We start from the raw sequence: 144,179 nt of genomic DNA on the forward strand, positions 1-144,179 counted from the left end.
TTCCCTGAGGGGGGACACTTCCTGCTATATGGACTCCAGGGCATTTTTTATCTCCCCCAGCATGTTATCTATCATGCTGCTGCCACTTTGGGAGGGCAGTTGTTGCAGCCTCTGCCTCATGACAGCAGCTGTGTTGGCCAGAGACTGCTGGAGTCCACGTAGCAGGGAGTGGGTGCCTCTGACGCCAGCTGAGTTGTCCTTATTTAGAATGAGGCACCTCTGCACTCCCTCTAGGCTGCCTGCAATTGTCTCCATCACCACCCTCACCAGCTTAGCCAGCTCCCACTGGTGATGTCTGGGTCCTCAGAGTCCAGGGCTGGCAGGACTGGTTGATGCTGTGTGTTGGTAGTTTAGTGGTTCATGTGTAGACCCCGCAGCTCTGTGTGTCTTCCCTGCGACAGGAGGTGGTATCTGGAATGAACCTAGGACATCCTGGAGAGTGTCTTCATTGAAGTTCGGCAGTTGGTCATCCATGTCATCTGTAAAATCCAGGCCAGGCAGGTCGGCAGGAGGTAAGGCATCATCCTCTGCAATGCAATAGTGAAATGTCCATCTTTTACTGGAGTGGCTGTTGAAATGGCTCATCATTTACATTCTACTGGTGGCTCAGTGACATGTTACCCCAGGTTGTAGGTGTTTATTATGTGCTGCATTGTGCATCACACATAGGGCAACCTTTCAAGGTATTTGGTGCATTGATCCCACACCACTATATTCCTTGTAGGCTCCTTGCCCCAGTCACTGACACCATGGTAGCACGTTGTTTACATTCATATTCTCCCTGGTGGACATTCCCACAGTAGTCTAATGAGTGTTGTCACTATTTGGGTGCTTTACTGCCTTGGCACCATGAATGCTGGCACTAGTGCAGCAAAACACAGGGAGGTCCATTGCTTACAATGCTTGTGTCACTTTGTCATCTGCCTTCAGCAGGCCCCACACATGTGCTAATTAGATGGCACAGTGCAACCTTTATGGAGTGTCAGCCCCATTAGTTTGTTCCTCCCTCCATGAGGGACATTTCCTTGCATACAGCATATCTGTCAAAGGACCAGGTTGGTGTAAGGATGTACAATGTGGATTAAAGCATGCATTTTGAGACTTTGTTAATGTGGCAGGAGGGGAATAGGCAGCTTGGATCCACATTGGCAACTATTTATATGGTGGTACTGTTGAATTATGGGTTAGTGACGTTGGGCCCGTAGTGCAACATTGAGGCCACTTGTGGCTGTTCTTACACATGAAGGTGTCCCTTTATATATAACACCAACCATTCCCACAACACAGGCAACCTTGTTACATGGTGAAATTTAAGGTACTTGTACAGAAGCACAAATGATGATCACAGACATGCCCCGTGGGTTGTATATGTTCCCTTTTGTGCCCTTTCCCAAATGGTGCATGGAGGTGTGTGAAATTGTTGTTGTTGGGCCACCCTGTGTGAGTAGCATAGGACATGTTGCACACTGATGCCCTGATTTTTTTTAAAGTGGCACAGCTCGGTGATGCACCAAAAATAGCTGCACCGTGACGCGTCACTTTTGAAACGCAGGGATGCACCATTTTTACAGGAACACGACGCACCACTGGGATTCCCCCTGCGCCTGAGCAGATTTAAGCTCCCTGCACCATCACAGGCATCCTTGCACCATAATACGCCTGCATTGAGGTGATAGATTGTTTATGTGCAGGAAGGTACCCCTTCCTGCACATAAACAATCTATTATGATGATTTGGCATTTCTATATGTGCAGCAGGATGCTGCAGCAAGCATAAGAAGGGCAATTACACAAGGAGGAAAGAAAGCATTTCGCCTTGTTGCACCATCCTAATACCAGCCCTGGGGTGGTGTTGGATTTAGTCGCAGTCTCAGGTTAACATGTAGTCTTGAATCTAGGGCAGCAACAATATGCAATGGGTGTTGTTGTGGCACAGCTACAGTCACACTGATTGCAAGCCCCTTCCAGGCAAAGTGCTGCGTGTGCAGGGGCTATATTTACAAGGTGGCCCCACGTTGTTTATATGTCGGAGTGCATGGCGCCACTAGAGTGTCACTAAAAAGGGATCCTACAGTGGAGATGGGGCTTTTTGATTCTGGCTCTATGGGGGTCATTCCAAGCTTGGCGGGCGGCGGGAGCCGCCACAAGACCGTACCGCGGTCAAAAGACCGCGGCGGTCATTCTGGGTTTCCCACTGGGCTGGCGGGCGACCGCCAAAAGGCCGCCCGCCAGCCCAGTGGGAAACACCCTTCTACGAGGAAGCCGGCTCCGAATGGAAGTGGAAGGTGTGCGACGGGTGCAGTAGCACCCGTTGCGAATTTCAGTGTCTGCTAAGCAGACACTGAAATTCAAAGTGGGGCCCTCTTACGGGGGCCCCTGCAGTGCCCATGCCATTGGCATGGGCACTGCAGGGGCCCCCAGGGGCCCCACGACACCCCTCACCGCCATCCTGTTCCTGGTGGTCGAAACCGCCAGGAACAGGATGGCGGTGAGGGGGTCGGAATCCCCCATGGCGGCGCAGCAAGCTGCGCCGCCATGGGGGATTCCTCAGGGCAGCGGAAAACCGGCGGGACACCGCCGGTTTTCCGTTTCTGACCGCGGCCATACCGCCGCGGTCAGAATGCCCTTAGGAGCACCGCCAGCCTGTTGGCGGTGCTCCCGCCGACCCCGGCCCTGGCGGTCAAGGACCGCCGGGGTCGGAATCACCCCCTATGTGTCCTGATGTGACCCTTTTACATGAATTCAGTGTGTCCTATGTACCTTCCCCTTCTGCCATTTGTAAAATTCCAGATAGTCCCCCCCTGCAACTTACCATGCATTTGTGGTAGGTCTTGGTAGTCTGCGCTGTCCCGTCCTGCGATTCCAGTGACCAGCTCCTCCGGGATGACAGTGGCCACTATCTCCTCCATCTCATCCAGGTCCTCCTGAGGTGCAGGACTACCTCCAGTCTGCAGTGCTGCCTTTCTGTTCCTGGCCAGTTTCTCCTTAGTTCTGCTCTTGCAATCATGCCAGTGCGTCTTACAATCAGTGACAGCCCACTTCAACTCTGTCACGCTGCTGACTTTATCTACTATTGCCTGCCATATAGCCTCTCCCCTACCTATTGGCAATTTGGAGGTGGTGAAGAGCTGTTTTTGGTGCTCCGCCACCTCTCTGATCAAGATGTCATTCTCTTCCTCAATAAAGCGATACTTTCGCTTCCTCTTCTCCTTCTCCTGGGACTTTGCTGTCCCTCCTGGCTCGTACTGGGCTCATTGGGATCTCTCTGGGGTCTCTTCTGCCCTGCATTCTCCTTCTTGTCTCCGTATTTTATGTTTTCTTGCCCACACATTTTGTTTTTAATGCTAATGCTGTTAATTATGGCGCTAACACGTTTAGTGTCAAAAAACGTGCTGCAAAACATTCCAACACCACTTTTACAGCATTAGCTCCATTTTTCTTTCCTGCATGTTACAATAGTTAGAGTAATTTTTTTACGCTAACCTTTCCTTAGCGCCATGGTGTGTAATTTTTAAATATAGCGCAAAGATGGTGCTAAGGAATGGCATTAGCCTGCTGTAAATGTTTTGATTCACAACAGCACTAGTGCAGTTGTGCATCATTTTTCTTAAATCAGGGCCTAAGACTATGGAAAACTGCCACTTCAGCAAACCCTGCCTAACATTGTAAATGGGCCCCCAAATTTGGCAATATAACTCTTAAGAACACTGGTGTTCTTTCCTTGATCATTTTGTTGGCAAGTCAAACAACAACTACACAATCTTCAGCAATATTTCTAAATTTTATATTCACACACTAGTTAGTAAATGTTCTCACAGTGGAATCTCCCCCTGCATCTGCCTGATTGTGCAAATATATGTCCATGGGTTGCCTCATCGTGTCAGGCAATACATAGTTATATTCCGAAGTTCTTTTAATTTATCTTCTAACCCAACATTTCCCATTTTCCTTTCTCATCTGCTGGAGCTTCCCCCTGAAGAACTCTCAATTCACTCAAAGAGGTCCGAACTGGATTTAACAAGTAACAATTCATATCTCTTCTGTGTTTACCATAGAGTTTCCCCTCGGCTTCACCTTGTTTCATTCATTGAATTACTGTCTCATTCTCAAGTGCACAATATCTGGCTACCTGATCAACATATTTATTTCCAAGAGTGACCGTATCCTTTCCAGCCTTATGGGCAGCACACCTGACTACAGCAATCTCTTTTGGTTGTTGTATTGCTTTTAGTGAATCAGAAGATGTCATGAACCTTGTTTGGACCACAGTTGTCCAGAATCATGGGCCACTATAAAACCAAAAGTGGCTGTATGTTTAAATTGCTTCATTCAAATTTTCTGACAAGCAATAAGCTCTACAACTAGTGACGTTACATCTAAGATAGACTTCAATCAGTCAAATTTGGTAAGGAATAGATTTTGAGTTTTAATTTTTGCAGTGTGTGAACTAGTTGGATCGAGGGTCACAAAGGGAGATAATAGGCTTGCATCATGCAGTAGCTCAATACACTTTCCAGGAATGCTTGCAAACAAGACAAGCTTTTGCTTCAGGTTGCACATTCTGCAGCTGTCTCAAGCTTCAAAAGAGGGAGAGTGGACACTAGAGTAGAGGATGTACTTAGATTTACTTATAGCTTAAATTCCTCTCCCCCTTGTTAAATGTCCTTTTCATGTGAAAGGTGAAAGAAAGCCATTGTGCTGACGTTTTCTGCAAGTTGTTAGTCTTGCTCTTTCTGATGCATTTCAAGGTACTGTCATGAGTGATAATGAAGAAAGGGGAGGCATTGTTTTGCAGCATTTATAACACTTACTAACCAAATGTGTGGTACTGAGTCACTTATCTACATGGTCAGCAAACTATGCCATGTTGGGTGTGTAGTTGGAAGTGTTTTTTTTGGTTTGTGATCTTATGTGGGAAGTGTTTCCATGTCTTGCCTGATGAACACCAAGGTGCGGTTATCATGTTATGGGACCCAGCGCTTAGCAGTTTGGTGGATGATGAAGACATACAGTTATTGATTTTCAGTCTGTTTACTGCTTTATAGATCCCGTTGGTATTTCTGGTGATTGCAGTAGTCTACTAGCAGCCCAAGCTGGTTACTACTGCAGTCGGGATCACACAGCTTGCTGGAGAGGGGGAGCCGCAATTGATTCTCAGTTTTCCACTTTTATGTTGTACAGTTGTACAGTTCACCCACTGGGTACCTCCTTCATCTTTAGTGCTTCATAGGGTAAGTTGATTCCTGTGGCGTAGATGAAGAAGACATGAGCAGAACACAGGGGCAGTTCAGAGCAGCGGTGCTCAAAGACCTGACTCTTCGTAATAGGGCCAGTCAAAGAATAACTGGTCATCCTGATCCTGAGACCTTTTCAGTCCTACGTATAATGAGATAATCAGATCACATTATTCCCTGCCTCATTCATCTGTGTGCAATATGGAGTCAGGGGTGTGAATTCCCTATAGTCTGATGCCCAGGACATATTGTTTGGGGTGAAGGACAATACGTTTTCATATGTATTTTGTCTGTGGGACAAGTAGGCCCAAGCCCCTGCAGAGCAAATTCTTTGGCTGACAGTTCATTGTACCACATTATGGATCAGGGAAGGACATTGTCTACAGTAAAGGTAACATCTGTGTCCATATGTTAATGCTGTTTGAACTTGTATTCTTGGTTCATTAGTGCAAAGTCTTTATTATTTGGGTGAGCGCGTGTTAAGGAAATGTTGTAAGCTCGGACGTCAGCACTATTGATAGTAGTTCCAGTATAAAAATGTGTACACACATTTGCAAAGTGGAATGATATGAGGATATGAATAATGCTCCCAGAATGCTATCTGATTAGGTGCAAATATTTGAAGAAGCCTGAAAGCAGTATTGAGGCTTCTTTGACTTCAAAATCAAAACGTTCATTAAAAAATGCAATGAGGGAAAAAAAAGTTTTGCTAAGCTGCTGTGAAATTATAGGTACCATGAAGCATCATTTAGTAAAAAGTGTTGATGCATGCTAGCTTTTCTAAAAAATATATTCATAATTGAAAAATCAGTGTAACCAGTTTCAAGAAGATTATGTGAAACATGAAAATAAACAAGCATTGTCAAAGTCAGTAGGTTCGACATGGTGTCAGCCTTTTGATTTTTTCAGCATGTGTCTTGTTTTAACATGGTTTTTGTAAAACTTAAATGCTGTGGGAGCTGCTGGGTCCTCACTATTATCACAAACATTGGCAAAAACAAAATTATTTTTTGGTTTCAAAAAGCATACATTGCCACAGTAGTTTCTGTCATGGAACAAATCTTCTTTGTGCGTCGATATGCTCCTTGTGAAAGAGCGCCATGCTTTCACTCATAGTTAATCCAGCCAATAGACAGAGAGAGAGACAAAACTGTAATAAAAACAAAAGGTCTTGGTTAACACTAGACCTAATTAGAGGCCCAATTCTTAAAGGAAGTCACAAAAGTGCACCCATGGTATATGTCCTTGCATTAGTGCAGATTTATGACTCATGAATTACCAAGAATTTAAAGAAGTAGGCCAGGAAATGGTACTCCTAGAAAATATTTGTGAACTATATTTTAGCTCATGTAAATATGTATGTCTAGATTTGCTCAGGCGAAAATCTGTTGAGCAGTTACATTTTCACCTTCCCTCCGATTACTTTTTCCCCAGCTGTCAGGAATACGTTTCCAAGCTTTCTCAGTATGGAAAACAATTAGAGAAAATCTGGTAAAAAAACACCAAAACATGCAAGTTTGTAGGTTTGCAGAGATTTAAAAGGGCATTCCAAACCTGAAACTATTGGTTACTGCTACGTACAGCCTCTGTATGTACATCTGCGGAAAGGTAGCAAAATAAGGGATTTGCCAGTATTCAAACCCTACTATAATATGAGCTCTGGCATAATCATAAAAGCTATTATCAGAGCCCCTATATAATGAGATTGCTGCCATAATTTGTCACCGCACTACATGGCACCAAAAGGACAAGTAGAGTTTGTTATAGGACAAGTAGATTTATGAAGCAACCTGTCCCATGGACAAGTAGATATTTTATTAAATTCCACTCCCCTGTGGAGTATGAATATGTCACACCTCACCCAATGAAGCAATGTCTGGTTTAAAACTCAGTTATATTTTAGGTCCAGGACATCTTCTTGTAATTGTTGTTTCATGTTATATAGCAAAAAAAGAGCATGTACTTATTTTAATGATGTTTCCGAATTTGTACTTGTCTTGCGCATGGGTGAACCTCTTGACTACTCAAAAATGCAGGTGAAGGCAGGCATTTAAGAGGGTGAACCCATTGGAATGGAGAAATAATATTCTTTAGGAGGGTGATATTAGTTTGAAATGTTGGTGATCCCAGTTGCCATAAGTCAGAGGTCACAGAGTTATATCACCAAATCTGCAGCTCTCATGGAATATCATTATTTGGAGTAGTTTTGAAAGCTTGCCCTAATTTTTAAAAGGCCAGTGTTTGTGACAATTGTAGGAGTACCTGACATAAATGAATTGCAAACCTTTCACCTTTGTGAACTGAGTGCTTTGTGTGGTGCAAATTCTACTCCCATTCTTCTTTGCAGAAGTCGGCTAAACTCCATAAAACCCATAGGCCCGTATTTATACTTTTTTTGCGCCGTATTTGCGTCGTTTTTTGACGCAAAAACGGCGCAAACTTGCAAAATACCATTGTATTTTGAAGGTTTGCGCCGTTTTGCGTCAAAAAGCGGCGCAAATGCGGCGCTAAAAAAAGTATAAATACGGGCCATAGTTTTTGGCTCTTCTTAGGTCACACTGAATTAAATGTAGGGTCATTTGTGAAAAGCAGTCATCCAGTGTTCATAATTAAACATAGCTAAAGTGAGTTAGTTATCTCACTTTGCAACAGTGATGTTTTTACCAGCATGGCTGCTAATCATAAATGGCCTGAAATACAACATCATTAAAGATGTCCACATGCTACTCTTACCTGTTACAGATTGGATGTTGACTTCATTAACATTTCTACTCTTGTTTTCAGCCTTAACAACTATAATCATGGATGAAGAGTCGGGTCCCTTCAAAAGGCTAAAGAGTAAGACATACTACTTCCATCAAGAGTGGGAGAATGAATTTTTAGTTACACAAATTAAAGACAACTGTGTAAGTTTAATCTGTGGAGCAAAAGTTGCAGTGGGAAAAAGGACAATGTTGAGAAGCATTTTTCAACAATGCATGTGCATTTTAAAAGGAAGTTCCCTAAAGGAAGCAGCCTGAGGTCATAAAAAGTAAACAAACTGAAATCTGCATTGCGGACACAGTAATTGTTTTAAATCAAAACCAACAAAGAAAGACACTGCAAGAACTGAAGCATCTTTTAAAGTTGCTCATCACTTGACCAAGCACAAAGCAACATTTTTGGATGGAGCTGTTGTAAAGGGAGCAATGCTTCTAATTCAAAGATTTCAAAAATAGCCCAGAAATTATGGTGGTCATTACAACATTGGCGGACGGTGTTAAAGCGGCGGTAAGACTGCCAACAGGCCGGCGGTAAAAATGTTGGAATTACGACCGTGGCGGAAACCGCTAACAAAGACAGCCACTTTAACACTCCGACCGCCACGGCGGTACAGACAAACAGCGCGACGGTCACCGCCAACAGACAGGCGGGAGACAATGTACCGCCCACACTATTATGACAGGCCAATCCGCCACCTTTTCCGGGGCGGATTCACCGCGGATAAAAACACGGCGGAAACAGGCATTTCGAAGGGAAAACGCTCACCTCTACACACTCCACGAGGAAGGAGGACAACATGGAGCCAGAACTTCATATTCTCCCTGCGCTAGTCTTCCTGCTCCTCTACGAGGAGCACCAACGCCGGCGGCGAAGACCACAGTGAGTACTGCACCTACGACATAGGGGAGGGGGAGGCAAAAAACAGACACACACACACTCAACACCCCAAAACCCATCCCCACCCTCACCCACTACAACACACACACACCAATGCATATCTATACATTACAGTAACACCCCACAAAACCCCCGGAAGAATGCAAAGACAAAAGGAAATGAGTGTAACTATTGTAATATATCAAAAATCAGTAAGCAAAAATGTATACATATATATACACTATAAACAAAATATAAACCACGATTAGTAGTCCAGGTAATGCACCATTCATAGTCCGTGGACCACTGGGCCCAAAATGCATGGGCGAGGCCCACACAAGATACCCGAACATGACGGAGAGAACACTGCAGGGGCATCAGATAGAAATACAACAGGCACCTCAGGGGGAAGGGTAGGGGGGGCACCTCAGCCGGTGAGTGCACGAAGACAGATCGACGAGGGGGCACCATGCCCATTGATGTATCCTGGGGAGTGCAAAGCCACAGTCTCTCAAGTCTCTACAGTGGGTGGTTTGCCCACTGTTCAATCCTGGGGAGTGCAAAGCCACAGTCTCTCAAGTCTCTACAGTGGGTGGGTTGCCCACTGTTCAATCCTGGGGAGTGCAAAGCCACAGTCTCTCAAGTCTCTACAGTGGGTGGTTTGTCCACTGTTCAATCCTGGGGAGTGTAAAGCCACAGTCTCTCAAGTCTCTACAGTGGGTGGGTTGCCCACTTCCATATCCTGGGGAGTGCAAAGCCACAGTCTCTCAAGTCTCTACAGTGGGTGGGTTGCCCACTGTTCAATCCTGGGGAGTGCAAAGCCACAGTCTCTCAAGTGGATGCATGTCTCCACTGGTTCTGGAGGGGGACTGGTTCCCAGAGTGCTTCATCCTGGCAAGGACAGAGGTAGTGGATGCTGTTCTCCACTGGTTCTGGAGGGGGACTGGTGCCCATAGTGCTTCATCCTGGCAAGGACAGAGGTAGTGGATGCTGTTCTCCACTGGTTCTGGAGGGGGACTGGTGCCCAGAGTGCATCACTCACCCCGTGAAGGTCCCAGTAGCGTCACTGCCCCTGCCGCTCATGGGCTAGCGGTGCTCGCCTTGGTGATCTTTGCCCTGTTCAGCGGTGCTTGCCATGGCGGTCTCTGCCCTGTTCAGCGGTGCTTGCCCTGGTCAGCGGTGCTTGAGGTGGCGGTCTCTGCCCTGTTCAGTGGTGCTTGCCATGGCGGTCTCTGCCCTGTTCAGCGGTGCTTGTCCTGTTCAGCGGTGCTTGAGTTGGCGGTCTCTGCCCTGTTCAGCGGTGCTTGCCCTGTTCAGCGGTGCTTGCCATGGTGATCTCTGCCCTGTTCAGCGGTGCTTGCCCTGTTCAGCGGTGCTTGAGTTGGCGGTCTCTGCCCTGTTCAGCGGTGCTTGCCCTGTTCAGCGGTGTTTGCCATGGCGGTCTCTGCCCTGTTCAGTGGTGTTTGCCCTGTTCAGCGGTGCTTGAGTTGGCAGTCTCTGCCCTGTTCAGCGGTGCTTGCCCTGTTCAGCGGTGCTTGAGTTGGCGGTCTCTGCCCTGTTCAGCGGTGCTTGCCCTGTTCAGCGGTGCCTGCCATGGCGGTCTCTGCCCTGTTCAGCGGTGCTTGCCTTGTTCAGCGGTGCTTGAGTTGGCGGTCTCTGCCCTGTTCAGCGGTGCTTGCCCTGTTCAGCGGTGCTTGCCATGGCGGTCTCTGCCCTGTTCAGCGGTGCTTGAGTTGGCGGTTCGTCATTGCCCAGCTGGGCTGTGGCTGGCGGGGCCTTCATGGGTTAGATGGGCTGTGGCTTGCGGGCCCTCCTGGACAGCTGGGCTGTGGCTTGCGGGGCCTCCTGGGCAGTTGGGCTGTGGCTTGCGAGGCCCTCCTGGGCAGCTGGGCTGTGGCTTGCAGGGCCCTCCTGGGCAGCTGGGCTGAGGCTTGTGGGGCCCTCCTGGGCAGCTGGGCTGTGGCTTGTGGGCCCTCCTGGGCAGCTGGGCTGTGGCTTGCGGGCCCTTCTGGGCAGCGACGATGGGGCTGGCGGTGGCCTCCTGGGCAGCGATGATGGGGCTGGCGGTGGCCTCCTGGGCAGCGACGATGGGGCTTGTGGGGGCCTCCTGGCCAGCGACAATGGGGCTGGCGGTGGCCTCCTGGGCAGCGACGATGGGGCTGGCGAGGGCCTCCTGGCCAGCGGGGATGATGGCGGTCTTCTCCGCCGTGCTGCTCCTCCCAGACTTTGCAGGTTTCTTCTGCCCCTTCCCCACCTTGGGAGGAGTCACAGCTGAGTCCACACTCCCCCCGGGACCCCTGTGAGCGGCTTGGCTGGCTGGAGTCTTCCCCCTCTCCCGCCGGGCACTGGCCAACTTCTGGTGCTTCACAGGGGGGGGACTGGCTGTGCTCTGGCTTTGTGACAGACTGGCTGGCCTGGTGGCCGGTGCACTCCACATACCTGTGACAACAGGCACCACTGGTCCCGGAGATTTTGTGGCTGAGGTGCTAGTATGGGACCTATGTGTTGGACGTGGGGGGGGAATAGGTCAAGGTTAGACAGGAAAAGTTGTTTGGAGACACTGGGACGGGTAGCTGGAGGCGGTTTGGGAGTGGAGGAAGAGGTGGTGGTTGTAGGAGGTGTAATTTTTGTGGTTTTGGGTGCAGGTGCAGGTGCATGCGCTGGAGGCTGTCGTGAGGTGGGTGGCTGTTGGGTGGGTGTGTGCCTGCGTTTGTGTATCTTCGGAGGGGGCACCACAGACACACAGGGAGAGGACACAGAGGACGTGTGAATGGTAGTGGGGTGGTAACTGCACATGAGCGGGGTGTGCTGGTGGGTGTGCTGGTGCGGGACGTAGTAGCTGTAGAGGTAGTGCATGCAGGTGAGAGTGTACTCACCCCCTTGTGTCTGCTGTGATGCCCTCAAGCGCCCATCCAACTCAGGGTAGGCCACCGCCAGGATCCGGAACATCAGGGGGGTCATGGTTCGATGGGCACCCCTCCCACGTTGGGAGGCCATCCCCAGCTGAGCCTCCGCTGTCTTCTTGCTCCAGCGGCGAATGTCCTCCCATCTCTTCCGGCAGTGGGTGCTCCGTCTCTGGTGGACCCCCAGGGTCCGGACGTCCTTGGCGATGGCAAGCCAAATATATTTCTTCTGGTGGGCGCTGACCTACATGAAATGTACAGGGGTAGAAGAGAAGTCATTACCAACTGCACCGTCAAAGTGAGTGGCCCCCATCCCTACCCTTGCCTGTGGCACATGCCCCCACCGTCTTTCATGCACGCAGAACTCTGCACCCTTCCTTCTTACATCCAGCCCTCTCCACACAGGCATAGCCCACACAACATGCTCCCTGTGTACTTACCTGTTGGTCTGGAGGACCGTAGAGTAGCGTGTACTGGGGGAGGACCCCGTCGACGAGCTTCTCCAATTCCTCCGATGTGAAGGCAGGGGCCCTTTCCCCAGATGCACGAGCCATTGTCTCTTCCAGACCGAGGTCACAGCAGCACTTGCAGTGTAGGTCCTCTCCTGTCGAAGATCAGGTATCGAGTGATTATACAGCTAGAAAATGGCGGTCACGTCCGCGGCGGTGCGTACCATCACCGCCGGCGTACATCGTCATTGGCTCCTGGGACCCATAGGGTCCAATGCTAACCAATGCAGCATTGCGCCGCGGTCTTCGACCACCTACCGCGACGGTGTACAACGCCAGCACTGTTACCTCACATCCTATTGTCCCGCTTTAGAGGTCAGGCAACCGCCATTTCAGGGGCCCACATGGCCTAATTTCCAACTGCGTCACACATACCTGGGCCTACTTTCAAAACACATACAGGCCACCTTTAGTGTATGATTGGTGTTCTGTGTAGACTGTGGGTACATACCTCTGAGTTGTTTGACTCTGTGCTCGCTGTTGTCCTTCATAGGCACCGTCCGCTGGGACATGTGAGGAGATGGCGGAATCCTCCGGTGTGCCGACCGCTGGTGGACCTGTCGACAATGGAGGAAAGAAATTTGATCATCACCTACAGGTTTGACCGTGCCACAATCCAGGAACTATGTACCCAGTTGGAGCCAGACCTGATGTCAGCAATCCGCCATCCCACTGGAATCCCCCCTCAAGTGCAGGTGCTACCAGTGCTCCATTTCCTTGCAAGTGGGTCTTTTCAAACAACTGTGGCCATGGCATCAGGGATGTCCCAGCCTATGTTTTCCAAAGTATTGACTAGAGTGTTGTTTGCCCTGCTTAAACACATGCGGAGCTACATCGTTTTCCCTCAGGTGGAGGACTTGCCTACAGTGAAAGGTGACTTCTATGCCATTGGACATATCCCCAACATCATAGGTGCCATTGACGGGACCCATGTGGCTTTGGTCCCCCCCAGAGGAGTGAACAGGTGTACAGGAACCGGAAGAGTTATCATTCGATGAATGTACAGATGGTATGTTTGGCGAGATTTAAAGACATGCAACTATTTTTCTATTCAGTGTGATGAATCCATTGATGCAAGCGATATTTCCCGGTTGGCAATATTCGTTAGATTGGCTTTTGAAGGTTTCACTGCTAAAGAGGAATTTTTTACTTTATTGCCCCTCAAAACCACAGCCACAGGAGCTGATAACTGCAATAAGGTGAAGAATTATTTTATGAAACAAAATGTCCCATTGAAAAAGCTAGTGGCAATAACAACTTATGGTGCCCCCTCAATGATAAGGCGTCAATCTGGTTTCATTGGCAATTGTAAATCAGATCCAGATTTCCCTCCATTTTTTAATTACAATTACGTTATACATCAACAGGCAATATGTGCCAAGATAATTGATCATGTGATGACTCCTGTTGTTAAAATTATTATTTACATTTGGTCTAAGGCCAAGCAGCACTGAAACTTCTAATTATTCCTGGAAGAAATATCAACAGAGAATGGTGACCTTTTACTGCATGCTTAGATCTGATGGATTAGCAAAGGAAAAATACTGCGTAGATTCCTCTTGCTAATGACAGAAGTCAAAGCTTTAATGGAGTCCAGAAATGAAGATACCTTACAGTTATCAAACACTGAGTGGTTGCTCGATTTAGCATTTTTGACAGATGTGACAGAAAAATTAAATGTTCTGAATTGCGAATTACAAGGAAAAAACAAGATTACTACCAACATGATTAGTTCAGTGAAAGCATACAAATCAAAACTTAGGGCCTGATTATGACCTTGGCGGACAGGATACTCCATCACAAACGTGACGGATATCCCATCCGCCGTATTACAAATTCCATTATGTCCTATGGAACTTGTAAAACAGTGGGTGGGATAACCGTAACGTTTGGGATGGAGTATCCCGTCTGCCAAGGTTGTAATCAGGCCCTTAATCTTTTCACACAGCATGAACTGAAAAGAAAGATGCAGCTCTTTCCCTCTGTGCTCCAAGTACTTTCAGAAAATAAAGCTGAGGCTGAGCGTCTGAACACAGAAAAATACAGCAGCCTCCTGAAGAGGTTTACTCAAGAGTTCAGTGACTAATTTAGTGATTGTGAGCAACAGGAGCACTGTGTGATGTTTACCTAAAACCCCTTCCTGGAAGTGAATGTTAGTGACATTTCTGAGACAATTAGTATGCTTCTTAACGTTGACTCAAAAATGTTGACGCTAGTGCAGCAAAGTGCAAGGAGGCCCCTTGACTTCAATGGGTGCATCCTTTCAACACCTGCTTTGAGCAGGAGTTAAAAATGACACAGAAAATGGCGCAATTAAATCTTGTGGATTTTATTGTGTCATTTTTGCGGGGCTCCTAGTGCGTGAATACCCCCTTGCATACATTATGCCTGGCACAGGCATAATGTGGCGCAGGAGGTCACAAAAAGATGCAATGCATGCATTGTGACACTTTGAAAATATGCCACATTGATGTTTGCCTCATTGACCCACATTAGTGTAAAACAATATAACACTAATGTGGTGCAAGGAGGCACTAGGGCCTTGTAAACCTGGCCCTAAGTTTCTTACTCCTCTGACTGACAAACATTTGCAGGACTCCATTAAGGCTGCCCTCTCAGGCTTTACCCCAGATTACAATGGATTGGTGGACACCAGGCAGTGTCAGGTCTCTCACTGAAATGGTTTATATGTGGTTGCAATGAATACATATTCAGTGACAGTTACTGGTGAAATCCCAAATCCAGGTATCTGTTTCATTACTGACACCAAGAAAAAAGTTGCCTGCAGAGAAGAATCTTCAGCATCTTACTTGGGGCCTCATTATGAGTGTGGCGGTCCGAGGAACGCCACACTAGCAGTGACAGTCGGACTGCCACATTGCAACCCTGGCAGTTGGACCACCATCCCCACCAGGAACATGGTTCCCGATGGGCTGAACACAGCGCCGCCTGGTTGATTACAACTCAGCTTTCCGCCAGTCTTGCCATGGCGGGGACACCGCCATTGAAGGCTGGTGGAAAGATAGTACTGAGGGCCACAGGGGGTGCCCCCTGCCCAGCACCATCGGCCAATGCAGAGTGTGCATTCCGATGGTGCTGGTGTGCTATGATTCTGGCCTTGGCTCCCTTAAAGGGGGCGGGGTAAATATTGAAGCTCTGTTCCCCGTCATACAATGTTCCTGCCGGTCAGCTCGGCTGAAACATTGTAATATACTTGGGGGGGGCCCCACTGGTATGACGGTACCGTCCTCCCCACGAGTTTGGCGGCATCTCGTCCGACCACCAAACTCATAATCAGGCCCAAAATGTTAAATTAGTTGAACAAAAATAAAGGAATGTGTGCTGCAGGCCTGCTTTACTAGCACCAAGAAAAAATTGCTAGAGATAAGATTCTTCAGCATCTTTCCAAATTTTTATCAGCTGCACATGATAGGAACTAATCAATGTTTATTGCAGCCCTGGTTCATTGAGATCAAGAAAAAAAGACAGCTATAGAGAAGAATCTTCAGCATCTTTCAAAGTTTTTTATTAGTTGAACAAGGACAAAGCAATGTGTACTTCAGGCCTGGTTTACTGACACCCAAAAAAGTAAAGGGATCAATGAGGATACAATTGCCAACATGACTGGTGCCATAAAAACCTTAAATTCAAAACTTAACCTTTCAAAGAACGCAGAGTAGAGGATAAATTCAGTACTTTCCTTCATGCTCCAGTCCAAATAGGTGCATAAAACAAAGCCGAAATTTAGCTGATCTGGATATTGAGAAATAGGGCGATCTTGTCATAGTTGCAACTGAAGAGAAATATCTTTTTGAATGCATCTGCATTTGTGATTCAGCAAAGCTTTACACTGGCTGACTGCCACGCACAGTGACTACTATAATGACTTGTTCAGAGTTGCCCTCCCAGGTGTCCAGATTACACAGTATTAGAAAACATCATGCAGTTCCACATTGAAGGTAAGATTACTTTTCTTGTATATTTGTTAATTGTGATGCATTACAATGATTATTTCAGTGACAGTTATTAATTGAAAGGTCTTGAATTGTGGTGACAACACAAATTCAAAGTCATTCCTATGAGTGTTTTAGGGAACTCTAAGGGGCAGATTTAAGAAAAGTGGCACTGCAACCAATGCAGCAGCACTTTTCTTGCATCCTTTAGCGCCCCCCCTAGTGCCACCATGTGTGCGCTGTATTTAATATACAGAGCACCATGGCGGTAGTTAGGGAACTAGTGTCAACATTTTTGATGCTAGTTAGGCATTTTGCAGGATTAGCATAAAAAATTATTACGGTAATCCTGCAAAGCACATTGAGGCCCATTATAAATAATGGCGTGCCTCCTTTTAATGCCTGCTCTGTGCAGGCATTAAAAATGCTGCAAGAATGGTGCAAATAAATCTTTCTGATTTCTTTGCACCATTTTGTCGTCCCCCCTAGTGGGGGAACACCCCCCTTGCATACATTATGCCTGGGGCAGGCATAATGTGACGCAAGGGGTTACACAGTTGTGCAATGCATGCTTTGCGCCACTTTATAAATAATGTGCAGCATTTTTGCCATAATATTGCCACATTAGCGTCAAACAATTACGCTAATGTGGCGATATATGGCACAAAGGGGTTTTAAATCTGCCCCTAAGTATTTTGTTCAAACTACAGTATGGACCTGAAGAAATTAGGCTTAAAGTCAATGAAGCTGAGTGTGGGAGGTTTGTCAGAAAAATGTGTGAGTTGCTTTGACTTTAGGAGCTCACAATGATTTTCACTTATCATGAGTAGCTCTCAATACACAAAAGGTTGAGGCCCCTGCTCTAGATCTTTCATCAAGGTTTCACTAAAAATTGAAGGGCTTTCAGGATATTCTTCAGTAATTCTACACCAAATGAGGACTTTAATTTGAAATGGAAATGCAAATAAGTATTGATTGTCTTCGTGGAGAGGATTGGCAAAGAACACTTGGCATAAATCTATGACTGTATACCATTCTGCATCTGATGCAATCTGGGGAATAGAATTACTGTTCAATTCAGCTGCACTGGGAAACCTAGGATCCCTATTTTATTTATTTATTTCAAATCCCGCACTATTCTGCATTTAGCACCCAGTTTCTTAATTCCCATCACAGAAGATAAGCAAGGGTTACCAAGCACTCCCTGAAGTATTCTCTGCTTAATCACTTTTTCAATGACAGGCTTCATTCCTTCCTCTGCTTCTGTTGAATGTTTGCGTTGTTTGATTGTGGGGATAATGCATTGGGTTTCCTTTTTATTAATCTTATCTCTTTATCAGAGCAATCTAACACCTCTTCTTTGACAGCATGTATCACCTCCAGAGAAAACCCACTTTGCTAAAACTTGGAAACAGCTGGCCTCTTGAGTAATGTGATTTAATCCTCTACACAGAATTCTCCTCTTTGGTTTTAATTGCAACACCATCCACTGTACCATATATCACATACTTCATTTTGCAAAAAAAGTCTCTGCCCAACAAGTTTACAGGACTTGAATCACACAGAATGAACTGATGATTATTTTCCATTGACCCTCTTTTAACATGAACATCTGCTGTAACTTGATTAACAATCTTTTAATTACTGATTTCTATAAGTTTGACTTGTCTTCCTGAGATGTGTAGGGTTGGAACGTCCACAGAGCAAACTACAAAACTGGTAGCCCCAGTATCAATCAAGAAAGAAACAGGATGGCCATTGACTTCACTGTTAATGTATGGGCCCCTCTGGTGTACTTCCAGCAAAGTTCCAAGTAAGCAATGTCTCTTTTGTAATCTCTTGTAAAGATCTCAAAATCTTTGACCAACTGCGGTCTTTCTCGGGCACCTTCTTTTTCAAATGCTCTAACACCTCCTTGTATTTTTGGCATCCACATTAGAAGGAGCATTATTAGGCACAACCCTGGCTGGTTCTTCATTCGGCCAAGCAAAAGCAATCTTACACTCATGCAACAAATCACTAGGTTTTGCAATCTCAAATAACTAATTCAAATCAGTCCAAACCATTTTGGTTGACAGTCTATGAACTTCCTTGTGCCACTTTTCAGGTTCTTCCCACAATTTTGGAAACTTTGTCATGGGAGCTTAAAGATCAGCTCTTGCCTAAGGCACATGCACATCTTTCACTCCATGTACCTCTTTTAATGGTAATTCTGCAAGAATCCCCATTTCAAATCACTAGTTGATTCTTTCTCTTTCTTTCCTGACTTTCTTTCTAGCAACAATTCCTTTTTCCTAGCTTACTCTGTACTTATTTAAATCACTCCATTCCCTTATCTTATCAGCCAAATCTTTAACATAAGCCTTTTAGGTTATCAAACCCAATTATAATTTTTTTCGTCATTTAGATTCATCTTGTAATTGCTCCTCGCATTCTTTACTTTACTAATGTCTACCTCGCACTCACCAACCACCTCTCCGAGTTTGTCAAGCAAATGTTGCTGCTTCCTCGATCAAATATTGCTGCTTCCTTGATCAAGTATCTCATTTCCTCTACATTGTATGACAGTAATCTGTTCAGGTCAATTGTCCCTTGTAAAAATGTCCCCAAATTACATTTTTAAATGACGAACATTAATAACGCTCTCATCACGATGTTCTTTAATAACAGCATTTGTAGCAGGCCTATCAACTGGATCTAGAGAAACAGCTGTAGATTCTCTACTAGTACTCAGCTGTGCCTGTCATTACAATCTCAGTTGGGGAACTCACTATTGTACTCGCATCCACAGATGCAGCTGGTCCCCATGCTGGCACACCCACACTATCTCCCGCTGTACCCTCAACCGCTACTACTGCAGAACTAAGTCCCTAGCTCTGTACTTCAACTGTATACAGAAGAGATCTGTAATTCAAAAATATCATTTAAAAGGTTATCTTCCTCACTGAGTCTTGACTTTGCGTCTGTTTTTTTCCTTCATCAGTTTTCTTTTTATCTGCTTTCTCTTTGACTATTGAGTGAAACACTCTCACTCCCTCCATCATATTCTCTAGCCAGCATTTCTTCTGATGCTCTTACTTGCTTTCAAGCCATTGTCTAAAAGAGTCTTTCACCTGCTTCAACATTTTTTTTCTCTCCTTCTCTGTAGCCATTCAGTCACATTTGTTCAATGCCTCAAACTGTGTAGATCTAGGCAGCCGATCTCTATCATACATAATTTGTCAAAAGAAATGTAGCTTTCTATTGTACAGGTACCCTCTAATGGAAATGGCAAGTCTTTATCATAAGTAGTATATTCATGCCATTGAGAAGCCCAAGTAAAGGTATAGAAACCATAATCATTTCATATGCAGGTGTTCCCTCGGCAGGTAATTTCTGGCTCTCAGTAAAAGGTACTCTATTGTCTTTAGGCTTTTTCAAAACTGCACTCATAATTTTTCTCAAAATAATCCAAAAATCACATCGTATAAGCTAGCGAAAAACATCCAATCCCAGCGCGGCTGTGCCAAATGACAACCAATCACACTGCAGCTCTGTCAGCAACCAGCCAATGCCAGCATGACTTTGTCTCACCAATCCCTGCATGACTCACAGGCTAACTAATCAATCACAGTGCAAATTCTTTGTCAATGAGGTAAACAATCTGTGCAGCCTTTCTCAACACACATACAGTAAACATACCAAAATAAATCTTGTCTGCTCAACCTAAAGAGGAATAAAATCATCATGTTAAAAAAAGACAAATCTAACAAGAGAAGCACTTTTGTAGTACTGGTTAAACTCAACTTGCACTAAGAAGACCCCACCCACTGGTAGACTACCCCCGATGAATACTCCCATACCCATGCACTTAGAAGAAAGGGACACCAATCTAGATTAGGCGCACAACGCCCTAATAAAGAAATCTTGTTAATTGAGAAAACCCTATTTGCGTGAATGTGGTGCCTTGAAATATACATTACTTTATGCACACAAGTAAAATCTCAATATCTGGAGGTCTTAGATTGTGAAGAATCTGATAACCAAACCAATTAATAATATTTAACAAAATCCTTTTCAACACACATCACAAAAAGGAACAGTACATCAAGACAACAGAGATTAAACCACCAATTGAACCCAAAATCAACATTGCATATTCCAATACTTCACATACAGTATAACAGTCCATCTCTCAGAACAAGACTCAACTCTTACCCAACTACTCACAGAGACCAGAATCATTCTGCTCTATTCATAATTCCAATCCCAATTTTTCATTAACAGCACTGCAAATCAGGTTTTTTTAAGAATCCCCCAGGACAACCGACACTGGAAAATCCATTATAACTATGAACTGGGCATAGGGATTTTTTTCTAACGTAGACAGGATTTGCCCTTTAATGTGGAACCATCCTCTGCTACCAGCAACTGTGAGTGAGGGGAGCCCAGAAATTTTAGACACACAAAAATGTTACCTCAGCCAGAATGCCCACATTCAGTGGATCGGAGACAATGTTGAATCTCAATTTCATGAGGCAATGTTTCCCTGCATTAAGGCACCTCCCAATACATAAAAATCAGGAAAATACATTCAAATTAATAAATGGGCCCACTCAATAACTGAGTTCTAGGTCAATGGATAAAGATAACACGTTTTATAACATAATTCAGAACTGGGTAGTAGAGAATTAATTCCAAGAAGACTGTCAATGAAATTATGCACAGAATGCAAAAATCTGAAGTTATTTTACATCCCAGATGGACAGCAAAATTGAGTTAGAAATTGACTTTTTCCCAAGTAGAACAGGAAAGTATTCTGGCTCACCCCTAAAACAGGGTTTTTATACATCATTTTCATATATGAAATTATAGAATATACAGACTCACTGTGGAGTGAGCAATAATAGAATTTCATCATCAAATCAGGGAAAATGAAAAATAAACACTACATTGCCCTAACATTCAAGCTCTATCCCACTACATGAATAATTATTCAGCACCGTCTATGCAAATGTCATCCAGAGATGCTAGGGCAAAAAGCTAGATACATGAACAATAATGTGTTATATGAATGAAAAGGCACAGTGAACCAATAGAAGGACCCTAGTAATGTGTCAGGTTGTGACTGAAAGTTCATCAAAAACAGAACAACAACATAGGAAATTAACCAGCACATCACAGCCTGACTGTGTGCTACAGAGTGTAATAGGAGAGAAGTGGGCTGGGGGGATAGAAACATGAGTGACAGGGATGGCTTCCATCTAGGACAAGATAGCGTTTATGTCTAATCTGAGCCCTAGTTAACACGTTAGAAAACACACACATTTACACATCATACAGAAGAGATTTCAAAAGCAACAATACTATTTTAGTGTATAAATGCATACTCGAGTGTGGAAATATGTTCTATTCAGTGTTAATGATCCACAAAAATATAAACAGATAAAAATCTACCACACACTCAGTTCCCCCAACCATACCCTCTAGCGTTGTTAAAGCTCATCCGGCAGTGATTATGTTGACAAGCAATGGGACGCACCTGAGTGTTTTGTAGTGGTTATTGCCCTGATGAAGTACAAGCAAAATTCCAAACACCCCAAGTCTGAACTGCTAAATCCTGTTGAACGCAAGTAATCACCAGAAATAGGTGTCCAGAAACACCAGCAGTGGCTGCACCAACTGATTGTGAACACTTCCTTGCTGGGTTACTGCAAATATTAGGAAATACAATTAAATACATGGAATGGGGAACTGTTGAGATGGAAGGACCTCACCGAAGCAGTTTGTACAAGTAGGTGAAGTTTTTAATGAATCTGAGCTAAGAACAGTCACCACCAGCAACTCACCAAGACATAACTGTCAACAGTAGCATGCTGGCACTCAAAACACAGTTTTCCAGCTGCAATTGCTCATAGACACATATGGAAACAGAAGCAAGACACCCTCCCCACCCCTTCAATAAAAAAATAGAATAGTGAAACACCTGGAAAAAGAAGGTTCTGTGGAAGGGCAAATGAGAACTACGTACATGAACCTACAATAGGTAAACAAGCACGCCCATTGCTGAACATTCTGGGAGGTAAAGGTCATAAACCATGGAAAAAAACTTGAAAAAGTACCATTATCACAACACAAAGGCCTTGAAATGGCCTTGGAAGGAGTTACCTCATAAAACGCTCTGATTACACCACAATCTCAAACACATCGTTTTCGCCATCAACAGCACCATAATCAACTTAGCACCATGGCTAGTATGTCTATATTCTACATCCCATTCTCGTCGCAGGGATGAGAAGGAAGGGCCACAAAGGAGCAGTTTTCACAAGCAGATGAAGTGCTTAATGAGCACAATCCAAGGAAAGCCAAGTACAGCCACTACCGGCACTCCACTAAGGCGTAACGGGAAAGGGTACAATGCGTGACACTCAAACCACAACATTCCAGCTGCCCACGCTGGTAAACACATCGGTGGCCAGAAAAAAGTCTGCACAGTATGTTAACAGTGGACTGCCTCCCCTCCAAGTAAAGAATGTTAAAACTCACTGGGCAGGCTGATCTATGTACGGCAACCCATTATTTATGTTTTAGCGCTGTATTTTCACTTTATTGAACTTAAGGCACATATGATAAATATTAGGCAACAATGGGCAACCTTGCATCCCAGTGCCACCGCCCCGGTAAAAACACACAATAAACATTGTTGAGACTGGAATGTCCATTGCATGGTGTACCAGCATGTCCCTTGCTCTGAACAGTGACTATTTGTTCTGTTATTTGGATTTTAACACTAGCCTCCCACTGATCTAGTGTAAGCCCGGAGGCATAGGCCTGCCCTTGACCTATGCCTAGTTCTGGACTTGTCCTGAATCTGGAGGGCTTCACCAAGCAAACCCTTCCTAGTGACATGTATAAAGCAGTGGTGGCAGTATACCTTGTTTGTAGCGACTATAGCCTACTGGTGCACTCATCCATATTCTGCTGGTCATGGTGAACTCAGAATCCTAACACAGCAATACTGCATGTGTGTGTATGGTTGTGGAGTGGCATGCAGTAGGTCGATGTATGAGTGAACCAGAGTGAAAGATACCCGTGGGTTCCATTTTTGAAGCACTTGGCCTGTTCATGTGCACAAGATGAAAGTGAGGTTGCTTTTCAAGATAGTGAAAATGTATTGCTGATATTTCTTAAACTGGAGGGAGTGAATCTAAGACAAGGGTCCCCTTAAAATTTAAATTAGAGCCATTCTGATACAGAGGGCTGCTGATTAGTTTTCCTGGAACTGACATTTTGTGGCTAGACGGCATTAAGGGTTGGATTATACTATTAGTTTTCAGGGTGTGAATGTTTCTTACAAGGGGAGCAGTCCTTTGCCTATTTTCGTGATCACTATCAGATGTGACTATTGAGAGTCAAGAAGATGAATTACATCTCTTTGTGCCTCAGTTGTTGGTGCACCAAAATGCCGACAACATTAATGTGAGGTACATCACTCAAGACAAAGGCTGAGTCTGGAAGACAGTCTGTTAATGACACAGGAAAGGGGAACCGACTCAAACCAGTTCTGAAAAGGGAGACTAGGAATCCACATGTCCTGTCTGCCAATTCTGTAAAAATGTTGGAGCAGCCGACCCACTTGTCGGTCCCACTTCCAAGTTCTCTTCAATTAAGGAGGGAGTACTCAACAGAGTACTGCGAGAACCAATGCACAGCCAAGGAATGATCACTGAAGACAGCCAGTTCCCCAGTGGTGAGGAAACATCACCTGGAATCCAATATGAAGGAAGACTTGCTGGCTTATTCTGCAACCAAGGGGCCTTGGCTGGGGTAGAGGAAATTAAAACACCAGCCTTCCAGGAGGAGCAGATTGTTGGAAAGGGCTGTAGCTATTGAGCATAGTCGAGAGGACTTTTGATCAGAAACTTGCAACCTGAGTAATTGATGCAGTCAAGACTGTCAATTAATCTGAGCAACTTCACTGGATGGTCCACAGCACTGCCAGGCAGTCTACATTACCTATCCCCATCTTCACCAGCTGGGCACTGGAGCTTACGTGCCTAACTGGCTGGAATAAAGTAGGGAAGTAAGGACGGAAATACAGAGGCGCCCGCAGAGGTACCCCTTCCCAAGTGGAGTCTCTGGCACTGACACAGATGTTTTTTTTAACAAAGTCCTGCTCTGAATATCCAAGGCCATTGCTTTGTAGCACTATGTGCTGAAGTTAGCACCTGTCAGAAATGACAGCAAAGATCTAAGGGGGTGATTCCGACCCTGGCGGTAGACTACAGCCAGGGCCGGGGACCGCGGATGCACCGCCAACAGGCTGGCGGTGCATCCATGGGCATTCTGACCGCGGCGGTACAGCCGCGGTCAGAAACGGGAAACCGGCGGTGTCCCGCCGGTTTCCCGCTGCTCTTGGGAATCCTCCATGGCGGCGCTGCAGGCAGCGCCGCCATGGGGATTCCGACCCCCTTACCGCCAGCCTGGCTCTGGCGGTTTTGACCGCCAGAACCTGGCTGGCGGTAACGGGTGTCGCGGGGCCCCCTAACAGGGCCCCACCAAGATTTTCAGTGTCTGCCAAGCAGACACTGAAAATCGCGACGGTGCAACTGCACCCGTCGCACCCCTTCCACTCCGCCGGCTCCATTCGGAGCCGGCATCCTCATGGAAGGGGGTTTCCCGCTGGGCTGGCGGGCGGCCTTCTCGCGGTCGCCCGCCAGCCCAGCGGGAAACTCAGAATAACCGCGGCGGTCTTTTGACCGCGCAGCGGTATTCTGGCGGTTCCCAAGCTCAGAATGACCCCCTAAGTGTCCTACCGGGATGCCGGCACCATGACCCAAGATATCATCTATAAGAGTGTCACAGGAGCCCCGCACCTGAAGAAGAGGACTGCCAACCACCTCCACCCTGGGAAGCCTCAGCGCGACTGACCAACAACCCATCAGAGTGACATGACTAGACCTGCTAAATCCTTGAGGCCTGCCTGCACTGAGTGATCATGGAAGCCCAGTAGAAGACCTATGCCAAAAACACCAGCTCCAGTTGTGGTCTCTCTGAGACTTGCTTTGAAATGAAAGCTGCTGGATTCCAGTGGGTCTATTGCATGCTGTGTGGGAAGGCCTGGCCCACTGTCGGTGAGATTAACACGGGCCTTGAAGCTGTGAAACTGTACACTGGGACAAGTGATGGGAGGGTGCTGAACCCATTATAGAGACTATACTGCATTAACCTTGAGAAGCATGAGTCTGAGACAAAGGGAGGAAGGTGTGGGTAGAGTGCCTAGAGGGGATAGCACCACTTTTAAGCATTTGAGAACTCACATCTGCAAGTCAGGTATTGTAGCATTATTGGGGAATGCGGGATTTTGCGTTCTGCATAATAAAGTACTTTTCTTTTATAGAGAAGCACAAGGCTGGATAATTATTGCATTGCCTTTCTGGGGATAGTATTAAGCGCTGAGTCTGAGTAACCTACACAAACGTCCTTGAGAAGCCGTTTACTGCTTTCTATTGCTACCACTGAGAGTCAAGTGTTGAAATGGTTGTATTTGGCCCAGCTTACAGAGCCATACAAGATCTAGTCCTAGGACAGTAGAAACAAATGACCCCAGCCCCACAACTGTGGCCCAGTGGTCCCTGCCTCGCCTTATCTCTTAAATGGGGTCTGGCAAAACTGTTAATAAAAGTAGTATTCATATTGGGATTGTAGTCCTCCTACACACTCCACACTACTGACCATACCTGGATTGGAAGTAGTTCAAACCTGTGGCCACTATTATTCTTCATTTAAGGGAGGCAGAGGTGTACGACTTGCTGGAACCCCTAAAGAGCCCTAGACTTCCAGTGAGGAATATGTAAAACAAAAGCGCGGAATGGGGATCGTTAATGGGTAGAACGAAGTAAAGAAGAATTACTAAAGAGGGTGGAAAAGGTGGCAAGTCATAGAGAAAAAAGTTCTCAGGGTTACCGTCTTGCCTAACACCATGGGAAATATGAAGTTAAGTGACATGGAGGTGGGTGGAAAGATATTAAAAAAAGGTCGATCAAGCGCAGGTGGCTAAGAGGAAGTCCCTCATTAGTACCCTCCAGCCCATTCCTTCTGGGACAAAAACATCTCAGTTTTATCTACCCTAAATCATTTCTCCAATATTGGGTAGCCCAGGTAGGTTCAGGTACTGGTGTCATGTGGGGAGTCAGATAAATCTCACAAGCACTTCCTCTATTAGTCACCTTAATGTTAGGATCAGATGTTCAGCCTTTAATTAGGGAAGCTCTGGGGATTCCAACACTCTGGGCTTCTCGCACGAAGGTCCTCCTCTTTGGAGCACCAGCGGCAGCTGTTTCAATGTTGAATCATCACCTGAAGTTCACCCACGTCTAGTGTAAGATTCCATTTATCGACTTCAGCTGTGACGTTCCCAGACTGTACTGTCTCCGGTTGATGTGCCTGCATACAATGCTTCTTGATAGTCCTCTTTGGGCTCTTTCGACAAAATTTGATGTCTTATTCCTCATGATACCCGTGCCTCTGTGGTGCCACAACTAGTCAGTGTCTGGGTGTCTCACTGCATCACAATTGTCTTTTGGGGTTGCCTCGTTGAGTTAAAGTGATCAAATTCAGTGACAAACCAAGATACTCCATCCATACTTTTTGTAGCAGATTCCAAAGTACAACTCATATGGTGTTTGCAACAGATTCTAGAGCACAACTCATAGGGTGTCCTCTCTGCTCAGTGCTTCAGGCTCCATTCGGCTGCCATCTACATATTTCACCCTGCTTGGCTGCTAATGTCTCTAGCAATGTTTTCCTCAGCACAGTAGATACCACAAAAATATCTCTTTTGGATGCACAGTTGTGCCGCCAGGCCTCCGCCCCGGTCTCCTAAGCAGAGTTCCACGTTTGGAGCATTTTTTTACCGTGGACCGCCATTGAAACATCATAATTGCCCCAGGTTCTCGATTCAGGGGTCCATAGTAATGTCACCACTTCTACAGGATGATATCCAGCACACTGCAGTCGAAGTTGGTTTCTTTGAGACATGGAGCCAGTGCCTTGATTGTGCGGGCCCTGCTCTAATGTACACCACGAGTGTGGTGGTGGAACATTAATTGAGTAATGCTACTGATTGCACATTTGCCAATTTCTCAAAAGACAGCCTAATTTAAATATACCAGTGCTCACTGAGTCATTAAGTTACACTGATGTACCACTATTTAAAGAAGGTTTTGCATTTTCATAAAGAGTCTGCTCTAATGACATTCAATTTTGCATTTAGAGACAACTGGGCGCATTCTAGGGCCAGCGAGGCCCGTCCTCCCACTCCCACAGCTTTTCCAATAAGAAAGGCGAGTGCAGCCAAACCACTCCATGTAGGAAAGTACCATCTTGCCTGGCATGTTACCCCCATTTTTCACTGTTTGTATGTTGTTTTAGCCCTTGTGTCACTGGGATCCTGCTAGGCAGGACCCCAGTGCTCATGGAATGTGCCCTGTATGTGTTCCCTGTGTGGTGCCTAACTGTATCACTGAGGCTCTGCTAACCAGAACCTCAGTGGTTATGCTCTCACTGCTTTCTAAATTTGCACTGCAGGCTAGTGACTAAATTTACCAATTCTCATTGGCACACTGGTACACCCATATAATCCCCTTGTATATGGTACTTAGGTACCCAGGGTATTGGGGTTCCAGGAGATCTCTATGGGCTGCAGCATTTCTTTTGCCACCCATAGGAAGCTCAGACAATTCTTACACAGGCCTGCCCCTGCAGCCTGAGTGAAAGAATGTCCACGTTATTTCACAGCCATTTTTCACTGCACATAAGTAACTTACAAGTCACCTATATGTCTAACCCTCACTTGGTGAAGGTTGGGTGCCAAGTTACTTAGTGTGTGGGCACCCTGGCACTAGCCAAGGTGCCCCCACATTGTTCAGGGCAAATTCCCCGGACTTTGTGAGTGCGGGGACACCATTACACGCATGCACTATACATAGGTCACTACCTATGTATAGCGTCACAATGGTACCTCCGAACATGGCCATGTAACATGTCTAAGATCATGGAATTGTCACCCCAATACCATTATGGTATTGGGGGGACAATTCCATGATCCCCCGGGTCTCTAGCACAGAACTCGGGTACTGTCAAACTGCCTTTCCGGGGTTTCCACTGCAGCTGCTGCTGCTGCCAACCCCTCAGACAGGATTCTGCCCTCCTGGGGTCTGGGCAGCCCCAGCCCAGGAAGGCAGACCAAAGGATTTCCTCAGAGAGAGGGTGTTACACCCTCTCCCTTTGGAAATAGGTATGAAGGGCTGGGGAGGAGTCGCCTCCCCAGCCTCTGGAAATGCTTTGATGGGCACAGATGGTGCCCATCTCTGCATAAGCCAGTCTACACTGGTTCAGGGATCCCCCAGCCCTGCTCTGGCGCGAAAGTGGACAAAGGAAAGGGGAGTGACCACTCCCCTGACCAGTACCTCCCAGAGGAGGTGCCCAGAGCTCCTCCAGTGTGTCCCAGACCTCTGCCATCTTGGAAACAGAGGTGTTGGGGGCACACTGGACTGCTCTGAATGGCCAGTGCCAGCAGGTGACATCAGAGACTCCCTCTGATAGGCTCTTACCTTTCTTGGTAGCCAATCCTCCTTTCTTGGTAGCCAAACATCCTTTTCTGGCTATTTAGAGTCTCTCCTCTGGGGTATTCTTCAGATAACGAATGCAAGAGCTCACCAGAGTTCCTCTGCACTTCCCTCTTCTACTTCTGCCAAGGATCAACTGCTGACTGCTCCAGGACGCCTGCGAAACCGCAACAAAGTAGCAAGACGACTACCAGCAACATTGTAGCACCTCATCCTGCCGGCTTTCTTGACTGTTTCCTGGTGGTGCATGCTCTGGGGGCTGTCTGCCTTCACCTGCACTGGAAGCCAAGAAGAAATCTCCTGTGGGTCGACTGAATCTTCCCCTTGCTAACGCAGGCACCAAAAGACTGCATCACCGGTCCTCTGGGTCCCCTCTCATCCTGACGAGCGTGGTCCCTGGAACACAGGAACTCTATCCAAGTGACTCCCACAGTCCAGTGATCCTTCAGTCCAAGTTTGGTGGAGGTAAGTCCTTGCCTCCCCACGCTAGACTGCAAACCTGTGTACTGCATGATTTGCAGCTGCTTCGGCTTCTCTGCACTTCCCCAAGGATTCCTTTGTGCACAGCCTAGCCTGGGTCCCCAGCACTCCGTCCTGCAGTGCTCAACCCTCTGAGTTGGACTCTGACATCGTGGGGCCCTCCTTTGTGACTCTGAGCCAGTTCTGGTTCACAAATCTTCTAAGTGCCTGCTCCGGTACTTCTGCGGGTGCTGCCTACCTCTGTGGGGGCTCTCTGAGTTGCTGAGCGCGTCCTCTGTCTCCTCCTCCAAGGGGCGACATCCTGGTCCTTCCTGGTACCCAGCAGCACCCAAAAACCTCTACCGCAACCCTTGCGGCTAGCAAGGCTTGTTTGTGGTATTTCTGCGTGAAAACACTTCTACAACCTTCAGCACGCCGTGGGACATCTTCCTTCCAAAGGAGAAGTTCCTAGCTTTCTTTGTTGTTGCAGAATCCTAAGCCTCTTCCATCTGAAAGCAGCTTTCTTGCACCTTCATCTGGGGTTTCCTGGGCTCCTGCCCCCCCTGGACACTATTGCGACTCTTGGACTTGGTCCCTTGCCTTGCAGGTCCTCAGGTCCAGGAATCCATCTTCAGTGCTTTGCTGGTGTTTGTGGTTCTTGCAGAATCCCCCTATCACGACTATTGTGTCCTATTGGGGTAGTAGGGGTACTTTACTCCTACTTTTTAGGGTCTTGGGGTGGGGTATCTTGGACACCCTGACTGTTTTCTTACAGTCCCAGCGACCCTCTACAAGCTCCCATAGGTCTGGGGTCCATTCGTGATTCGCATTCCACTTTTGGAGTATATGGTTTGTGTTGCCCCTAGACCTATGTTCACCTATTGCATCCTATTGTAATTCTACACTGTTTGCATTACTTTTCTTACTATTACTTGGTTTTGGGTACATATAACTTGTGTATATTACTTACCTTCTTACTGAGGGTACTCACTGAGATACTTGTGGCATATTGTCATACAAATAAAGTACCTTTATTTTTAGTAACTCTGAGTATTGTGTTTTCTTATGATATTGTGCTATATGATATAAGTGGTATAGTAGGAGCTTTGCATGTCTCCTAGTTCAGCCTAAGCTGCTTTGCCATAGCTACCTTCTATCAGCCTAAGCTGCTAGAAACACCTCTATTTTACTAATAAGGGATAACTGGACCTGGCACAGGGTGTAAGTACCACAAGGTACCCACTATAAGTCAGGCCAACCTCCTACACCCCACGCCTCAGAAATTACCCAAAGTTCACCCAAGAAAAGTTTGAATGGGTAACCAGACGGAAGGATTGAGGTGTGCATTTTTAAAGCACGTTGGACTAGTTCCCAAGGGGTGAGGGCATTTTGGGCATTTTCCACTTAGAAATACTTCAGAAAGTTGGTGGTCGGTGGTGTAATACTGTCCAAACACATTTCCAATAGATTTTTTGAGGCATAGTCCAAATATGCATTAACAAAATTTCGTGTTGGCCAGAATACAAGGGTGATACTCGCCATGTCACACTGATGTCTAGAATGAAAACTACATTGTGCTGACGCCAATGAACTCAATATTCCTTCTTCAATGTCCAATAAACATTTAAATGTGCAAGTTAGGGGTGTACTTTTAGGGCTGGATAGGACGCCATTACACAGAGCCAAACGCACCCATGGCTGAAAGAGAGATGAGTGGAGATAGGGTACGGGCAGGGGGAGCAAGGGGAGGAAACAGAGCAGTGCAGGGAAGAGGAAAGAAGAGTGGAAAGGGAGAGGTGGGGAGATGAGTGTCTTGTGACAGACCTTGAATGATTTAATATTTCTGTAGTTCTGCTGTGTTTGCAGTCAAGAGCAATGAATCACCCCAGGCGAGGTACTGCGCTATACTTTATCAATGTCCCACACAAATACACTGTTTCCTCTACCAGTGGGGAAACTTGTCGCCAGCCATATTGATCCTGGGCTACCTTAGTCTGGAGAACCTTTCTCCTCCTAACACTTTCTTTCAAGCCACCGTGGCATAAAATGGTGTCCAGTGTTTTTCTGTGGACCTGGGAGGACTCCACAATGCAGAATCCGAGTGTCTTCATGACATAAGATCTCACCTTTTCTTACTGGAAAACAAAACATCCCCATCATGATGTCTCACCCCTTTTTTAATAAAAACAAAAAAAAGGGGACAAACTACCTCCCAAACTCAAAACAAAAAAAAACACCCAATAGCCACTTCAGTAGCACTTTCATCAGGACATTTTGAAAGGTTGTTGGAGACCTGACTGTATGGGACATCATGCAGAAGTAGTGGATGTTCTGACAGGGTTGCTTTTTGTTCTGCTGAAGACTGATGAAGTGGTCATAGGAGGGTCAAAACGTCAACACACTAAATTGTTGACTGCAATCAACAGTGTATTTATGTACAGTACACTCAGCACGGTAGTTCTGTATGTTCGTATTACCAAATAGCTGGCAGTTTTTAGTTGCCTGTTGATATCACATGCTCACTATTAATTACTCTTTTCACAATTCACCTTTACTGCCCTGTTGTTTTTTGGAGCACCTCTATGTCTCTTTCCCTATGTCTCAGTGAAAGGATACAATGATGCAAATATAACTGTATGTGTGTTTGTTCCCTCAAAGTTGTTTTGTTCTTCCAGGGGAGCTTAGGTCTAAGCTCGGAGGGAACCATTGTTTCATGCTGTGTATATCGCCCAGGTTCCGGTAAATTCATGCTTGCCCCTTTTTAGGGTCGAGCCTGCGTTGCATGCGCTTGCGCATGCGTATCGCAGTGTGGCGCTTTAGTTATTAGAAAAGGGCTCGGAGCCCTGTCGACATCACTTCAGTGTTTTTCATTGGTTCGTGGGCTTGCCTATTAAAATCCGCTTGCTTTCATTAGTCAAAGGCATGCACACGTCATGCCTTTTCCGGTGGCTAGCCCTCCTCGAGCGCATCAACCAAGTACAGAAAACAAGCAAGGCTCTCTGTTTTCTGTCCGGCTCGTGGACTACTTTTTCTCAATTTTACTAGTGCGATTTCGCTTGGCAGAAGTCGAGCGCTTTACACAGTTAATTGCACTTTTTCGGATTAGGTACATAAATACACTGTTGCCGATAGGTGAAAAGTCGGGTTAGGAGTTTACAACGCTATCAGCCCGAACATGAGAAAACGCGAGACCCGTTGCATGGCAAATGCTTGTTTTGTTGTGTGACCTCTCCTTGGATGGCACCATTACAGAGACTGGCTTTACAGCATACAGGCACACAGGCGTGCTTTACAGCATACATGCACACAGACGGGCTTTACAGCATACATGCGCACACCCGGGCTTTACAGCATACATGCACACAGGCGTGCTTTACAGCATACATGTACACAGACGGGCTTTACAGAATATAAATGTGTCTCTAGTTCTTTGCCGTCTATTGTGCATGCAGTCAAGGGCTATGAATCACACCAAACAGGTACTGAACTACACTTCCTTATTTGTCAATTTCACTCGCTAGTACACCGTTTCCTCTACCCCTGGGTAAGCCTGTCTCCACCCACGCTGTCCCTGTGCTGTGCTGTGCTGTCCTAGTTTCTTTCTGCACGTTGTGTCCACTCCCTGGGGCCGGAAGTGCTGTCCGGTGTCCTGGCTGTGGCCCTGGGAGAAACATGAACTGCAGCTTCCTCGTGTGCCCACAGCGTCACAAGTCCCCCTTCCGAGCTGCCTATTAGGGGCCTCATTTCTGAAAAGTTAGCGCCGCCTTTAAGTTATTTTGTGACGCAAAAGTGGCGCAAACTTACAAAATATAATTAAAATATAGTTATATTTTGTAAGTTTGTGCCGCTTTTGCGTCAAAAAATGATGTAAAGGCGGCGATAACTTAATAAATCAGGCCCAAAGTCTTTTGTCATTGCATTTGGCAGATTGTACTACATTATGCAGCATATTAACTTATGTTTTTGAAAAAAATTCTTTGTGAGGAGAACCTGCCCATGCCCTCTCGAGAGTACAGTCTTGCTCACGCTATTTACTCGTGTAATGAAAAGTGAGTCTAATTGGAAAACGGTTGTAAGGGTTGTTTTTGTTACTCAGCCCCTTCCTGGGCATGGAAGATGAGTGATGCACAGAGAGGCGTATGGCATGGAACTAATAGCTGGAGGCTAACATATCATTAAACAACTTAGATGATCTATGCACACTCACAACCATTGGTTACTTGGAACTACCAAGTATGCAACACAGGCCACATAAAAGCCTGTCATAACCCTGAGTGAGCATCTACAAAGTGCATACCACGTGAGATGTACTGTGATAATGTTGTGCTTCAGGCAGGCCTGTGTAGTGCATGGAAGATATCAATCAATTAATCAGTATTTGTAAAACATGGCTACTCACCTGTGAGGGTTTCAAGGCGCTTGGGGGAGTGGAGGAGCCTCATCCAAAGAGCCACGTCTTGAAGTTCTTCCTGAAGATGGTGAGCGACGTGCTTTGTCTGAGGTGCAGTGGGAGGTTGTTCCAGCTGCAATGTAGGTAAAAGATCGGCGGCAATGGTTTTGCTGATGCGAGGGTCGGTGGCCAGGGCCATCTGGGCAGACCGGAGGGATCTGGCGTGGGTGTGGAAGGAAACACAGTGGCTCTGGTAGGCTGGTCCTGCATTGTGTGTGGCCTTGTACGTGTGGGTGAGAAGCTTGAAGGTGATTTGCTTCTCGACCGGTAGCCAGTGGAGGGTCCTCAGGTGTTGGAAGATGTGTTCTCGGCGAGGGAGGTCCAGAATGAGTCTGGCAGCGGTGTTCTGGATAAGCTGAAGTTTTTTGAAGTTCCTAGTTGAGGTGCCGGCGTAGAGGGTGCTGCCGTAGTTGAGCTAGCTCGTGACTAAGGCGTGGGTGACTGTCCTGCCACAGTCTGCTGGGATCCACAGTTTGCGGAGTGTGTGCCAGCAGGAGGAGGTGACAGTGTTTACCTGGCGGGTTATGGATAGGAAGGAGTCGAGGATGATTCCTAAGTTGCGGACGTGCTCGGTTGGCGAAGGGGGGGCGCAGAGGGATGTGGGCCACCATGAGTCATCCCAAGCTGAGGTGCCGTTTCCGAAGATGATGAGCTCCGCCTTGTCAGAGTTGAGCTTGACGCAGCTTTCTCTCATCTAGGTGGCGACGGCTTCCATTCCTGCATAAAACTTCCTTTTGGCCGCGTCCGGGTCTTCGGTGAGGGAAATGATGAGTTGTGTGTCATCGGCATATGACATGATGTTCAAACCGTGGTTTCTGATGTAGGCAGCAAAAGGGGCCATGTGCACATTGAACAGTGTGGGACTCAGTGAGGATCCTTGGGTGACTCCGCAGTTGACTCCTGTGGGTCTGGAGGTGTAGGGCACCAGGCTGACCCTCTGCGTCCTCCTGTAGAGGAAGGAGTGGATCCATTCCAGGGCTCTTTTATCGGGTTCCTATGTCGTGGAGCTTGGTGCGCAGAGTGCTGCGGAAGACCGTGTTGAAAGCTGCTGAGAGGTCGAGGAGTATGAGTGCTGTGGTGTGGCCATGGTCTAGGAGTAATTGGATGTCATTGTTGGCTGCCAGGAGTGCTGTCTCCATGCTGTGATTGCTGTGGAAATCGGACTGGGAGCTGTCCAGGGAGTTGTTTGCCTCAATGAAATTCTGTAGTTGTGCGTTCATTGATTTCTCTAGTACGGTAGCAGTGAGATGGCTGAAAATTCTTTAGTTTTGATGAGTCGGACGAAGGTTTCTTCAAGAGAGGGCATATTTCGGCATGTTTACAGTCTTCAGGAAGGTGCCCCAGAAATTACATGTGCACTTTTTCTTTCTTTCCTTTTTAGTAAGTGCAAAAGCTGATCACATGCAGAAAGGGTGATTTTATGAAAGCTGCACGCCCCTCCGCCATCCGTATTTTTGGGTGAATATTCTCTTTTGTCAACTGCTTCCTTTCTGCGGTCTTACTCATGCAGGGACTGATAACCAACTATAGTTTGTTAGGATTTTTTGGGTTTGTCCTGCAACTCCCATATGCCCCTTTAGGCGCCCATTTTTAATACACAACCTATCACGTCTCCTATTTATAGGCACAATTTGTATTACCTTTAGTTCTAGACAAACTGTGATTTTGACACATAAAGTATTGAGTGGGGCAACATTGTGCATAATTTGAACTGTGAGTTTTTGTTGTAATTTTGCTGCTATCGTTTGTATTTCTCGAAATATCCTTACGTTGAAAATCACAATGATATATATGCTGAGCATTGTCTCTCTGAGTTTATAAAAGGGCTTTCAAGATTGCATTTTTCATTTGGGGAATTCCGTTTTTAGTTTGCATTGCTTATTTTAATGGCTTTATAAATTATTAATAACTTGTTAAAATATTTACATTTTTCTAATGGCGGTCTCTTGTTCACAGCTAATTTTCTCTCTCTTGTACCAAACATGACCTCATCAACTAAGCGGAGAGTAAGAGAATGACAGCGCTCCTGAAGGGACAGGCTCTGAGAAGCATTTTAGCAAAAGAAGTGCACTTGAAGACTGCTAAAGGATTTAGAAAGCACGGAGGAATGCAAAGTAGCAACCATCAGTTAATGGAATGTGCATTAGATAGAGCTAAATATTCCGAAAACACTGACAAAAATATGACAAGAGTTGACATGATTTTGTTGCAGATGGAGTGTCAGAGTCCCCTCAAAATGCACCATACATGCACAGAAAAAGGAGAAGAAAACATTGTTTTTCAAACAAAACCTATGAAAAATCTCATTAATCCCCGATTTACTACAAGTGAATAAGATATTGTCAAGCCTCAAGTACCTTGATATATTCGCAGCTGGAGGCATGTCAGAACTCGACGGGTTTCATAACGTAGGCCTCGATTGGCATGGGTATTGTTGGAGAATGATGTCTTCACTAAGGAGACAGAAGGAACCTAGAGCGCATGTGTAGGGAGGAACCATTGCAGACCCCAGGAAATACCACGCAAGCCCCAAACAAACAATTCTATCCCCAAATTGCTGTATGCGTGTGTGCGGGACAAATCACTTTAGAAGACTAATCGATCAATCAACATTTATAAAGCGTGGCTTATCACCCATGAGATCTCAAGAAGAAGAGGTGGTGTCTCAGCTCTTGGTCCTGAGGTTCCAGCTTGTATCTTTGTGTGTGTGTGTGGTTTACCTGATCTGTCTACTAGTCTCCTGTTGCCTGTTTCAGTCTCGTCTTCCTCTTTAGTTCTGATCAATGTCACCTGATTTTTTTCAGTATTTCTTCTGATGTTTTCCTTTGCCCCTTATCCTTGTCTTTTACATCAATAGTTCTGTTTCTGTTGTTTCTACAGTCTTCTTTTCCACTTGCAATCCAATCCTACAGCAACTTTGTTTTCAATGTTTAATTTCTTGTGTCTGACTCCAGTCCAGAACTTCAACTTTCCAGCACATCTGATAAAGTACATACTATATCATGAGTTCCGCCACCTCCATAACATCTGACTGTCACTTCGATCTGAGATTATTCAGCTTCTTGTGCTTCTGACCAGTCATGCTGTTTGTGAAGGCTCCTGACAAGTTTACAACAAGCAGGGTGCCGTCATCCTGAGGCTCTATGAACCTACATCTTTCCACCAGGAGGTACACTCAATATAGGAGTGTGGGTTCTTCAACTCTGCTCTTTCTGACTTGCCACATATGCACTCGTTTTTCACTGACTTACACCAGTTTTTGAATTTAAAAAAATAATTTGTAGCTTATATAATCACAAGTTGCTCTTATTTAGAAGTACAAGTCAGTCGTAAGTCTGAAAATGTCAATTGTGAGTGTCGTCATGGGTGTCAGATGAGTGGTCATAGAAACATCCTACAAAAGCAGTGCATGCCCACTTATTTGTAGTTTGGTGGGTATTTACCAACGGCGGCTCCTCTGCTATGGCAGAGGAGTGTTGCTCCCTGCCAGCGGCCTCAAAAGTTGAAAAATAAAACGAGAATAAAAAAAGTTTCTTATTTTATTTTTCAACTTGGGCTGGGCCGAGTCTTGGGGGTGGGGCCATCGCGGTGAGGGGACAGAGGGGGAATGGTGGCCCTCCTGTCAGTGCGCATGTGGGTTTGGCCGGCTGTCTCAGGACAGCCAAACCCACATGCACATTGAGCTGTCTCCAACCCAAGCTGTGTTGCCGGGTTGGAGACAGTAAGCACAGGCTCCCAGTGTCCCTGGGAGCGCAAATCAAGGGCTTTCAGGCCAATCCTGATGCTGCTCTCATGCTGCCAGCAACATGACAGGAGTGTTTGGATTGGCCGCAGGATAGTCTGGCAGCCTGTGCCTGCAGTGGAGAGGAGCAGAAGACTGTCAATGTGGCGGGCGGCAGGTAAGCTATTTTATATTTGTTTTGTTTCCCTCCATTTGTTTTCGTCTCCTCCACCCCATGCAACAACAACTGTGGCAAGGAGAACTAATCAACTAGTTATCACCGTGGTACAGAAAGCAAAACCATGTTTGGAAATATATCTAGAACGAGAGAGTAAAGCCTCCATGAAGTCAATTCCATAGTTTATCAAATTTCTGAACTCTAAATTGGCATATTTTACTCAATGTGTGAAATATGCAAACTTAGGGCAAGAAAACATTTTTAACATATATTTTTAGTGAATCCTGTACTGACATATGTGATATGGCATATCTGACATGGCATTTAATATATGTTTAGATACTATGAGCCAGATATAGCAAGTTCCGAATCGCAAATTCGGATGCAGAACGGTGTCTCAGACACCGTCTGCGAATCGTTATAGGGTCGCAAAGACCCACCTCATTAATATTAATGAGGTGGGTCGCATTTTGCAACCCCACAGCGAGTCCCTGCACTCACAGGGATGGTGGCCTGCTGAAGACAGCAGACCTCCATGTCTGTGACTGCTTTTTAAATAAAGCAGTTTTTTTTAGGTATTGCAGCCCGTTTTCCTTAAAGGAAAACAAGTTGCAATACAAAAAAAAATAACGAAACCATTTGGTTTAGTTTTTTCAGAGTAGGCAGCGGTCCATTGGACCACTGCCTGCTCTGAAAAAACATTTTTGGCAACATTCACAACGGGGAAGGGGTCCCATGGGGACCCCTTCCCTTTTGCGAATGGGTTACCACCAGTGTGACACTGGTGGTAACTGCGAATTGCTTTGCGACCGCGTTCGCGGTCACAAAGCAATTTAGCATTGCGATGCGAGTCGCAAATAGGAAGGGGACACCCCTTCCTATTTGCGAGTCGCATTCACATTTTGCGAGTCGGTACCAACTCGCAAAATGTGAATGAGCATCGCGATGAGCATTTTGCATGGCGCAAACTGCTATTTTCGCATTTTGCACCATGCAAAATGCTTCCTACATCTGGCCCTATGTGGGAGCCTGCAGAACCTGTAAGGTTGTTCTTTAATTTCCTTATTAGTTTTGAGTTGTGACATCTCAAGTCACTGTGATAACGAAATGATGTAACGTCTCAACAGTGATAAGTTAATACAGTTGGATTGTGACATAATGCCTACTGCCACAGTCGGCAGACAAAGTCAAAGGCAAGTCAAGGAGCACCATAACAGCTGCACTTTGAACAATAAAAACAAAAACTGGCTATTGTTCTTCTGATCTGGTTTTCTGGAAGGAATCGTAATCATCGGAAAGGAGATATTCGTAGCAACATGTTTAATTTTAGAAGTTATAGGTCATTATAGAAAAGTTAGATTTTCTCTGTATGTTTGTATGCATTATGAGCAACAATATTTTGTAATCTTACTTACATTAAACTGATTGTAAGAGCTTTCTTGCAACAGATTGCTAAATCTTTTTTCGTGTGTTTAATTTCAAACTACACACATTGATTAATTGCCATGTTTGCCACTACACGATCTCTTTCATATGAAGGAGCAAGACAAAAATGATTTAACCAGTTTGTGTGAAGGGTAATGGTCTGACCATGTATTATAAGGAATAAAATACACTCTTAGAGGATTTTGTTAGTTACCTGGGCCTTTGGCCTTTTTCCTCTATAGGTTCACAGACGTACAGCAGGGGGTACTTTGTCTCATATGTTAAGCAGCGGGTACTTTATCTCATATGTAATGTCACCTGCAACACAGGCATTGTTCCGCTCATCATGATAATTGGTTGTGCATTGAATGTATTGAATTGCATGACATACGTTTACGGCCTAAAAGACAGGCCTGCTTATTATTAATGCGGCTCTGTCAGGTTAATGCATACTCACAAACCATGTGCTCGCTGTTCACATATTATTCTATTGCTGAGGTTAACAAGCTAGAAAGGGACATTTTCTGCTCTATGCAGTAGCAGTATTTTACTTTTCACTGTAGCTGAGGGTCTATGTTCAAAAGTAAGTGTAAGTGACCTTGCATAATTCCATAGCAGACAAACTGGAAGGATACAACAGTAGCAAACTCTGAGCGCTGCCTAAAATCTGAACGGTGGCAGTGTCTACTATCCTGTCTAGCAAGTGCAGAAGCTGAGCATGAGTAAAAAACCTCTCATGCCATTGACCATATCTTCTGAAAAAGGTACAAAAACCTGTGATTAGAGCAGAGAAAGGCAACTGGATGCTAAAAGACAGGACTGTGTTTTCAACAGTAGAAAAGAAATAATAGTTCATTGCAAAATAAAAACACTTGTTGGTATAGTGAATTCAGGGTTGAGGGTTTTGCTACGCCACAGGGCTCAATTTTCCATGCAAATTATGGCAGTGATCAATAATGTTAAAATCACAGGCATCTCCTCACGCAGATGATGACTTTGCTTTGCACCTTTATCAAGTTGAAAGACTAATGTCTGGACATGCAGGCATTTTTATGTTGTTTATGATCCACTGACTCCGACATCCCTGGAACTCCATAGAATACTGATGGGGCTTCAAGGGTATGTGGGAGCAAAACTACCCCAAGTTTACCTCAATTGGTTCTCCCATGGTTTACTGGATCGGAGACAGTGTTAAACTCCCATTTTATGAGGCAATGTGTCCCTGCATTAAGGCACCTTCCTAAATATCAAATTAGCAGAGTAAAACAATTCATAAAGTAAGGGGGATCTCTCGATAATTGAGTTTTGGATCAATGAATGGTAAATATTTTGTTACAAAAATTTACATAGGCAATACATAATGAATGCCATGAGGGCTCTTAGATGCAGTTATACAGAGTATATAAAAATCCGAAAATATTCTAAGTGCCAACTGAGCAGCAAAATTAGTAAATAGTCAGTCAACACCTCTAGTAGAATAGGAAAGCCTTCAAAATCTCTGGCTTACCCCCATAATCCAAACACAAGAAACATAAAGGTCGTTACTTCAACACCTAAGCACCATCCCAATTTCTTGAATAATTATTCAACACATGCTAATGTCTACTGGAGATATTCAAAGAAATATGAATCATTTAACAATAAGACATTCTTCAAATTAATAAACCCAGAGAAGGAACAGAAAACATCAATACTTGCAACAGTTTTACATCTGCACCATGGAATATTCAAAGTGAGAACGACAACAACAGCAGTGGAAATAAACTATTATGACATTAGTAAACTGTTATGACAGTATGACATTAGTATGGGAGCCGATGTGCTCAGAGGGTGAAGCACAAGTGTGTACATAGATCTGTGGCCTAACTAAAATACATTAACAAACACATTTCTATCCATACTATGAAGTTTGTTTCAATTGAAACCATGTCAATTAAATCTGTACATATGAAATCAAGTTATTATTGATGCACAAATATAAAAACCTGAAAAACTTTTCACAGGTGCTAGTTCAATAAAGTCCTGTCCTATGTGGATGACATTATAGAAATTTGAATTTTGCCTATTATTGTGCCACCTATTTAGTGTTGTGTACACTTGGAGACCCCAGCAAAATATGCCTTGGGGGATATTTCAACCCCTAACTTATACATTTATGAAGCATGCATAGAGATATCTTTGTCTGGATAAGTCTATATGTATTGGGCACTCTGATTCAGCTGGAGTTTGTCATTTGAGTTTCTATCACTGGTCATTTAATGTAAAGATACGTGATAACCCATGGTGACAAATTAATTTTCCTCTCTTGACATCACTATCTAGGTTTTTATTTTGTTCTTTGGTGATTTAATTTCAGTACGTTACACTGTCAATAATATCTGTATATTTTTTTAAACCTCTTTTTATTAACAGCAAGGCAAGTGTACAAAACATACATCAATGCACATCGAGTGAGAATCTTCACATTCATACATAAGACAAAGCATTTATGACAACCAGTTTCGGGTGAAATTCCACATCTTCCCCCCATCGTCCTCTCCCTCAGCATGTTTACAAAAAGGAGGGAACTTCTCAGATCACTCATGCTATACAAGAGATGGGCTGTCACATAACCTGCCCTTATAGTTAGTCCAATTTCCCCATTTTTGTGGGCATCCTCGACCCTCATAGGCCACCTTCTCTGCCAGCATGCACCAATCCATATCCCTCTCCCAGTCTCAGAATAGGAGTGATTTAGAGGCAACCCACAGATTTACTATGTTTCTCTTGACCACTATCATTCCAAGCGTCATCCACAGTTCCTCGGATCTTTTGAGATCTGAATCATCCCATATATTCATCAGTCACTATTTTGCTGAGGTCTCCCTTGCCTCACAACATACCTTTTTCCTACATGTCACTGTAGAGTTCCAATAAGTCTGTACTGTTGGGCAGTCTCAGATTATATGCAGAAAGGTGCCCTCTAACCCGTATCCCCTGAGGCTGCGTCCATCGGAAGACTCACCCATCTTAGCCCTGACTATGCATGCTAGATATGATCGGTGGAGAATCCTCAATTTAATTAACTGAAATCTGGACCTGATTCCCATTTCTCATGGGGAGGCTAGGGCTTCACACCACTCATCATCATCGAGAGTACTGAGATCCCTTTCCCATTGTGCTTTCAGGTATTTTAACTGGTCTAGGGAGTTGCTGATTAGTTTCTGATAGGTTAGTGAAATCGCCTTTTTGTGTAAGTGTTCCTCTAGCTGTCTGCAATCCAGGGGTGAGGATTCGGGCAGCTCAGCCCCCTCTTGGGAATGAGAGACCGCAAAGCATGCCACACCTGGAGGTTAGTGGTAATATTTAGAGGGAGCCAGTGCAAATTATTTTTGTAACTCCAGAAATGGGAGGACACGACCCTGCGACCAGAGGTCCCCAACCCTTGAGATGCTGATGAGGTCCCACTTAACAAATCTGGGAAGATTCCCAAGGGTGCCCAGGACTGCGGAATCCCAAAGAGGAGTCTCCTGAGCTATATTGATGTCCGTGTAATTAATCTAGTTCCACAACACACGTCATTTTGCCTTTTGTGACTACTGGTTTAATGCAGGGATTTAAGTACCCTAGATTGGGATTCCAAATGAACATTGACCTCCTGGGGTAGCACAATGCTTCATTCTAGTGAGGGCAGTTTGAAATGCTTGACTGTGATGGAGACCTGTGATCCTTTGAACCATTTTTTATTGTAGAAACATATATACATTACTGCTCAGTAAAAACTATCTTTATCTTTCTAGATATAAGTTAACTGATTTTGCACATCCCTTCCTTTTCACCTATACTATGTATCTTTTGGGCGTGAACTGAGGATATATCCCGCCAAGATTGCTCAATTTTATACAATATTGATATAGGGCTATATTGGTATAAGGCTTTTCGGCACAAAGAGTTTGTAGGAGCTGTTAGCAGGTAGTGCTTCTTACAATTCTTCCATTGGCTATACTCTCTGTATATTATCTAGGTATCCTGTGATGAGTTCAAGACATTGAGGCTGCTTTGTGACCCATCATTTCTCAGTGCTGCTCGAAGGTAATGCAAATGCAAAGGTGCTTTCGTGGTCCTAATGCCAAAATGAACGTTCCTGTAAGTTTCAGGTTCATATATTAAATTATTTTTCCATTTTGATATCACACTCAAACACATTTATTTTGATATTCATTCTTGAAGCCTTATATCTATGAGATAGTTTTGCCACTTCTTAGAAGTTTTGTTTTCCCAAGAAACTTTATGTCATGGAACATTTGCAATTGTTTCTATGTTTTTCAATCTTTGTTACTGAAAGTACAACCACCTGCAATAATTTTCTTGGTACCCATCTCGTCCAATCAATAGGGTGACTACTTGAACACACTGACAAAGTCAGTAGGATTAGCGTCTGTATAATGGACACAGAGGCACACAGCAAACAATGGGGTTGAAACCCGTGGTACAGGAGGTGCTACAACACATCCATAAATCTTCAGACGTATGGATAGAGGATTAAAAATAAAGGGGCCTTACAAATGTTTTTCTTCTGTTATATTTTCAAATACAAACTTACATACTTCTTGTACCTTTTTTTTTTAAACTGTTTTTATCGAGTTTGAAAATTATAATCAACAATAAACATACAATGCAGTGCAGGTTATTGCAAGACATGACAGTATCAATATATCACAGTACCAAAGGGTATTATTCAATGAAGTCCGAGCCAAGAGACATTCGCAACCACTGCAAGAGAATTGCCCTCTAGCCCGCCCAACCCAGCCAAGATCCTCATGAGACCAGCCATTATAGCTTGTGGAAAACAGAAACATGTCGAAACCATGGTTGACCGTGACCTGCTCAGTAGGTTCAATGTGTATCCCCACTCCCCTCATCCTTCGTACTATCTGCAGAGCTTAAGTCCTCCACACCAGTGAACCATTCCAGTAAGGTTCCCCAAGCTGCCACATCAGTGAGTGCCCCCTCATCCCTTCGTGTCAGCCGCATATGTTGTTCCTCGGCTGCACCCCATTCCATTAAGTCCCGTATCCAACTGGAAATCAACGGATTCCGGGTGCTCATCCAACCAATTGCTACCCTGCCCCTAGCCAACACCAGCGCTAGCTGTGCCAGTTTATATGGAATACTCCAGCCATGTGGTCTCTGCACCACTCCCAAAAGACAGGTCATCGGTGTCGCCTTCAACCCCAGTCCCGTAACCTCCTCAACTTTCGCTACCACTTCCTGCCAGAAGTCATATACTGTCCTGCAAGTCCAAGCCAGATGCAGGAAGGAAGCAACAATGGTACCACATCCCGCTCTTTGTCTCGGCTCAATCTTGTTTAGTCGATGGGGTGTTAGATATGTTCTGTGTACAAAGTTAAAGTGTAATAACTGAAACCTATTATAACATGACACCATACGCACCAGAGACAAAGCCAAATCCCAATCAGCAACTGCTATGGGCTCCCCCAGGTCATACTCCTTCGCCCTGCACCCCACACTTATCACACCTATTTGGTCCTCCCGAAGGGCTTTATAAAACCGGGTAATCAAGTGCATCACCTCACCCCATTTAATCAAGCTGTTCAGCACTGCAGAGGCCCTAGGGGCTACTGGAAAACCACTCCAGATCTCACGTGCCACACTTTCCATTTTTGCTTATTGCAAGAATTGACCAGGGCCCAGACCAAACAAATCCTTAGCTTCAGTAAAAGAAATGAACTCTCCATTGGGGTAGAGATCCCCAGCCACCTCGTATCCTCCCAATCGCCAAGCCTCCATGGCCATCAACTTTTCCATGTCCTGAAAGGGTGCTAAATCCCATATTCTCAACTCTCTGTCAAAAGGGGCTTGTTGGAGCACATGTTTACCTGCCTGCTCCCAGATCCCAGCAGTGGTCTTGATCAAGTAGGGAGCGGAGGGGTCAGATCGACCCCCCGACATCAATATATGCACCAATGTCCGCCCATCCAACATTCCTGCAAACAACTTCCTCTCCCAGTTATCGGTATCTGTCATCCACTTGGCAGCATATTGCAAGTGTGCTGCATAATAATATTGTCTAATATTGGGAATCGCCAACCCTCCCCCCTCAAGATTCCTCTGCAACTTCGGCAGAGCCACCCTGCTTCTTCGCCCGCCCCACACCAAAGAGATCAGCAGACTATCCAGACGACAGAAAAGCTGAGCAGCCAACGGATATAGAGAGTTCTGGACCAGGTATAGACACCGCTGCAAGAAAACCATCTTTGCCACAGTGGCCCTGCCCATTACAGAAAGAGGTAATCTGTTCCAGAACGATACCGAACGTTCCAGGCCTGCAACTACTCGCTCGACATTATGCTTATCATGTGCAGCCAAAGTATGAGTAACCCATATGCCCAGATACCAGAAACTCTCAACTTCCCACCTGAGTCCTGCCCTGGGTAAATCAGCCTGTGGGGCACTGTTAAGGGACCCCAATGGGAACAGGAGCAATTTTTTCCTATTTACCTTGAGACCGGCGACGACCCCAAAAACATCTAACCTCTGTAACAGCATCGGCACAGAGAGATGGGTTCCTGAAGATAAACCAATGCATCATCGGCATACAGGAAAACCACATGTTTGGTCTGCCCCACCTGGATACCCCACGGTCCCAGCTCCTCTCAAAGCCAGATCGCTAGAGGCTCCACTGCCAGAGCAAAGAGGAGAGGCGAAAGCGGGCATCCCTGTCTCGTGCCCCTACCGATCTCTTAGGAGTCTGATAGCTCTCCCCGCACCCGCACTTGTGCAGTGGGGACAGTATACAGGAACTGCACCCAAGCGCAGAAACCGGGGCCAAACCCCATGCCCTGCAAAACCTCTAAAAGATAGCCCCACTCAACCGTGTCAAAGGCCTTCACCAAATCCAAGGACACTAGCGCCAATTCAGATTCCTCACCTTCATTCTCGGGTAGAACATGTGCCAAACAACCCAAGTTGTACGACGTGCTGTGACCAGGAATAAACCCACATTGATCATCGTGCACCAAACCCAGAATCACTCTGTGGAGCCGAGTGGCCAAAATCTTACAAAGTATCTTGACATCGCTATTTAACGTGGTAAGCAGGCGATATGAGGAAGGGTCACAATGATCCCCTCCCGGCTTGAGCATCCCCAATACCCTGACGCATAGTTTCTGGCAACATGCCACGCACTCTGGCTTCCTCAAACACCCCCAGGAGCCTCTCCCTCGGAGACAGGGAAAACGTCTGATACAACTCAACAGGAAAACCATCACCACCCAGGGACCTAGACTTGGTCATCGCAGCAACTGCCTCACTCACCTCCTCCACAGTAATCGCAGTCCCCAAAGCATCCCCACTCTCTAATTCCAATTGCGGAAGCCGCATCCACCTCAGGAACCCCCCCACGCCATCCTCTGGGGGTTCAGCACCAGCCCTTGATACCCTTTGCAGATCCTCTGCCAAAACCTGCTGAATATCCGTGCGCTTCGTGAGCATTTTGCCACTAGTATTCCTAATGTGCACAATAGGAGGACCCTCCACCTCTGATTTCAGAATCCACTCCAAAAGTTTGCCAGATTTATCCCCCTCCCGATGCAATCGCTGCCTGTATGCTCTAAGTGTGACCTGACTCAGGGTAGCCCAACAACTGTTAACCTCCTTGTATAACCTGAGTTCCTCCCTTTCAGCCATTCTCGTGTCTGGTAACTGCTGCAAATCCCCTAATTTCTCCTCCAGATCTGTAAGTTCCTGCTCCATTTGTCTGCATACCCCACATGCCGTACCTATACACACCCCTGCACTACGGCGTTCATAGCCTCCTACTCCAGAACCCTAGGCGTTGTCGTGTTCCAATTCAAGTCCATATAACCTTTGATGGCCTCACCCATCCTATCCTGACAACCCACATCAGTGAGGAAATCCGCAGGCAAATGCCATCTATGTGCCAAACTGGTGGCCGCTGCTCCCACTGCAATTGCATTAGCACTGGTGCGTGATCGGACAAGAACCTACCCAGATGTGTAACATCCAGTACCTGCGAGCTGTTAAGACCGCCCAGAAGAAACCTATCCAGTCGAGTGTGTGTATTATATGTTCTGGAATGACAAGTATTATATGTCCGGTATTCCCTGCCCTTGGGGTGCAGCTCCCTCCAACCATCCCATAATCCTAAATGAGTCATCACTTCCACAAGAGATTTCACCATCAAAGTCTTAGTCCCTAGCTTCGGCGGGAGGCGATCCAGTTCCCCATTCAATGTACACTTATAATCCCCCACCCAAACAATAGGCCTATCCAAACTTTCCCCTAAGATCTCTTGTAAAAGGAGTGATCATCAGTATTAGGCGTATAAGTGTTTAGGATAATGATAGGTGATCCATCCAACATACCTTCAACAAGAACATATCTACCCTCGACATCAACTTCACTATACACGTGGGTGAATGGAACCCCTGGAGCCACCCATATAGACACACCCCTCGTGTAAGAGGAGAAAGAGGATGAGAACATTTAACCCCACCACTTCTTGGACAGTTTTTGTGCTTCCTCCACGAGTGATGTGCGTTTCCTGAAGACAGGCAATATGAACCTTATGTCTCTTCAGAAAGGAGTGTACCCTATAGCACTTGGTGTATCCCTCCAATCCCCTAACATTCCACATCAACATATTACCTGATGACCCATATTGGTACTGAGCTTCCATCCCTCCCACTTTATCACCACCCCGTACCTCCCACCCCACCATGGGAAGACAAGGAAGGTACACATTGCATATCTCACCATTATACCTGCACTGTTGGAACAACTTCAAACATTGACGAACTTTGCCAATCAAACCCCTAAAACCCCTAACCCCCACCCCGGATATACAGTAAAACAACCGTAATAAAACATACAGTGAATCCATGCTACAGATGCTGCCAGGACAACAGCCTAAACCCCAACTACCCAGATGTGAAGTCCTACCACAGCTGTGGAGTGACCACGCCCCAACCCGGCATCAATCTGCGAATTGCCTGAATACCACCCCAACGTAGCACAAGATTGTCATGAGCCCCCCCCGATGTCCAATATATTCCAGCGCTTAGGTGAGGCCCCATCAGGACCTTATCCGTATTCTAGCCGCATCTCTCCTCCAGAAAGGTACTCCCACTTTCAGACACGCCCCACAAGCAAGGGCGCAACAGACATCCTGGATCATTAAGGACACAATCAGACCTGTGCGGAGACCATCTCAGCTCCCCGCTCCAGCTCCCCAGTCAAACCCCCGGCCAATTCAGTAGGCACCCCCGCAATTGTCCCATCCTGTTGTATCTCAACTCTATGAGTAGAGTCCTTAGCCGACCCGCAAGCCCCAGTATCTTCCAGCTGACCATCGTCACGAGGCCTCCAGTCTGGACCATTCGCTCCAGAGGCCCGAGGAGAGGCCCCTCTAGTCCTTTCCGGTCTCCCTGGGGTCACCTTATCCCACATTTCCAGCCATCTCCATAGCTCCTCCTGATGCTCGAAGAAGTGTGACCTCCAACCTGAAAGCACCTTTAAGTGCGCCGGATACAGGAGCATATATCTGATGTTCATGGCACGGCGCTTCGCCTTCACCTCCATGAATCCCTTTTGAGAACTCTGCACCTTGTTCGTGTAATCAGGTGTCATGACCACACAAACTTGCCAAATCAAATCAAAGAAATGCTTGAGAAAAGCAAAGAGATATCCTCAGTGGAGACAGCAAAGCCCAAACTGGAAGAAGGTTTTCAGAGTAATCTTGCGCTTATTTCAAAGGAAGAATCAAGAAGAGAAGATTCAAGATGGCCGTCGTGAGTCCTGAAGGTTAGTTACAGTTCTAGTCTTGCAATCGGTTGGTTGCTAGGTTACGAGCTCACCAGCTGGAAGCGTCGCACTTCAACTGAGGTCTGATAGGAATCAGCTGTGTGGAGAGAGAGCGCGCTTCAGAGCAGAAACTCCTGTGAGGTAAAATTACTCTTGAAGACTATTTTACAGAAAAAGTGATAAATATTGTCAAGGTTTATTCGAGGAGTTTGATAGTAGACCGTTCAAGTGGAGGTTTGGCAAGGCTACAGAGTTTAATGTATGAATAGACCTTATGTTTACAAGATTCCTGTTTAAGATACCAAAGTCAAAAGAAAAACGAACTTTAACAAGCAAGTATTTACAAATACCAAGGTTATAAACGAAGGCCGAGTTTAACGGAGAAATGAATGTTAACAAGTAAGCATTTACAAATGCAACGGTAATAAACCAAAGTAGAGTTTAAAAGAGAAATGAACTTTAATAAACAAGCATTTACAAATACAAGTTATCGACAGATGTCGAAGTAAGAAAGGAGAAACTAACTTTAATAAACAAGCATTTACAAATACAAGTTATCAACAGATGTCGAAGTAAGAAAGAAGAAACAAACTTTAATAAACAAGCATTTACAAATACAAATATTGACAGAAGTCAAAATAAGACAGGAGAAACAAACTTTCACAAGCAAGAATTACCAATGCAATAAACGTAATTGAACTCTCTAATGTAAAGTAAAAACCAACTAACATCAGCTGATTTGGAGAACGCATTATCACCAACTATATATATATATATGTAGCAACATAAAACCAATCTCTAACAAAGGTTGAGAAGTTCTTCCAGAATCAGTAATAAGCATTTTTAAGAAGAGCTTATCATTCATAGAGAGAAGCAAGGCTACAGAGAACTCAAGGTGAGTGAAGAAATAATAGAATTAAAGAGAGTTAAGTGTTAAGAGTAGAAAGTGTAAAACTGATGTTGTATGTCCCTAGTAACTGCGACTGTGACTCTTGCAGGTGCTGCATCCAATCTTAGACGTGAAGAGGCAGACTGAGTACTGACGTTCATCATCTCTGTGGCAGTCTCTCTACAATCCCATTCCCCTTTCTCCCTCTGGGGTACTCAGCACGAAGGATTAACATTTGTTGTGAGTAGCTCGGGTCGGGACTGAGGAGTTATCTTCTGCTTCTGAGGAAATCGAATTGAAGTACCCTGACATCAGGATAGATGGATATTTTGCAGTTCTCAAATATTGCCCTGACGGATTTGCAGGCAGCCCACAACACACAGTCTCGGTCTTTATAGTTCAAGAGATGGGCAATGATGGCCCTCAGTGGTGCGCCAGGCCAGGGAGGTGCAACAAGAGTCCTATGGGCACGCTCCACTACAAATACCCTGGAGAGCACGGTCGGTTGTATTACATCTCTGTTCCAATTTTCCACAAAAAGTTCTGCTGCGGACCCCTCCACACGCTCTGGGAAACTCAGCAGTCTGACATTATTCCGCCAGGACCTCCCCTCTGCGTCCTCCAGCCTCACCTCCAGCCGTCCAACCGCAGTGTTGACCTGCACCATTTGTTTCCCCAGGACTCCCACCTCCGTTTGCAGCTCCACAATAGAGCTCTCCACCACTTTGACCTTGTCAGACACCTTCCTAAGGTCCGCCCGGAGTAGGTTAACTTCTACTGCCACCGTTTCTATTTTGCCCTCCAGGGCCACCCCAGAGCCCTGAATGGCTGCAAGAAGCTCCGCTCTTGAAGGCTCCTCAGGATTCGCCGGCGTGCTTAAACCGTCTCCGCTCCCCTCCAATCTGGCCTGACGTTCTGGCAAGGGCACCGGAGTGGTATATTGCTCCATGGTGTAACCTTGTGACGCTTCTCTCTGCCTATGCCGCCCCATGTCAATGCGTTCCCGTATCAAAACTATGTCCCAGTTTCAGCTGCTGCAGTGATATGGCAAAAGTGTCTGGAGCACGAGGCACCGCAAGGACAGGATCTGCTCCTCCCGCTGTAGGGCACCACTGTACACTGCTACTCCGCAGTGTTATCAAAGCAGAAGTCTTAGGTACCCCCAAAAAGAGAGACTCACTGTTGATGAGTCCAGAGCCAAAAGGGTCAGAGAGTCAAAAAATCTAGGCCCAGGGGCTGCCGCGCGTGCACCCGCTCCCGTGTGCGCCAACCAGCAGCCCCACCCCGTCAGGCCTCAGCACAGTTCTCCAGGGCGGGCCCAGCCGATCCTACATGTGCCCCCTCAGGACACCGCCGCCAACCCCAAATCCCGGGAGTCCTTCCCCAGTGGGGCGTGCAACCAGCAGGGCGACCACCAGCCCAGCCAGACGACATCAGCAGCGCGGCCGGCACCACCTGCACACCGCCACCACACAAGCCCTCGGGAAACGGGATCTCACTAAGAGCGCGTCCCGTCAGCCATGTTGCTAGGGCCACACCCCCTTCCTATACCTTTTAGTGAGGTATTTTTATTGGACGGCACCCTCACTCTGAAAAGAAATTCAGCACTACTGACAACAATAAATGGGCACACATTGCATAAACACAAAGAACACGAACACACGCACATACACACACTCCACACCTATGCAATGTGACCAACAGTTGTATACAGTCCAGCGTAACAAAAGACGCAGGACAATGTACAACAAGGAGCACACAGGGATTTACATCTGAGGAGCTTGGTAAAGCAGGGAACTGTCCTAGTGGGTTTCATTAGTACACAGCTCTTACTCCTGGTGTTTATAATGCAGACAATATCAGCTATGTTTTCTCTCACTGGCATCCAACAATTGCATGATTTCTAATGGAATTTGCAATACTGTAGATAAAAATTGCATGGATGCTGCATAGTGTTTTTACTGTGCTTGGTCTCAAAATGTTCCAGTAGTCCTTGTTTACATTTTCCTGCATCCCCAAAGGGTACTACGTAATTAATAATTATAATGGGACACAAGACTCTCTGATCCACTTTTAAACTAGTCACCCTGGTCACTCTTTTCATTCATGCAGTACATGCACTTATAGTCAAACAGGAGAGCACAGGACAATGCTCAACAGAGAAGCACAGAGCAATCTGCATCAGGGGAGCATGGGTACGTACCCAGGAGGGCACATAATGATGTGCATCAGAGTATGACAAGGTGTTGTCTCTTAAGGGAGTACAGAGTGATGTGCCATAGAAGAGGGTGTTGTGCATAGTATTACCTAATACACAAAGGATGCACACCCAGGAAAGAATGGGAGAGGCTCATTACAAAAACGTCTGTCTCCAGTGCATGAGGTAACTCCTGAGAAAGCACGTTACAGAAAATTCAATTTTTTTGTTGTCACATTATTTACAGATGTTTTCCAATGGCATTTTGCCATACAGGGTGACAGAAAAAGGCAAGCTTATTTTCTGTGCCCTGTAGATGTAAAAGTTGCCATTCAACAAATTGTTTTAATGAGTCACAAAAAAGATACAAGTTGCTGAACATCTTAGAAAATCCTAACTTGAAGTGGCTATCTAAAAATATCAGGAGATATCATGGCAACAAGTCATGAAGTCCAGCATCGAATAATCACTTTGAAAGGATGTGCCTTAACTGTATCTCTGTGCAACAGACTCTGTGTTCTGATGTGAAACATGCTACTCCTGAAACTAAGCCTTACATGAGATGAGCCTCTTTACATATGTTAATCAATGCTTCTCCCTGTTAGCAAGATAATTGCCTCAAGCTTTGTAACTATGAGATGTCTGCTGGAGATAAGCTTAGTTTCTACTTGACTCTGTGTGTCGCTGGAAAAGGCATCAACAAGCATTAATATTCTGTGGTTCCTAACATTGGTGATTCATGTACCAATGGCTAGGAACTCTCCGTAACTTACCCATAATCATATATATATATTAGGTTAATATTATCTTGACAAGAGAATTCTTCCTGTTACATCACAGTACCAACACAAGAAACAACACCACGTCTAAAAGCCATCTATTCCTAAGTCTTTAGCAATGTCCAGAGTAAAATGTTCAAAATAATGCAAAAAGAAATTCTGAAAATAACAAGATTTTCAGAATAAAACTCTACATTCACAACTGTCCTTCATCAAACTCTCAAGGAAGTAGTTTTTTCTAAATGAAAATCCCAAATCCAAGCAGCAAGGTCCTGTTTGCAACAACATTGTAGCTTGACTGACTGGCAAGGATATTCTGAAACAACAAAAGTCATATTGATAATCCATGATGGCCACCGCCTTCTCCAAATAACATGAAAGTTTAGGAACTTCTCAAAATGTAGTTGTTCACCAGGCAGTGTCATATAGTACATTCTGCCCACATGCAATACCTCACACCAAACAGTGCTATCCTAGTGCAGCTAGCCAGCCTTTGCTTCTATGAAACAGACTCAGCGTGAGTGGGTTTGTAGTTGTTCCTTTCGCCCACAGATTGAGCGTTTCTATGCTCTAAATCTTAAAGCAACAGTTTGTTGTGTTCCCACAAAGGGATTAACTAGAAAATTAAGTAACAATCGGTCATCATTAATTTACAGTGCAACCAATTTGGCCACACAATGAAGATCCAAATCAGAAATAAAGTTAAAGAGTCTTGTTACAAATTAACACTCAGTTTAATGTAGACAAATCTCAAGAAGATACTATAAAGATAAAAAATAGCATGGGGTGGCCAAATCATCTGAAGAAATTTAGACAAATGATCATAAGGCAAACCAGAAATTCATTTACAGAAATGCAGAACATTAATAACAAAATGTAGTGCTGAGAAAATAATCACTGATAATTTCTCTTACAAATGAGTGCAAGTTAAAAGCATCTAACTAAAACAATCTGTGGGTCAATAGGGAAAATCTCTAAGAGTCTAAGCTATTGAAAAATAAAAATCTGACTAGGAAACTGCACAGGAATGGAAAAGTCAGGAGCAGAAATAAATTAAAAATGAATGGGAGGGAGAAGAGGAAGGTATCAGCATTTGAGAAGCTCAGTCAAAAGTCTTCTTAGAGCGTTACGTGTGAGCCTAAGCCACACTCAGCAAAGCATAGGGGACAAAAAGAAAAGTCAGATATCTGTCCCTCTCAAAAGCCCAGGGGAAGTCTCCTAAACTCAATCTATGAAATGCACAATTGTGTTAGGTAAAACCCTCCATTCACTCTGTCACAAGTTCAATTGTATTCTTATGTCTCACAATGTAACTTGCAATATCTGCTCCTTTTCTCACACCAGTTCTGAAAATATTGTTGTCCTTGTTCCTCTCGACATTGTTTGCAACATGAATGAAAATGGGACAGTCATCTCACACGCGATTTCTTCATGTACTTTTTCCAAGGTTCTTTTGTCAGACTCTCTATTAGAAAAACAATAGTACATCTGTTTCCAAACTAACATTTCATGTGAATGCACCTGCAGTGACATGACATGTTAAGTTAATAAAAAATGAAAAACACTTTCTCACGCTCAAGAAATTCAGGCCTAATCATGTCAATGTTAAAATATTAACTAATGCAGATTTGATTTCACATTATACCGAGCACACATTAATTTCAGCATTCATATAATGTTGATTACATTTTCTCAATTTAAACTTCATGTTACAGTTAATATAAATGAAATACAATTGTTAATGCATGAATGTAAGTGTGTTTGAGAACCACATTTCTCAGTTTTAGACAGTGAATATTAGTGCACTCATCACATAAATTGTTCTTGTTTCTAATGAAAATGCATTCAAATAACATGAGGATAGTTATGAAGATACATTCAATTATTACATTTCATTTAATAAGGTTAAGGCACACTGAATACAGTTTTCCTAATACTACAGTGAATGGACTTAATTATTGAATTCAAGTGCACCACATGCCATTAGTGTAACGTTAAAAATGTGTTACATTGTTAGGTTATGAATACATATAGGGCATGATTGTGGTGTCAGGGGTTGCAGCAAAATCTACGCTCCTCCACTACCAAGAAATAAGCTGTAAGCTATGCCTTCTGACAGAATGCTCTTTTCGACTCACTTATGTATTAGTGTTCGATATGGCCTAATTGTGTGGATTACCTGCAAGTAACTTATAAAACCCTGTTGGTGGCTTGATGAACAGGGTGGGGAGAACCAGGCTGCCACTGTGCACAATGGGAAGGTGAGTGGCCAGGTGGATGGATGAATCTACTTGTAGTCTGCCTCTGCAATAATGATCTAGTGTACCCATGGTAGACTGTTAATAATGTACGAGGGAGTTGTAATACTGCACATAGACTGCTTCTTCGATGCCATTAGGATGCTTTTCTTCAGTTGCCTTGTTTGTAGGAGCATATGAGTTTTTTCACTAGGACCAGGACTTGGCACAGGGTCACCCAAGAGCTGAGAGCAGTAGGAGGGACACTTCTTTAATTCTATCAAAACATAGTGGCCTTAAATTGGGTAGTGACACAGTGCAACAGATTCTAAATGAAAAACAGTAGTAGGTTGGCAGTGGGACCACCTATCTTGTGGGTGACCCAGGGCTCATAACAGTCCCTACTTTGTCCCGGGCAGGTGGTGGCCCCAGCACTGGTGCCAGGATGATGAGACGCTTAAACAGGATCTCGGCAGAGGGGTAATGGCAGCCCTTTTTTAGTTGTTATCATAGACTGGGTGCGACAGGGGAAGTTACCCCTTTCTTTCACAAGCCCAGGAAGATCTCACTATGGAAGCCACTACAACTAGTGAGAGGGCAATGTAGGCAGTCGAGTGTAAGATTAACTCAGGGACCCAGAAGTTAAGGCCTGGTCCTACTATTCATATACCTCTAGGGTCAGAGGCTGCTCGGGCCTTATGTGCATATAACTCTCTGAAAGGGTGGAGGAGTATGTATAACTCAGAATTGATTACAGAAGATCTGGGTAGGTTTTATCCCCCACATGCATTTCATAACCCCACCCCCATATACTTATTATGTATACCCTTCAAAAAAGAAACGTGGCATTGAGAATGTGAATCTGTGTTTATTTGGGGAAGGCTGATGAATTTAGATGGTGACAGAGCAGTGGTGGAGTTTGGGTGTGTGCACTGGAGGGAGAGTTGTGCAGGACTGCTTCCACAGGCGGCCTGACAATTCTGGACCCTGGGGATGCCCCTGCTGGGGGAGAGGGTGCGGAGCCCCAGAGGGGAGGACCAGTGTCAGGCTGCGATCCCTGACCTGGCGGAAGGGAGAGTGGACAAATTGTGCCAGGCACCTGGGGATACCGCCCCACTCTCCAAAGTCACAGTGGTTTAAGAGCCCTGAAAGGCCTGGCGCCTGGCCCTCATCCCTGACAGCTGACAGTGGCCACTGTGGCATGCTGTCTTGATAGACAGAGTTGTTTCTCCTGGGAGGGGGGGCATGAGTTATGCCCTGGGTGTGGAGTGGGCCACACCACTGTGTTGGCCACGGCAGTACTGCCTGCACATTGGGACACATCTGTGAGCAAAGTAAGGTTAGGTGATGCTCAGATGATATCTGCAGGTGAGGAGAGGGTCCCCTATGGGTTAACTTAGTGGGTCCTAAGAGTATGGGCAGAGGGATCCAAATGGGTTCAGAAAGGCATAGAAATGGAACATGCCAATGCTATTGCGGCCCAGGGGCTATGTTCTAGCGCCACAATCAGGGAAGTCCATCAAGGTATTGATTCGTCCTCTCTAGCTTTAGGGTGGTGGGAGGTTGAGTTGGACCTGGCCCTTTTTTTGCAGGGTCATCCCCAAACTTTTTGCCTCCTTCCTCCTTTTTTTTTCTGACCTGTGTTTGTTGGCTTTAGGACTCCGGGCACTTTACCACTGGTAACCAGTGCTAACGTGCATATGCTCTCTGTCTAAATTGTGATTCTGACTGGTTTTCCATGATTGGCATATTTGATTTACTGGTTAGTCCACAGTAAAGTGCACTATGTGTGCCCAGGGCCTGTAAATCAAATGTTGCTAGTGGGCCTGCAGCCCTGATTGTGCTACCCACATGAGTAGCCCTGTAAACATGTCGCAGACCTGCCACTGCAGTGTCTGTGTATGCAGTCTTGCACTGCCAATTTGACCTGGCAAGTGTACCCCCTTTGCAAGGCCCAAATCTTCCCTTTTACTACATGTAAGGCACCCCTAAGGTAGGCCCTTGTTAGCCCTATGGGCAGGGTGCAGTGTGTTTAAAAGGTACGACATGTACTGATGTGTTTTATATGTCCTGATAGTGAAATACTGCAAAAGTCTGTTTTCACTATTGTAGGGCCTACCTCTCCCATAGGTTAACAAGTGGCCTGCCTTTAAATATCTTTTAAGTGTCGGTTCCCATTGGGAGCAGATAGAGGTTTGGAGTTTGGGGTCTCTGATCTCACAATTTAAAAATACATTTTTTAGTAGAGTAGGTTTTTAGACTGTCTGTTTGAAAATGCCACTTTTAGAAAGTGGGCATTTTCTTGCGTAACCATTCTGTGCCTCTACCTGCCTGTGGAATCCACTTCTAGGTTAGACTGACAGTTGGGCTAATTGTGAATTCCCCATAGACAGTGAAACAAAGGAAGCTGGGGTGTGGCCTGCATAACCTGATGAGTCTCCTGGGCTAGAGTGGGGAGGGAGAAGCTGACGCCTGCACCTGAATGGGGTGTGCCTATCCTCACACAATGCAGTCTCCAGCCCCCTGGAGTGTGTCTCAAGCTAGGGCTGGGCAATGCAGGATCTTGTGAACAACAGAGACTTTCCTTTAAGTTAGCCTGCTTCAAAGGTCATAGTATAAGTAGTGGACCGAAAACCCCAGACTTTTGTAACACTTCTGGATCAACAGGAACCTCTGCCAAGGTGAAGAGCTGAAGGAAAAGTACTGCCCCTTCGCTGTATATGATTTGCTAGGTTGGCCTGCAGTTGCTGCTCCTGCTTTAAAGAGGGCTATACTGGACTTTGCTGTGTATCCTGCTTGTGAAGTTTCTCCAAGGCCTTGGAGTAGAGCTTGACTCCTGTTGGAAGACTCAGGGATATCAAAGACTTCAGCTTCATCTGACTACAGCACTGGAAACTGTGTTTTTTGTGATGCAGCAGAAGAAAAACCACTGTGATGACGTCAACGATGTTGCTGACTGAACTGTGACCTGACGACGCTGCATGGAGCCGTGCCCCCTTTTGCACCGCAAACCTGGTTTCACCGACTATGCCACCGGACACCATCACCAAGCCGCTGCTTGCACTGTGACCCGTAGGCCCTACATTCCGCATCGCCTTGCTCACACCACAGCCTTGGCATCTCCGACGTGCCATTCCACGCTGAAACCGATGTCACTGCTGCACTGTACCCTGAGGACACTGCTTGTGAGGTGTACAAAGCACCGTGCCGTCTTGCACCGCAGCCCCAGTCCACAAAAGCCGGCGCCATTGAGTCCAGCATTGTCAACAGACACCCCTGTCTGCAACGCGACACGTGGGTGCTGCACGGAGCCCACCCCACGCCGGCGAATTGGGCCTACTGACAACAGCGCTTCACCAACAGCGATGCTGCTGCCTGCACCGTGACCAGGAGACACCGCACGTTGCACCGCCCCATTTCACACCACAGCCCTGGTCTCACCGACGCCGCAGGACACCATCACCGAGCTACTGCCTGCACCGTGACCTGTGGGCACTGCAAGTCACACCATGTCGCTTTGCATCGCAGCACCAACGCCATCAGCGCCAGAGCTCCTGACTTTGTCATTAGCCTGGAATTCGATCTGCAATGCATGTGACTTCAAGGGTCCGACGATCCCTGCACCAACCTCCGGAACCGACGCCTGCTGATGCCAGCGACTCTGCACTCTGGATCTCATTGCAGACATCATGACGCCTTACATTTCCAAGGTACTGTTTGTGGGTCTTCCCGACACTGTAGCTGGCCTAACACTCCACGATCGGTCTGAACCGTAGGATTTATTGTTCACGATGACATGATAGTCCCAGATGGAGCTATCTACTTCAAGGAACTGTATTTTTAATTTAATTCCTGCAGCATTCATCTCTTTATTACTGCATGTAGGATTTATCTCGTTTTAGTCTTGTTTTACAAATATAAATATTGGCTATTTTTCTAAAACTAGCGTGGTGCCTTTTTTTTTGTGTTTTCAGTTTATTACTGTGTGTTATGTGCAAATGCTTTACACATTGCTTCTGACATAAACCTGACTGTTCGTGCCGAGCTACCAAGGGGGAGTGCAGGGGTTATCTGAGCTGGGTATCTCCCTTATCCTGATTAGAGTGAAACCGATTACCAACTAGAGACCCATTTCTAACAGTTTGTTTCTAGACAGTATAATATCTTCATGCCTCTAGATGAGGTTACTTTTGTACATAGCTGTTACAGATGTGAATACGGTCACTATTGGTTACTTTAATCCACTTAATCTTAAGTGATACATCTAACTGTATCCCATCACTAGCAGGGTTATCTCTCTCATCCTTACAAGCCTAAACACCATTTCAAGCATCTGTAGCCTCTCTCTAGCCACTGCACACATCTCATTCTCTATACTGAAGTAGGGAGACCCATCATTTTGCACAAACCCCATTTTCACATAATACCTTCATGGTGCAACAAAGGACAAAACACATAAAAGGAAAAGGGAGATTAGTATCCAACTTTAGTGTTCATTCAATTTTCTGCAGGTGATCGTACCTACTTAACTCTGTCAACAATGGATGGACAAATCTCTCATACCTTCCGATAAAACTTATCCCTTTCTGGAAATAAATTACCTCCTTATAACTTCTCAATCCTTGCAATAGATGAAGTGTGCTCATCTCTTGACGGGCACCTTGTTGCGCATTTGCCATGGTGAACACTCATCCCCCTTTTGTTGGAGTCCCTACTATAGGGAGCATCATCCTTCACTAATCATGTTGTGAGTGCCCTCAGTGACAGTATTCCTTTAAGCCCTCCTTTGAAGTTGCCCTTTGATTATTTTCTCTATTTACTTTTTGCCTCGCACTGGGCACAAGTGCTTGATTTAAGGACCTGTACCAGCATCCTACTGTTGTGAAGTGGAGAAGGAGGAGGAACAAGTAATTTTCCAGGTAATAGCCATTCTCTTTGCCAAGCATTGCTATGTACATACAGGCTGTGAGGTGCTCTTTGTCTGAGCAATGTCCACATTTTCTCAGACAGCTGACTCTGAAATATAAGTAAGGCACCTCCTTGTCCTGCATTGCGACTTCCCTTGGAAGATCAAGAGTTCATTATGGAAAGGTAAAGACTATCTTGCACAATTTACAGAGCCTTCCTCTGTGAATGATAGATGTCCTGGAATCTGTACGTGGCAAACCCCCAGCACACCACAATACAATATTTGAACTAGGCTGATACATGTGTTGTGAGAAAGTGGATTATTGTTTGGGGTGAATGTAATAATGTCCTTAATCTTGATTGGTTCAGTAATTTAAACATGAGCTCAAGTCTTGGTACCTATTGCACAAACCAGACAGGCTTTACCTAAAAAATGATGTAAATAAAACATTCAGAAATACCAAAACAGTTAAGAAAAATTTGAAATACAGCAGAGTAAAAATCCCATTCCAATGTATAAATATAGAGAATATGTTAATGCACAAATGGCATCAAAACAACAAAAACTCAACGAGGGGAACTGGAGATATGATTTTTCAAAGTTTTACATTAAAATAGTGTCAAAAATTGCAATGCGCAATCCGTGGACAACTGGTTGAGCTAGTCAAAAGTTAGAGCTGACCACGGTTGATCACCAGTCGAATACAGTGGCTGGGTTTGTCCTGCTCAAAGAGTTACTTTCTTTTCTTAGAAACAGTTCTAGATGTTGATGGATCATCAGTGGGTTAGTTGGTGTCAAAGAAAGCAGGCTGAAGTTGTAGCAGGGCTCGACAGTGACAAGTTGCAGGAGGACAGGGTCCTGATGCAGTCATCGATGATGGTGAGAAGGCTCCAAGTAGGAGAGGTTCATAATTCATTCTAAAAATTGCTTTGACATCGTCCGGTGTCGATCAGCATCCGTTCCATTCACATTGTCAGTGGTTGCTTTTTGACACCTCTCTGGAGTTTGGGATTCCCTAAGCAGAGCAACACTGCAAGTTGGAGCCAATGAAGGGCTTGACACTGTTGAGTACAGCTTCAGTGTCAGTCCTGGTGAAGAACGCAGTGGGAGATGAGGGAAGCTGAATCCAACCAATGAGGTACCTTTGGCAGATTGGCTGGCATGTAAGTCCTGTCCTATGTTTGGTCTCTTGAAGAAAAGTAGGCAGAAAGTTTCTCTGTCCTCACTTCTAGGGTTAAGCAGTAGGAGTACACTCAGACACAAGTCAAGGGTTCCAGGAGCTCAGGAATAGCACTTGCAGGGGGGTCAGGAATCGCTCCAGAGGACTCGACCATTAGGATACTGCCCAAGTCTAGTTGAAACTGGTCAATTGGGACTTGAAGGAAAGTGGGGCTTCTTGCAGCATTTGTGTCCCTGTAATTTAACAGGAGGTCAGCCAACTGACCCTAGGAGTCCACTTCTTTGTCCTGGGTACAAGTGGGAGCAGGTCAAGCCCTTAGGGTTCTACACCCAGGTATCAAAAGAGGATTCAGCCCTTCTTCTGTCTTCCACAGTGGAGAAGTGTGGCACAATGGTTAGAGTGGCAGACCCTAATGGTTAGAGTGGCAGACCCTGATGCAGAGACCTGGCCCGGAACTAGGGTTCAATTCCCACCTCAGCGGGTCTTGGGCTCAATTCCCTTGGACCAGATAATTCTCGCCTTGGTGCCTAACCTAATTAATGGGTCCCACTCTGTAATTCTGGGCAATAGCTAGCTTAATCTCCACAATGGCCCTGATAGTGCTTGGATGCCTGGCTTCACCCTGGGGGTTGCCCAGGAGTGGGCGCACCACAGGGAAAAGCCAGGAGGGGTTCCACAACAGTAACGCCTTGAGACCCTAACGGGTGAGTAGTGCGCTATACAAGTGTGAAGTTTACGTTTACTTTTTTACGTTTCACAGGTCCAGTAGTGTTCTGAAGAGCATGCCAGGGGTACCACATTTATGTCTGGCACTAGCCTGTGGGTTGGAGAAACTCCTGGCCGTTCTCTAACCAATTAGGGAAAAACTTTCCAGGGGTAACCCTACCCACTTTTGTAGCAGTGTTCCCTACTGCACACAATCCCATAGGGCCCATCTCTACCCAAACCTAAATCCAACATGGCTGAACCTTTCCTCCCATGTTGAGAGCTCCTGTGCCCACCATTGAGATGTGGACAGAGATATGAACAACTCACCTCCTGTGGTGACTCAAAGCCTATTCTGTGGGCACCTCCTCTCCCACTGGGATTGGTCCCTGGCTGGCAAGAAGGACAAAAGTTGGGCATGCCTAGGTGTTAGCTGCATCTGCCTATGACAGGGTAGGCCTCTTTGAATGTAATTAAGTTCCTGGGCAATGCCAAGATGGTGAACCTTTCAGAGGAACAGGACACTTCCCTGCACCCCGCACCCAAGGTCTTTGTCTAAGCTCTGGTAGCAAGTTCAACCCTCATCAAGGAGATGCAAAGCTCCTGTGGTATAGCTACAAGCTCATACCATGGGCAGGCCAGAGGTGACTTTTTAAAAGTATCTCTTGTAAAACATTGAGTACATATCCGCCTTTACAAATGAATTTTGATTTTTAATAAATATTTTTAAAAGCCTAAGAATTAATTTTGGATCTGGTTCCTAGATGGAGATACCATTATTTAATTTTAATATCAGCTCCCTTTTGCTTTCATATGGGACAGCTACACCTGCCACAGTGAAAATAGCTTTTGAGGCCTTGTCATTGTACATTGAATTTTTACATGTCCTACTTCTAAATATCATGCACCCTGCCATTCTAGGTATTAAGGTCTACTTATAGGTAAATTATTAATATTTAAATGGAGGGTTTAGGGCTGTCAAAAAAGGGTTATTTTGATCGAATGCCGGTCTTTTCAGTATGAAAGAGATGCCTGGAACACCTCCAGCACTGGCTGCACCTACGAGGGTGAAACACTTTTATGAAACCAGTGGCACAGTGAGCAAGTGACCCATGTCGGGCATACCCTTCCAAATAAGGGCAATTTTAGCAACACAGAAGGATGATGGATGGGTTTCTGAAACGTTTCAACCACTGGTTCCCTTGCTCACTGTGCCACTGGACTCAAGCTAGCCTGGCTGATGAAGGGTGATACCTTGAAACCGGTCTCAGGATGCTTGTTTCCGGTCCTGGGAGGACCAGGCCTGGCAGTTCGGGCTGGGTCAAGACTGATTTGCATATGGTTTGATCCAAACTGGGGTGGCATGGTGAGCAAAAGAACAGTGGATTAAACCCAGATCTGTGACTGGGGGTGAATGTTTGATTTGTTCTGCATTCCGTCCACCATCTCTTGTTTTTTAATTTAAAATATGGCACACCATGGCGCAGGTTAGGGGGCAATAGCGTAATTTATTTTTTATCGCTATCCATGTACTTGCTACTCATGCAGAGTACATAGGAGCCCATTATAAATAATGGTATGCCCCCTTTTAATGCCTGCTCTGAGGAGGCATTAAAAGTGCAGAAAAAATTGGTGCAAGGAAATCTCTTAGATTTCCTTGTGCCATTTTTTCTGCCCGCATAACGGGGTTTCACCCCTCTTGAATACATTATGCCAAGTGTAGGTATAATGTGGGGCAAGGGTTTACAAAGTGGCACAATGCATGCATCGTACCACTTTGTAAATATGGCATGGGGAAAATGCCACTTTAGCACCACCTTACCGTCACAAAAATGATGCTATGGCGGTGCTAAGGTGGTGCTACGGGCTCTTAAATATGCCCCCAAAGGTTACAGGGATGTTATAGTTAGGCTCATATTTTAAACGTATGAAATAGAAATTCACCAGTTATGGTTAGGGTTATCTCAAATAACTCATGCCCTAAGGTAACTATAACTTGCATCCCCTCGCAATGCACAGTTTTTTCAGCAAAGATTTTACTGCAAATATTACATTTATATTGTGAATGATGTTCTCAATGATGTTATCAAAGATGTCATGTGGGGTAATTAGCAGTGTATGGCGAGGGTGCAGACCTCTCCCCAGGCCGATCTCAGCCCCGGGGAACCCATCCCCCGAGGCCTAGCCTAATTTGTTTTTTTGGGGGGGAGGAGAGTCATGCTGCCCCCCATCCCTAGGACGATCTTGGTCCCAAGGACCTCATCCCCCGGCGCGTGGCCTAAACATTTAATTGTTTTGGGGGGAGCTGCACAGCACCTCTTCCCAAGCCCTCCCCTAGGCCCTTGAAACACCATCCCCGTGGCCTAATTTATTTTAGGGATGATTGGGGCCCGCATCCTCCTCCTTTGGCACACAATTTCTTGAATGCTCTGTGGAGGTGGTGGTCAGCGGGCTGTGGGGGGAGCGCATGGTCCCCCTGCACCCATTTTACTCAATGCCCTGGGGAGGTGGTGCTCCCCAGGATTGCAGGGGGTCTGCGTGGCCCCCCCTTACATGATTTAAACAAATGCTCTGGGGAGGTGGCCGTCCTCGGGCTGCGGGTGGCCATTCACCTCCCCACTTCAATTAAATCTGTGCTCTGGGGAGGTGGTGGTTCCTGGGGCTGCCGGGTAGCTGGGCACCCCCTTCCCCACCATTCTGAATTACAATTCCCCTGGGACTTGGCCCACCTGGGGACTTCTGAATGACGAAAATCTTCATTTAAAAAAAAAGAAATGACCATGAATTCATAACCCGATTGCGATTCTGCCACAATATTTTTTTCATTGTGCTTTTTAGCCCTGGGGTGGTCCCTCTGGGACCTCAGTACCCGAGGGAAGGGGTCAGGATGTCCCTACCCTGGCTCCTTTTCTTTATTTTTAACCTTTTTTCTAGGATTCCGAGTCCCAGAATAAAAGCTGAGTCCCAAGATGGCTGCCAACACTTCCTTGATGAAGTTTTCACAGCCAATCAGATCTCAGTACGAGATCGGGAGGGGTTGCAAATCCTTTGTGTCCCTATATATACAAATTTCTCAAAAACTACTGAATGGATTTACACCAAATCACAAAAATGTCACTTCCTGGACCAAGAGCTAGCTTTCTGCCAAATTTGGTGTAATTCCGTCCAGTGGTTTTGGTGCTATCACTGGTCAAAATCCTTGTGGAAAAATAAATGGGGAAAAAATGTTTTGGGATCCCCCCTTTTTCTTGGTCTTTGCTTGACGGATCACCCCAAAACTTTACAGACAGCAGCTGACATGACTGACACATTTTTGGGGGAAATTGTGTGACGATTCATCAACCGGTGCCTAAGATATAGGCAAGTACAAATCGCTTTTTCTATAGAATCTAGCTCCTAACAATAAGTGGCAACCGCCCCTAGGTAAGACACACACACAAATATATTTTAGAGCTTTTTACTTACTGCAAAATACTTACATTTAACACAATTATCATGGTAAGTCATCTTTGGTAAAGGAATATTGTAAAAGATTTAGGGCCTGAATTAGATCTCAGTGGATGGAATACTCTGTCACAAACGTGATGGATATCCCGTCCGTTGCATTACGATCTCCATAGGAAATAATTAGATCATAATACGCAGAAGGCATATCCGTCGCATTTGCCCATAGTTGTAAAAGGAAACCCTTAGTTGTAAAAGTCTTTCATAGTAAAGGCATTTTGTTATAGAGCTTGCGTTGTAAAGCCATTCGTTATTTAGCCTTTGTTATGAAGTATGTTTCCCACTGGGGTCTTAAAGGTAAGTTAAATGTGCCAATTAAGAGTAGAGACACTTTCCACACGTTTTAAAGGGCAGAGCACATGCAATGGGGCCTGATTAGCAGATTTCCCCTGCAGAGAAGCAAAAACTCAGCAATAAAAGCTAGCAAAAAGCACAGCATTTTCCTCCATGTGTAAAAAACAAATTGAGTACCCCCAAAAATAATTTTTCATGAAAAAGTATACACACTGAATTCCTGGAATGATTAATGGACTACTACAGAAATCTATGCCTAAAATTGGCACATGAACCTTTCATGAAGTTGAACTCCTCAGACCACTGAAGTGCTACTCCACAGGCCTGTTCTGAGGAACATGATTGCAGCTTTCTTTTGTAGGCCTTCCATTAGCCAAGATATTTTGCTTTTACAAAATTATATGTACAACATACATACTTATAGAGGCGTTCAGTCTGTCCTCTCCATCAATAGATCTGTTATTGTGTCTTTCATATTTTTTTCCACCTGCTAAAGCAAGCAGAATGGGGCAGTGTGTCAGCCTACTTCAGCTATTGGCTAACTCAACTGTGAGTGACAGCATTCTTCCCTTACACAAGGAGCACTTCCACACACAGTAATTCCCTTCAGTGCCAGGGACTACTAATGGCAATGTGTGCTATCTGACACTAAAAATATGTTTTGATTTTAGCCAATGCTTTTTTTTAGATTGACAAATCTCTAGCAACTTCCCCAAAGATTAAGGGCTGAATTTAAGAACAGTGGTGCTGCATCCAATGCAGTGCCACTTCTCTTGCCCCCCTTAACCCCCCCCTTACTATCACCATGTGTGTGCTGTATTTAATATACAGTGCACTATTGCACAGGATAGGGGCAATAGCGTCAGGATTTTTGACGCTATTGATGTACTGTGCAGGATTTGCGCCAAATGTTTGGCGCTAATCCTGCAGAGTACATAAGGGCCCATTGTAAACAATGGTATGCCCCCTTTTAATGCCTGTTCTGTGCAGGCATTAAAAATAGTAAGCAAAAAATGGCACAGTGGAATCTCTTAGATTCCACAGCTCCATTTTGCCCCCCCTTGCATACATTATGCCTGGCGCAGACATCATGTGGTGCAAGGGGTTACAAAGTGGCGCAGTACATGCATTGTGCCACTTTGTAAATATGGTGCGGCAAATTTGGCCTTGTTGGGCATTAGCATCATAAAAAATTATGCTAAAGTGGCGCAAGGAGGTGCTAGGCCCTCTTAAATCTGGGCAAAATTTTGCAAAAATTACGACAAAGCAAAACAAACACTGACAAAGCCAGCTTGTGGAATCTCATGTAATAGAAAACGTTCATGGTATCTGGCGTTCATCAAATTATTAAATTAATTAATTGTGACATGAGTAGGGTTGCTGATAGCTTTACTGTCTTCCTCAAATGTATTTGCATGGGCTTCCCCTCTAATTTTGAATTCTGGTGAAAAGTACGGTTGCATCCGCGGGAAAGAGCTCCAGGCTGCAAGCGGCATTGGTTGCTGCAGAGGAGGGATGGGGAATGGGGGGCTGGGCCTCTCTATTTCTCTGTGGCCCCCCTAAACTGTCAGGCATCCTGTTGTTAAATGTATTAAACAGGACCAGATTAACATCTTTTAAAAAGGGTGATTTTGTATCCAGTTCCATCCACCTGGCAGCATCCACAGATTATGTGAATGAAACAATTAAAAGGTTGTAGAGGGGTTCTGTATTTCATTTCCCTATTCCTTTAGTTGCTTGAACTGCAGCTCGCAGCAAGTTTGCTATATGCAGCCAAGTGCATCCCATTGTCTGCCTGCAGATTGAGAATCCGGGCTGAGTACCACGTGGGGATGGGCCTCGGCAAACTCAGGAGGAAAACTGGAGAGCTATCACCCCTGAATTTAATGAACTGCAAAGGACGATGTGTGTTGCTGTCTGCCTTTTGCTTAAAATCCAGGCCTGATGGCCAGCCAGCAGAGATCCCTCTGGGACAAAAGAGACAAAAAAAGTTTTTTCCTTTTGGTTGCCTTAGGGCGTGAAGTTTGCGCCGCTTTTGCGTCAAGAAATGACGCAAAGGCGGTGCTAACTTTACATAAATCAGGCCCTTATTGCCTGATTTATACTTTTTAGCACCACATTTGCATAATTTTTTTGACGCAAAGCGGCGCAAGCTTACAAAATATATTTTAATTTTGTGTTTGTTCCACTTTTGTGTCAAATAATGACGCAAATTGGGCACAAAAAGAGTATAAATCAGGCCCTTAGCGCCGCATTTATGTCATTTTTTGACGCAAAAGCAGTGCAAACTTACAAAAAATAATAGAATTTTGTGTTTGCGACGCTTTTGCATCAAAAAATGACGCAAATGCGGCGCTAAAAAAGTATAAATATGGGCCTTAGTGTGTAGAGCAGGGCTTGTAGTGGGCGCAGGTGAGAGGTCCCCAAACACGGGTAAATATTTGTATTTTATTTTAACTACTCAGAGGTTCTTTGGGATGTACATCGATTCAAGCAATCCTGCATCTTATTTAAATGCAAAGTATTCCCACGTTGAGCAAAGCAGCAGCTAGGTATAAACAACTTTGCTTTAATTTGCAAGTTGAGACTGTCTCAGAAAGGGCAAGCATAACGCCCTAAATATAAAACTTGTGTGTTGTTGTTTTATGTACACAGTAATGGATTTAAACATTGTTTGCTGCAAAGACAAAAATGAAAATATTCTTCTTGTTAGAGCTGAATAATAACATTTATTTCTTCCAGCAGTGCATTGTAAACAACTCAATGATGTTTTAAATAGTTCTATTTTGGCAGTGTATCCACATTTAATTAAACGGTATTGGTGGGGCATCATGTCAATGCAGTTTTTTGTCACTGATTTTGTTTCAGAAAATTGCTATCCTTATGTTTACTGACAGAAATGTGCAGGTGACTTTATTTCAAACATTCTGCAAATAACGTCAGTATGCCAGTGCGCTGAGAGGACGCTGCAGGAGGCGGAGTCGTGGAGTTGTGGAGCTTGCACGGCCGCCGGAGCATAGTGAATTGCAGATTGTGAACACCCGCGTGAGGGGGCATCCAGGTCTACTGGGGCAACTTGGCCCCCTTGGTCTTCTCCTTTGGTTCCTATCTCTGGCTCTGGCCATCGTTGGAGTGGCTGCGACAGGGGCGGCCGCTGCGGCTGTGCAGCCGAGCTGAGCTGCTGTGGTGCCCCGGTGGTGCTTGGCAGGGCTGTGGGGGGCCAATCCTCCTGCCTGCTCCCTCACCTGCCCCTTGGACCTCCGGCCCCTCGGCCATTCGGTGCCTGGCTTGCCCCTAGTTCTCCCCGGTCCCTGGCTCCTATTTAGCCCCTCTTTGACCCCCTGGACGGTCACTGCTGCTGTTGGCCCCGGCCCCGTCCTCAGGTGGCCCCAAGTGGATCTTGGCAGGCCCTGGTGGGGCCGTGTGAGGAACTTTCCTGTCGGGTTGGCCACTCCATGACGGACGGCCCCTGGTGGGGCCGTGTGAGAGAATTCCTGGAACTGCGCCTGGTCTACTGTCAAGAGTTTTCATAATGGGCCCCCTGGCCTGGTATTTGTAGATCCTCCCAGGACCGCTCAGGACTGGAGCAACACAGGAGGTGGTGGCCTAAGGCTAGTGTCCAGCATCCTGCAAGCAGGGCCAAGCGAAGGTGTTGGTAATTGGACAAACTGAAACTTAGGTTGCAGGCAACCAGTTTCTTACGGAGGCGGCTGGCGTTAGGCCAGTGCGGCTTGTCTGGACCGTGCTCCCTTGCTTCTTCTTGCCCCCTCCCCTAAATTCAACTGGCCTCCACTACTCCTCTTCTTCAGTCAAGCTTGCAAGTTTTCAAGTGGAGCACAGACACCCCATAACAAAAGCCACAAAGCGTCTACTTAGGAACTTACTTATGCTGCGTTACATTACTTCCTGTCCTGAATTTCCCCAGATTTGAAGGAAGGACTTTTGAATCTTGTCTAGCTATGAGGTCTGGTAAAGTAAGGAAGGAGCACCCCAATCGGCAAAAGCGTAAGAAATGCTGCCGCGTGACGATGTGGGCAATGTCAGCCCACATTTACCAATGGCCCCCAAAAAGCGTATTCATCCTCTTTCCCCTACTGTAATTACAGCAGCCCCTTCCCCATTGGCTGCTGATCCGCCCAATTCAGCAGCTTTGAATCTCAACTCTCCATTGTTCACATGCCGCATCCATGCTCCTCGAAATTCCGTGAGTCTTCTCTTCTGGCTTACTTCAAGAAAAAACCTAAGCTGGAACTCTTGGCGAACGGTGGGGAGATCGGGCCAGCGCCAGTCTGGGGTGTACCCATGGAGTCTGCAGTTACAGAGGTACAACCCATTGCATGTGGATATTCGACAACAGTGTCGCTAATTCATCGCCCAGCTTCATCTGCCCCTTCCTAGTTAGTATCTCAGTATGAAGTGAGCCATTCTCCATCTTACAAGGGCAAGCCATCCGTGTCCTTGTCGAAACACAAGCTTTCCCCAATTATTATTTCAAGCACCCATTCCTTAGATGTCGAAGAGTGGGTAACTTTTCTAGCTGCCTCTCCAGCTGCTTTCCACCCGCAGGACTGGTTGGTTGTGAGCTGCCACGATTCCCCACGGGATTGCAGCATTCCCCCGCTATCCAGTCCCCTGGCAGCACAAAGGACCTGTAGCCCAACCAGCAGTATTTATCCAATGTTACCAGCAAGGTCTTCCAGTGAGGCTGGTGACTCTAGCTCACAAATTAGGTTTATCAAAGGCGAGCTCAACGACCAATCGCTCCTTGATCTTTCCTGCCTTCAATCCGATTTCACTGGAGATGCTGACAAGGAATCCAACCCTGTGCCCTCCTCTATGAACACAGTAAGTGGCTGTGTCTTGACAGAGCTTTTGCAAACTCTCCAATCCACTGTATCGGCTTTGAACTATCACTCTGATAAGCTGGACGTCCAAGTCGATTTGCTGAATACACTGGCTTCCTATGTAGCTGGTATTGACCATAAAATAGAAAACCTTAAAAAGCTAATTACTAGAGCCCAAACAAGTTTCAACTTTGTGCAACAAACATACTGCTGCTCCCCAATTATTGAAAGCCTTTCATCCCTGCCCACTTTTTTGAGTTTGGTTCTATGTGAAATCAAGAGGCTATATTCAGCTCCTGCACCTCCGGTGCTCTTGCCGAATTCAAGTTCCCACTCAGATTTGGCTCAGAAATGTATCAAACCAAAAACATTGGACGACTACTTCTTTCCAGTCAAGTGTGCAACCACTACCAACCCCTCTTGGCAAGTTGCTACAGGAGTCTCGGAGCATGTGATTTTGGCCAACTGTGTTCCCAAGACTTCTCCTCTTGAATTTGAGTCCACAGTGCCTGCCTTCTCTCATCCCACTTGCATCCCTGTACAACCTATTTTAATACATCCAACGCCTTTAGGAGCTGATTCCGCAGCTGAGCATCCACTGAGCAAGATGGATAAAAAAAGACTCTGCAAACAATGGAACAAAAGGCGGAGCCAACCCCCTCAAGAATCCCCAATCAATGCTCAACCGTTGGTTTGTCTTGAGGCGCAGCAGCTCCTGCAGCTGCAGGAGGACGCCAGGGCGACTTCATTGCCCAATCCCTTGTTGACCTCACTGGCTGGCCCTCTCCCCCCCCACTGAGTTTGTTAAGGACCCTTTGGCTGGTATAACTGTGCAGGAAACTGAACTCCTCTCCAAGGACCCACTGATCCTGGCTGAGGAAGGTAAAACAGGCAGTGTGTCTGACCCGGTTGCTCCACACTAGTGTGGTGGAGTGCTTGTCCGCATCGCTGCCACATTGTTCAATTTTAAAACTGCTCATGGAAATACTGATAGCGATGTTCTGGGTCTTGGTTCTCCTAATTCTCTCAAGCTGCCTTCGGACAACAATAGCAGCCTCCTGGTAAACCTGCCCTCAAGCCACCGGTCCGCTCCTGCCGACATTCTGGCCCTGGGGAGATTTGTGGGCACATTCAATGCAGCAGAACAGTTACAGCCCTCGTTCCCCCTGTGTCCCTAAATGGCCCCATCGGAGTGCATAACCTTCATACTTGTGTTCATCCCAGAATATCGCTCCAGGGCCCCGGCGACATACTGAATTGGGGGAACATTTTGCGACTTTTTAATGCCATCTCGGATCTGAATAACATAGGTTCTAAAACCATTGCGTCTACTGAATTCCTGGACTCAAGAGGGTCCTACTCAAGGGAATCCACTCTGGTTTCACTATTTTCTGCCTCAATAGCTCAGTCTGTTTTTGCCAAGAGAGACCTATTCCACTCGTGGGGTATTACAATTATTCCCTATAAGGAGTCTGGCTATCCCGTGCTACTATCAGAATCCCAATGCTTAATGGCTCTCACAGTATTGAAGCCCCTGTCCAATTCTGGAAAGTGCTCTAGGTAGCACTTTTACTTTCAATGGCACCCCCGCACTGGTTCTGGTTCCCAGGGGGCATGCAATTGGGATTGGCTGCCCTCTACCCTTTTGCATGGGCGTCCTCATTGACCTCTACGGGTGGGAGGTCCAGTGTTAACACTTGGATGTCTGTCCCTATGGTCATGGAACATCAACAGGGTTGTGCACGAGTTTGATTTGGCTGATATCATATCTTTTTTTAACAGTTATGACGTAATCACCCTTCAGAAAACTTGGGCTGAGAACAGCTGTCCTCTGCCAGGGTATTTAGAAATATGGAAACCCGCCCATTGAACGAGCAAGAATGGCCGTGCCAAGGGAGGGTCGGTCACCTATGTAACTGTCAAACTAAATGGGTGCATTTTGCCACTGATTTGGGATGACAACTGGATCCAGGGGATTGTGATCAGGAACGGGACTTTGCAGCAAACTCTCACATTAATCAACATTTATATTGCTCCCGGAACAAAGGAAAAAAGGGGCAGGTTGTCTCGATTGATGCAGATTCTGGGCGATTTAGTTGGGGAACACCCATGTGCCAATTATCTTATAACTGGCGACTTTAATACAAACTTGTTTCAGGACACAATGGAGGCTCTTGACGGTCCCGATCTCTGTAATCGCCAGTTAATTCCTGAACAATTGAGGCCTCAGGGTTGCCCGCATTGCCCGCTGGGAGAGTACACAGTAATGCACCTAAACAGCATGGGTTTTAAAGTTCTTAATGGCCGTTTACGCAATTATGTCCCCCCAACCCCACTCCCCCAGTGGACAACATCAGATGCTCGATCTCACTCCGATCTAGACTATACTATTTGCAATATTGAACTGTTTCCCTTCATCGAAAAGTTTTTGATTTCTTCCCGGAGCGAGGGTGATCATTGTCCACAAATTGTATGCATAAAATCTAGATTTCCTTTGCAAGATGTTATGCGGGCGGTGGCTGGTGGTGTCGGCTTCGAGTCACTAAAGCACATAAAATGGAATTCTTCTTTTGGCGGCATAGTATTGGCTGAATGTATTAACATTTTCGACTCTGAGGGATCAGGGTGTGTGTCCCCAATTAAGTTATGGGTTAAACTTTCTTGCCTTCTATGGTCAAAGTTTCATCAGCCTGTGCGTAAATGTGCCCCATCACGGTCTTTTATAATCTCTAGGGAAACCAGGAGTTTAAAGAAAGCGTGCAACAGACTAGCAAGGGCAATTAGGAAGAGCCCTGTGTAAGGAAATGCCTCTTTGGCATGGTTACCCCCTGACTTTTTGCCTTTGCTGATGCCAAGTTTTGATTTGAAAGTGTGCTGAGGACTGCTAACCAGGCCCCAGCACCAGTGTTCTTTCCCTAACCTGTACTTTTGTTTCCACAATTAGCACACCCTGGCATCCAGGTAAGTCCCTTGTAACTGGTGCCCCTGGTACCAAGGGCCCAGATGCCAGGGAAGGTCTCTAAGGTCTGCAGCATGTCTTATGCCACCCTGGGGATCCCTCACTCAGCACAGACACACTGCTTGCCAGCTTGTGTGTGCTGGTGGGGATAAAATGACTAAGTCGACATGGCACTCCCCTCAGGGTGCCATGCCAACCTCACACTGCCTATAGGTATAGATAAGTCACCCCTCTAGCAGGCCTTACAGCCCTAAGGCAGGGTGCACTATACCATAGGTGAGGGCATAAGTGCATGAGCACTATGCCCCTGCAGTGTCTAAGCAAAACCTTAGACATTGTAAGTGCAGGGTAGCCATAAGAGTATATGGTCTGGGAGTCTGTCATGCACGAACTCCACAGCACCATAATGGCTACACTGAAAACTGTGAAGTTTGGTATCAAACTTCTCAGCACAATAAATGCACACTGATGCCAGTGTACATTTTATTGTGAAATACACCCCAGAGTACATCTTAGAGATGCCCCCTGAAACCATACCGACTACCAGTGTGGGATGACTAGTTTTAGCAGCCTGCCACACACCAGACATGTTGCTGGCCACATGGGGAGAGTGCCTTTGTCACTCTGTGGCTAGTAAAAAAGCCTGTACTGGGTGGAGGTGCTTCTCACCTCCCCCTGCAGGAACTGTAACACCTGGCGGTGAGCCTCAAAGGCTCACCCCCTTTGTTACAGCACCCCAGGGCACTCCAGCTAGTGGAGTTGCCCGCCCCCTCCGGCCCCACTTTTGGAGGCAAGGCCGGAGGAGATAATGAGAAAAACAAGGAGGAGTCACTGGCCAGTCAGGACAGCCCCTAAGGTGTCCTGAGCTGAGGTGACTCTGACTTTTAGAAATCCTCCATCTTGCAGATGGAGGATTCCCCCAATAGGATTAGGGATGTGCCCCCCTCCCCTCAGGGAGGAGGCACAAAGAGGGTGTAGCCACCCTCGGGGCTAGTAGCCATTGGCTACTAACCCCCCAGACCTAAACACACCCCTAAATCGAGTATTTAGGGGCTCCCAGAACACAGCAAGATAGATTTATGCAACCTAAGACGAAGAAGGACTGCTGAGCTGAAAAACCTGCAGAGAAGACGGAGACACCACCTGCTTTGGCCATAGCTCTACCGGCCTGTCTCCCCACTTCAAAAGAACTGCTCCAGCGACGCGTTCCACAGGGTCCAGCGACCTCTGAAGCCTCAGAGGACTACCCTGCATCTAAAAGGACCAAGAACTCCTGAGGACAGCGCTCTGCTCCAAAGAAGAAACATCTTTGCAACAAAGAAGCAACTTTTAAAGACAACACGTTTCCCGCCGGAAGCGTGAGACTTTGCACTCTGCACCCGACGCCCCCGGCTCGACCTGTGGAGAAACAACACTACAGGGAGGACTCCCCGGCGACTGCGACCCTGTGAGTAGCCAGAGTTGACCCCCCTGAGCCCCCCCAGCGACGCCTGCAGAGGGAATCCAGAGGCTCCCCCTGACCGCGACTGCCTGCTTCAAAGAACCCGACGCCTGGTAAAGACACTGCACCCGCAGCCCCCAGGACCTGAAGGATCCGACCTCCAGTGCAGAAGCGACCCCCAGGTGGCCCTCTCCCTTGCCCAGGTGGTGGCTACCCCGAGGAGCCCCCCCCCCCTTGCCTGCCTGCTTCGCTGAAGAGACCCCTGGGTCTCCCATTGAACTCCATTGTAAACCCGATGCCTGTTTGTACTCTGCACCCGGCCGCCCCCGTGCCGCTGAGGGTGTACTTTTTGTGCTGACTTGTGTCCCCCCCCCGGTGCCCTACAAAACCCCCCTGGTCTGCCCTCCGAAGACGCGGGTACTTACCTGCTGGCAGACTGGAACCGGGGCACCCCCTTCTCCATTGAAGCCTATGCGTTTTGGGCACCACTTTGACCTCTGCACCTGACCGGCCCTGAACTGCTGGTGTGGTAACTTTGGGGTTGCTCTGAACCCCCAACCGTGGGCTACCCTGGACCCAACTTTGAACCCTGTAGGTGGTTTACTTACCCGCAAAACTAACAAACACTGACCTCCCCCAGGAACTGTTGAAAATTGCAGTGTCCAGTTTTAAAATAGCTTATTGCCATTTGTGTGAAAACTGTATATGCTATTTTGCTAATTCAAAGTTCCTAAGTGAAATACCTTTCATTTAAAGTATTGTTTGTAAATCTTGAACCTGTGGTTCTTAAAATAAACTAAGAAAATATATTTTTCTATATAAAAACCAATTGGCCTGGAATTGTCTTTGAGTGTGTGTTCCCCATTTATTGCCTGTGTGTGTACAACAAATGCTTAACACTACCCTCTGATAAGCCTACTGCTCGACCACACTACCACAAAATAGAGCATACAAATTATCTCTTTTTGCCACTATCTTACCTCTAAGGGGAACCCTTGGACTCTGTGCATGCTATTTCTTACTTTGAAATAGTACATACAGAGCCAACTTCCTACACCCTGACTCTGAGTGTCTATTTATTAGATACAAGCAATTGAGGAAAGATTACAGGAAGGCTGTCTACTATGACCATCACACTAATCTTAATCAGTTTTGGGCTAAACTTATAAGTGTAAGTAAAGATCCAAATTTTAAGAAATGTTGGTCCCTTATCAGCAATCAAAGGGGCATTGGTACTGTCAATATTTCAGAAGGAATTTGGACGTCTTACTTGACTACCCACTTTTCCACAAGCGAGCAGGATGGGAAACTGTTGGATGAGGGGGCTTATTGCCCTTCTCCTGCTTTGTCTAAGTCGTGTCCCTTGCTTATTGGGTTTTCAACTCCCCCACAGGGAGTGAAAAAGTCCTTTCAACTATGTCTCCCTCATATCATCTCAAGGGCCAAGCAATTTGGAGCCCTTGGTCCCAACGGTCTTCCACAGACACTGTTCAAACAGGATCCCTTTTTTTGGGTCAATCATCTTGCCCATCTGTTTGAGCACTGACTCCTGACTTCAACAATTCCTGAATTCTGGCATGGTGCCATCCTTCATCCGCTATACAAAAGTGGTTCAAGGTCAGACCCTCCCAATTTTAGGATGATAGCCCTGCTTGACAATGAGGCCAAGTTTTATGCTAGTCTTTTGTTGCAAGATCTTCGTGCCTGGGCTGAATCAAAGGCATTAATTCCTATTGTCCAAACAGGGTTTTCTGCTGGTTCAGGCACATCGACGAATTTATTAGCACTGTCTATTCTGATCGACAGGGCGATTCTGTCTGGCTTGACGTTGAATTGTTGTTTTGTTGACTTCAGGGCAGCATTCAACCAGATCACCCGGAGCGCCCTGTGGGCTAAACTACAAAACTGAGGTATTCCTCCAGTTCTCCTGGGTGCCATTATAGAACTCCATACAGATACCTGGGTCTGTATTAAGCTCGTGATGGGTGCTCTCTTTCTAGAAAAATTCCTACCACTCGAGGTGTGGAACAGGGCTATGTGCTTGCACCCCTTCTTTTTAATCTGTTCATCGCAGATATGTCAACGTCTCTTGACGCTGTTAATTCTCACCCCCATGGGATTGGTAGCCTTAGGCTCAGCCATCTGCTTTACGCCGATGATCTTGCATTGTTCAGTTACACAAAGATTAGCCTTCAACGGCTGCTTAACTAACTTGCATCTTATCCTCCGCCGAATCAATTGGAAGTTAATTTGCTTAAAACCAAAGTGGGCTCCTTCGGAAGGAAAAAACATTCTGGATCTAGTTGGTATTATAAAAGCTGTAAACTCGTTTCCGACCAGTCTTATAGATATTTAGGGGTGCACTTCGATTCTAAGGGCAGCTTTGTTAAACATAAGGAAGAGATTGAACTCAAACCTGTGGCATTGCAGGTGGCCTTCTCTAAATTATCCAAAGTTTTAAAGGTGCCGACCCTTCTTCCCCTAATGGAAGAAGTTATGAGAGCAAAGATTAGCCCCTCACTGGCCTACAGTCAAGAAACATTGCTGGGAAAAGGCTCTTGCCTATTAAATAGGCTGGTCAATAAGATCTACAAGAGAGTCTTCCATGTCCTGCGCCTTGCTTCACCCGCACAGGTACGGTTGGAATTTGGGCTTCCGGATCAGGTGGCAGTTGGTGCCGGCGCGTTCTTGAAGCTCTGTCATAAGCTGCGTCGGGCTACGGATAGATGCCTAGAGGCAGTTTTGTGGCAAGAAATCAGTGAGTCAAAATCGAAGGGATCTTACTCCCAGTTTTTGGTTGAATGCAAACGGCGACTGCGAGCCGATGATCTATGGGTAAGTAACCCCCCCATTCCCTGTTCAAACTAGATGTAAAAAAGTCTATTCAACTGTCCTCGTATCACTCAGCACTCAGATTGCTCCCTCCTTGCTCAATGGAAGCATACCTGGTCAGTAATCAAATTCTTTAAGCCAGGTACGCCTTCTAGCCATCTTTCCTGTTCTTATGGGTTTTAGTTGTTTTGTGCTGGGACCTGTGTTTTAAAGAATCATTGCCTATACTATTACTGTCCTAAAATGCGAGGATGCTAGAGTTTCCAAAAAGTTCACTGATAGCAACCTGTGTTGCAGTCTTGACATTCATTAAATAAGCAGTTTAATTTAATGTGGAATTGCTTGTTCCATCACCCTGACATCTTTTTAAAACCCCCCAAGACAAAAGCTGCAATCTTGCATGCCAACTCATACTTCCACCTTTACAAGGACAGTAAGTTGACTACCTATAAATTTGGTAACCATGCCTACCTTCCTGAACCTACTTTTGACAACTTTATGTAAGAATAATGCTGAACAAAACCCCTGTTTGGCTTATGTTTTCAAAACTGTCTTAGGTGGGCAATATCCTCATACCCTGTACTGGAAATCAGGCTTACTCACTATGCTCACTTGCTCTATCTAACTCAGAGATTAAACTTATGTCCCCACTGCTTGGAAGGATTGGTACCGCAATCTGCTTTTAGCTCTCAGTCCAACATTGCCTGCTTCTGGTGGAGGCTGCAGTGTAATCAAACCATGACGTTATGTTATGTCTGCCACATCAGTGAGTAGCTCAAGGTATGGAAAGGGTATCATTTACACAGGAACAGAATAACAAGGAAGTGAGGCAGAGACTGACAGGTGCATCTGGCAAGCTCCTGATAGCTTCTGCCTATGCCGACTGTTATCGCTCACCACCAAAGAGGCTACTCCTGTTCACCCTGGTAACATGATATCTATGCATGTAATTTACTGCTGCTTTTGGCTCCACATGTGTATCTCTTACACATCCACTGCTTCTGTTCTCCATCCATGTTCCTCATATTTCAGCAGTACAGTTTCAGAATACACCATTGCTTGCCACTGCCTCCAGACCCAGTCCTGAGCTTGGCTGTGCCATGGCCTTCAACCAACAGACCCACCTGTGTCACCCACCGGTGGTCCCTGATGCTGCCAGCTGCGCTCATCCTGAGACTCTGCACTCTGTTTTATTAATGCAGTATGTCCAGGCCAGCAGTGGCAGTCACACGCCTTCCTACTCTGCCTGTTAACTGTTTAGACGAGCAGCATGGCAGGAGATATATGAGGGCTTGCAGTCATGCTGCTCATGGATCCTGATCACCAACTCTCCAGCAGGGACAGGTGATTAGTGTGGCCTTTGTGCTTGCATTTTAATCTTTCTGAGACTGGAGCTCGATCGACATCACTAACCAATATGTCTGGACCACCTCAGAAACTACCATAAAGAGAGGAAAATTACCCAGTACCTGCTACTCACAGCTAGCCCTGGTGAGACAGAGAGTAGCAGAGTATGAAATAATGTCTTACTGTTTTCCTCCTCTGGGTCCATTTGTGTTAAGCTATGACTTGTTTTATCCTCTACACAATGCCTCTTTTGAAACTTCCTTTGATTTAACCTGCTAGCAAGCAAAGTAAACTAGCACATTTTCATTATTCTGCTGCTTGTGTGTGTCACACAGGGATGCGTTTTTGAGCGTTTTTGAGCAGACAGAACCTGTATTAATTTCTGGGGATCTAGACATGTTTTCATCATCAGAATAGAGCAAGTATGGTAGCGGAAGATAGAGGCATGAGGCGAAATCAAGAGTGCACAGCCTTAGTATACAGCAACCCTGACATTTGGCAGCACCGGCAGCCGTTTCCTAAGAAAATCTTTGTGGCCTCTTCATTTATTTTTTAACAAAATAAATACCTCTGGTATAAGAATACTAAGGGCCTAGTTATGACTTTTGCAGTCCCACAGTAGGACCGCCAAGGGGAGGATGCTGCCATCATACCTGCTGTGTCCCCCCCAGTCATATTATAATGTTCCCACCGGGCTTCCAGCAGGAACATCATATCATGATGTTCCCGCCGGTGACCTCAGCGTGAACCGTGCTACGGTAAGGGAGCCGAGACCAATACCATAGCACAACAGCACCCTCAGAATGCGCACTGTCTGCAAAGGGTGCTGAGGGTGCTGGGCAGGGGGGTCCCTGGACTCCCAATGCCATGGGCAGTGTAGTGCCCCGACCTGTATCTACCAGCACTGACGTTCCACCACATTTCCACGGGTTGAGATCATCATTGAAAGGAAATTGGAATTGGAGATGTGATCAGCATGGCACTCTGACTTCCGCGCCGCTGTGGCTGACCACGCGTCAGCCCGCCAGGAACCATGTTACAGGCAGGGACAGTGGTCTTTCAGCGGTGCCGCCTGCTAAAGTTGTAATGTGGCGGTCAGAACTCCTGGAGTGAGGCAGTCCGACTGCCACCACGAGGCTGGCAGTCTCATGACTGCTAGCCTCGTAGTCAGGCCCTAGGTTATGTTAAAACCCTTCCACAAAATCTGTATCCAATCCTATTTATGGACACCCTGCATCCAATTAACCCGTTTTGAGTTTTAGGGCTGTCCTGTGGTGTCATGGGAGAAAAGTGTAGGTTTGTCCCTACGAACTGCTGGTAATCTGTGTTCTGCAAAGCAGATCAATAACTAATGAAAAAAGAAACTCCCTGCTGAAACTATCCCCTTCTAGCCACTGGACACTTTTTTTTGCAACAAAGCAATAATGCTTATATTTTATGATTTTTTTCTGAATTTCAGTAGCTGATACCCAGCAGAATGCAGAATGCACAATGCACTTAGTGTGTCTGAATACACATTTTTCCTGATTGAGACATTATGTCAGTGGCATATGTATAGTACACAGCCTGCCATTAGAATTGTCGTGTAGCATGGTTATTGATCTAGCTTACCTACTGCCTAATCCTGCTGCAGAGCAATAATGTGACTCCACTGGGTCAAAACATTAGAAGAATTTAGCTTTTAGCACCATTTATTAAAAGGTTTTCATGGTGGTACTCCGAATAACCACCAACCTTTGGAGGGCCTGGGTTCACTTACTACTCTCACCAAAACCCTTCAAATGTGATAGACATCTGAGTGTGAGTGCAATTGTATTTACTATTATTTGTCCTCCCCATATCCCATGTGTTTGCTTTGTTTTAGCCTCCAAAGACTTAGGAGAGTGTTTCTTTTTTATCTGGAAGCAAGGCAGTCTCTGAAAAACACCTGCTATCTGTTAGGGAAGCGTCCTTAACAACGCGTTGCAAACAACGCAGATGTTTCCCATGCAAGTGTAACCACGCTTATGCATATGCGTGGTTAAGGCAGGGAAAAAGCCATGCGTTGTTTGGGAGAGAACCCAGAGTACGTGGTGAGGTAAGTGGGGCTGGGGAAGGGGTGAGGGTGAGGGTGGATTAAGGGATTGGGATGGGTGGGGAATTCGGGGCAGGCTATATTTTTTTAAGGGACAGGAGTGGGGGGTTTTGAGTATTTTTTTTATTTAGGGACTAGGGTGGGGTACTTTATTTTTAAAGGGGTGAGGGAGGTTTAAGGAAGTGTGGGAGGAGGAAGGACTGTGAGAGGACGCGGTGAGGTAAGTGGGATTGGGGATAGGTTGGTGGGTAGTTTTTAGGTGTTGGGTGGATTTAGGGCTTTGTCAAGGTACTTTAGTTTTTTGGGGTGGTGGGTTAGTGTAATTCTTTTTAGGGCTCAGGGTGGGTGGGGGGCTTGGGGTAGTTTAGTTTTTAGGGGTAGGCGAGGGGGCGTTGGGATATAGTTATTTTTTTAGGGCTTAGGGCTGGTCGGGGGTCAGGTAGTTTAGGTACGGGGGTAGTTTTGGGCCTCAGGGCGGTTGGGAGGAGTAGCATGACAGAATCACGCATGCCGTTTCACATGCCGTGTCCACACATGCCTTTATTAAGCATGCTTTTCCATTGAAAATTAGTTATGAAGGCACGCGTGGTAAAGGCATGTGTGGAAATGACGTGGTCATGGTTCTGACCATGTTGTTAAGGCATGCGTTTTTCCGGCATGCATGATTCCATCATACAACCTCTGTGAGGCATTACTTCATGCTTGTGAGCGTTTGGGGGTTCATTTAGGATTTTTACGATTATTTATTAAGAGGGGCAGTGACAGAGGGCAAGTCATATGAGAGAGAAAAAAAGGTGTCAAAGAGCTGAGAAGCACTCCAGAGCTGCAACGTAAAGGAAGTAAGTACTAGAAGTGTGAATGAAAGAAGAAAAAAGGGAGAAATAAATGAATGTGACATAGATGCAGTAAAACAAGTAGAGAGTGACATCAATCCAGCATTCAGAGGAGACAGAGTCTGTGGCATTTTTAAATTAATCATGTGTGAGCACACATCTCTTAGACAGACAATCTTGTGTATGTTGATGCCTATACTTTCTGTAAAGAGGTAGTTATTGCACTACTGAGGGGCATATTTACAAGCCCCTAGATCCACCGGAGTGTCAATATTTGTGAAGCTCTGATGATGCTGTGCAATGCACCATACTTACAAAGTGGCGCTAAGCCACTTTTTGTGGCTTAACGCCACCTTGTAAATATGGGCCCCTCCAATGCAGTTTTCTGCAGCAGAGGGCATGCAATGGGTGTTCCTGTGGGAGTTCCACTGCAACACCCATTGCTTTTGATGCTGCCCCAGATTTACAAGAAATCGTACATCTGAGGCAGCGCCAAAAACTAACCCCTCCCCCAGGGGTGGCATTAGCATGGTGTAACAAGGAGAAATACTTCTATTTATCCTCGTTTTTGCTTCTTCCATGAGTGCTGCATTCTGCAGCACACACAGAAAGAGCAAAATGCCATGAACAATCATTCCGTTCAACGCAGACACCCTTGCACTTTGGTGCAAGGATGCCTGCGTTGGCAGCAAAATTTAGCGCCAGCGCTAAGGGAAACACACGGGTGGCCATATTTTGGAAAATATGGTGCATCCCTGTTTCAGACCTGATGCAGCTCAGCCAATTTTGGCGCCGCACCACCCTGCGCCAGTTGCTTGTAAATCTGATTCTGAGAGTCTTCGAAAATCTTTCATGGGTTTGAATCCCTTTGAGCAATCTTAGTCCTTTATTGTTCAAAGATCAATAAATTGACTACCTTTAAATTGAGTATTAATAGTACCTGTCATTTAAAGACAAGAGGAAGTCTTAAACTGTGGTGTGAACAGCTATATAAAATGTAAGCTAATATTACAGGTTAGCAGTGGTGACTGGTGAACTTGACAGTAGTGAGGCACATGAGGAACTAGAGCAATGAAGGGGGACTGCCAAATGATATTATTGGATAGATGGGGCAAATGTCAACTCTATTCCTTTACTAGTGTGCACTCTAGATCCACCTCCTCTCTTCACAATGCATCTAGGGGTTGTGTGCTATGAGAAAAAAAGCAAATTGGGAAAGAGACTTGACATTCCCTATTGGCCAAATATCCCATGAGGTTTTCAGGATTCCAAAAGTTTGATCTTTCGCGTGATGAGCAGCATAGCTTTTGTTTTGAAACACTGATTGCTGCTACAGCTACAGATGCACCATGCACATCGGTTTGGAGAGATTGTTTTCCATTCTGGTTATTTCCTGCCATTCTAATAATACCTTAACTGAAAGTGCAGTGAGAGATCCCAGGAAGCAAGATAAGGGCTATCCTGGAAATGTTTGCAGCCTGGACAGAAGGGTCACATCACGCATACTTGCATGTGCCTGCTCTAGGTAGAATTGGATAGGGTGGGATCTAAGTGTCACAGGCCTCCTCTACTTGGACTAGGCTGCACAATAAAGCACCCACACAGCATTATGTGATCAAAACAATGTGAAAGCTTCCAGATGACACTTTCTTTGGTGTGCACCTTTTTTGCATTTGTTCAAAGGTGAGCCCTGTTCGGCATGATGTCATTGATAGATTGACGTAACTGCACACTTGTATTTGCACTGCCTGAAAGTGACTGGCTGCCTGACCTGTTAAAGCAACAGTCAGACCAAGGGCTGACGGTCCTTAAAATAGCAAATTGACTGATGGCAAATTAATATTTAAGAGATGGCAGAGTGTGGGAATGGGTGCGAAGTCCCAGTGGCCTAATGGACGTGCCGTCCTTGCTTGTTTGTGTCCAATAATTTAGGTATAGATTCACTGTGCTTGCTAAGTCTTTTAGAAATAATCACCTTTAAAGGGGCTTGCCGATCTGGTGCTCTGGTAACTAAGGGGCATATTTATACTCCGTTTGCGCCGAATGTGCGTCAAACATTTTGACGCACAATCAACGCAAACGTTGCCCCATATTTAAACCCTGACGCCCGAGCCCGCGGCGACAAAAATCCGCAATGTGCGTCATTTTCTGGATGCGGCAACCCGCCCTGCGTTAATGATATGCAGGGTAGGCGTTCCCGTCCAAAAAACGACGCACACACCCGTGCGCTGTATTTATGCTTCCGGGTAAAAATGACTCTTGGCCGGGAGGCAGAGCAAAAAAATGACGCAAAGCCCGATGTGCGTCAAAATTTAACGCCTGGGTCAGGGCAGGTGTTAAAATGGGGCAAACACACCTGTATTTAATCAGAACACACAGAACAAACAGCATAGCAGCAGAGCAGCAGAGCAGCAACAGGGAGACATGGAGGTGATTTTTCTTCAGCGTGCACGTAGACGCAGAGCCCTGCAGCAACAACAGCAGCTACAACAACAACAGCAGGGACCCCAAAGGCAGCGCAGAAGGCAGGAGAGGATATTCCGCCCAAGAACAACCCTGCATGGCCTCAGGGAACACGACATCATACAGAGGTACCGGTTGAACTGGCAGGCCATTCAGCAGCTGCTGAGAAATATTGAAATATTGAACAGCAGTTGGCCCCCACTTTGGTGACACCCCACACCATACCAACAGAAACAAAGCTGCTTGCCGTACTTCACCTGCTGGCAAGTGGCTCGTTTCAGACAACTGGTGCCCTGGTTGGTGGAATATCACAACCATCATTCCCCGCATTCCTGCCAAAAGTACTGGATGCCATTATTCGCCTGACACCCCTCCACATCTGCTTCCCTAACACACTGCAGAAGCAGCAGGAAACAAAACAGGGGTTCTATGCCATCAGTGGCTTCCCACACGTCCTTGGTGCAATCGACTGCACACACGTACGCCTTGTGCCACCTGCTGCAACAGAACACCTCTACCGCAACAGGAAGCACACACATTAAATCAACGTGCAGGCCATAGTCGATCACCAAGGATTGATCAGCAACATTGTGGCTAAATATCCTGGGAGTGTACATGACGCATTCATCTTCCGTCACTCTACCATCAACTAACACTTCCAGGATGGACGGTATGGCAATGGACTACTTGTTGGTAAGTACAAAAATCCAACTTATATACACACTGCACAGCAACCCTCTAGGACAAACAACACATACACCACAATAGCAACACCTAGCCAGGAACACACTGAGGTCCTCACATCACTATCCATGTTTCTGAAGTCACCATTGAACCTGTCACACATTGGAATTTACTCTACAGCTTAATGTGAAGACATTAATGAGTGTGGTTGCCTAACACACAACACAAGACAACTACTGCCATCAAAGGTCTGCACAAGAGTGCCTCCTACATCTAATTGATCCCATTCTGTGTTTCTCTTTCAGCTGATCAGGGGTATGGCATCCAGCCTTGGCTAATGACACCATTTGGGAACCCGACTACTGCTGCAGAGCGGGCATACAACGACGCCCATAAGAGGACACGCAGCATTGTTGAGCGGACCTTTGGGATCCTAAAGTCAAGGTTCCGCTGCCTTGACATCACTGGCGGTTGCCCACTATATTCCCCAGAGATGGTCTGAAGGATCATACTCACTTGTGCCATATTGCACAATATTTGTGTAAAAAGGAACATTCTCCTCCTTGAACCAGACCCAGACATGCCTGAAGATGGCGAAGAGGAGGATGCTGGCCTGCAACAGGAGGGGGAACAACCAAACACAGCAGCTGGAGTGCGTAGGCGCCAAAAGCTTGTAAATAATTTATTTTCATAATTTCTTATATCAATACTTATTGCACAATTGTAAATAAACACAGATAACAAACACCACATCATGCTTTGGCCTGTTCATTTCTGCCCACCTTTAGTTTGAATTTGCTGAAGAAGAATGTCGTCTCATTGAGCAATAATGACATAACACTCATCACACAAAAAATATACACCACAAAAGTCTGCACAGAGGCTAGGATGTTTCATGATACATTACCATCCACAGAGGCCAACAGGAGTACAAATGTGGCAATGACACATGCCTGATCCAGACACCTGAGACATTCTCTCACTCAGCACAAAAATGTAGCTCATTTGAAAGTCTCATTACACGTGTTCAGTGACAGGGTGGGACCATCCATGTGTACGTGACCATGTCCTCAATGGCTTCTCTCTATTTTTGCTACAAACAATGCACAATTGGAACAAGATTAGCTGCCACTAACTCATGAGGAGACCTTGAAGTTACAGTGACAACATACACCCAGACAGTTGATGGTGGATCTACATTCGCCCACACATATAAACATATGTCATCCAATCAACCAATTATTTGCAAGCAGCCGATCACAGTAGTGTCCCAGTTCGAACCTAGCAGGAAGAATGTAACATGCCACTAAACCAGGTAATGCATAAAGGGCCACATACATCAACAACCTATTTGTCATCAGCACATGAGGAACGCCGAGATTTAGCAAAAATTTCCTGTGCAAAATGGTATGTCAGATTGCTCTTAATAATCAATAGGGCAAACGTCAAATGGGCTAATGGGATTATTGAATGGCTAACAGTGATTCATACCCTATGGCCTTCCATGAGCCTGCTGCTGCAGGTTTAGCATAACAGAATAAATGAAAGCCATGGATAAATTAGCAAATCTGGAAGGGCAAACCCTAGGGTGCTGGGGGCCTAAGTCCACCTCTACCGCCCCCCAAATATACAATAATTATGTACATGTGAAGTAAACACATGCATAAGGCGCATGTGTGGCCTACATGTCAAAAGTAAAACACATATAAGATACACAAAATCATTATTAGGACATGGTTAGCCCCATAAAAAGTGTAAGTGACAATTGCACTACCTGTTTGGACTATAGATAAATGCATTACCGTGATAAATGTGGGCACATTTTTGAGAAGGAATACATCCTGGTGTATCCCATTCATCATTTCAAAATAGCCATCAGCAATTACCCAAAATATGTGTACAAAAATGGTTAATAACCATTTTGAGCAATCATTAATATTACAGTGTGAATGCCTTCTATACATCCAATAAGGGACATGTGTCATAGCTAACCACAAATGTGTATCACATAGCACCGTTTGCTCCTGACAAAGTTCCTTTCACAACTTGAAAAAATGAAGACGTTTTTGTCAAAATGCGTCACATTTCCACGCATACAGCATGGGCGTCATATTTTTTGGACGTACAGGAGTGCACAGAATGCAGAGTCAAAATAAATCCTATTAAAAATAATAGATTAATATACTGCATTACATGTCCATCATATTTTCTATGACGTGTCATATTTCCACGCATACAGCATGGGCGTCATATTTTTTTTACGTACAGGAGTGCACAGAATGCAGAGTCAAAAAAAATCCTATTAAAACTAATAGATTAATACACTGCATTACATGTCCATCATATTTTCTATGATGCGTCATATTTCCACGCATACAGCATGGGCGTCATATTTTTGTGACGTACAGGAGTGCACAGAATGCAGAGTCAAAAAAAATCCTATTAAAAATAATAGATTAATATACTGCATTACATGTCCATCATATTTTCTATGATGCGTCATATTTCCACGCATACAGCATGGGCATCATATTTTATTGACGTACAGGAGTGCACAGAATGCAGAGTCAAAAAATTTCCTATTAAAAATAATAGATTAATATACTGCATTACATGTCCATCATATTTTCTATGATGCGTCATATTTCCACGCATACAGCATGGGCGTCATATTTTTTTGACGTACAGGAGTGCACAGAATGCAGAGTCAAAAATAATTTTCATATTTGGTTCTCATATTTGCCAGCAAATTACATTTCTACTGTAGAACTGTAAACTCAGCCTCACACAAATGTAAGGGAACAATGAAGAAATTAGTTTTGACTCTGCATTATGTCAAAAAATATGACGCACAATCTGTATGCGTGAAAATATGACGCATAACGGAAAAATAAAAACGGCGGCCATTTTATGCAGGAAGTGATGTAATAGGATATCCTGTTTACATAATCTGTACTGTGAGTTTACTTTCACTTTCACTTTGCAGTCTCAGATTCTTCTAGACTGTGTGGCTGTGTGAAAAGTGTTGTCCTGTGTTTTACTGCTTTTGTGTCCTGTGTACCTTGTATATTGTGCTTTTGTGATCATAGTCTTGTTGTCTACTATTGTCTTAGTCTGTTTTGTATACTTTTGTCAAATCCAGTGTTTCTTTTTTTTGTCTGTGGGAGTCTGTTGTGGGTAGTTTAAATTTGGGGTTAGTTGGGCTATTTTTCTTAAGTTTCCTTTTTCCTTCACTACTCTACCTTTCCCCATTTCCCCCTTTTACTTTATTTTCTAATTTTTTACCCTTTCTAATAGTAAAGATGTCAGGTAGGCCACGGCTTGCCAGGATGGGTGAGGAGGAATTGGGGGGATTCATTTGGCTTGTTTGCCATTTCCTCCCACTCATGCTGGAGGCTGGGGGCCGTGTGATACAGGGGTATCACACGGAGGCACGTAAAGTCCGGTGGGGGAAGGTGCGCCATCACTTGGTCCGGGTGTACGGTAGCATGAGGAATGACCATCAACTCAAGCACCGCTGGGCTGATCTGATATCCAGGGAGCAGGATCTGCTGGACCACCTGGGAATCAGGATTGGTGGCCATGTTGATGAGAACAAATCAATTACATGTGAATAATTGAAAGCTGTGTGGGGACATGTGATGATTGTTACCCAATCTGCTAGATAAGTAGCTGACTGTGTGTAATGCTAGGGAAACCTATTGTGTATTTGTTGCACAATGTGTAGGAAGACCAATGCTAGCAGTCAGATGGCTCATGTTTACAACACATACCGGATGCCTGTAGCTGTATGTAATGTAGTGTTGCCTTTGTGTCAGACAAGCGACACGTTAATGCCTCGATTTGAACTCTACAGGTCAGAATTGCCAGTGAAAAAGGGATGTTGAAACATCATACCTACATATGTAGACGCCATAGCTAGACAGAAATTTGTAAACCCAATATGATGCTATAAATGAGTGGTGCCTTCACGTCACATGGAGTTAGCTATGTTGTCCACACATATGTCACATGTGTGTCTGGTTGGTGTGTGTTGAAAATGACCACCTAGCCTGTTTGAGTTTGAGGGGTCATGCAGTCCTCAAGTAAACAGCTTTTGGATGTCTCTCTGGGATGCACATGAAGAGATGAATGCAACCCGATATTGTTGGGGCATACTAATGGAGGTGTATCTTTGACACCACATGACTGGCCTGGCCACTGCATGTGTGTAGTAGGGTGTGTAACTGTAGCAGAATACTCATCCAATGTAAATGTTGATTAAGAATTCTTCCATGCAGTATGAGCATGTGTGAAAGTGTATCATCACGCATGTCATATTCACACAGTGTCATTGTAACTGCAATTGTTTGTCAGTGCACGGAGTCTGAGTATATTCTTCCTTCCATGCTTTACAGGTGGACCTGCACCGTACACCGTGGGAAAGGTGGCTCATTTTGAGGACCCCGACACCTACAGTGAGTGTGGCCTGAGTGCTATTTTTATTGTTTGCTAGTGATGCATGATGGACTACTGTGTGTTCAACAGAATTCAAGGTTTGATGCGCTGCCCGTTCATTGGTATTGTTGCATTAGTGGGATTTCAAATATCACTTCAGTTTCTGTAAACCAATGCTTAGCCATCTCTCAGATTTAGGGGCTGTAGGTCATTCCAGTCAGCCTGCTATGGGGAGTGGGATGAGTCATGTGGAATACACTGGTTAATGTAAGAGTTGCTCTGGGACTTGGCTTGGACTGAGTCTGCATATCAGACTGACATTCTCCCAGATAGCTTCTGCAAAAGGCTTGTATTAAATATGCAGCTTCTGAGTTGAGGATGGACTGAGTACACTGTAGGTTGGATCTTCCGGGGCCATGTACTTCCACAAGTTTAACTAGAAGTGTGTGGGACTAGAGTGCAATGGCCTAGGTGTTCATTCGACTCATGATCATGGGTGTTCTTGCTCCTCTGTGTGTGTGGTAAAATATGCCTCACTGGTAGTATGTGATGTTGGCCTGAGTCAGTGCATTTTGACATGTGTGGACCTTGGATAGGACAATGTTTGGCTGACTCCAAAGTGTTGCTAGCCCTTCATTGGTGTTGTGTGTGGAGGCAAATACTTGTTGAGCTTTCTATACACTCCTGGGTGTGCATTGAATCTGGGATTGTTGGGTGTTCTTCCCACCCCACCCTCAAAGACTGCCATGTGATTGGGAATAGGGTACCTAGGACTGTAGCAACCAGTATGTTACACATACTTGTGACCTTTTGCAACTTAGTTTAGAACCTAGTGTACACATTCGGTTAGGGCACATGGGTTCAATATTTGCAAACAACAATTTACAAATGGCATTGAGTGAGGGTTGTGATAGTTATCACATAGAGTGACATATGTAGTGAAGTCAGTATGCGGAAGAGGTTCAGCCATAATGTCAGCTGCATTAGACATTATTTGGATGAGAAGTTTAGGCTGATGTCACCCATCATGTAGAGACATGGATATGCTAGGTGTGAGATGGCCTTTTGTATGCAGGCTTCACATGTACTTCCTCTGAGACTTTCAATGAACTATGTTGTGACAATTGCTGTAACAAATACAGTACAAGTAATGTGCAAATGACCCATTGTGCAATTCCACCCAATGCATTTCCTATGGTAAATAGTTGCCATTTCTCTTCACAGCTGCAAACATGAGTGCCGCAGAGAGACACCAGTTTGAAAGGCGTGCCATGCGATACCGGCACATCCTGCAGGTGCAGTCGGGGTACAGGAGGATGGCCCGCAAATACCAAGCAGATCGGGCCTCCGGGGCATGGTGGGCCTCACCACAGGGTGGCCCTACATTGCCCACAACAGCCACCACCACCACATCCACCAGGTCGCCCCAAGTGGCCCCAGCAACGGCGGGGACAGTTGACCCTGCCTCATCAGCAAGACCTGGACCCAGCCATTTTCAACACCCAGGACAGTCCAGTGGGCATACAACTACTGCCACACCGTCCACCTCGGCCAGCACACAGACTGCAGCAGCCCCTCCTGTAGACCCAGCCGCATTCCTGGCATTAAGCCGTAAAGTGGACAAAGTTTTTTCAAAGGTGGACAAGCTAAGCCAGGATGTGGCATATATTAAGAAAAGGGTTCGGTCCATCAGGCGGACCCTACGGAGGGCCAACCTCTAGGACTTTTGCCATGTTTTACTTTTACCCCTCCCCTCTCTCCTCTTTCCTATTTTGTACTGATAGTTGGGTTTTGGGGATTAGTGTTAGGTTAGTGTAGGTTGTTAGCTTAGTTAGTGTTAGGGAGGTGGGTGGGGGGTCCTTATTCTTTCTATTTTTCTTTTTTGGGTGGGGGTCAATGTTGGGATTCATGTTTGTTAAAAAAAAGTTAAAAATATATATATTTTTTAAATATATAAAAAATCACCAAAAAAATATATGATTGTTTAGGATAGTATAGTATGTGTGTAGGTTAGTATGTGTTGTCCTGCATGTGTCCTGTCTCATAATGGTGGGTGGGGGGTTGATGTTTAGATCGTTTCGTTATATGTGTAGAGTAAGTTTAGCTTAGGTTAGTTAGGGACAGTTGTGGGTTAGTAGTAGTCAGGTTAGATTAGTGTAGGTATGACTTTTCCCTTAGTTGCCTCTTGTGTGAATAAATAGGAATAAACATATAGTTAACCCTTTGCATGATGCGTTAAGTGCTACTTTATCATGGCCTTGACATCAGTGTAGGTGAATGTTTTTCTATGACATTAGTGTCCTATGCTACCCACCACAGAAAATGGAGGTTTAACATGCCAGCTACCCGTGTGCTAACTTGGTAAGTATCCACCATTTGGGAGACCCACCATTGGTAGTTTACATCGATCACCAAGGATTTGTGTTGATGAGTAGGTATTCTACATCACAAAGTGTGCTTCCAGACTTGTTATTGTGGGTAATTGAATAGGTCGGACTGCAGTGTGATGTTCAGAGAGATCTTTGTAGATGAGGTGTTGTTAACACTCTTGTCTTGTTGCCTTCATTGCTGACCTAGAACATGTGTGTAATAATTCAGCATGACTTTCCTTCATGGAAGTATACTCAGAAAGGGTGATTGATGCAGTGTTTTCTTTTTTTGTTTGCTTAGATTTTGCTGCATAATTTCATGTTTTAGTATTGCATGGTGCCTACATTTATCAGCCACCATTAGTTGACTTGAATTGCTATAGATGGAGCATTATTCTGTCCAACACAGCATGATTGTGTGTGGCTTGTCCCTTCATCAGTTAATCTCCTCAGGATGGTAAGGCTATGATGCAATCCTGGCCACTGCACATATGTATCAGACTACATGATGTCAGGACAGTTGTATTGACAAGCTACATGGTTGCCACACAGGCACTTTTGAGTTATCTACTGCACCGTTGATGTGTCAAATAACACAGAGACATATTAGGTGTGCAAGTGCTATTTATTGGTAGGTGCTGTAGTGCAAAATGTCCATTGTCCATGTTTGCTGAGTCCGTTCTGGTGCATTCTTACATGGTGATCCTACAGAAGGGGTGTGGATGATGCTCCTGACATGCTGGGGTGATGTCACAGACAGTGCAGAGGGACAGGATTTGGCAAATAGTAGGAGAGAGACATTCACTGGCAATGGTGACAAGTCATACAGTGGATAGCAGAACAGTCATTGAGTGTAGTTGTAGTGAGACTGGCATTTGACAAAACTTAGGACCTTGGTCAAAGTAGGCCATGGTGCAGGGACTAGTGCTTCCGGGTACTCTTCGGTGAGAATGTGATCTGTTCCGTGTCTTCTTCTTCTGATGTGTGTGTTGCCTGGTTTGTCCTTGTTGTTGTTGGTTGTGAAGAGGCAACACACACCTCAGTGTTAGAAGACGTGGAGTCAGACATCCCGGGGGCTGCTCCCTGTGAAGTTCTTAAGGGCAGTACTGCTGCAAGGAGGGCCTGCTGGTTTTTGAGAATAGCAGCCACATCACGATGGTAGGCAGCCAGGTCGGCCCTGAGGGGTTCAATGTTGCATTCGTGCACACGTTGACTGGATTGCAGTTGTAGGTGTTGTGTCAACTGGATGACAGCTGTGCTGATTTCCTTCTGTGTTTTTGCAAGTTCCTGCAAGAGAGATGTTAGGGCTTGCATTGCAGCTGCCTGATCTGCAAATGACGTCATGCACGAACGCACCCCCTCAAGGCTGGCTGCCATGTTTTGCATCCCCACCCACACCTCCTTGGCCAGCTCCCACTGTACACCAACTACAGTTCTTTCAAAGCTGGTGCCAGTGTCGTCAGAGTCCTCAGCTGTGTTGGAGCTGGCAGGTCTTACAATTGGGGTGGTGGGTGGGTCTTCTGTGATGGCTACTTGTTCTCTGCTCCTCCTTGTGACTGAAAGTGGGATCTGGAGGGTTTCAAGGACCTTTTGGATGGTCTCCTGGGAAATGTTTATGGGCTCGTCATCCATGTCATTAGGGAAATCAGGGACAGGCATATCGGCAGGAGATCCATGTTCCTCTGCAATGAAACAGGGTACAATTAGTGTGTCTGTGTAGTGACAATTTTGCCGTAACATGCAAGCCTTTTGATGACTTTACTTTGTGCTCTGGTTTGGTATTGGTATCTGCTGTCCTTCATATGGGCATTGTTATAGGCCGAGGGCCCACCTGTGTGTCACATGTATGATATAGAGATATCAGACTTGTCTGCCTAATCGCCTCTAGGTGTTGCTTTGTACCAATTAGGGAATAGCCATCTTTTTGTCCTACTCGACCCTCCGTGTATATCTATTCGTATGGAGAGACATTTTGTCGCGTGGGCTCTCATTATCCTAAATGAGACTACTGGATTTCTAGGCAGCAGGATAGCTAACGGTGTGGGGGACTGAGTCTGACCCACTTGTAAAGAACTCTGTCACCCTAATTTTTTTTTTGTGCTCTGGCTAACTAGCAGTACCTCATGTCTCCCACGGCAAAGAAATGATTAGGCAGCCGAGCGCATGACATCTTTGGAACTTCTCAGGGAAGTCGTGGTCACTCAGATCCAAACCAACTCTCTCATTTCCAGTATGATCTCATATACAAATGACAAAGACAGTATTTGTTTTATATGATGATTTCATAAAATAACTGAATTTTAGATAATAAGGCGTGAGCCGCAATAACCCAAACAATACGACATGGTAGAATTGAAATAGTCACCAGGAGAGTAAAACATTAGAACAAAGCTATCATGGTGCCTAACTGTTTGTACTTTCCCTCTGCTTGTTCTATTTAGAGCACAGCATGTTAAGCTTCTAGCTTGCCTTTCCGAATTACTGGGGAGACATCAGCCCTCATACCTGAGCAAAGGCCTGTGATCTGGTTCAGCATCTGCAACAAGGCAGGCATCGTCTAGTTGTGGTTCTCTGTTCGGAAACTCCCTCTTGCGTGTATTGGGACAAGGAAGTGATTTTATAAATAACATGTCAGCGTGATCACAAAATGTCCCTACGCAGGAATGCCAAATCGAAACTCCTACCACGTCTATCGACAATGTACCAGACTGTATCATTGACTGAAGCACAGAGTGAATATGTTATGGAGAACTCCAGTGCTGAAGTAGGCAAAACAGTGTGAAATGTATAAAAAATAACACCGTAGAACTGGCTATTTGAAAAATAACAGTACGAAGCCTAATAAGAAGCATTTAGTGCAAAGTGCACAGAGGCTCTAAGCTGTCAGCAAATGAATAAATACATTCAGGGCAAAGTGCACAAAGGCCTAAAGCCTGAAGCTAATGCGCAAAGGATACGCAAAACTTACCACACTACACTTTCACTGGCTGTGGGTGTTGTGATTGCCCTGGCAGCACACTTGCCTCTCAGGACCTGCCCCAAAAACTTTTTATTCACATTGACCTAAATGTTATTGTTATGTGGCATATCCTATGCATGGCAATGTTAGGATGTGATATGGATGTAAACATTGTTGATGTTTCTAGATGATGTTGGGTAATGTGTGTTTAATTGGATTGCCCTGTTTATCGTATCAATGTCCTATTTGGTTCTCAGACTATGCAGGTGTGTTTCAGTGACCAGTTGCATGTGTCCCCTCCTCAATGTTGTTGTCTGAGCAGTATGATATTAGTGATGTTGCCTTGTTAGCCAGGCACATGAGGGACCCTGACGTATGCAGCATGTGTGTGTCCTTAGTGCTGTGTGGCTCCTATTGCTGTTTACTTTGGCTGATGTATGTGTCTACTATGGGCGTTGGCATTTGAGTGTACTGGTGCCTTTGTCTTATTTCTAGAACTAGTTGCAGATGTCATCCTCACCCCCTAATTTAGGTAGGTATGTTCCATGGGGAGGTTCCTGCCATTTGCTACTATAGCTGCACAGAGATCAGAGGTGTTATTGTCAACTGTTGTCGCAGTTACATTGCAGTTGTTGTTTTGGCTACTGGATTACTGATAGGGACATAGTTGATGTAGGATACATTTTGACTGACGAGTGCCTGGATGTAAGTTTGACGTAGTGGCCTTCCCACCTGTCGCTGCTTTCCCTTAGCTCCATTGTTGTCATGACAGGATGCCCCCATGGGACTGTTGTTGGTGCTGTATTTTGTCGTGCCCCAGCTTCTGTCTGTGCTGGCCATGCCCCCCTGCCGTGCACCTTTACCCATGCCACTTCATATATATGCTGATTTACATGCATTGTGTAGTAGGTATCCCCCCCCGGTTGCAGTTATCATTATTGCATTATAATTCCCCATGTGACTTACCCTGCATGTGCGTTGTCTCCTGGTAGTCTGCGCTGTCCTGTCCTTGAATCCCTGTGACGATCTCCTCAGGGATGACGGCTGCGACCATCTCCTCCATGTGGTCCAGGGCCTCCTGGTGTGCTGGACTCCCCCCTCCAGTCTGCAGTGCTGCCTTCCTGTTCCTGGCCATTTTTTTCTTTGTCCTACGTTTGCAGTCATGCCAGCGTTTCTTACACTCGGTGACTGTTCTGTGTTTTTCAGCCACACTGTTGATCTTGTCCACAATTTGTTGCCATATGGCCTCTGTCCTGCTGATTGGCAACTTAGAGGTGATGAACAGTTGGTGCTGGTGTTCCGTCACCTCTTTAACCAGGATTTCCTGCTCCTCTGCACTGAAGCGACACTTTCTTTTTTTTCTATAAATGTCCTGGTTCCTGTATGGATCATCCTGGCTGGTTCCTGGTCTGCTGTCATCTTCCTGGGGTCTGCTGTGGCATCTGGGATCCATTTTGGCTCTCCTCTGCTGAAAGGGCATTGTTCGCAGGTGAATTTGACGCTATTGCCTCAAAAAAAACTGCGCTTTCCGGGTTGCGCTGTCGTAAATCGACCCACAGTCATTTGCGTCGCGTTAACGTTGGTTTCCTTTACAACTTGACGCCGCTGTGTGCGTCCCGAAATAATGACTCCCACCTGTTGGTTGCGCCGCCGTGCGTCAAAGTATAAATTTGACGCCCGCACGGTGCATCGAAATGGCGTTAGCCGGCGGTAATTTTTTTGACGCAAAACTGCGACGGCGCAGCTTTGCGCCAAAAAGTATAAATATGGCCCTAAGTCCCCGGATATGTCCACTACAGGAACTTGTGTTTAGCAATCTGGTCCCAGTCTCAAATCCCCAGGTCCACTCAACCATTTACCCATCCCATATTGATAAAAGGAGCACCTCTTAGATAGGTAACAATACAGTATATAGTTTCCCTACATATTTTCCAACGCACCACTTCAGCAGTGATCAGGCACTTAAAAGAAATTAACATATTATTCTGTTAAATAATTCCATATGCCGCATCATGATTTACCTCATTGTCGTACTGAGATACCTTAGATTCTAGGCTGTGCTACACCGTTGGAGTGACAAGGAAAAACACTGTATATCTACAGGGGCAGCAGTCTCAGTCTAGATTATCATACATTTAGTGTTTGTGTTGTTTGGAGTGATGATGCACTGGTGCTCTGTAAAAGACAGGGGCCCAAAGACATGTTGCACAGCTCTCCATGGCGTTTCAAAGCCAGTGACATCGTGTTAGAAATGGGGTCTCTAGTTGGCAGAGATTAGCACCCTGTCCACGTAGGGACCACCACTCTAGTCAGGGTAAGTTGGATGCACCCTAAATTAACCTGTGTTCACCCTCTGGTAGCTTGGTGTAGAGCAGGCAGGCATAACCTACGAGGTAATGTGTAAAGTATATGTGCAAAAATTACTGTGAAGACATCACATAAGAAAATGACTCCATTCAGATTTATAGTTAACAATAGAGAGATTTTATTAGCTTCCAGTGTAACAACCAAAAACAATACCAGAACTTAGATAAAGCAATATTTTAGGGTTAGAGGCTTTGCTGGTAGGCCTATAGGCTCTTAGTTAGGTTATCGAGGTGCTTGTAGGCAAAGGTGTATTTCTGACAGGTCTCACGCTGTCTCCGTAGCGGGAGGTGTCAATGCAGGTGTTCCAGGAAATTCATATGCACCGCTAACAAGGTGCTTGCACATGAAGAAATGTAGCTGGCAGACCTCACACTATCTCTGTGGTGCAAGGCAGCCGGGAAGGTGTTCCAGGAATTTATTGGGAACTGCTAATAGGAGGATTTCAGTCTAACCTTCAAGAGGCTCTCCAGCTACCGCTGCAGTGCTCCGGGTCACGTAGAGGTAGCAGCCCTGAGGTGGGGATTCCCAGGAAATCCATGGATGCTGCTATTAGGAGGATTTCAGTCCAGCCTGCAGGCGGCTCTCCAGCTACAGCCGCTGAGCTCAGAGTCATGTAGGAGCAGCAGCCCTGAAGAAAGGAGTCCCAGTGGAGTCTTGCAGTTGATGGGGGTATTTCTCCCCGTGGCCACCCGAAACTAAGTGCTGCCCAGGCCGGTTGGATTTGGGGTGCATCTTGCGGCTGGGCTGTGAGGCAAGGAAGAGAGGCGTGAATCACCTCTAGTTGGTACGGCTTGGGAAAAGTGGGGGGGGGGGCACACACTGTGTCACTTGAGGTTGAGCTCCGGCGCTCTTGGTGAAGTTTGCCATAAGTACCACCCAGTGGCCCGAAGCAGTGGTCGCTAGGGGGCTTAGGTCAAGTTGGCTCAGGCAGCGCACAACAGAAAGTGCACGGTTGGTTGAAGTGCAGGTTTTACAGGCCCTTGAGGTGCCCCAGCGGGAAGAAGTGTCATGGAGTGAGTCGTTGTGGACATGCGGTGTCCCAGGGGAATGGTTTTTGGATCCTTACCCTGCAGGGCAGAGATCAGCAGGTGACAGGGCAGAACAGCAATTCCTGGGAACAGTCAAATTTGACAAATTGGCGATCCTGACACACAGCAATCTTTACTCCAGCTAAGTCCCCTCATGTCCCGAAGTGTCCTCTCTAGTGGGTCAGGAGACCCACTACTTAAACAGGAAAGTGCCTTTGATGTGGGAGGTGACTACAAAGGAACTCTTTGAAGTGCACAGGTCCCCCTTTCAGGTCAGTCTCGGCTCCAGGCAGCCAGTGGGAGGTAATCAGCCCATTTGCATGGACCCCAGCCCTTACCTTTTAGGATGTAAGTGTGAATCCCTCCCCAGGAATATCCATCAGTATGCAGATGAATGCAGATGTGGCTGACTATCCTGTGTTGTGGGTGTCTGAAGGGAATGCACAAGTGGAACTGTCACCTAGCCCAAGCCAGCCATGTATTGGAGGGAAGCTGTAGGCACACAAGGCAGAGAGTGCAGAGAAAGGTCCACTTTCTAAAAGTGACATTTCTACAATAGTAATAATAAATGTGACTTTACCATTAAAGAGGATTTGTTATCACCATTCCAATGGTACTAAACATGATGCAGCTACTCCTCTCATACTAGGAATTACAGTTTAAGAATATTATAAAGAATTCTCAATGCTGGCCTACGAGAGGGCAGGCCTCAAAGTAATGATATTTTTTTCATTATTAGGACATGAAAAACATAAAGGTATACGTCCAGCCTTTTGCTTACATGGCACCCTGCCCTGTGGGCTACCTAGGGTCTACCTTAGGGGTGACTTATATGTAAGAAAAGGGGAGCTCTAGGGTTGACAAGGAGTTTTAGATGTCAGGTCGGGGTGGCAGTGGGACTGCACCCACAGGCTCTGCAGTGGCACAAGTAGCATTTAATTTAGAGGCCCTGGGCAGATGGTATACTGATCTACAGGGGAATTACAGGTAAATTAAATATGCCAATAGTAAATATACCAATGTTAACATGTTTTTATGGGAGAAGTGAATGCACTTTAGCATTGATTAGCAGTGATAAAATGCTCAGAATTCTAAGGCCAACAAAAAGACACAGGAAGGCAACAAGTCTGGGGTACGACCACCTTAAGGATGCCAGGTCTAACACATGGCTTTGGTATACTTGCAGTGTGTTGGACAGGTAAGAGCCTGTAACAAGCAGAATTTTGCTGTTCAAGCCAAATGGTAATAGACTGTATTTCAGGCACTGGACTGTCAGTCACAGTGTAATCGTGACAAAAGGCCTTCCAAGCAGTAGTAAGTGAGTGGAAGGGCATGAACTAGTTGGCTGCCTGAGTGGGGCTTTGTGATTGAGTATGTAAAAAGCCTTGAATGCTGTTGGTGTGTGTGATTATAATGGCATAAGTGCATGTTTGCATGGGGACATGCTTGCGGGAGACCTTGTGATTTGTCCACCTCTCTATAGCCTGTTGATGCTCATCTATATTACAATAATGACCCTAACATAATAGTAGTAAGTCTTGGCATATTGCGGGCATCTTTGGCATGATGGTGCCTATCTATTTTATCTAGGTGGTCCTGATATAAAAGTGGTAATTTTTGCTTACTGTGGGCATCTATGGCATGATGCCACCCACGCCGAGTACAGTGCTGACCCTGACAGAGCAAGGATTATTTTTGCCATACTATTGGCACACATGGCATGACAGTCTTTACCTCTTGTACAAAACTGGCCGTAATATGATATGGACATTGTTTGCATGAGATAGTGATAAATGGGCAGGCGAGGTAAAATCTGTCCATGTGTCATATTAATTCAGGGGCATGCCTGATTAATGTCGCACATTGGCATTTGGGTACCAAACATGCATTTATTGATAATTAAAAATCTGTTTTCTAAGGATGACAATTAATTGATAAGCTTTTGTTTTGGGAAATTGAGTTTATTTTTCCAAAATGAAAAGCTTGCATTTGGTAGCAAAATATATGCATTGTCATAAACTGCAAAGCAGATGTTTGGGATGAAATTCTCATATTTCCAAATATATATTTAAAAATTAATTTGTATTAATTCTTTAATAGTGACACCTTTGTTCAGAAAAATCAAAACAATGCCCAAGCACCATTCACATCAAACAACACATTACATTTTGAGATTATATAAACCCATGGGAAAAAATCCTTCTTTTATCCAAAACTACTCTGTTGGGTATTGTTAAAATAGAAAAAAGTCTTCAGAGGAGTCTTTGCTTCCATATGGAACATTCTTTATTCATGATCCCCAAATTTCTTCAATAGATAGCCAACATGTTAGTCCTATTCAAGGACTTCTTTAGGACTATAAAGAAACATATAGAAAATATGTAGAAAACCATACTATAAAACCCAGCAAATTATATAACACCTTTAAAAACAACAAGGCATGTTGTGCTCTATTTTCCGGCTTAATATTCAAACAGAAAAAGAGAAACCCTATTCCCATAAAAACTGAATGCACTTTATATTTATAGTACATTATTTTTTCGGAATACTAGCAGTAGTTGCTGACTAATATTGCTACAGATTTGTGAAGCTGTTTGAGGACTGGCAGTGATTTCTCAGTGTGGGGTTTTTACAGGCTTTTTATTGGTGGGCACTGATTTGGCACTATTATATACAATGAAGCTCATAGAGGTGAGCTGTCACTAATGTTCAACAATTCCAAATCATAGATTGACTATTAATCTGAGATCCTCTATAGAACTGATAGTACACCATAGCCAATGAACATTATTAATTTGTCCAAACTGCTTTAAAAACACAGTATCCAACATATTTTACTCTTGGATTCCTTGAAGTACTAGTGCATGATCTATGAAGTTATCTGTTAATTCTACCCAGCTTCCATCTTTGTTAGTGATCCACTGGATTTGAAAAACTTACTTTGGCTCTGATTTTCTCAAAGGATCTCAAAATCCCCTGTAAATTGTGTTACATTGTATGGCATTTAAAGTGTCACTGCTCCAATGTACTTTGTAATTTTTATATGCCACAACTTATAATAAAAGTCTTTTGCAGGGGAACCTCCAAAAACTAAGCAAAGTTGTCTATAAATCTTTGTAATTTGACCAGTTTTACTGACCAAATGTGTTACATGCAAGCAATACAGTACATTAGCGTTCCCTCCTTTTAACTAGGAAACCTGAGATCCCACTGTGCCTTTAGCCCCTTGTGTGCCAAGGACGTAATGGTTATGTCCTTGAACACAGCGCTGCTGTGACCAGGATGTAACCATTACGTTTGGGAGTGACTCACGGGGAAAGCGCAAAGCACTCCCCCCATGGGCCACCCACCAACCGGCCCCCACCGCGTATGGAAGCGGAAGACCTTCCTCTGCCACACCCGAACCCACCCCCTGTCGATCTGATGACATCAGCGCACACCTGACTTCATTGGAGGCTCCCCGACGAGCAGGAAGCCATTTGTTTCCAGTGCGGCAACAGGAGAAGATGTGAGTTTCTTCTACTGCCGTGCTTTTTTTTTTAGAAAGGAGGCATCAGGGGAAAGGCTTTTGCTTTCCTCCGATGTCTCTTTAAGCATTCCTGCTGCATGACTGCATAGCGATTCTGCAGCAGGAATGCCCACTCAACACCAGGGAGGATGTTATTGGTTATTGTATGTATGGGGAGAGCCCCATGGGCAAGGGTTACTACCCCATGGGGGCACATTACCTTCTGCCATATATGCCCCCCTCGGTACAGATCGGATCATTTTTGTTAGGCCCATCTGCCCCCAAGGGGGGGCAGAAACCACTAGGCACCAGGGATTACGTTTTCTGTGTTTTTGTTTTGTTTGGGGGCAGCCCCCCTTGGGCAAGGGTCACTCCCCACTGGGGGGCATTAATTTTGACTGTTTCTGCCCCCTTTGGGGGGAGATGGGTCCATTTATATTAGGCCCATCTGCCCCAAGGGGAGCAAAAACCACTAGGCACCAGGGATTATTGTGTGTGTGCATTTTTCTTGCTTGGGAGTGGCCCCTTGGGCAAGGGGCCCTCCCCCATGCTGCACATAACTTTCGGCCATTTCTACCCCCCTTGGGGGCAGATCTGCTTATTTATATTAGTCCCATCTGCACCCAGAGGGAGCAGAAACCACTAGGCACCAGGGATTGTTTTGTGTGTGTGCATATGTTTTGCTTGGGGTGGGTAGCCCCTTAGGCAAGGGTCGCTCCCTTTTGGGGGGCATTCATTTTGGCCATTTCTGCCCCCCTTGAGGGCAGATCAGCCTCTTTATGTTAGGCCCATCTTCTCCCAAGGGGGCAGAAACCACTGGGCACCAAGAATTATGTTGTGTGTGTTTTCCTTTTAATTGGGGGGGTGGCCCCTTGGGCAAGGGTCACTCCCCTTTGGGGGACATTCATTTTTGGCAATTTCTGCCCCATTTGGGGGAAGATCAGCCTATTTATATTAGGCCCATCTGCCCCCAAAGGGGGCAGCAACTACTAGACACCAGGGAAAACTTCTAAATGTTTGGTGGCGGGGTGTTTCTTGACTGGCGAAGTATTTGCATTTGTGATCATAATGTTTTATTTCTCCTTTTTGTTCCAGTTCAAAGCTTTGATTCCTTTGCTGTGACACCTTGCGGTTTTGACAGTGGTAGACCTGCAGTTTGCGTAGTTGCATGTGTTTAGTAATAACAACGTTTTAGGAATACTTACTCCAAATGAGTATCGTTGCCATGCATGAATGACTTTTTTGAAATGGTGTAAATGCAGGATATTTAGCTTATGTTTCATTGTGTGTGAAGTTGTCCTTAGATTTGTGCACAATGATATTTGTGTTGTCTTATGCGTAATTTTCTTTTCTTTTTCCTTTTTAGTGTGATTTGATTGGTGCCTGCTGTGTCTGTGCAGAGTGGGTTCTGGTTAGTCTAGCTCTCTCCAGCAAGTGAGTGGTATTGCTTTTGAGTACACAGGTCTTTGTGATTAAGCCACACTTTGTTTATTACTTATTTTACACAGTGTTGGTTGTTGCTGACACATGTGTCAAGTTACTTTTAATAGGAAGGATCATGGCTAGCCACAGGATGACTGCTCAGCAGGTTGTTGGTATGCTATTTGAGTCTTCTTCTGGCCATAATTATAAGTCTGACTCTGCATCTGAGGCAGTGGAGGAAGTGCAAGATTCTGGCAGTAAAATCTATTTCTGAGAGGAATCATCTGATGATGAACCACTCTCAGTGTGGATGAAGTGCCTGTTTAAGAGGACACTGAGGTGCCAATAGTGCAGCAGCCTAGGGCTGAAAGGCTTCCCTTTGGGAGACCTGAACTCTGGGTTGCTCCAAACATGGAGGGACCCTTTACTGCTCTCCCAGGGTGTAGAGTGAATACAGAAAACCTTTTTGCCTATACATTTCTTTGAGGTGTTTATGGACGATATATTTTTGGGTGAGATGGTTGAGCAGGCTAATTTGTATGCTGAGCAGTATTTGATGGACAACAGTGCCAAACTTGGGCCCCTCTCTAGAACTACCCGATAGACTCACACAAATCTGGAAGAGTTGAAAAGTTCTTGGGTTTAACCTTTTTGACGGGTCTGGTAAGGAAGCCGTCACTGTCTTCAAATTGGTCTACTAGTCCCTTGAAGGCAACGACTATATTTCCTGAAGCCATGAGTCGTAATCAGTGTTTGCATCTTCTTCAGATGCTGCATTTTGTTGCTAATGATTTAGCGTTGCCAGAAGATCACCCTGATTGTGACTGTTTTTTAAAGATTTGGCCTGTCCTTGATTACTTTGTAAATCGTTTTTCAGAGATATATGTTCCAGGGAAAGAATAGTTGTGGATGAGTCTTTGGTCCTGTTCAAGGGCTGTTTGGTTTTTAGGCAGTACTTTCCTAGCAAGAGGGCACGTTATGGAATTAACATGTTTATGCTGTTTGTCAGTAGTACAGGATATGTCTATAATTCCCAGGTCTACCCTGGTAGGGATTCCAGTATTGACTCCCCTGGTTGTCCGTCCACTTTTGAAGTTAGTGAGAAAATTGTGCGGGAACTTCGTAGACAACTGTTTAACCAAGGTCACCAGATGAACATACATAACTTCTACACTGGTGTGCAATTGTTCAGGGAGATGTTCAACGTGGACACTGTTAATTGTGGCACAGTCCCCTCTAACCGTAAAGGTTATCCAAGGGAGTTTGTATGTATAAAACTTGAGAGGGGCCAGTGCAGTGCCTTGCATAACGATGAGCTGCTAGCTGTGAAATTTGCAGACAGGAGGGATGTCTACATGCTGACTACCATCCGTACTTCACCTGTGACTGTTTGGGGGCAGGTTGCAGAAATGGGCAAACCTGTGTGCATTTTAGACTACAATAAGCACATGGGTGGTGTAGATAGAGTAGATCAGAGGTTGGAACCTTACACTTCTGTTCGTAAGGTTTGCGTTGGTGTAAGAAGTTGGTTATACATCTCTTCCATTTAGCAACTTTTAATGCTTTTGTTGTGTACAAGGATTGTTCTCCTGAGTCAAAGATGACATTTGTTAAGTTTCAGGAGTCTGTGATAGACAGCCTTGTTGTAGTGAAACAGGCAGGAGTTCCTAGAGGAGCAGTGGTGGAGGATGTGGCTAGATTGAAAGATCACCAATTTCCTTATCACATTCCTCCCACACTCAAAAAAGACTTACCCACTAAGAAATGTAGAGTCTGTGCCTGAAGAGGTATCCTCAAGGAGAGTCGTATGCACTTCCCCGATTGTCCTTCTAAGCCTGCGCTGTGTGTGTCTGCAAGTTTGTTGTGTTCAAGGATTGTTCTCCTGAGTCAAAGATGACATTTGTTAAGTTTCAGGAGTCTGTGATAGACAGCCTTGTTGTAGTGAAACAGACAGGAGTTCCTAGAAGAGCAGTGGTGGAGGATGTGGCTAGATTGAAAGATCACCAATTTCCTGATCACATTCCTCCCACAATCAAAAAAGACTTACCCACTAAGAAATGTAGAGTCTGTGCCTGAAGAGGTATCCGAAAGGAGAGTCGTATGTACTTCCCCGATTGTCCTTCTAAGCCTGCGCTGTGTGTGTCCGCAAGTTTCAGAACTTACCATACCCAAAATAATTATTGCAAACTACTGTGAGCGTAAAAGTGAACTGCCTGTTCGGTTTTGTTTTGTATTTTTGTTCAGTTTCTCATTTAGCATTACTGTCATGTATTTAGTTAGAGCTTTTGTGTTTGCAGTTTTGTATTTACTTATAATTAGTGTTTTCTTTTTTGTTGTGCGTTGAATGGCACTTGGCTGGCAGTGTGCGTTAAGTGGCACTTGGCTGGCGGGGTGTGTGGATTGGTGCTTGGCTGGCAGTGTGTGTGAGCTGGCACTTGGCTGGCAGTGTAAATCGTGATTTGCTGCTGGTCACTACAACACACTGCTAGCCAATCACAAGTCAACAGACTCCAACTGGTGGTGTGATTGCTGAGTCAGGCATGTGGGCGTATGAACGTGATGGGCCCTTGAACGCCGCTGTCTGTTGATGTGAGTGTTGTAATGTACTGGGCCCGCGGCTGGCGGCGTGAATGGTCGTGTGTGTGTGTCACATATGAAAGGTGTGTGAATGGACTGTAAAGGGGTTGGTGGCTTGACGTACCTTTATAGTTCACAAGCTGTGAGTCATTGTTTCAATTTTTTGGCCTTTCAGTTATTAACAGAGCATTTCATTTTTGTGAAATCTCTTCTTACTAAAATTTGATCTATTGAACCATCACTCACCCTCATGTCAAATCCAAACAATATGTGTGTGGTAAAATAAAAAAACAAAAACATCTACTCTGATTTAATCAGGCATTGAAGTATACCAGTGACATGCTAGGTGTTTCGGGTGGGACCACAATGATGATGCATGCCACCAACTAGGTTGGTGGGTGAAAATGTGATTTTTTAAGCTAAATTTGAGGTTTGCAGGGGAATATGGGTAAGAAAACCTTTGGGGATCCATGCAAGCCACACTTCCCTGGGCTCCCCCAGGTGTCTACTTTTCAAACATTTCTGGGTTTGGTAGGTTCCCTAGAAGACTGTAGAGCCCGCTACGGAAAACACAGGTGTCCCTCTTGCATTTCCGTCGTGGGCACTAGGCCTACCCACACAAGTGAGGTACCATTTTTATTGGGAGACTTGGGGAAATGCTGGGTGGAAGGAAATTTGTGGTTCCCCCCAGATTCCAGACCTTTGCATATCTCAAATATGAGGAAAATGTGATTTTAGACAGATTTTGAGGTTTGCAAAGGATTCTGGATGACATAACCTGGTAACAGCCTCAAGAGTCACTCCATTCTGGATTTCCGTAGGTGTCTACTTGTAAAAAATGTATAGGTTTGCTAGGTTTTCCTAGGTGCCGGCTGAGCTAGAGCCCAAAATCCACAGCTAGGCACTTTGCAAAAAACATGTCAAGATTCAGTGCAAAAATGTGATGTGTCCATATTGTGTTTTTAGGCGTTTCTTATCGTGGGCTCTAGGCCTACCCACACAAGTAAGGTACCATTTTTATCTGGAGACTTGGGGAAATGCTGGGTGGGAGGAAGTTTGTGGCTCCCCTCAGATTCCAGAACTTTGCATAGCTGAGATATGAGAAACATGTGTTTTTAGGCAATTTTGAGGTTTGCAGGGGATTCTGGATAACAGAACCTGGTCACAAGTCACACCATTCTGGATTCCCCTTTGTGTCTAGTTTTAAAAAATGTATAGGTTTTCTAGGTTTCCCTAGGTACTGGCAAAGCTAGAGCCAAAATCAACAGGTAGGCACTTTGCAAAAAATGTGTCAGTTTTCAGTGTATAAATGCGATATGTCCACATTGCGTTTTAGGGCATTTCCTGTAGCGGGCACTCAATCAATTAATCAGAGATTTGTAAAGCTCGGCTAATCACCCGTAGGTTCTCAAGACGGGCACTCATCCTACCCACAAAAGTGAGGTATCATTTTTATCGGGAGACTTGGGGGATTGCTGGGTGGAAGGAAGCTTGTGATTCCAGAACTTTGCATTGTTGAAATTTGAGGCAAATGTGTTTTTTTAGACACATTTTTAGTTTTTTTTTTTTTATATATTTATTGCAATTTTTCCAACAATGCAAGAAAATAAGAAATTACAGTTGTATTTCAAGATTACGTGATTACACACTTATTTTCATGTTCCGATATTAATCCCTCTTGTATTTGCGTTTTAAATGATGCAATTATTGGTCTTTTATTTAAGCTAGTCATTTTGAGAACATTGTGTACTCAGGAAATACTATATGATTTATAACATAAAAATAATGAAAGAGGACTAGGAGTAGAGAGAGAGGAGAGAAGAATGAGGTCAAGATAGATCTAGGTGAGTGTCCGCGCATGGGGAGGAGGGGGAAGGGAAAGGAGGGGCGCAGCACGCTCCGCACGCGAGCAGACCCTCCGATGGCACCAGGAGTAGGGTGATATATGCTCTCAATGTGATTTCAGATCTGGGTATGCGGGGGCGATCCAATGAACATACACGCTTAGGGGGGCGGCGCCGGCGGTGCGAGCACACATATGAGTTGAGACCTCCGAGGTAGGGTCGTCCAAGGCAGCTGGAGCATTTATGTACTTCCCTCATATGATTTAACTTATTGTCAGAGTGCGGCTGTATTCCGCCGTAACCTTCATCTTGTGTTCCTGCAATTTCTATTGTTACAATTGTTGCTCACTGTGTGGCTCCACGCTGCATTTACTAGTGTAATTGACTGTGCCACCATTTCAGGTATGTTCTATGGATTATTCAACGTTACCCATCAGTATCGTTTATTCATGGGGGTAATTTATCGTCTTTGTTTTCCAAAGTTATCACAAAGGAGTTCCAGGTTTCTACGCCCTTGACCTGTACCCCCTTGTCCTGTAGTGATTGCTGTGTTTGTGCTTCCGCTTTTGCCCAGCGTAGTAGCTCGGTTTGCCACTGATAAATGCTTGGCGCACTGGGCGCTTTCCAATGCATGGCTATCAGGCGTCTATACATCACTAGTGCTAATGCTATGCATCTGTGTGTCTGCTTACGTTTTTTAGATCTTACCCCTATTCCTAGTAAGCATAACTCCGGGCTGGGAGACATTGGAATGTCAGTCCCCTCAGCTAACAAATGTATTATATCGTTCCATGTGCGCAGAATTGGCGGGCACTCCCATGTCATGTGAAACAAGGTGGCTTCTGTGATGCCACATCTCGGGCACCTCTGTGGTGTTTGGGGAAACATGCGTGCTAATCGGTGCGGTGACAAATATGCTTGGTGTACATAATTGAACTGGGTATAGCGGCATCGGGGATACCATTTTCATAGCTTGGTTCCATGCTTGCGTTGGGATCGGTTCTGGAAGTACTTGATCCCCTCTATTTTTTGCTTGTTCCTGCCCATGCTCAGTATGTGTTGTTAGGATTCTGTATATTCTCGATACATTTATTGAGATGGCTACATTATCTAATAAATCATGTAGTATAGGGGACGTTTTTGGTTCACTATGCCCACAGTTCCAGCTTGAACGTACTAAGTGTCGTAATGTGCCGAATGCTATGAAGCTTCCTTGTCCCAAGTTATGAGCATTAGCCAGTTTCTCGTATGTTAGGAGGCGTCCTTCGCCATAGATATCGCCCACTGTTTGTATGCCCTTTTCGGGCCACGCATTCAGGCCTACCTCTGCTGCTATATTTTCGATTTTCGGAATGGCCAATAGTGGGATCTTGGGGGAGTATTGCGGTTTTTTGACCCCAACTAGTGCGAAGCGTCCCCAGACCCAATAAGCTATATTCAGTAAAATGTTTTGTGTGTGCATTGATCTGGATCGGTTCATCAAATAATGTAGTATACTGGTTTGACCTAGGTCTATGAGTACTGTCTGTGTTTCTTCACTTATAGGATTTCCAAGCCATTTAAACACCCATTGCAACTGGGTGGAAGCATAGTATAGTTCAAATCTTGGTGCCCCTAACCCTCCCGATGTAAGTGGTTGTTGTGTTTTCGTTAGCGTACCACGCCGGCGGCCTTTGCCCCATATTAAATCAGTTAGTATACTGTTCAGTGGCTTAAAAAAAGAAGTGGGGAGTACTAATGGGAGCGCCATGAAGAAATACAGCAGGCACGGTAATATTATCATCTTTGCTATTGCCACTCTTCCCATGGGAGAGAGTGGAAGCGAGCACCAGAGAGATAGTGAGCCCCTAACGGACCGAATCACTTGTCCCAGGTTACCATCCTGGAGGTCCTGTGGATCGTGATATACATTTATTCCAAGTATCTAAAAGTGGTGTAACACCATTTCAGGGCTCCCGGGCTTGAGGTCAAATGGTGTGTTTACGCCACCAGTCGCATTGGGAAAAGGTAGGATTTTGACCAATTCACTTTTAATCCGGACACCAACCCAAATTGGTGTAGCAGTTTCAATAAGCCAGATAGAGATGCTGAGTGATTTCGTAAGAATATTAATGCGTCGTCCGCGTATAGTGACACTATGCGATGTGTGTGTCCGTCCAGAATGCCCCATACTGGGGCTAATGTTCGTAGTCGGGCGGCTAATGGTTCAATGGCGAGAGCGAATAATAGTGGGGATAACGGGCAACCCTGTCTGGTGCCTCTTTCAATGTTGAACTTCTCGGATATCATGTCACGTGTCTTGACTCTCGCTGTTGGTTTGGAGTAAAGAACCCTGACCCAGCTGATGTATGTCCTGCCGAATCCCATACGGTTTAACGTGTCTATCAGGAAGGGCCATCCCAGCGTGTCAAACGCTTTTTCAATATCTAACGATACTGCTACTTGATTGTATTCGCCCTCTGGGGTGTTTGCCATTAGTCGTAGTAGATTCCGTATGTTGATGAAAGTGTTGCGGCCAAGAATGAATCCGGACTGGTCTTGATGGACCAGGTTCGACAGCCATGGGAGCAGGCGGTTTGCAAGGATTTTGCCAAGCAACTTACAGTCTGTGTTCAGCAGCGATAGTGGTCTGTATGAGTGAACGTCTAATGGATCTCGACCTGACTTAGGTAGCACCGCTATCAGCGCCTCTCTTAGAGTGTCAGGTAATTGACTGTGTTTTAAGGCCTCAGTTAGCATTCCTAGGTATGGGGATAATGTTTGTACTGAGAATGTGCTATAATACTCTATGGGGATGCCATCGCTGCCTGGTGCTTTGCCATGTGCTAGTTGTTGCAGAGCTAGCTGTATCTCTGCCAGATCGATCGGTTTATCTAGGTCCGCCACCTGTGTGGGAGTTAAGCGATTTAAGTTTATCCCACTGAAGAACTCATTTAATTGTTCTGTTGAAGGGGGGGTGGAGCCCTGTATAATGTGCTGTAATACTCTCTGAAGGCGCTATTTATTTCTGCTTGGGAGTTTACTATTGGCCCTGTGTCAAGGCGGATGGCCCCTATGGGGGAATTCCGTTGTTCGTTCTTTAGCAGCCATGCCAGAAGTTTACCTGATCTATCACCTTCTGAGTGTGTACGAGCCAGATAATTGCGGTAGTCGTATTGTCTTAGGCGCCGATCAGCCTGGTTCCATTCTGTTAGTAGTCTAGTGAGCTCTGTCTCTGCAATTATGCCCTCTGCTTGTTTGCGCTCTGCAGTGCGGACATCCTGCTCCAACTGGCGGAGCTCTAGCGTCAGTGTTTGTCTTATTCCCACTGCCATCAAGATACATGTGCCCCTTATAACCGCCTTGTGTGTGTCCCATTCATTTGCTCTGGAACTCGTTGTCTCATTGTTTAGGGTGAAATATGAGGCAATGTGAGTAGCTATTTCTTTTCTAAACGGGGGATCCTGCAATAATCGTGGTTGGAGACGCCAGGTTGGAATGCAAGCCCGTGGCCTGCCCATGTAATGTGAGCGATGAGTGGACAATGGTCTGATATTACTTTTGCAGTATATTCCACGCCCATAATTCTATGTGTCAGGTCCTGTGAGCCAAGTATTAAATCTATTTGGGTGTGTAGCAAATGTACAGGGGAGTGGTACGAGTATTCTCTTTCTAGAGGGTGCAGATGTCTCCATACGTCTATTAGGCGTCGGTCTGTTATCCATGACTGTAGCATCTCTGAGTTTTTCCTCACTGGGGCGGCCACTAATGGGGGGTGTGTTCTGGCCATATCTATTTGTCGGACGCAATTCATGTCCCCTCCCCAAATACTGGGTGAAGTTAAGTTGTTTGATAGGTGTGAGATCGTGTTTCGTAGGAATTCGCCCTGCTTGACATTCAGGACGTATAACCCATTAATTATTAGCGGTTCACCGTCCAGTGAGCCCACTAGTTGTATAAACCTGCCGTCTTTATCCGTTGTGCTGCATTCTATTGTGTATGGGACCCCCGGGGCTATCCAAATCAGTACTCCTCTTGCAAAAGTCGACGTCCCTGATCCGTATATTTGTCCCGCCCATTTCTTCTCTATGTGTTTAATATCTTCTGGTGTGACATGCGTTTCTTGTAGTATGGCGATGTGTATGTGTTGGCGTTTTAAGTGTGCGTATATTCTATTGCGTTTGGACATTCCCACCATTCCCTTCACATTCCAGGTTAATATGTTATATATAGGCTCTTTGTGCATTATATTTTATGGTATTGTCTCTTCCTGTCAGATTCGCCTGAGGGGCCATTGGTCCGATCCTCCCGCCCTCACCGTGGCCACCCCCCGAGCACTCGTTCCCATCGCCGCCCTCTCACGTCCCGATCCCCTCGCAGGGTGACACCGACCTTAGAGAAGTGGGATAGGCCCCGATATAAAAAGAGAAGAGTGAAAAAATCAACAAAAAAGGATATGTGGGGCAATGCCCAACTTTAAACGGTGTGGCACAACTGGTGCCTAAGCTTAAGTCTGTACAGTTCAGTTCCATTCGAGTACCGTTCAGGTGGTGGGGGACGTGGATCGTGGAGGCCGGGCACCTTATTGACCCACCACCGCAATGTTGTTGTTTTTTTCCCCCTCTGCGATGTCCATGGGTATGATCGTTTTGTCTGGCTCTAGGTTCTCGCAATCTGTAGTGTCCGCATTGGGTCTGGTCTTGTTATGGAATGCCCATATGTGTCAGTTTCCGCATATGGACTGGGGGAGTTAATTTCTGATGCTCCAGGGTCGATTAACCCTTTCAGGATAATTTCTGCGAGTCTTCAGATTTCGTCTGCCAGGCGTGGAGTGAGGTCAGGGCCACCCAGCAGTTGGGAAAGGGAAGAGCTGGAGCCACTGCATAGTGAGCCGCTGTTGTTTCTGTCTGCTTTGCTTTTAGTGTCTGATAGCGATCGTGCAAATGTACTAGTGTCTCTTACGGTTTTCGCCTGGTCAGCTGCCATCTGTGACTTTGTTGGACGCGCTGTAGTGTTTTTCTTTTTCTTTCTCTTAGAGCTAGGGGTGATCCATTCCTCTTTTGCTGTATCATCATTGGGTGATTCAACTAGGCCCTTAGCATGTATCCATGTCCATGCATCTTCAGGAGTGGGGAACATTCAAGTTTTTTCGTCCACTATTATCCGGAGACAAGCTGGGAACATAAGTGAGTAAGTGATTTTGTGCTCACGCAATAATTGTTTAATTTTGACATATGATGCTCTTTTACGCTGTACTTCCTTTGTGTAGTCTGGATAAGCAGCGACATTGCTGTTCTCCAGACTGACTGTGCCTGAGGTTCTGAAATGTTGAAGGACTAAGGGGGTCATTCCTACATTGGCGGGCGGCGGGCGTCGCCCGCCAAGCGGGAACCGCCACTTGGCCGCTCTGCGGTCAAAAGACCGCGGAGGCCATTCAGACTTTCCCGCCGGGCCGGTGGGCGCCCGCCAAGGGAGCGCCCGCCGGCCCAGCAGGAAAGGCCCTGCAACATTGAAGCCGGCTCCGAATGGAGCCGGCGGTGTTGCAGGGGTGCGACGGGTGCAGTTGCACCCGTCGCGATTTTCACTGTCTGCTATGCAGACAGTGAAAATCATGCTGGGGCCCTGTTAGGGGGCCCCTACACTGCCCATGCCAGTGGCATGGGCAGTGCAGGGACCCCAGGGGCCCCACGACACCCGTTCCCGCCATCCTGTTTCTGGCAGTGAAAACCGCCAGAAACAGGCTGGCGGGAAGGGGGTCGGAATCCCCATGGCGGCGCTGCTTGCAGCGCCGCCATGGAGGATTCTCCCAGCCGGGGGTAATCCGGCGGGAAAACGCCAGACCCGGCTGGGCGACCGCGGCTTTACAGCCGCGGTCGGAATGGCAGATGAAGCACCGCCAGCCTGTTGGAATGAGGGCCTAAGTCTCTGTCTCTGTAGTTTAGGAATCGCGCTATCAGAGGGCGTGGTGGTGCGCCCAGTCGCCGAGGTCTACCAGGAATTCTGTGTGCTCTTTCCACCACTGGTGTCCTAGCGGAGTCTTGCATTTTCATTATATTTTTCAGCCAATTCTCTAAAAATTCCTCAGCATTGGGTGCTTCTGTTCATTCTGCTATTCCTAGGAATCTGATGTTATTGCGTCTGGAGCGGCCCTCTGCTTCCTCGGCCCTGCGTTGTAGTTGCGTCATTTCCATTTCCATTTGTTGGATTTTAGTTCTCATATTTGCGATCTCCGGTTGGGCCGTTTTTAGTGCTAATTCAGTGTTGTGGACCCTGTCCGTTAGCTTGCGATGATCTGCACGGAGTAGTGTGACCTCCATGACCTCTGTGTCAATTTTTGCCTTCAAGTGAGGACTTGGTGTCCATTATTGCTTGTAGGAGCTTGTCGAATTGCAAAGAGTGGGTGCGCAGCGTTTCGTTCACCTGACGGAGTGTTGTAATTTGCGTGTCGGGTTCACCAGCGGCAGGGGGGATACCACCGTCCATGTGGTTCCCTGGTTTGGGCTGTTTTGGCTTAACCATCGTGTCCTGCGGCAGTAGGCACTGCTGATCTGTTCGTTGAGGCTGGTTTTGGTTAGGATTACCAGAGGGGCGTAAAGCGCGCTGGTAATTAAAAGACCACTTTCGTCTGAGTGACTTCGTAGGTACAGGCTACATGGAGGGCTGTAAGTACCTTTATGGTTGTGCCTCCTTTGAAAGCTCCAGAGAACTTTATTTGGTGAAATTTCTAGCGAGATTCTTGATCCATTGTGATGTCTGATGTGAGCTTGTTTGCCGCCGAAAAACCGTTGTTATGGGGGTACTAGAGAGACAACACCAAGATGTGCATCGTTTAGTCTTTATGTCTGGTGGGTTGGTGATTTACTCAGTTTCAATTGTGAGGGTGATTTGTGAGGTCCTATTGTGCCTCCCATCTTTTAGCCACCTGTGTGATCATTTTCCTCATAGCTTGTTTCCTTCTGCAGGTGTTTGAGGAGTTACATGTAGACCCTGCAGATCTACGCAGTGCATTGACGAGGGGTAAGCAATTGACGACAGTTCTGTCGGAACGTGTGGTCTCTTTACTGCCCTCTCACATTTCCATATGTTGTGCCCTAGGGGAATTGAAAGGGCCTTGTTTCTTTGATCTGGGGGTTTCGGTCACTTTACAGTGGTGAGCATCTTCTCATTGCTTGGTGGCGTGATTGTGATTATTTGTTCATTTTCATTTAGTTTTATTTTTTTTCAGTTCTTCTTTACTATTTTCTGGCGAGTGCCCCCGAATCCGTTGATGGCTCCGCTGGAACGACCTTCTTCCAGGGCTCCTGCTCACCCGGCGCCGCTCCTCTGCTGATCCAGCTCGGTCCGCCGGCTAAGGTAACATGGCGAGCCGAGCACAATTAGGTCATGGGGGAGCAGCCGCCCCCGAGCCAGCGTGCGTGGGCGAGGCCACAGCAAGCCCGTCGATTTCCTCCGGGGAGTCGGGCAGCAGCGCCAGGTGACAAAGAGTGTCTGCAGCCCCTCTGGCCTGCGCGTCCCAGGCCCCCTCGGCCCACACAAGTCCAAGCGCTCGCCGCTTGAGCCGCCTCCGCTTCCGGGACTCCGAGCAGGGTGCACACGGGCCGATGATTCAGCTCGACCCCCCTCCGCCGCGGGGACAAGCCCGGCCAGAGACCCAGGAGGCTCGCGCCTGGCAAACAGTCAGCGCTCACCTCCTCCCTGGGGTCCGCGGCCCAGGCCCATCCAGCGCCGGAATCAATCACGTTGATCCTGTGCGGTCTTGCTTGTTTCGCTGACAAATTGGAGAGCCCCTACATGTATAGGGGCCTCCGCACGTTGCAGGTATAAGTGTAGGGCATCACAGGGGTCAGGATTTTAGCAGATTTTTGGTGGGACGTGAGCGGAGCTCTGAGTTCAAGCGTCCGCTCTGGCCTCCATCTTGGCCACGCCCCCCAGACACATTTTGAGGTTTGCAAGGATTCTGGGTGACAGAACTTGGTGAGAACCCCACAAGTCACCCCATTTGGGATTTCCCTAGGTGTCTAGTTTAAAAACTTTACAGGTTTTCTAAGTTTCCATAAGTGCCAGCTGAGCTAGAGCCCAAAATCCACATCTAGGCACTTTGCAAAAAACGCATCAGTTTTCATTGGGAAAATTATATGTGTCCATGTTGTGTCTTGGGGCATTTCCTGTTGCGTCACTAGGCTTACCCACACAAGTGAGGTACCATTTTTATCATGAGACTTTGAGGAATGCAGGGTGGAAGGAAGCTTGTGGCTCCCCTCAGATTCCAGAACTTTGAATCGCTGAAAAGTGAGGAAAATGTGTTTTTTAGATACATTTTGAGGTTTGCAAGGATTCTGGGTTACAGAACCTAGTGAAATCATCCCATTCTGGATTCCCCTAGGTGTCTAGTTTTCAAAAGTACACAGGTTTTGGTAGGTTTTCCTAGGTGCGGGCTGGGCTAGAGGCCAAAATTCACAGCTAGGCACTTTTAAAAAAACATGTGAGTTTTCTTTGGGAAAATGTGATGTGTCCACGTTGTGTTTTGCAGCATTTCCTGTCACGGGCACTAGGCCTACCCACACAAGTGAGGTACCATTTGTATCAGGAGACTAGGGGGAATGCTGGGTAGAAGGAGGTTTGTAGCTCCCCTCAGATTCCAGAACTTTCCATCAACGAACTGTGAGGAAAAAGTGTTTTTTTTTGCAAACTTTTGAGGTTTGCAAAGGATTCTGGGTAATAGAACCTGGTGAGAGCCCCACAAGTCACCGCATCCTAGATTCCCCTTGGTGTCTAGTTTTAAAAAATGCACAGGTTTGATAGGTTTCCCCAGGTGTCGGCTGAGCTAGAGCCCAAAATCCACAGCTAGGCACTTTTCAAAAAATACATCCATTTTCAGTGTAAAAATGTGATGTGTCCATGTTGTGTTTTGGGGTGTTTCCTTTCATGGGCTCTAGACCTCCCCACACAAGTGAGGTACCATTTTTGTCAGGAGACTTTAGGGAATGCTGGGTTGAAGGAAGTTTGTGGCTCCCCATAGATTCCATAAGTTTCCATCAACAAAGTGTGAGGAAAAAGTGTTTTTTAGCCAAATTTTGAGGTTTGTAAAGGCTTTTGGGTAACAGAATCTGGTGAGAGCCCCACAAGTCACCTCATTCTGGATTCCCCTAGGTATCTAGGTTTAAAAAATGTATAGGTTTTCTAGATTTTCTTAGGTGCCGGCTGAGCAACAGCCCAAAATCCACAGCTAAGTGTAAAAATGTGCTGTGTCCACATTGCGCTTTGGGCTGATTCCTGTTGGGGGTGCTAGGCCTACCCACACAAGTGAGGTATTATTTGTATTGGGAGACTTGTAGGAAGACAAAATAGAAGAACATGTGTTATTGTCAATTGTCCTTCTCTACATTTGTGCCTTCCAAATGTGGAACAGTGTGTAAGAAAGAAGTCATTTTGAGAAATGCCCTCCAATTCACATGCTACTATGGGCAACCCTGAATTCAGAAATGTGCAAATAACCACTGCTTTTAAACTCTATGGCCCATATTTATACTTTTTGACGCAAACTAGCGCCGGTGCTGGTTTGCGTCAAAATTTTTACCGCCGGCTAACGCCATTCCTAAGCACCATGCGAGCGCCTTATTTAAGGAATGACGTTAGCCGGCGTAGGGGAAAATGGGGGTTGTGCGTCAAAAAATGGTGCAAATCAGGTTTGAGGCAAAAATCATGCTTCAAACCGGACTTGCGCCATTTTCTGATGCACAACCCCCATTGAAATGACTCCTGTCTTAGCAAAGACAGGAGTCATGCCCCCTTGCCCAGTGGCCATGCCGAGGGGACTTTTGTCCCCTGGGCATGGCCATTGGGTATAGTGGCATGTAGGGGGCCCAAATTAGCCCCCCCATGCCACTTTAAAAAAAAAAAAAAAATACTTACCTCAACTTACCTCTACTTACCTGGGATGGGTCCCCCATCCATGGGTGTCCTCCAGGGGTGGGGGAGGGTGGCAGGGGGTGTCCCTGGGGGCAGGGAAGGGCACCTCTGGACTCCTTCCATGGTCAGAGACCATAGAAGTGAGCCCACAGATCCCTTAACGCCTGCCCTGACCCAGGCGTTAAAAAACGGCGCACATCAGGCTGTGCGCCGTTTTTTAAGGCCCGCCTTCTTCTGTGCGTCAAAATGTCACGGGAGTATAAATAAGGCACACAGGCCTTAAAGTCATTTTTTGGGCGGGAACGCCTACTTTGCATGTCATTGACGCAAGGCAGTTTCCCGCATCCAAAAAATGACTCATACTGAGAAATGTTGACGTCCGCGGGCTCGGGCGTCAAAGTTTAAATATGGGGCAAGGTTTGCACCGAATGTGCATCAAAATTTGTGACGCACATTCGGCGCAAACAGAGTATAAATATGCCCCTATATCTTCTGCCCACTTCTGAAATACATAGGGTTCCTCAATACCTATGTTCCACTCTTTATATTTTACCAAATGAAATGCTGTATGCCAGGTATACAGTAAAAACCTATTGCAAGGTGCAGCTCATTTATTGGCTCCAGGTACTTCGGGTTCTTGATGAACCTACAAGCCATATATATCCCCACAACCAAAAGGGTCCACAGACGTAACAGTATATTGCTTTAAAAAATCTGCCATAGCTGGAAAAAGTTACCGAAGAAAATGTAAAGAGGAATGGCTTTTTTTTCAACTCAATTTCAATATGTTTTTATTTCAACTGTTACTTTCAATAGGAAAAGCTTGAAGGATCCACACAAATGACCCCTTGCTAAATTGAAAATTTTGTCTACTTTTCAGAAATGTTTAGCTGTCCAGGATCCATCATGTGTTTTACTTCAATTTCTGTTGCTAACTGGAAGGAGGCTGAAAGCACAAAATATAGTAAAAATGGGGTATGTTGCAGTAAAATGCCAAAACTGTGATGAAAAATTTGGGGGCATATTTATACTCTATTTGCACTGAATTAGTGTCATTTATTTTTACTCTAATTCGGTGCAAAACTAACTTCATATTTATACTTTGGTGCTAGACCCGTCTAGCACCAAATTTATGGAGTTAAAGTAATTTTTGGGAAGTGGAAACCTACCTTGCCTTAATGAGATGCAAGGTAGGCGTTCCTGTGCAAAAAATGACTCTATGGCCTTATAGCCATATTTATACTGCCATGCAAAAATGGTGCACGGGAGGGAGGAGGGGTCAAAAAATGGTGCAAAGCTTGCTTTGTCTTGATTTTTAACTCCTGGGTCAGGACAGGCGTTAGGGGACCTGTGGGCCTATTTCCATGGTGGAACACCATGGAATAAGCCAGCAGGTGTCCTCCCCAGGGGCACCCCCACCCACACCAGAGGAACTGCGGAGAATGGGGGACCTCATCCCAGGTAAGTACAGATAAGTACAGGTAAGTATTGCGTTTTATTTTTTAAAGTGCATACATGGCACAGGGTGCAATGGCCATGCCCAGGGGACCCTTGTCCCCTGTGCTGGCCATTAGGGTGGTGGGCATGACTTCTGCCTTTTCTAAGGCAGGAGCCATGAGGCATGGTAGGTTTAGCATCATAAAATGACGCTAATCTGGTTAGAGTCTTTTTTTTTACTCTAACCTGCCTAAAGTCATTTTTTGGTGCTAAACCCCCTTCTTCCATACCGCCAGCTCCACCCGACTAAAGTCATTTTTTTTTACTCTAGCCTAACCTCTGCACCGGCTTGCACCATTCCATAAACATGGTGCTCGGATGGTGCACAGATATGGTGCAAGCCGGTGCTAAACTTTTTGGTGCAACACTGCTCTAGTGCAGTTTTGCACCAAAAAGTTTAAATAAGGGCCTTGGTATTCTGATTCAAGTCTGCCTGTTCCTGAAAGCTGGGAAATGGTGATTTTAGCACCACAAACCCATTGTTGATCCCATTTCCTGGAGAAAAAAAAAACAGATGCTTTCTTCTACAGCTTTCTTCCTGTTTTTCCCAAAAAGCCCACCTTTTAGCTGTATTTGACTAATTTCTTGGTCGCCTCCAGGGGAACCCACAAACCCTAGGTACCTTTACAATCCCCAGGACGCAAATTTGGTGTGGATAGCTTATGTGGACAAAATGTTATGGGGGCCTAAGCGCAAACTACCCCAAATAGCCCAAAAAAGGCTTGCCGTAGGAGGGGGAAAAGGCCTGGCAGTGTAGTGGTTAAACTATGTTCATTTTAGATTAACATCCCTTAAAATAAACCATTTGTCAGCTACTTTCACCTAAGAAAAACTGTGGGCCAGATTTATGGAAAAATGGCACAGTGCGGTGCTGAGCCAAAATTGAATTTAGAAACGCAGGGATGCACTGTATTTATGTGAACACGCCACACCCCTGCATTTTCCCCTGTGCTGGCACTAAATTTAGCTGCCAACGCAGGCATCCTTTCCCATGGTGCAAGGATGCCTGTGTTGAGGGGTGTGATTGCTTATGTGCAGGAAGGTGTCCCTTCCTGCACATAAACAATCACTAATGGCGCTTTGGCACTTCTGTGTGTGCTGCACAATGCAGCACACACAGAAGTGCCAAAGTGTCATTTTCAAATGATTGTTTATGTGCAGGAAGGGACACATTCCCACACATAAACAATCATTTCTGGCATTTTGCTTTTTCAATGCAGCACGCATAGAAAAACAAAAAATGAGGAGGAATAAATTTATTCATCCTCGTTGTGCCCTACTAACGCCACCCCTGGGGGTGGCGTTAGATTTTGGGGCAGCCTCAGATTTACGAAATTTCATAAATCTGAGGCAGGTCAAAATGCAACGGGTGTTGCTGTGGCACGCCCACAGCAACACCCATTGCACGCCCCTTCCACGGACAGTGCTGCGTTGGAAGGGGTCGTATTTACAAGGTGGCGTTAGCCCACAAAAAGTGGCTTAACGCCACCTTGTAAATATGGCGCAGTGCTTAGCGCCACAGGAGCGTCACAAAAAGTGGCACTCCTGTGGCGCTAGGGCCCTATAAATACAGCCCTGTGCGCTTTAAAATATCACGATTTTTACAGTATTTTTAGGGTTGAGTGCAAATAGCTCTGTCCCTGGTGCAATCTCTCTGTGGGCTTTTAACCACTCCCATGTCACGCCCATAAGTTTGGTTGGTTTGCGGCTTGCCTTTTAAAATTTGCTTTATTTAAATAGTGAAAGGCATGCATATGTCATGCCTTTTCTGGTGTTTAGCCCGTCTCGAGCGCACCTGCCAACTACTTAAAACATAAACTTTCGATGTTTTCGGTATGGTTTCTGGACTACTTTTTCTCTTTAATTTCGTAGGCAGCATGGTGTCGCTGGGCAGTAGCTGAGCGCTTTGCATGGCATCGACCCTGTTGCATGGATATTTGCACTTTTGCCGGTTGCATGGATAATGTAGATTTTCCTGGTAATTTATGAAGGAAAGTCTTAATTTTATTAAAGACACAGAGGCGAGTATTATGCTAATTTCTTTTCTTTATTTTAAACAGCAGCTGCAGTCAAGAAGAAAAAACTACAGAACCTATAAAGCGGACAACAGTAGCCAATGGGGAATGAAGTGTAGTTTAACAATATGCACCAATCACTGTCGAGCAGTCCCAATAATACCTATCTTGACTGAGAACAGCCCTCTTTTCTTGTGCGAGACTAATAAGTAACAAATAACGGTACAACAAATACATATTGCCATGAGAACAGATAAAAGTTCTTGAAGAAGCAACAAAACTCCAGAAAAAAAATTCGGAAGTCTCTGTGGATCTGAAAGATGGGTGTTCCAGAGGGAAGGATATCCCTGTAGGTAGAGGATTGAAGAAGGGATCTCTAAGAAGAGGTCTGTTGAGTCGTTGAAGATGCTGGTAGGGAGGGAATACAACAAAAATGTCAGAATTTGTAAAAGCGGGATAATACTCGCCTCCGTGTCTTTAATCAAATTAAGACATTCCTTCATAAATTACTAGGAAAATCGACATTTTATGACAAGACCGGCGGCTCCTATTATGCTATTTTAAAGCGAATCAATAATATTTAATGCAGCATGTTGTATTGGCTTACAATAAAATACTCTGAAGACATTATCATTAGACCAGTCAGCTGATCTGAGAATGTCCTGAAGGCAAGAGCCAGCACAGAAAGCTTTAGAAGCCATAGCTCCTCAGCTGAGTGGGCACCAAAGGCAGAGATATCTATACCAGCAAGGAACATGATCCAACGGACCCAGCGGGCCAAGGTGGGAGAGGACACAGGATTAAAAGGTTTTCTGAAGGAAATTAGGAGTTGGGATGCAGAGGTGTTCCTCAAATCATCTTTCTGTTGTTCATAGACTTTCAAGCACTGGCCTACGCATAACTTAGGGTGATCAGGAAAAAAGGGATAGAAAACTGATGAAAGATTAGTTTTAGTACGTCTATATACATTAAAAAGAACGCCTGTTGGTGTTTAATGACGAGCCGTAATATCTAACGCTCTAAAATCAGATAAACGTATGAAAGAAACAAGGCATAATGACATGGTGAGTTTAGCAGATAATTGTTTCAAAGAAAGCATTGAATTATCTGGCCAGGAAACATTTGGGTTTCAGAGGATTAGAAAATGTTACTCCCTTTAATAGACAGCAAACCAACGGATGTTCTCCAACTGGTTTTCCATTGATGTAAGTGTGAGAAGATGAAATCGCAGGTCTGTACAGGTTGATAGTACGAAAGGACTTACCTTTACTGGCTTCTGCTGCCAGGAAATTGACAATCAAAGTTATATCTGTTGTAAAGGGATCAACGTGTTTTCCCACACACCAGCTATGCCAAAGAGACCAAGCTGATCTATACACTTTTTTCTTTCCTGGACCCCGGCCAGATCAATGAAGTTTGAAGCTTCTGTCGAAATAGGTAGGAGAGATTGTGATTCCCTGATATTTTCCAGGCCGAAAGGGAAAGGAGATTCTGTAGTATTAGACTGTGACAGAGGCCGAGGGGGTTGGTCAAGAGATCTGGAAAGGAGGGAATTAGGAAAGGAGCATCTATTGAAAGTTCCAGGAGAGTGGGGAACCACACCTGGGAATGCCAGAATGGAGCTATGAGAACTAACATGGCCTGTTGGCGTCTGACTTGAACCAGCAATCAGGAGATCATGAGGAAAGAAGGGAAGGCATTATTGAGGGAGGGTGACCAATCCTGAGAAAAAGCATCGAAGGCTAGTGCTAATGGATCTGGGCGCCAGCTGAAGATCTGTGGGAGTTGTGTATTGAGACGGGACGCAAAAAGATCTATGTGAAAGGGACCCCATTCGTGATGTATGGTTTTGAATTCCTTGGTGTGAAGCTTCCAATCGCTGGAGTCTCAGAAATTACTAGAATGCCAATCTGCTACCGAATTGAGATTGCCGGCAGATACTCTGCTTGAACTGAAATTCTGTTTTGAAGACAAAACTCCCAAAACCCTTTCGCCTTTTCCGCTAAAGGCTTGGGCTTTGTGCCTCCCAGATGGTTGATGTAACGAACAGCAGAACTGTTGTCCATTCTGAGAAGTCCCGAACAACAAACTCTGTCTCTTGCAAGACTTTTGATTGTAAAGGAGCCGGCAAGCATCTCTAAACAGTTGATATGCAACCTTGACTCCTCTAGAGACCATGTGCCTCCAGTCGAAATTGGACCACAACGGGCTCCCCAACCCAGCAGACTTGCATCTGATTCTTATACAAGATCTGGGGCTGATGCGAAAATAGTCCTGCCGCTCCAGGCATTTAAATGGTCTATCCACCTTTGGAGCTCTGATCGAGAGTCCTGGTCTAGCACAATGATATCTGAATAAGCTAGACCTTTTTGGAGATGACTAATTTTTAGCCTCTGCAGTGCCCGATAATGTAACCGACCTGGAAAAATGGCTTGGATCGATGAAGAAGGGAGGCCTACAATCCTTGCTAGGGATCTGAGGGACAGAAGAGAACTGCGTAGGATCAGAAGGATTTCCGATTTGATGGATTTTATTTTTGCTGACGGAAGGAGAAGAGTGGCTGACACGGAATCCACTAGAAAACCTAAACACTTGATTCTTTGAGCCGGAATTAAGAAAGACTTTTCGTAGTTGATAATAAAACCGAGATCTGAGAGAAGAGCGCAAGTGAGATGAACGTGAGACAGAAGGGACATACGATTCTGGTTCATGATAAGGATATTGTCCAAGTAAATGATTAGTCTGATCCCTCGAGCTCTGAGAAAGGTCACTACCAGTTTCATTAGTTTTGTGAAATACCATGGAGCGGACGACAGGCCAAAAGGTAGGGAACTGAAGTGAAATGTTTGATTGAGCCATTGGAATTGGAGAAATTTCCGAGAATCTGGGTGCATGGGAGCTGTGAGGTACGCACCCTGTAGATCTAGTCGCACCATCCAGTCTCCTTGGAGGAAGGAATCCCTGAGATGTAGAATAGTTTCCATCTTGAAGTGGCGATATATGACAAATTGGTTGAACTGTTTTAGATTGATAACGGGACACATCTTTTTGTTCTTCTTTTGGACTAGAAAAACTGATCTGACGAAACCCTAAGGGTCTAGAGAACAAGGGGCAATTTCCTGCAAAAGAGATTGAATTTCTAAAGTGACTAAGTTTGTCATTTGAACAGAAAACTGAGGAGGATGAGGGAAAATTGATTGAAAAGGCTCTGAGTAGAGCTCGATAATATAACCCTGAACTGTATTTAAAACCCAAGGATCTGCTGTGAGATCTCGCCATTTTGGAAGGCACAGAGAAATATGACCCCCAACGACAGGAAGAGATGATAGTTGACTTACCAGGTTGTGATTGCCTTTGTTTCTGAAACCCCAGTTCCTTTGGGGATAAAATTGCGGCCTGTACTCCTGGTATGAGTTGTTACTGTAGTAGCTTCGGGAACCTTGGTTGGGATAGGTACGACCGGCAAAGCGGTTCATGCCTCTGCTGGCCCTGGAGAAAACCTGAGATGAAAACATCTTTTTCAACAACTGTTGTGTCTTATCTAATGAGGCAAACGTTGTGACATATTTGCTCAGTTCTTTAATGAAAGAGTCACCAAAAAGTAAACCTTCGGCCTTAATGCCTGGATCTGAGCCTGCGAGGTTTACCAACTTGGGGTCAAGCTTCAGCAGGAGTCCCTTCCTGCGTTCATGGGTAATGGCCAAGTTAGCATTCCTGAGTAGACATAAGGCACGCTGAGGCCACAACAATAACTCCATGGGATTAACGGTAACGTGTTCCAAACGGGCTGATTCAGCCATGTCAAAAATATGAGTTAAGGCCCTACAAAAGTTTGTCTTGGCAGGTAGACCAAGCTTTATCCACCCCTTTACGAGGCTCTTTACCAAACTTCGTAAAGAAAGTTATCAGGGACGAATCAATAGTAGGTGTTGTTGTTATTTTTGAAGGTAGAGCTGGATGGGGACATTCCGACTTAAGTTTCGCCCATACTTGTTTGTCCAAAGGAGTACGCAACCTAGACATGACGTATTCCGCCACATGGCCAGTGGGAAACCACTCGGTAGAGTGCGGATATTGAATTTTGTTCGGGTCAAACATTGGAACCCTTTGTGCATCCATTATTTTGCATGACCCTGACAATTCCTGGTTCTCAGATTTGGCTCTTTTGTGAGGAGGAGGTGAGAAAACATCTCCATTGTCCTTATCGGAACTATGCGAATCCGAATGTTGGTCATGTATCTCATCATCTGTGTCAAGAATCTTAGAAATAATAATAGGGGAGGAGATATGTTTAGATTTGGTCATACATTTTTTTGAAGGTGTAGATAATGGTAACCCCACCTTTAAAATGGGCCTTTGAGGAGCCACATCCTCTGTCCTGTGTGAGAAATTCTCACCTCCCAATAGCGTCGCTTTAGAATTTTTTTAAGGGCCAGGACGCTTTCTGCTATCCCCCGCATACTGGGCCAGCATGGTTTTTTAGACCAACTTGACAATAGAATTCTCCAAATTCTTAGATAATTTCTCCCATGAAGCTGAAACAGCTTGCTCAACCGACAATTGAATGAAATCATTCAATTTATCCTTGAGGACTTCTTCCTCCTCCTCATGTAAAAGCTGGGATACAGGGGAGCTGTCCATAGTGGCAAGAAAACACTGTATTAGCAAGCTATGAACAAAGTATGGGGAGGATGGGTTAATCTCCTCACATACAGTGAAGGAGAAGGCCAGGCTCCGCCTCAAAGCGGGGAAAACACACCAAACAGAAAGCAGAGGAGCTCCGATGAAACGGAACACACAGGAAGCTGCAGGCGGCCGGAAAACAGATAAAACAAAGGTAAATACACACACATATGCCGGTCACTCGTTTCCCCTCAACAGCCGGTTAACATGGCGACCGGGCGTTGAGGGGAAAAACTGTAAAATATGTGGATAGCGCACGATGTGGGGCGCAAGGCAGCAATGCGGCTACAACCCGAATGGAAAAAGCATAAACGTGCGATGTAGAAAGCGCATGTAACACAATTAAACTACTGCATTAGCATTTAACATACGTGTGTAAAAGTAGAAAAAATAATACTTATCTTGACTGCGAGCAGCAAGAAAAGAGGGCTGTTCTCAGTCAAGATAGGTATTATTGGGACTGCACGAAGGTGATTGGTGCATATTGTTAAACTAGACTTCATTCCCCATTGGCTACTGTTTTTCGCTTTATGGGTTCTGTAGTTTTTTCTTCTTGACTGCAGCTGCTGTTTAAAATAAAGAAAATAAATTAGCATAATAGGAGCCTCCGGTCTTGTCATAAAATTGCACTTTTGCGAAACGTTTCACTGCGACTTCTGTTTCCTTTTGTGTGTCTGCTTTGCTTTCATGGCGACCGTCAGCTCGCTTATGTGAAACTGTTTTACTTTTCATTTCCAGTTTATGTGGGAAGAAAAGTTATGTGAAACTGTTTTACTTTTCATTTTCAGTTTAGTGACAAGAAAAGTCCGTTTAGGAGTTTATAACGCTAATAACTTTAACTCGAGCAAACGGAAGACCCATTGCATCGCAAATGCGTGTTTCATTAGCTATCACACCTCGTTCCCTCAAGCACTTCCTTGTCACTCCTCGTGGCCGTGCTCCCTAAAATATAAATCCTGGCTACGACTCAGGTTTGCACCATCCACAGATGTCATTTTGAAACTACTGAGTTAGAGGTTATCAGTAGATGTCAAACTGCTTTGACCGCGCTTCACAGCTGAGCTCACACTCCTATCAGTAAGGTCTTGTGTAATGTCCAAAGAGGCAAGCGATAAACTGACAGACGCGGCGAGACTGACGTTCAGAACTGGCAGAAATCTGAGTACCCGTTTGCGCATGTGTAGATTTACATTCCATGTTTCTTAACACGTTCGCCCTTTTCTCAACACCGTTTACTGCTTAGCACCACCGTAACAATAGGCCTCGCCGAAAAACATTGTGGGGGATATTTCTTAGTGTTGGACTTCTTGATTGTTATTTAGGCGGTTACATAACATTGTCTCGCGCTGGCGGACTGATATCTTCGTTCATCAATCGTCCCAGGCAGATTAATCATTTCACAGGGCTCGTCCGCTTTCGGTTACTGGCGGCTACAATGCAAGGTCAACAGAGTCAGGTGAAATCGCTTCCAGCTTGAATACGCGATGTGTGTTATGCAATGGAGAACATTGAAATAATTCCAGCTGGCCAACGCCCCCTGTCCTTGTCGTCTATTTGACGTAGCTGCATTTTAGCAAAGCTTTTAAGGCTTATGTGCCTTATGAAATAGGCGCTACATAATTTGAAACACCTGTAAATTATGTGAATCGGTATCACATACAATGAAGGAAATTCGGGGTATTTGCTTTATGAATGAATGAAAATATGAATTAAATACTTTTTGAAGAGAGCACTGTTGTCCAAGGGGCTTCTCACTGTTAGCGTTTCAGAGACCAGGAAAATGTGCAGAGGTAAAAAGGCTGAAATTGATAAGATTAACAGTCATATTTAGGTCCGAGTACACAAAGCTTTAGCACTCAAGAAAAGGTTCATGTTAACACACAATACCACAACACACAACGTACATAATAACATCTATAACATGCAGGGTGGGCATTTGGGGCAGCCCTCTTCAGTCATTGGTGTGTTTACCTGAGCCCTTTTCAGGCACTGGCTGGATGGGGTCTGCATCATTTTGTTGGGCCACTCTGTTGCATTTCGTGTATGTTTACATTTTGCCTGTGGCACAAGAAATGCTGATGTGGCTCAAAAATGGAGTCACAGAGTGGTGGGGAGGAGTTTTACAGTATATCCGCCCAAAGCACTCTAAGAAACACAAATGTGTATTGTAACGCTATCCTATCCCAACTGAACAATTTTATCTCTTAAACATAAGGCATTTAAGACACTAATTCAGTATTTTCCCTTATCATCCTTATTTTTGTTGTTGTAAAAATGACACAAAGCCCTCACTCATAAATGGCATGCTTCATATGTCCTAGGCATTGAGGAACAATACTAGCAGGACCAGGGAGGATGTACAGTAGACCCTCTCTATCGGCCTCATACGATCGAAGAATTACTGATTCTCCATTTGGGTTTACGCTATTCCTTTCACACCTGGGGCCGTATTTATACTCTGGTTGCGCCGAATTTGCGTCGTTTTTTTCGACGCAAATTCGACGCTAAACTAACGCCAACTAACGCCATATTTATACTATGGCGTTAGACGCTTCGGGCGCCAAAGTGCCCGGAGTGTGCGTCATTTTTTAGCGTGAACCCCTTCCTTGCGTTAATGATATGCAAGGGAGGCGTTCCCGTCTTAAAAAATGACTCCCAGGCCTTTACGTGGTATTTATACTCCCGGGCAAAAATGACGCCCGGGAGTGGGCGTGGCCAAAAACGGCGCATTTGCGCTGCTTTTTAACGCCTGGGTCAGGCATGGCGTTAAGGGACAAGTGGGCTCAAAATGAGCCCAGAGTGCCCTCCCCTGACCCCAGGGACCCCCCCTGCCACCCTTGCCCACCCCAGGAGGACACCCAAGGACGGAGGGACCCATCCCATGGACATTAAGGTAAGTTCAGGTAAGTATTTTTTTTTTTTTTTGTGGCATAGGGGGGCCTGATTTGTGCCCCCCTACATGCCACTATGCCCAATGACCATGCCCAGGGGACAGAAGTCCCCTGGGCATGGCCATTGGGCAAGGGGGCATGACTCCTATCTTTACAATGATAGGAGTCATGTTGATGGGGGATGGGCGTCGTTAAAAAATGGCGCAAGTCGGGTTAAGACGATTTTTTCGACGTAACCTGACTTGCCCCATTTTAAGACGCCCATACGCCATTTTCCCCCTACGCCGGCGCTGTCTGGTGTACGTGGTTTTTTTCCACGCACACCAGGCAGCGCCGGTCTGGTAGCGCCGGCTAACGCCATTCAATAAATACGGCGCCCGCATGGCGCTTCAGAATGGCGTTAGACGGCGCTAAATTTTTTGACGCTAAACTGCGTTAGCGCAGTTTTGCGTCAAAAAGTATAAATATGGCCCCTGATTAGGTTTCCAGGGAAGGACCGTCAGATAGTGAGGGTGATCAAGGTCACTTATTCTGATGGATGCCCCTCACACCCACGGCACTCAGAGCAGAGAAACATGCCTACATATATGACAGAGACAATAGGGTCCTTATCGCCCAGAGTCCATAATCTTGTACAAAAGAGGCCATCAATAAAGAATGTTCTAAGCCAACCACTATTAACTATTGATTGGCCCCCGCTGGGCAAAATAAATACTATTAGGAGCAAACAAGGCACTAAAGTTTCTCTCCAACAAACCAAAACAAGTGAAAGAGCATAAGATGGCTGCACCATTATGCATTGTTAGATGAAGAGTAATGAAGCATTTAATTCCATATATATCTTGTAAACTATATCCATGTAAATGTGGTGCATTAAAAGACCACCACATTATACAGCCTTTATGAGTAAAGATATAAGCTCTACATATAAACTGCCATAATACAATGTTAACCAAATGCATTTTAACAAATTATATATTTTATAATCACTCTTCAATTTTGTGTTTAAGAGAACTTCATTTGTAAGGGTATAACAAAATTGTACATTTCCTTTCCATTGTTCAGGCTGGAGTTAAGGCCTACACGATTCCTGTGTTTAATTTTGACACGAAGCTTAGGGCCAGATGTAGCAAAATGCTAATTTGCGACTTGCAAATTGCGAGTCCCTGCGACTCGCAATTTGCAACTCGCAAATTGGTATGCAGTACGGTGTCTCAGACACAGTCTGCGACTCGCTATGGGGTCGCAATGACCCACCTCATTAATATTCATGAGGTGGGTCGCTAAATGCGGCCCCATAGCGAGTCTAGGCACTCGCAAACATGGAGGCCTGCTGTCGTCTAAATAAAGCAGTTTTTTTTTTTTTAAGTGTAGCCCGTTTTCCTTAAAGGGAAACGAGCTGCACTTAAAAAAAAAAACGAAACCTTTAGTTTTTTTTTTTTTTCAGGGCAGGTAGTGGTCCCTTGGACCACTACCTACCCTGAAAAAAAAATTGTGGGTCCATTCACAAAGTGGAAGGGGTCCCATGGGGACCTCTTCCAATTTGCGAGTGGATTACCATCCACTTGAAGTGGATGGTAACTGCAACACCACTTGCAACCGCATATGCGGTCGCAAATGGTATTGCATACCACTCAGAATCGCAAATAGGAAGGGAACACCCCTTCCTATTTGCGATTCTGAAATGCATATTGCGAGTCGGTACCGACTCGCAATATGCATTTCTGCATTGGGAAACGCGAATAGCGAGTCGCAAACGGCAATTTTTGCCGTTTGCGACTCGCTATTTGTTTCTTGCATCTGGCCCTTACTTTCTTTGTGCATTAATTTCTTTCCTGTGCCAGTGATAGATAAGGAAGTATGAGCTGGGTTGCCAAAGACAAGAATCAGTAGCAAGGAGCTGAATTCTTGAGCATGGATGTATTCCAAGGTCGAGCAGATGTATTCAGAAGAGGATAAAAGTTAATTGCATGTAATTCACAATGGTGTCTTGTTAGTGGAAATTTTGTTGGTTGTGATGTCAGCTACTGGAAAGTTCTGAGGTTGATTAAAGTGTTGTTTAGTTAGTTTGAGATTCAGATTCCCTTTTCCCCTTGACTAGAGGGGACCCTTAAGAGAGAGATAGATCTCCTTTCTTTTGTTAGATTAAGTGGCTCTATTCTACTCACATCTCTCAACAGAGCTACTACTGAAGTTTTCTGTGTTGCTGACGCTTTTCTCTGAATTCATTTTAGTTTATTAGAATAGTTAGGAACTTATATTCAATGGTTAGGCTGGAAAATCTTAGTCTGGACTTGAAGTACCATATGCTTTTCCTTAATTTCTGCATTGTCGCTATTGAATTATTGGTCCTTTGTAAGATAGTGAAATGTAATATTGTGCAAAGATTTGATTCACCTTTGGTAATTCTATACATACATGGCATGTTTTTGAGACTCATTTATGCAAGTTTGGCTTTAAGTCTGTAATAAATCCTTTCTATAACTTCAAGTACGTCTCTGAGATTTAATGTACAACCAAATGTGTTACACTGTCATTTAATGAAGTGAGTGAATGTGTTTCTCTTTACCCTTAAGGACTCCTAAAAAGAATCGTAGGATCTAGAAAGAGAAATAAAGGATGCCCCTGGACCACAAGCGAAAACAAACTTGTGGAGAGCCCACTTGCTAACTTTGGTTGCTGGTGAGGAGTGACCCCGATGAGGTAACATGTCACCTGTTGGTGAGAGGCTTGGATCCTTTTTACAGAAACTAAGAGCGATGGCACAGAAAAGGCAGTGAACTTGTGCCCTAAGCTTTTTCTGTTTAAAAGACAATGGTATTCTCTTCACATAGAGCAGAGTTACAATCCATTTTTGTGTTTTTCACAGGAAATAGTGCATTTGTGTTGTCTCTGTGCTTGTCCGCCCCCAAGGAAGGACCTGCAACCAGCAGTGGCTTCTGTTGAGTTTCACATCTTTGGCGCGTGCTGGCAGGGCCCAGAGACAGCAAAGAGACTATGATCTCCTCAATTGTAACCCTCCGGCACTGAGTAGTGCAGTAAGTGAGAGTGACCACACACTGTAACATACACCCTGGTACAGAAAAAGCATACCAGGGGCTCATGCATTCTTAGAGATAGTGGTTTGCTGCCTCCTCCTCTGATACTAAAGGGCATATTTATGAAAAGTGGCGCATCGTGTCATGATGCCCCACTTTTCTTGCACCCCATTGTGCCTCACTAATGCTACCATGTGTGTGCCGTATTTATGATACTGCGCACCATAGTGCGCATTAGGGAACTAGTGTCAAAAATGTTGACGCTAGTTTGGCACTTTGCAGGATCAGCGTCAAAAAGGTTGACGCTGATCATGCAAAGTGAAAGGCGTCCCATTAAAACAATGGGACTGTCATTTTAACGCCTGCCTTAGGCAGGTGTTAAAAAAGAAACTAAAAATCGCCATTTTCTGTGCCTCCCAAAGCCAGAACGCCCCCCTTGCATACATTATGCCTCGCACAGGCATAATGTGGCTCTAGGGTGTACAAAGTGGCACAATGCGTACAAACCTAATGCCACATTAGTGTAAATCAAAATGATGCTAACGTGGCGCAGGGTGGCACTATGGGCTTCTTAAATCTGGCCCTAAGAATGTAGTAAGGACTTCACACTCAGCAGCCGAAAATCCCAAATCTCTGGCAATGTTTATAGGGACGGCTGAGTATTTTATAAAAGGGGATAAGTTAATGCATGCTCCAGAAGCACTCAAGGGAGACTTTTTAAACAAATGGTTTCCGAATCTTGCACTTTTTAATCCCTTCATGAAATGTAACAAGTGATTAATCTGTACAAATGATCTCTCTGTATGATGATAACCTGCCAAAATGGCATCATCTTGGCAAAGACTTGTTAATCCCCAGCGTACTTGGAGACAAAATGAAATATCGTTTATTTAGCTTAATCAAATCAGCCAATACTACATTATTTATCACTTCCAACATGATGTATTTTTAAGCAAAACTCCTCGCGATTCTCCAGTTCTTGGCTGGAATGGATTTACATACCTCATGGCATATATAGAGTCCTATACTCAGGAACACCAACAGCAGCATACACATGTTAAAGACCAAGGGGGTCATTCCAACCCTGGCGGTCGGTGTTAAAGCGGCGGCAAAACCGCTAACAGGCTGGCGGTAAAAAAAATGCAATTCCGACCCTGGCGGAAACCGCCAACAGAGACCGCCACTTCAACACACCGCCCGCCACGGCGGGACAAACAAACAGTGCGGCGGTCACCGCCAACAGACAGGTGGGAGACAATGTACCGCCCACCCTATCACAACCCACCAATCCGCCACCTTTTCCGGGGCGGTAGCCCTGCCGATAAAAACACGGCGGAAACAGCCATTTCAAACGGAAAACGCTCACCTCCATACACCCCACGAGGAATCTGGACAGCATGGAACCCGAACTCCACATCCTCCCAGCGATTGTCTTCCTGCTCCTCTACCAGGAGCACGAACGCCGGCGCAGAAGACAACGGTGGGTACTGCACCGACGACACAGGGGAGGGGGGAGGCAAAAAATTACGGGGTCACACATATGCGACACACTCACCCTCACCCTCACCCACTGCAACACACACATCAATGCATAGCAAAACATCACAGTTACCCCCCCAAATCCCCCGGAAGAATGCAAAGACAAAAGGAAATGATTCAAAACTTTGGAATATATTGTATGACTGAGTATAAAATATATCACACATCTAAAACTTTATATACATAAATTGTCCAGTCCGATATGTGAGACGGCGGTGCCCAGCGGAGTGGTGCTTGAGATGAAGGGCCCAGCGCAGCGGTGCTTGAGATAAGGGCCCAGTGGAGCGGTGCTTGAGACGGCGGTGCCCAGCGGAGCGGTGCTTGAGATGAAGGGCCCAGCGCAGCGGTGCTTGAGACGGCAGTTCCCAGCGGAGCGGTGCTTGAGATGAAGGGCCCAGCGCAGCGGTGCTTCAGACGGCAGTGCCCAGCAGAGCGGTGCTTGAGATGAAGGGCCCAGCGCAGCGGTGCTTGAGACGGCGGTGCCCAGCGGAGCGGTGCTTGAGATGAAGGGCCCAGTTCAGCGGTGCTTGAGATGAAGGGCCCAGTTCAGCGGTGCTTCGGATGAGTGCCCAGTTCAGCGGATCAGCCCATGGCGTGGAGGTCATTCGCCACCTGACCTGTGGCTGGCTGCGCCTTCCTGCCCACCTGGGATGGGCCTGGTGGGGCCCTCCTGGGCTGCAGTACCGGGCCTGTTGGTGTCCTCCTGCCCACCTGGGATGGGGAATGCGGGGCCCTCCTGCACAGCTGGGCTGCTGGCGGTCTTGTCGGGTGTGCTGCCCTTCCCAGCCTTCCCTGGTCGCCTGTGGCCCTTCCCCACCTTTGTCGGTGTGCCAGGTGGCACCACACTCCCTGCCGGAACCATGGTAGGGATTTTGGTCCCAGGTGTTTTAGGCCTCTCGCGCCGGGCACTGATAATCTTGGCATGTTTTTGCGGCGGTGGGCTGCCCGTGCCTTGGCTCCCTACTGAGCTGGCTGCCCTTGGGGGTGGGGGACTCCACAGTCCATGGCAGACTGTCTTCACAGGGCCCGCTGTTGTGGTGGCTGAGGTGCTGACTGGAGTCTTTTTAGATGGACGGGGTGGGGGAGTTGTTGGGAAGAGGTCAAGTTTGGAAAGGAAAATAAGTTTAGGAAGAGAGGGACGGGTAGGTGTAGTAGGTATGGGAGTGGAGGAAGAGGTTGTGGTTATAGGAGTTTGAAGTCTGGTGTCTTTGGGTGCAGGTGCTTGGGCTGGAGGCTGTCGTGAGGTGGATGGCTGTTGGGTGGGTGGCTGCCTGCGTTTGTGTAGCTTGGAAGAGGGGGTGACAGACACACTGGGAGAGGACACAGGGGACGTGTGAATGGTAGTGGGGGTGGTGACTGCACGTGTACGGGGGGTACTGGTGGGTGTGCTGGTGATGGACGTAGTGGCTGAAGATGTTGTGCATGCAGGTGTGAGTGGAGACGTGACAGGGAGGGAGGAGGGAGACGAAGAGGAGGGGGACACAGTGGAGGCAGTAGGTGTTGGTATGTCTGCATGTGGATGTTGCTTGTGTGAATGCCTGTGTGATGTGTGGTGCTTATGTCTGGATGAGCTTCCCTTGGGTGTTGAGGTGTGTGCAGGCTGGTCTGATGATGTGTCTGGGATAGGCAGAGGTACAGGGGATTGGCTATGGGTGGATGAAGTTTGAGGGGGGAGGCTAGAGACAGGGACAATAGCTGCCATCAGTGCTGAGGCCAGAGTGTTGAACGATCGCTGATGGGCAGCCTGACCCGAATGAATGCCCTCCAGGTATGCATTACTCTGGTGCACCTCCCTTTCTACATCCTGGATGGCATTCAAAAGGGTAGACTGCCCAACAATGAGTGTCCTCAGGAGGTCAATGACCTCCTCACTGAGGGCAGCAGGGGTGACAGGGGCAGGGCCTGAGGTGCCTGGGGCGAAGGAGATGCCCACCTTCCTGGGTGAGCGGGCATGGGGCAAACACTGAGGGGCTGCTGGGAGGGCGGTGCTGGTGCGCTGGGTGGCGGCTGTACCTGTTGTAGCGGGGGGAACGGATGTTGCCGCCACCACAAGGGAGCTCCCTTCAGAGGATGAGTCGCTGTCACTGACATCCGCACGAGTCCCCAATGTGGAGCTCCCCTCGCCCTCCGTCTCACTGGTGAAATCCGAGTCAGTTGCATGGCCCGCCATGGCCATGTGAGATGCAGCTCCCTCGGGCTCCGATGCCACTTCTCCTCCGCCTGATGATGCTAATGCACAAATGAACAGGAAGACAACAAAAAAGGGGGGTGGGGAAAAATAAAGAAATGTTGAGTGCATGCATTGGCGACACCCTTGGTGGACAGGACAGACACAGAAGCCCCCTGCACTACGCCGCGCACTTGGGGTCGACTACGCAATCCGTGGGACATGGCCTACAAGCCTATGGGCGACCTCTGCTCACATACATGACACAGGGCAATGAATAGCTGTACTTGGCACCCTACAGAGGTGGGGGGCGGGGGCACAGGGCCATGCCTTACGGAGGGGCCTAGCCTACAGATATCGCCCTGGCCTAGGGATACCCACAGCCCTCCTCCCCCACCCAGACACCTCCACTGCACGCAAAGTCACCAGGATTTGAGTGTACTCACCCCCTTGTGTCTGCTGTGATGTCCTCACGCGCCCATCCAAATCGGGGTAGGCCCCGCCAGGTTCCGGGACATCAGGGGGGTCAAAGTACGACTGGCACCCCTCCCACGTTGGGAGGCCATCCCCAGCTGAGCCTCCGCTGTCTTCCTGCTCCAGCGTCGGATGTCCTCCCATCTCTTCCTGCAGTGGGTGCCCCGTCTCTGGTGGACCCCCAGGGTCCGGATGTCCTTGGCGATGGCACGCCAAATACCGATTTTCTGGTGGGCGCTGACCTATGTGACATGTACAGGGAGAGAAGAATAATCATCACCTTCTGCATGCTCGATGTGAGTGGCCCCCCCATCCCCACCCTTGCCATGTGGGACATGCTCTCATCTGTCGTTTGATGCATGCCTCAATCGCTCCCCTCACCACCATCTTTCATCCACCCGACTTAACACAGGCATTGGCCACAAAGCATGGTCCCAGTGTACTTACTTGTTGGTCTGCAGGACCGTAGAGTAGCGCATACTGGGGGAGGACCCCATCCACAAGTTTCTCCAACTCCTGAGCAGTGAAGGCAGGGGCCCTTTCCCCAGTCGCATGAGCCATTGTCTCTTCCAGACCGTGGTCACAGCAGCTCTTGCAGTGTAGGTCCTCTCCTGTGGAAGATCAGGTATCGAGTGATTAAGCAGATAGAAAATGGCGGTCACGCCCGCGGCGGTGCGTACCGCGGCCGTGCATACCACGACCGCCGGCGCACATCGTCATTGGCTCCTGAGACCCATAGGGTTCAATGTTAACCAATGCAGCTTTGCGCCGCGGTCTTCGACCGCCTACCGCCACGGTGTCCCACGCCAGCGCATTGACCTCACATCCCATTGTCCCACTTCACAGGTCAGGCAGCCGCCATTTCAAGGGCCCACATGCCTTATTTTCTACTACGTCACACATACGTAGGCCTTGCATCGACACTCATACAAGCCATTCAATGCATTGGGAATCGTGTTATGTGCAAGCTGTGGTTACGTACCTGTGGGTTGATTGACTCTGTGCTCGCTGTTGTCCTTCATAGGCACCGTCCGCTGGGACATGCGAGGAGATGGAGAAATCTTCCCGTGTACAGACCGCTGGTGGACCTGGCCACAATGGAGGAAAGACATGTCATACTGACATATAGGCTTGACCGAGCCACTATACTGTACCCAGTTGGAGCCAGACCTGATGTCACCAATCCGCCAACCCACAGGGATCCCCCCTCTAGTGCAGGTGCTGTCAGTACTCCATTTCCTAGCAAGTGGGTCATTTCAAACAACAGTGGCCATATCATCAGGGATGTCCCAGCCCATGTTTTCCAAGGTGTTGTCCAGAGTGTTGTCTGCCCTGCTCAAACACATGCGGAGCTACATCGTCTTCCCTTAGGTGGGGGATTTGGCTACAGTGAAGGCTGATTTCTATGCCCTTGGACATATACCCAACATCATTGGTGCCATTGATGGGACACATGTTGCTTTGGTCCCCCCCAGCAGGAGTGAACAGGTGTACAGGAACAGGAAGAGTTATCATTCCATGAATGTCCAGATGGTGTGTTTGGCTGACCAGTACATCTCCCATGTTAATGCCAAGTTCCCTGGGTCAGTGCATGACGCGTACATCATGCTGAATAGCAGCATTCCTACTGTGATGGGTCAACTCCAGAGGCACCGTGTGTGGCTATTAGGAGACTCTGGTTACCCCAACCTGTCATGGCTACTGACCCCAGTGAGGAATCCCAGGACAAGGGCAGAGGAACGGTACAATGAGGCCCATGGGAGAACTAGGAGGGTGATCGAGCGGACCTTCGGCCTCCTGAAGGCCAGGTTTAGGTGCCTCCATATGACTGGTGGATCCCTAATGTACTCACCAAAGAAGGTGTGCCAGATCATCGTGGCCTGCTGTATGCTTCACAACCTGGCTTTGCGACGCCAGGGGCCTTTTCTGCAGGAGGATGGTCCAGATGGTGGTGTTGTAGCAGCTGTGGAGCCTGTAGAGAGTGAAGAGGAGGAAGGCGAAGAGGAAGACATAGAGAACAGGAACACTGTAATACAGCAGTATTTTCAATGACACACAGGTAAGAATACACACCGGCATATTACATATACTTAACCCCTACTACCTCTCTACTGTCTGTCCTTTTCCCCCAGTGTATGGTAACTGAGTTGTGACTTTCCCTTCCGATTTCAGAGATGTGGGCCCCACTGCGTGACATCTGCTTTATTTCCCCATGGACTACAGCTGTGTGACATTGGTATGTTGGCATCACAATGTAAATATGCATTTTGGGACGGTAATGTCTAATACATTTGTACAAAATCACAGCCAGACTCCAGATTGTTTTATGCAATAAGTGTGTTTATTACAGTGCTCTAAATTGGTGGGTGGTTGCAAATCGTTGAGGTGTGATGGTGGAGGATTGTCCATGGCAGAGTCCAGACTATCAGTATCACAGGTGCATTGTCCAGATGCCTGTGGAAAGTGGAGCAGGGGCAGTGTAAGGTTGGACAGGGTGTCAATGTGGGACAGTGGGATGACAATCAGGGAGGTATCCTTTGCTGGCGGGGTTCTTGGCATCTTACTCTGTCTTCTTCCTGGATCTCAGGGCCCGCTTGCGGGGTGGTTCTCCTTCTGCAGGGGGTGGGGTTCTGGTGGCCTGTTGGTCTTGTGTCGGGGCCTCCTGTCCACTAGCGCCGGCGGAGGTGGTAGGCAGTTCTTGGTCCATGCTAGTGTCAGGGGCCCTTTGTGGTGCAACAGTGTCCCGCAATGTGGTGACTACCTGATTCAGAGCCACTACGATGGTGCCCATGGCGGTACCGATGTTTCTTAGTTCTTCCCTGAACCCCATATACTGTTGCTCCTGCAGAAGCTGGATCTCCTGAAACCTGGCCAGGACCGTCGCCATCGTCTCCTGGGAGTGGTGGTATGCTCCCATGATGGAGGAGAGGGCCTCGTGGAGGGTGGGTTCCCTGGGCCTGTCCCCCCCCTGTCGCACAGCAGCCCTCCCAGTTCCCCTGTTTCCCTGTGCCTCTGTCCCCTGGACCGTGTGCCCACTACCACTGCCCCCAGGTCCCTGTTGTTGTTGGGGTGGTGGGTTAACCTGGGTGCCCTGTAGTGGTGGACACACCGCTGATTGACGTGTCCTGGGGACAGAGATATGGGCCCGCTGGGTGGGTGCTGTGCTGGTGTTCCCAGAGGGGGGAAGGTCTGCTGTGGCCTGCGGCTGCCTGAGGGGAACCGACTGTCCAGAGGTCCCCGATGGGCCGGGCTGGTCATCTAGATCCAGGGAGACAGAGGTGCTGTCATCACTGTGGGCCTCTTCTGGGGGTGGAGTGGGCATTTGTGGACCCTCCTGCGCGGTGACGTGGCGTTCGGGTCCTGCAGGGGTATAAAAGTATGATTATTGCTTCTGTGTGTGCCATAGCGTGCAATGGGTGGGTGCCCGTGTACCCCTGTACTTGCATTTCTGTGTGGGGGCTTTTGTGACGGTGGTTTGGGGGGGGGGGATGGGTATGTGCAGTGGGCATGCTTAGGTGATGGGTGTCCATGCTTTGTGGTCGCATGCAGGGCTTGGTGTTGGGATGGGTGGGTTGTGAGGGTGAGACATTTGCAAGGAGTAGGTGTGATGGGGGTGGGGGTGAGGGTGGGGGTATGAGTTGGCATGCTGGTGGGGTTGGGGGGATGAAGTAGTTAATATTTGACTTACCAGAGTCCATTCCTCCGCCTACTCATGCGAGGCCCTCAGGATGCAGGATCGCCAAGACCTGCTCCTCCCATGTTGTAAATTCTGGGGGAGGAGGTGGGGGTCCGCCGCCAGTCCGCTGCACCGCGATGTTGTGCCTGGATACCATGGAACGCACCTTCCCCCGTAGGTCATTCCACCGCTTCCTGATGTCGTCCCGATTTCTTGGGTGCTGTCCCACAGCGTTGACCCTGTCCACTATTCTGCTCCATAGCTCCATCTTCCTGGCAATGGTGGTGTGCTGCACCTGTGTCCCGAAGAGCTGTGGCTCTACCCGTACAATTTCCTCCACCATGACCCTGAGTTCAGCGTCAGAAAACCTGGGGTGTCTTTGCGGTGCCATGGGGTGGTTTGGGTGATGTGTGGGGTGGATTGTGTGGTGCTAAGTGTGGTGATGTGTATTGGTGTGTAGTTTGAAGTGCGTGGTAATATTGCTGGGTGACAGTGAATTGCGCGTCTGGGTGCTCGGGTCTCTTATCTCTGTGCGTGTTCACGAATCTCTAGGAGTAGGGGTTTGTGGGTGATGTGGGTGTGTGTTTTATATTGTGTTGGGTGTGTGGGAGTATTGTTTGTATGTGTATCAGGTGTGTGTATTTCGAATTGTCCAATGTGGCTGTGTTTTGTAGATGTGTGTGTATTTTGAGCGCGGCGGTGTGTACCGCCAATGGAATACCGCAGTTGAAAGACCGCCTCGTGGATTCGTGTGTCGTGATAGTGTGGGCGTATTTCTGTTGGCGTGACGGTGGAGGTTTGGTCATCGCCAGTTTCTCGCTGCCCTTTGGTGTGGCGGACTTTTGTGGATGTCTGTATTTTGGTGGTTTGCCTGTTGTGGGTCAGAATGACCGTGGCGGTTTACCGCGGCCGCGGCGGTGTTATGGCGGTCTTCTGCACGGCGGTAAGCGCCTTTTACCGCCGAGGTTGGAATGACCACCCAAGTGTGATGCTATAGATGGTACAAATAAACCACACCCTACCTGTTCTAGTAGTTGGTGCTACAGTTACTTAGGCGGTCTTCTATGCACCATTACCCGCTCTGCAGTGCCATGTGGGCCCCGATGCGCTTTGACTCCCATCAACACTGCAACCCAGCAATGAGGACCCAAGCCCAGATTTAAGAAAAATGAAACTGAATGCAATGCATGCCCAACACCTAAAGTTGCTGTGCTGCGTTGCACGAAGGGTAAAGAACAAAACAGTGCCATATATATTTAGATAGGTTGCTGTTTCCTTCCTTCTTTGCACCGTAGTGGAAGGGGATGTATGTTCTGATGGAATGGTTTTTCTACTGGAAGGCACCCTTCAGTACAAAAACTTTCCTTTGACATTTGTCCTGCTTTTTATGTGTGATATACAGCGCAGCATGCATGCAAAGTAGGAAGCAAAGAGAAATTAAAACATTTCTCATTGTAACATCTATCTCAAGGAGGCATTCGATTTTTATGCAAATCTCTGTCTAAGAATGTTCATAGGTAAGGATTTGCATGGGTGACTGCATGGGATTGCCCATGTACCACCCATGGAACATCCTCTTAATGCAAAGTAATGCAAAGCAGTGCAACTTTGAGTTACTTTGGGAAACCCAGATAAGTGTTTGTAGGACCTCAAATCCTTGGTGTGGTTTTCCCTCAACTTTTTGCCTTCAATTCTCCTGATTTGCTGACTTCATTTTTATTGGCGTTAGGACTCAGCATACTTTACCACTGCTAACCAGTGCTAAAGTGCTCTCTCCTTTAAACATAGTAACACTGGCTTACAGCCAATTGACACATTCAATTTACTTGTAAGATCCTAATATATATTAGTATTTATACCCAGGGCCTGTAAATGAAATGCTACCTGTAGGCAGCATCACTCATTGAGCCACCCACTACAGTAGCACTGTAAAACATGTCTCCAGGACTGCTGCTGCAACCTGGCTGTGCAGTTTTAAACTGTCATTTCGATCTGGAAAAATAAACCTTTTGCCAGGCCTAATCTTACTTTTTTAATATATATTAGGCACCCCTAAGGTAGGCCCTAAATTGCCCAGAGGGAAAGGTGGAGTGTAGTTAAAAAGCAGGACATGTATTTTTAACTTTTACCTATCCTGGTAGTGAAAAACTCTTAAATTCATTTTTTTACTACTGAAAGACATGCCTTTTCAATAGGATAACATTGAGTTACCTAATTACATTTAATACATGCTAATCATTACCATGCCAGCAGAGTGTTAACCGGCATAGAACAATGCTATTCGCAGACAGAGAGAAGCCATTGCTGTTCTTTGGCACTTTGGACATTTCTGTATTTATTTGTACAGCAACCAATTCTGTGTCTGCATCAATCACAAACTGAAATGTCTCCTACTCCAAGGTTCCAAGTCAAAACTGCCATTAAGAATCGACTAGTGGGTCATACAGCTGCAAGAGTACTCCTTTGAGCTAGAATATGATCCAGGACAAACCAACCTGGCCAATTACTGCTCCCAACGTCTTTGTGCAATCGCCAAGCAGAGTTCAACCTAGCAAAAGATATAGAAGAATACATCAAACTCATAGTACACTGTACCAGCCCCCAAGTGCTCACTTTAGGAGAGGTGTCCCAAGTGATACGAGAGATGATGATTGCCTGAGTATTGTGGAAGAAGCACTTAACAACACTAACTGGTCGGTTGTGCTCAAAGAACAAGCATCCCAGACACTGGAGGCCAGAGTGTGAATTAAGGTCCTCTACAATGTCCAAAATGACTGATTGATAATGGAAGCAGGTATCATGTTGAAAGGCAGCATTCAAGCAAACCTGGTATTCCGCCTCTGGTGACAGTGCATCAGATGCGTCAAGGAATCGTCAAAACCAAAATTAGATTAAGGAGGAATGCCTGGTTTCCAAATCTTGACACAGTAGAACAATGAGCTATCAATAACTGTCCAGCGTGCCACATGGTAGAACAACCTGACCCACTAACTCCCATAAATTCAAAGGACGCAGCTATGAGTATGCCTGAGTGCTGATTTTGCGACACTACCAAACAACTACCAACCTCTCGCTGTAGTAGAATGATTACAGCAGATTCCCCGAGGTGGAAATTGTACCCATCACATCAGCAGAAGAAGTAATTAAAAAGGTAGAAAAGATATTTGCACACATGGGCTGCCACAGTGGTCAGGACAGACAATGGGCCCCATTTCAAAGGCCAGGAAATAGCTGACTTCTTTTGCAACGTTCAGTTTAAAACACTGTAAAATCACTCCACAGTAGCTACAAGCCAACCACGAACTTGCAAGTTTCATACAGACCCTCATCAACATACTTCACATTGCAGAACTAGGAAACGATCATTTGGAATGGGAAAAAAAAAAAATATATATATATATATATATATATATATATATATATATATATATATATATATGTATACATTTGCATTAACAAGGAACTTTCCAGTTGATTGGAGGGAGGATGTCTCCAAGTGGGGGACGTGATACTCAATAACAGATTTCTGACATTAGAACAGGCTCTTGAGCATTTTGTACTGGTTGAAGGACAGTTCTTCTATTATGCTAGACTAGCAGACATGACGAAGATGATTTAGAACATGTTTCTGGAAGCCCTGAAGAGCATGCTATCATGAAGAGATTATTGGATTTTGCAGGTGGCAGGAGCTTGATTACAGTTTTCTATGCAGTACTAGTGAAGGACGCAGGGATTCAACAAGAGCCTGAGAATGCTGGGTGTCTGACTGTCACAAGTGTTGATGCTGCCACAATGGAGACAAGCATGTGAAAAAGTTAAACTAACATCCCCTAATGCTTGGTCCAGATTAATACAATGTCACTCTCTTTACAAAACCTTACCAACGCCCTGTAAATTGGCCTTGATGTACTCAGGCAGGTCATCTGCATGCGACTGATGTGGGACGCCTGCAGTGGATTTTTCACATCGAACAAGGATATGCCCTGGGGTGAATGTTTTCTGAGAAGGAGGTGGTGGATATTCTGAACAAAATAATCGATTTGAATATGGAGAAACCAATCAAGATATCTCTGCTTTCCATATGGCACAAGCAGAAACACTATGAAATGAAACTCTGGATGTGGGCATTGGGGTCTATGTTTACAAAAAGATTAATAGCTATGTACTGGGTGATCCGGGGAGTTCTGGGGGTGGGACATTGGAAAAAGACTTTCTGGACTAGGGTCTAGCTGATAAGAGGATATCAAAAAATGCTGAAGTGATGAAAAGGTAACTGATGACCTCAATGTATGGGCAGATGTAAGAAATTGGTGTATTACTTGAAGGGGATGAGAACCCACTTCAAATAATAACGTTTGTCAGAGTGGACCACTAAAGGCACAAAATAAACCTGTGCTTAATCCTCTAGTAGCTTGGCACAAAGCAGTCAGGCTTAACTTAAAGGCAATAAAATATTTATGCAAACAGCAATAAAGGGAAAACACAATACAAGAAAAATTCCAACCCAATTTAGAAAAATGTAGATTATTTTAATAAATAAAATGACACCAAAACAACAAACATCCTTTATGTAGAACAAGAAATATGTTATAGTTTAAAATTAGAGCCAAAAAGCACATAGTGCCAACTGTGGGTATCTGGTCAAGCTAGTCTGGGTCAAAGTTAATCATTAAGGCCTACCATGATGGAGCACAGGCCGGATAAGGGGACCATGCTCATCCCGGTG

This window comes from Pleurodeles waltl, chromosome 5 (assembly GCF_031143425.1).
Source record: "Pleurodeles waltl isolate 20211129_DDA chromosome 5, aPleWal1.hap1.20221129, whole genome shotgun sequence".
Taxonomy (NCBI): Eukaryota; Metazoa; Chordata; class Amphibia; order Caudata; family Salamandridae; genus Pleurodeles; species Pleurodeles waltl.